At 46.0% G+C, this 108,099-nt stretch overlaps 1 protein-coding gene and 1 pseudogene across 7 annotated transcripts; one reads left to right on the forward strand and one right to left on the reverse strand.

Annotated features, from left to right (window-relative positions):
- Nucleotides 1–213: 213 nt before the first annotated feature.
- Nucleotides 214–103,833, reverse strand: ABCC5 (ATP binding cassette subfamily C member 5). 7 transcript variants are annotated; one of them, XM_074404618.1, is made up of 30 exons: nt 103,693–103,833; nt 87,719–87,897; nt 64,710–64,867; nt 64,054–64,209; nt 63,248–63,395; nt 58,238–58,471; nt 57,914–58,087; nt 57,199–57,346; nt 53,868–54,016; nt 52,882–52,989; nt 47,053–47,409; nt 43,261–43,332; nt 41,025–41,149; nt 40,833–40,905; nt 39,103–39,306; nt 37,276–37,419; nt 35,330–35,432; nt 31,659–31,843; nt 30,471–30,617; nt 30,058–30,187; nt 28,252–28,405; nt 28,033–28,161; nt 25,374–25,560; nt 23,912–24,001; nt 19,965–20,154; nt 15,961–16,120; nt 7,401–7,479; nt 6,328–6,441; nt 5,497–5,661; nt 214–1,670 (listed from the first exon to the last, which is right to left on the reverse strand). In XM_074404618.1, exons 2-30 carry the CDS (start codon nt 87,842–87,844, stop codon nt 1,569–1,571), a joined length of 4,311 nt encoding a protein of 1,436 aa, XP_074260719.1. In that variant the 5' UTR covers nt 87,845–87,897; nt 103,693–103,833; the 3' UTR covers nt 214–1,568. The 7 variants fall into 7 exon arrangements, with proteins under 7 accessions (XP_074260719.1, XP_003926991.1, XP_010335924.1 ...); XM_003926942.4 differs by lacking the exon at nt 103,693–103,833 and adding an exon at nt 91,311–91,413; XM_010337622.3 differs by lacking the exon at nt 103,693–103,833 and adding an exon at nt 90,832–90,957.
- On the forward strand, nt 101,289–106,542 carry HTR3D (5-hydroxytryptamine receptor 3D pseudogene; annotated as a pseudogene).

Here is a 108,099-nt window from a genome sequence, read left to right on the forward strand (position 1 = left end):
CTTTATTTGGGGACCATGCCCGGGAACACAGGCAGCAGCGGGACTAAGGACCACAGAGATGATGGCAGGTGTTCTGGACCCCATGGCCCCTGCAACCAACCACCTTTGCCACCAGTCCTTCGCAGACGTAACTCCATCGCCGGATATTCAGATGCCAAAGCCACTCGAGGATATCTCACTCCCTTCCCAGAGAACCGTTTTATACACCAAGAGTTTTACAAAATCCAAAATAATTTTATTCACATTTTCAGATTTTTGCTTCCACAAGGTGTTCAGCAAACATGCTAAGGCGACAGAATGTCGAGTTGGTCACGACATGCAACGCTGACCATTCAACTGATGACAGCAGTGACCACGCCCACCTGAGCTACCAGCCCCACAGCACAAAGGGGGTTTGCGGGAACACAGCGAACCACACAGCAACCAGCAACCTGAGGTAGGTCTCTTTACAGTACAAAAACTTCTACGCCAGTGTGAGACACTGATTAGCAAGAGCTGCTTAAAATTGCAGACTTTGGGGGGAGAGAGAGAAAGAGAGAGAGAGACAGTGCGACAATGCAGTGAGAAAGGAAAACAGACCCACGAAATCCTGAGCCCTGCCACGGAACCGTGGAGGTGTGGGAATAGGCAAATAAAAAGCGCCACCTCGAAAAGCAGCAGTTGGCTCCAGGGCTGGGAACCAACAGGTCTTGGAGCTGGAGAGCTCTGTGCAGTGGCCAGCCGTAGGAACCTGAGGCAGTGGGACTCTCTGTGGATAGACCGATTCTTGTTTAAAAACAACAGCAAAAAGAAGGCAGGAAAGAAACTCCCCGGCTCGGAGGAATGTCTCTGTGATTCCCATTCCCGATGCAGGGAGTGAAAAGGGGCCTGTGGCTTCGCCCCGCTGCTCTCCTGAAACAGTGACACCAGGACAGAAGGCAGGAGGCCTGAGAACTCATGGCACCCTGCCTGGTCTCCAGCCGCCCACCCCTCTCCACTCGCCCTGGAGTGGCCATGGGGAGGCAGCATGGGGGGCTGTCGGAGGGCCCACCATTGCCACACGTCTTCCTTTGGACACCCAGAAAACCTGGCACTGTGAAACCACCAGCTAGAGAAGAATGAAATGCTACCCTTCCTACAGTCTAATAGCAAAACCAGATCTCTAGTACAGCAAACTGTACAAAAATGATAGGAATATGCACTGTTCTCAGCACAGTGCTTGCTTTAATATAAAATAAACAGCTTACATTTTCACTGTAAATATAGGCTATGTACAGAATTGTATATAGATATAGCTACACGTATAAAGCTTCATTATAGGCCTCTGATACAATTATAATAACGGTTCCCTGAACCTTTTAGAGTGCAATTAAGAACAAAAACTAAATTCTGTTTACATGAATATGGAATAAATACAATAATCAAAATATGACTCTCCCTAAAAGTGAAACACACAAGCCAATCCTGAACTGCTGTGCGAAAGATAAAATCGAGAAAGGCAAGGTTTCGGTAGGAGGACGATGAGGGGCCGGCCCCGCGCAGGAAATGGCAATGCTCTAAAGAAAAGAGACTTCGTCCACAGGGAGGAGTCAGCCCTTGACAGCGACCTTGTTTTCTGCAGCAGCAAACATGGCGTAGAATCGGGAACTGTCGTTGGACAGAAGGACTGATGGGGTGTCAAACTCCACCACCTGCAAAAGAAGGAGACCGCTCAGGATGCAGCTCTGGGTCCCACCAGGTGACTCGGAGGATGCCCTGAGGGTGGCATCTGGAGACAATTTAACTAGTCTTAGAGCACCTCCTCCCTTATTTTTTTTATTTTCAACTAACTAGGGTGTAAGAGAAAGGACAGAGAAAAAGACTTCCAGACCTCCTTCACATAAATCCAAATTCCTTCAGCCTTGGGAGTGAAGGAACCAACCAACCAGGTCTATAACCTACAGGAGGCTGGGTGCCTTTGGCTCGGGCCTGTAATCTCAACACTTCTGAAGGCAGAGGCAGGCAGATCACCTGAGGTCAGGAGTTCAAGACCAGCCTGGTCAACATAATGAAACCCCGTCTCTACTAAATAGACAAAAATTAGCCGGGTGTGGTGGTGGGCGCCTATAATCCCACCTACTGGGAAGGCTGAGGCAGGAGCATCGCTTGAACCTGGAGGCAGAGGCTGAAGTGAGCAGAGATCGCACCACTGCACATCAGTTTGGGCGACAGAACAAGACTCTGTCTCAAAAATATACATATAGGCCGGGTGCGGTGGCTCAAGCCTGTAATCCCAGCACTTTGGGAGGCCGAGGCGGGTGGATCACGAGGTCAAGAGATCGAGACCATCCTGGTCAACATGGTGAAACCCCGTCTCTACTAAAAATACAAAAAATTAGCTGGGCATGGTGGTGCGTGCCTGTAATCCCAGCTACTCAGGAGGCTGAGGCAGGAGAATTGCCTGAACCCAGGAGGCGGAGGTTGCGGTGAGCCGAGATCGTGCCATTGCACTCCAGCCTGGGTAACAAGAGCGAAACTCCGTCTCAAAAAAAAAAAAATACATATAAATAAAAAGCAATAAGCTGGGTGCAGTTGCTCCCACCTGTAAATCCCAGCACTTTGAAAGGCTGAGGCAGGTGGATCACCCGAGGTCAGAAGTTCGAGACTAGCCTGACCAACATGGTGAAACCCTGTCTCTAGTAAAAATAGAAAAATTAGCAGGGGGTGGTGGGGCACACCTGTAATCCCAGCTACTCAGGAGGCTGAGGCAGAAGAATCACTTGAACCCAGGAGGTGGAGGTTGCAGTGAGCTGAGATCACGCCGTTGCACTCCAGCCTGGGCAACAAGAGTGAAACTCCATCTCTAAATAAATAAATAAATAAATAAAAATAAACTGCAGGGGAGAGAAGTTGCAGCTCAAGTCAAGGGCACACCAGACAAATGTCATTTTGTTATGCAAGCTGATCTAACCCTGCAGAGGGAAATGGAAGCGCTCAGAATGTCTAGTTGTCAGGGGGAAAAAAAAGGAAGTCAGGGAGTGACTTAGTCACGTGTCTATTCCTATCATGGCCTTCTGCGTAGCCACACTAAACACTGAAGGACACGCTGGCAGACCCACCTCCTGCTCTGAGTACGGAGGCTGAAATGCATGTACTCAACTTTCTTGGCCTCCCCTGCCACAGGGCAAAGGCAAAGAACATAACCTTGGTTAAGGAGATGTAAGAGGAAGTGTCCTTGGTGCTTCTAGGACAGCGTGTCCTGCCCAGTGGACAGGCCACAAGGAGAACGTGTCCTTCCTTTGGACTTGGTTGGGAGGGTGGCACGCTGGGTGCTTGAGTGGGCATCTGTGCCAGGAGGGGAAGGTGAGTACTGGCTGAGAGTGAGGCAGAGTCCCACACTGCTGAGCTGCTCTAAAACCAACCCTCTGCCCTCCTGTTTGCCATAAGGGGTAACAAAATCCCATCCTCCAAGCCCCTTTTAGTCTGGTACTTTGTATCTACAGTAGAGAGCATCCCATCTGTCAAGAGTCCGTGTGTGCAGATGCATGAAACCACCGGCGGGGCTAAGTCAGTGTATTACAGTGCTCATCTCGGGGGTAAACGGCTTATTATCCTGTTTTTGCCTTTAGGCTTTTTAGGTGTTTTTATTTTTTATTTTTTAGGTTTCCCTAAAATTACAAGGAAATTTTAATTAGCAAGAAAAAAATTAAGGGAAGAGAAGGATAGAGTCCCTCATAAACAGTGAATCATGCCCCACTCTAAAATATCAAGCCACCCATAGAAAGAAAGGGGTCTGAATTTGTGTCCTTAACAAAGAATTTCCAGCTGGGCATCCTGGCTCGTACCTGTAATTCCAGCACTTCGGGAGGCCTAGGTGGGCAGATCACTTGAGTCAGAAATTAGAGACCAGCCTGGCCAACATGGTGAAACCCCATTTCTACTAAAAACACAAAAATTAGCCAGGCATGGTGGTGCACGCCTTTAATTCCAGCTACTCAGGAGGCTGAGGCAGAAGAATCGCTTGAACCCCAGAAGCGGAGGCTGCAGTGAGCCAGGATCACGCCATTGCACTTTAGCCTGGGTGACATAGCAAGACTCTGGCTCAAAAAAAAAAAATAATTTCCCAGTAGATGCTCTTGGTTCCTTCTATTATACCATACTAGGCTCTATTTAACCCCTATGTACAAGTAGTAGCTTGATAGATCTTATCTATGACAGAATCTCAGTAAACACTAGTTCAAGGCAAATAAAGATAGTCACAAAAAACACTAGCCACCATGCCTGGCTTATTTCTTGTATTTTTGGTAGAGACAGGGTTTCGCCATGTTGCCCAGGCTGGTCTTGAACTTCCGAGCTCAGGCAATTCACCTGCCTTGGCCTCCCTAACTGCTGGGATTACAGGTATGAGCCACTGTGCCCAGCCTACTCCATCCACTTCCTACGGACTTTCCCCGAGAATCTGTCTCCTCCTCTGCAAAGCAGAATTCATGATACTTCTCTCTCTAGGTATTATGACGACTGATTGTATGTTGAGAGATTACATGTAAAGCACAAAGTACAATGATGACGGTGTATGTGAATGACACACAGTAAACGTTCAGTAGAAGTAGCTGTTATTATTCTAGCTTCTGCAACAGAGGACACGTTACCCATTATAAATGGCTTGCTATTTCTTCCATATCATTAATTTACTTCTGTGCCAAGGGCATGCAAAGGAGGACTATGTCTAATATAAACAGACTCAACATCACCTGTGCAAAGAACTAGAGTACTAAGCACGCTAGGCCCTAAAGATGAATGTGCTGTGACTCTGCCCTCGGAGAGTGTTCAGGGAGCTCTCTAGGGAGACAGGGCGCGGCACAGTTCCCATCAGTTGATGCAGAAGAGCTGTGAGGGAGGTACAGAGGAAGTCTAGGGTGGCTGAGGCAGCCAGGGGGTTTCATCGAGGCGTTGGCATTTGGGCCATGTCATTCTTCAGGGACAGGCAGGTTGTGAGCAGGTAGACACGGGACAGAGAAGGGCAAAGGCCCTTTCAGGTAGATGAAACCATTTGAGTAAAGATGGATAAAAAGCCTGGAGAATGCAAGCTCTATAGTCAACAGCACCTGCAAGGCAAGAGTGGAAGATGAAGGGAAGGCTGGGGCCAGACCGTGGGAGAGGCCGAGACAGCAGAAGCCCGGCGCCGCTTTGTGACTGCAGAAAGGCAAACGTGTGCTGGCTGGTCTCACACGCCGCCGGGCAGGTGATGACTGTGTATGGGGATGAATCACTAAGTACATGTATTCTCTGATCTAAGGCAAAGTGTCACAACTCACAAGGAACAGAAGGACAAAGAGTAAAGTCAAATGGGCACCCCATTGGGTGGCGCCTGAGTAATCCTGTGGTTAGGAGGGCTGTGTCCCCCCGATAGCAACCAGAGTTGCTGCAAGTGTTCATCTGAATGCCCAGAACCCTACAAAGATGGTACTCGGTCCACTCCTGCCAGGGGCCAGTTTCCTCCCAGACATGCCAAGCTAAGGTCCCTGAAAGGCTGGGTACCTGTCCTTGGGCCAGCACCATAATCCTATCAGAGCCTAGAACTGTGTGCAGGCGATGGGCAATGGTCAGCATGGTACAGTCTGCAAATGCTTCTCGGATGGTCTCTTGAATCAACAAGTCCGTCTCTGTGTCCATGGCAGCTGTGGCTTCATCTAAAATCAGAATCTGCCAGAGAAGCAGAGAGAAAGAAACGGCATTAAATTCCTTAAGCATGCTAGTTAATCTAGGTCTTCCTAACATGTGCTTCATTATTTAAGTTTTACACCATCTATTGTTTTCTCCTAAGCAGGCACACACATGAGTCAAAGTATCCTTTTGCTTAGAGGTGACGGAACTTCGAGACCGTGTTTGCCTTCGTTTCCCTAACAACTATTTGTATAATATGGATCGAATACCAGACCACTCTGTGACAGTGAGCATGTACAGCTAATCCTTTTTTCCCCTTGAGTCTATTCTGACTGGTAACACTCATCTTTCTGGACATTCCCTTTCCTGTTTGTAAACTGAGGGGGCTGGACTGGATGACCTTCAAGTCTCTTGCAGTTTTCTCATCTCCTATGTCTATGGTTTGCAGTCGTACAACTACTCAATGGGCAGAAATCAAAAGTCAGTATTGGATGAAGTTAAAAACAAAGCAACCCCCGTTCTCCCTCCCCAAAACCCATATACCCCAACTGTGTCAGGGTTAGAGTTACCTCTGGTCATGCTCTTAGAAAGTGCCACAGGGATCAGGGCCAGGAATACCTTTAGGCCCCACTGGGTCAGGGAAAGGCTGCATTTCAACCTTCCCGTTCTCTGCCGCCCCTTCGCTGCCAACCATGAACTGCCTACCTTACAGTGGCGGAGCAGGGCTCTTGCTATGCACAAAAGCTGCCGTTCCCCCACCGAGAAGTTATCCCCATTCTCCATCACTTCAGATTCAAGTTTCAGAGGTAGCTGAGCAATCTAGGGAGAAGGAAACTAGAGATCAGAGGGGTAAGAAACTAAGCTGAATTTCCTGAAAATCCAGGGACAAAAAGAAATTATTCCAAAACACATGAAAGAATTATTAGCCAAGAACCTGTCTCATCTAGAATGAAGGTGCAGGTGTAATGGTGCGGCTAGGACCCATGCTTTCTGAGGTAGTCCATGATTCCAATGACTATTCTGTTAGCTTTTTATCATTAAAACATCCCAGAAATTCCAATACTTTCATGTCCCCAAAATCCAGTCAGATAGTGGGCCTTAAGTTTTGGTTCTGAAAATATGGTCATGCGACAGGAAATAGAGTGAGGAAAATTACTCTGCTTCTGAAGTCCAAAGCTACAGGCCTGTGCCTGTCAAACATGTTTTGTAAGCTGCAGAACCTATTCTTCAAATGAGAGGAATCCCGATAGAGCAGGATTCAACAACAGTTGCATTCAGGCAAGGGATCCTGGGCCTGACTCAACCCAGGCACACCAGAGACTCCACCCCAGGCCAGTGGTAGCAATCTGCTGACTGCAGCTGCTCGTGGGGGCCTGCTGAGTTATCCCAAAGGTCTGTGGTCCATATGCACACTGTGTGCTTTCTGTGGACTCAATATGTTATGTAGCTTTTGCTTATATGTGGATGCACCAAAGTATGTTACACTGTCATGACTAATAAAACAAATTAAAGGCATCCGTGAATTCTAAGTGGCTGTCATTACTATCTTCAATCAATGGACAGTGCAAGGCCAATATGACCGTGGCAGTGTGCGAGGTGGGGTGAGAGAGATCAGCTTTTCCCAGGTATGTGAAAGACCTGGAGAGCCCTGCCTCAAAGCCTCCGCCCACAGGCATCCTGCAGGCACAGCCAGAGCAGGCAGCGCAGCGCATGGCAAGGGCACCACCGTGCTTCCGCCCTCGCCATCCCAGCTCAGCTCCCCTTGGCTCTTCACTTACACATTCTTTCATGTGTGTCCTCTCCAGGGCATCCCAAATCTGGTCTTCAGTGTACTGGTTGAAGGGGTCCAAATTTGATCTAGGGAGAAACACAGGGATTTCTCAGTGGTCCAGCACTGAAGGGACCCAAGGGCAATGGCTGTCTGTGGAAGATGTTTAACACATATGCACAGGGAGAGGAGACTCCAAACCCTGACGGTCACAGACGGCTCATTCCCCAACCAGCCACAGATGGGAGCTCTGACTGCATACTGGGCCTCCTCATCTCCATAACACTTGATTTAGTTTTTTATTATTTTTACTATGTAAATACTACTAGTCATAGAACAATTTACAAATGCAAATATTGGCAAATATCCTTCTAAATTTTTTGTGTGCATATATTTGTTAAAATAACATCTCTTGGCTGGGTGTAGTGGCTTACACCTGTAATCCCAGCACTTTGGGAGGGTGGATCACTTGAGGTCAGGAGTTCAAGACCAGCCTGGCCAACATGGTGAAACCCCACCTCTACTAAAAATATACAACTTAGCTGGGCATGGTGGCATGGCCTGTAATCCCAGCTTCTCAGGAGGCTAAGGCAGGAGAATCGCTTGAACCCGGTAGGCAGAGGTTGCAGTGAACCACTGCACTCTAGCCTGGGCAACAGAGTGAGACTCCATCTCAATCAATCAATCAATAAAACATCAGCTGGGCATGGTTGCTCATGCCTGTAATCCCAGCACTTTGTGAGGCCAAGGTGGGCAGATCTTCAGGTCAGGAGATGGAGACCATCCTGGCTAACAAGGTGAAACCCCATCTCTACTAAAATTACAAAAAATTACCCAGGCATGGTGGCACATGTCTACAGTCCAGCTACTTGGAAGGCTGAGGCAGGAGAATCTCTTGAACCCAGGAGGCGGAGGTTGCAGTGAGCCGAGATCGTGCCACTGCACTCCAGCCTGGGCAACAGAGTGAGACTCCGTCTCAAAAAAATAAAAATAAAAAAAGATACATTTCTCCGTACATACAAACTTAGAAAAGCACCCTGTTTCTCTTGGTCTAGCCGACTCACAGCCCTGTCACTGAGTATGGGGCTCTATGACAGCTGGCCTGACCAGGAGAAGGAACTGATCCAGGAGAAGGGCAGAGGAGGAAGGAGAGAAAGAATAAAGGAGGAGTAAAGAAAAAGGAACTTTCCTGGCGCAGAAGACGAGTTTGGGGACAATTCTTGCTACTGTGCCAACAGTATCTACCTCATACCAAAAGAACAGGACTAGAAATTACATATACATATGGATGTTTGTGTGTGTGTGTGTGTGTATTTTTTTTCTTTCTTTTTTTTTTTGAGACAGCATCTTACTCTATAAGCCAGACTGGAGTGCAGTGGTACCATCTCAGTTCACTGCAACTTCTTCCTCTGGAGATCAAGCTATCCTCCCACCTCAGCCTCCTGAGCAGCTGGGACTACAGGCACATGCCAGGTCATTTTGTATTTTTTGTAGAGATGGGGTTTTGCCATGTTGCCCAGGCTGGTCTCAAACTCCAGAGCTCAAGCTCAAGTGATTATCCCATGTTGGCCTCCCAAAGTGCAGGGATTACAGGCATGAGCCACAGTGCCTGGCCAGGACTAGAAATGGTTAGCACAGGAGAAAATTATCTTTGCCACCGAGGATGAGGGTGGAGAATTGGTGGTGGAACAGGTATTTTGTGGAAAATTGGGATGTTACAGGAATTTATGATGTCTTGTCTTGATTTACACATAATATCTGGAGGTCTAGTAATCCAAAAAATGTTAAGAATAATTGCTTTGCTCACAAAATTATGCCTGGCATGTGGGAAACAGGAAAATCTCTGGGAGAAACATGGACTTTCGCTGTATGCCATGTGTCTCCATATCTGGGGTTACTAACGACAGGCATGCAAATACAATCACGTTATTATCACAGACCCCGCTGAAAGGAGGAGGTGGCTGGCACTGCCTCATTCCTGCTATTTGGGAATCCCTCCGTCTCCTGGAAGACTCTGACCCACCCTGCCTTCCTGTGCCTCTTGCCCTTTGCACTGCAATTTTCCCGCTTGGAACGTGCTTGCATCCCCCAACCCCTGGCCTAGGAAGTGTTGTTTAGTACTGTACAGGGTTATGGGTTGAACTGTGTCTCCCCAAAAGACACCTAAGTACCTAAGAATGTGACCTTAACTGGAAATAGGGTCATTGTAGATGTGATCAGTTAAGATGAGGCCACACCAGAGTAATAGAGAAGGGGGGCCCTTAGTCCTTATAAGAGGTGGCCATGTGAAGGCAGAGGAACACTGGGAGGGCATCGTGTGACAATGGGAGGCAGAGGCCAGAGGGATGCACCCACAAGCCAAGGAATGCCGAAGATGGCCGCAACTCCCAGAAGCCAGAGGAGGCCAGGAAGGGCCTTTCCCTACAGGCTTTGGTGGCAGCACGGCCCAACTGCCATCTTGGTTTTAGACTTCCAGCCCCTGGAACTGTGAGATGGTAAATGTTTGTTGTCTGAAGCCACGCAGTGTGTGGCTTAAACAGTTTATGACAGACCCAGGAAACAAATACAGTGAGTAAGTCCATCGGATGCCTCTGGATCAAAGAGCAGGAAGGGAGTCCCCCCTGCTATATGCTCCAGGGCACCCTGGTGGATGCCTCAAACCACAAACAGAACTGAACCCTATAAATGCTATGTTTTTTCCCAATATATACATACCTATGATAAAGTTAAATTTATAAATTAGGCACAGTAAGAGATTAACAATAATGAAATCAAACAATTGTAACAATATGCTTGTTATTGGACTGTGGTCTGTCTCCCGCAAAATACAGGATGTCGTATTTTTGGACCCCCGTTGATCATGGGTAAGTGAAACTGCAGCAGGTGAAAACACGGATGAGCGGGGACTGCTATACACAGAAGAGCAGTCTCCTGCCCATTGAGGAGCCGGCCCTATCAGATTTTCTATGGGGGAATACGGCAACAGGCTTAACACTTTTTTTTTTTTTTGAGACAGAGTCTCGCTCTGTCACCCAGGATGGACTGCAGTGGCAGGATCTTGGCTCACTGCAACCTCTGCCCCACCCCCCAGGTCTAAGCAATTCTCATGCCTCAGCCTCCCAAGTAGCTGGGACTACAGGTGTGCACCACCACACCTGGCTAAACTTTTGTATTTTTTGGTAGAGACAGGGTTTTGCCATATTGGCCAGGCTGGGCTTGAACTTCTGATCTCAGATGATCTGCCTGCCTTGGCCTCCCAAAGTGTTGGGATTATAGGCGTGAGCCACCACGCCCAGCCCAGGCTTAACATTCAGTTCACCTAGGTCCACCACACCAGCTGAAGGAGCCTCAGAAGACTAAACAATGGGTTCCAGATACAGAAGGAGTATTTCCACATACTCGCAGGTGGCGTACTGTAAGGCAGACCAGATCCACCTCAGCAGGGAGCTCAATCAGGAATGGGAAAACATCCACCCTCATTAGAGAAGCCAGACAGTCCCAGATCTGACCCACAGATGGAAATGAAAGCAAGTTATGCATCCACTTAATCAAAAGGATTCAGTTAAGCGATTAGGGAGAAAAGTGTCTGAACGGGAGGGCAGTTATTTTTAACAGTCAGAATCCCTGGAGTCCTGATCTTGCCAAAGGTACCTTTTCATCTTCGGTTGTTTATATTTTATTTTTAGCGATAGTCAACAGTGACCACTGCTAAATGAAGCTAAGACCATCTCCCAAAGTGTGAGATGATGCCGCAATTCACTCTCGGTAGAGCAGAAAACACTGTACGAAACCATGTTGTCCTGTCATCTGTGCTGGGTGCCTCATAGTAGCTTTAGCCTTCAGGGCGGGAGACTTTGAGACTCACATACCTTCTTCTATCAGGAAGCTAAAAGAAACTTTATTTTGAGGTATGCAGAAATATGGCCTGATTGTGGCTTTTCGTTGTTAAGAGTCAGAGTAGTGGCTGGCACAGTGGCTCACGCCTGTAATCGCAGCACTTTGGGAGGCTGAGATGGGTGGATCACCTGAGGTCAGGAGTTTAACGCCAGCCTGGCCAACATGGCAAAATCCCATCTCTACGAAAAATACCAAAACTAGCCAGGTGCAGGGGTGTATATGCCTGTAATTTGAGCTACTGGGGAGGCTGACGCAAGGGAATCCCCTGAACCCGGGAGGTAGAGGTTGTGGTGAGCGGAGATCGTGCCATTGCACTCCAGCCTGGGTGACAGAGCAAGCCTCCATCTCAAAAAAAAAAAAAAAAGAAAAAGAAAAAAAATTTAATGAGCAGATCAAAAGGAGAGGGCACCTGAAGAAGAAATGAGAACACTGCTTCTTGCTAATGAATGGGTACCAGGCAGAAGTGCTCCAGGTAGACAAGGTACCCATCACTTACGGGGACCAAGACTCAAGAGACAGACCAGAGTGACAGCCAGGAACAGCCTAGCCAGACTCCAGACAGTCCTCAGGATGAAAAACACTCCAGCTGGGGGGACAGGGCAGAGGCCAGGGCTGGGCTTCCTAGGTCCAGGAAGCACAGGGAGCTCTGGGAGAATGGGGGAAGCTAGGGCCATGAGACAGGGAGGCTAGCAAAAGTGTTTGAAGGCCTGGATGAGAAGGGGCCTCTCTTATTGGAGCCAATCATGAGGGCAAAACAGTAGGAAGCTGCAGAAACACAGGCAGGAGAGCTCAAGCCCACAGACGGGTAAGGGAGGGCTGGGCTGCAGGTCCTGGAACGGACTGACCCTCTGGTTAATCTAGGAAGGGGTGTGGTCCCAAATTATCTGGTCTATGACTCAGCTGATATTTGTACGCAGAACAACTCAGAAATGTGTATCTTGTGACTTTTTGAGTTTTGTTGGTTTGATTTTGGTTTTACCTTGCTTTTCCTCTAAGAGTTCCTTTCAAGTTTTTTGCTGTTGTTGAGACAGAGTCTCATACTGTTGCCTAGGCTGGAGTGCAATGATGCGATCTTGGCCCACTGCAACCTCCACCTCCTGGGTTCAAGCAATTCTCCCACCTCAGCCTCCCAGTAGCTGGGATTACAGGCACCCGCCATCATGCCTGGCTAATTTTTCTATTTTTGTAGAGATGGGGTTCCACCATGTTGGCCAGCCTGGTCTTGAACCCCTGACCTCAGGTGATCCACCCACCTTGGCCTCCCAAAGTGCTGGGATTAAAGGTGTGAGCCACCATGCCAAGCCATCCTTTCAAGTTTTAATTGTTTGCAGGTATCTGAAGAAGAGGTACCCACTCTCAATACTGGTTAATGGTGCTGTGGTATATATGGCAGAGGCACAGTTTCCAGATTCAGAGTCTCTAGGAGACAGCTAAGGAACAAGTTCATCTATCCTGCCTTTGCCTTGGGAAACTCATCATAGGCTTTCCACGTTCTAAGGAAAAGCAAAAGAATACCAGCTGGATGCGGGGGCTCACACCTGCAATCCCAGCACTTTGGGAGTCCGAGGTGGGCAGATCACCTGAGGTCAGGGGTTTGAGACCCGCTGGCCAACAAGGTGAAACCCTATCTCTATTCAAAATACAAAAATTACCCGGGCAGAGTGGCCCACACCTGTGGTTCCAGCTACTTGGGAGGCTGAGGCACACAAATCACTTGAACCCAGGAGGCAGAGGTTGCAGTGAGCTGAAACTCCAGCCTGAGTGACAGAGCGAGACTCTGTCTGAAAAAAAAAAAAAAAAAAATGCCGTAAGGAACCTTAGAGGATAAAAGGAAACCTTAGGGATAAAGGACAGCTCTGGCATTTTATGTTTCCTCAGTGTCTCCTACTGACTAAAAAGCCAAAATTCGAGCTGGCGGAAAATTGAACTGAAATGATTTTCTCAGTTTACATAGCGGACTTCCTAAGCTGCACTCGAAGCTCAGTAGCTACAAACCCAGGACAGCAGTGCACCAACTACAGAGCTATCCACAAAGCAGCCAACTTTCCTTTCTCTGAAGATAAATGGTCCCAGTTCCGCTAAAGGTACAGGTCCACGATGTTCTACCACACCAGCTGCACGCACCCATGGTCAATTCTTTTTCTTTTAAAGTTTTATATAATTTTAAAAAGTAGAGTTCACTGTGTCTCACTATGTTGCCCAGAGTGGTCTCAAACTCCTGAGCTCAAGTGATCCTTCCACCTTGGCCTCCCAAAGTGACAGGATTACAGGTGTGAGACACCGTGCCCAGCCTCATGGTCAATTCTTAACCACCAACTCTAGAAGCCCCCAGTTCACAAACCTGAAAGAAATGCTGTAAAGTTTTAAAATTTAAACGGGCTTCTTGGTGGCAGCATTTTCACAAGACATCTCAAGTTTAACATGCTTTATTTCTTAATTCTCTTCCCAATGATGATTAAAAAAACAATAGTTCTTATGGCCAAAGCCAAATATTATAAGGCCAATTTTTTTGTTTTTCAAAGGTGCTCCTGTGGCATCTAAAAATTGAGAGATTTATGGAAGAGCCAATTTGGCAACATTTTCCAATTTCTTAATTTTAGGCTTTCATTTCCAATAAATTCTAGTTTTCTTTTGAGACAGTCTCACTCTGTCATCAGGGCTGGAGTGCAGTGGCACGATCTCGGCTCACTGCCACCTCTGCCTCTCAGGTTCAAGTGATTCTCTTGCCTCAGCCTCTCAAGCAGCTGGGACCACAGGCATGGACCACCATGCCTGGCTAATTTTTATATTTCCAGTAAAGATGGGGTTTCGCCATGTTGGCCAGATTGGTCTCAAATTCCTGACCTCAGGTGATCCATCCACCTAGACCTACCAAAGTGCTGGGATCACAGGGATGAGTCACACGCTTGGCCAATAGATTCTAATTATCTTCTGATATCGCTTGTCTGACCTTATTACCTCAAGACCCAAAGGAAATGGTTTATTATCAACCACAGATGTAGTGTATGCTGTCCAGATTCAATTACAGTAATACCAAAATAAACCTACTCTAGAGTGTTGACTCGTCACAGCATAGGTGAGAATTCTGCTGATACACTGCTATGGACTGCAGGTTTGTGTGCCCCCAAAATTCAATGTTGAAACACTGACCCCAGCATGATGGTATCTGGAGGTGGGGCTGTAAGGAAGTGATGAGGTTTAGATGAGACCATGAGGTTGGAGCCGCAAGAAGAGAAGGACACAAGAGCTCCCTCCTTTCTGCAGGCACACGCCACAGCCACATGCCGAGGAAAGGCCATGTGAGGACAGAGCAAGCCAGCCATCTGCTAAGCAGGAAGATGGCCCTCAGCCGACACCTATCCTGGCCTTCCCAGCCTCCAGAACTGAGAGAACTCAATTTCTGTTGTTTAAGCCACCAGTCTATGGTATGTTGTTATATACAGCAGCCTGAGCAGACTAAGATATCTAAAAAGTTCCTCAAGTTCAAATGCCATTTCCAAAGGTGGAGGGGATAGTTTTAAAACAAGTCTGAACACTGCCTACGCTCATTTGAAATTAGGTTGGTGCCATTACTTTTAGAATAATTATTTTTAATAGAAAGGGACCCAAGCGATGGAAATCCACTGTCTTCAGGAGGCAGAAGCTTAAGGCTAAAAGAAGAATCAAGTAAGCTTAGGAAAGATAACGGGATGCTTTCTCCTTGGTTACTACTTTAACACACCAAGCAGAGGGATTTTTATCTCTGACGTGCTGGCAGATTTCAGAAAGTGACATAATTCCAGAGTATCAAAGGTAGGGGAAGATATTAGAAAATGAAATAACATGAGTAGTCACAATGCCTGAAAGCCACCATTGGAACTGGAACTTTAGGCCAGGTGTGGTGGCTCATGCTTGTAATTCCAGCACTTCGGAGGCAGAGGTGGGTGGATCACTTGAGCTCAGGAGTTCAAGACCAGCCTGGCTAACATGGTGAAACCGTCTCTACTAAAAATACAAAAATTAGCCCAGTGTAGGGGAGGGCACCTGTAATCTCAGCTACTTGGGAGGTTGAGGCAGTAGATCATTGAACCCGAGAGGTGGAGGTCGCTGTGAGCCAAGATTGTACCACTGCACTCCAGCCTGGACGACACAGTGAGACTCCATCTCAAAACCAAAAACCAAAAACCAAAAAACCAACTGTAACTTTTAGCCCACCTAGGAGAGATGACAGAATGGAGGGAGGCAGATGAAGATGCTGGTGATGAGCCTGATGACAGCAGCCCTGTCTACCAGACGCTTACCATCTGCCAGGCCCTGTGCTCATATGATTTACATGAATTGATTCAACCTCCACAGCAACAGGTCTTTAAGGCATCCCCATCTTAGGTGTGAGGAAACAGGCACAGGACTGGTGAAATCACGCGTCCTAAGTCACAGAGCAGAGCTCTGAGCCCAGATCTCTCTGAGCTCCTGGCGCTGTGCAGCAGGCCTGCCTGCCCGCTTCAGTCAATCAAGTCACTTGTGTGGTAGTGCTGCCTCTCACTTCTGCACCAGCAAGCACGTGGTGCGGTGGGGAAAGCACTGGACCAGAGTTGGGGAGCTCCTGGCCCCAGGGGGCAGCGTAAGCACCTCCGGGCCCCACACGCCCACCCAGCCTCTAAGTGAGGCACGAGGCAGGCAGGTCAAGTCCTCACCTGACAGTGCCACTGAACAGCACCGGCTCTTGCGGAATGATGGAGAGCTTGCTTCGGAGGTCGGCGAGGCCAATGTCACTGATTCTCACTCCATCAATCTTGATGCAGCCTCCAGATAACTCCACCAGGCGGAAGAGGGCCATCCCCAGCGAGGACTTCCCTGATGAGGCAGAAATCACGTGAGAGAGAAGTTGTTAGCAAATTCTGTGAGGACAACGGGGGGTTAGCCTCAGGGCAATGCCAGCTACTTTTCTATTTCTATTCAGTTGTTATTTCAACTGATTAACTCAGATAAGGTATAAAATGATAGAGCAAAGTGATTAATTTTCCTGAGCTACCAAGCAGACACCTTCAAATCACACAGCTTCAGCCTGAGGAGGGAAAGGGACCACTCCATTTTCATAAGAGCAAAACAGAAAAAAGGCCTCCTGGTCCCCTCAGTAGCAGGTATACAGAGCTTAATGTTTTTTTCTTTTTTTTTTTTTTCCCCCTGAGGCGGAGTTTCACTCTTGTTGCGCAGGCTGGAGTACCATGGTGTGATCTTGGCTCACTGCAACCTCTGCCTCCTGGGTTCAAGTGACTCTCCTGCCTCAGCATCCCGAGTAGCTGGGATTACAGGCATATACCACCACACCTGGTTAATTTTGTATTTTTAATAGAGACCGTGTTTCACCATGTTGGTGAGGCTAGTCTCAAACTCCTGACCTCAGGTGATCCACCCACCTCGACCTGCAGAAGCACTGGGATTATAGGCGTGAGCCACCGTGCCTGGCCAGCTTAATGCTTCTTAGGCAAAGTCAGGAGAACAGAGATCTTGCAGCAAGCAGCTGAGAGGCAGACTGGAGGACAAAATGTCTTTTCTCTCCCTATCCCCTTATTGCAGCTGAGAGAGACACTAAGATGAGGCCTCCTGTAGCCACAGTAGCAGCTGGGGAATAAGAAGTTCCAGGGAAAAATAAACACATGGGAAGGAGGTTTTGCCTGGAGTCAGTGAGTGGCTGTCAATGGTTCTACCATGATAGGAAACTATGGCAGAGAAGCAGGTTTGGGGATCAGTGTTATTAGAGCAATCAGAACAGGTTAACTGAATCTTCATTTGAAAAGTTTACACAACTAATAGGAGATGACGTTATCAATTTCCCATAATCTCACTTCTATCATTTGGGGCACACTTCCTCAGAGTTGAGATCATACTGGAAATACAATACTGCAATTGCTTTTCCACTCAACACTGTATTGGCTGGGCATGGTGGATTTAGTTTATGTAAAACTTAGAATAATGTTGTGTCCTGTCTTAGTGCTGAAACTTTACTGCTACCTCAGACGATTTCCTTGGAAAGAATCTTAGAAGTGAAATTATTAAGTCAAAGGGTACATTCAAAAGGCACTCTCTCTACAGTGCCAAAAAGCAAAGAAGTTTGCCACCATCCTGTCTACCTTCCTGCAACTTGGTTCCCTGGTTTAGATTCAGAACTACAGGGTTTTAGTGTCGGGTCATTTTTCCTTGGCCGAACACCTGGTTCCTGACCTTCCTATCCTTCTCTTGCCACTATGCCATGAAAGACCTCTCGTGAGGGCCTCATCGAGATCACCACGACGCTCTCTTCAAGCACGCATGGAGAGCACAAACAGCCTGCTTTGCTCCAGTGACTACACCAACCCCACTGTTGGTCTGTCCCCTGGGCATACCTCTGACAGCCTAATGGGAAATGAGAAACACCCATAAAACCTGGAAGAATGAACACCCAGGAAACTTGAAGAAGCTGTATTTGGGGAGTGTATTAATGCCCTCTTCCTGAGGTGGCAATTCTCACATCCTTCTACCAGAAACAAGTTAGGAAAGCTGGTTCGTCCAGCAGGATGGTTCTCCTCCTAGAAATGAATGACTCAATGCTGGTGGGTGCAGTGATTCACACCTGTAATCCCAGCACTTTGGGAGGCCAAGGTGGGTAGACCACTTGAGGCCAGTAGTTTGAGAACAGCCTGGCAAACATGGCAAAACCCCGTCTCCACTAAAAAAAAAAAAATTAAAAAATTAGCTGTGCATGGTGGCGTGTGCCTGTAATCCTAGCTACTCCAGAGCCGAGATCACACCACTGCACTCTGCCTGGGTGACAGAGCAAAACTCTGTCTCAAAAAAAGAGAGAAATGAATGACTCTGTTCACGGTTGGGGGACTCAGTTACTGTCCCCTTTACCAGACAGAAGCAGGGGAGGGAGATACTCCCTCTGGGCCGCCGAGGCAGTGCAGGAAGAGCTAAGCTAAGGAAAGAATGGTGCCCGAAGCAATGGGTCAAGTCGTTCCGCTTTAACAAAAGGTGCCTAGGTCTGGACCTCCTGGGCTGGAAGACTTGAGTCCTCTGAACCTGACTACCTTGCCCTGATGGAATATGCTGGTAAGAGAGGCAGTGAAGTCCTCGTGGTGCTGCCCTTGACTGACATGACCACAGCAGAGTTTCCAAGTTTCCCGTGAAACTTGGAAGAAACTCTGTTAGGACCAGAGCGTAAATCAAGCTTTTTTATTTTGAGTTTCACTCCCGTTGCCCAGGCTGGAATGCAGTGGCATGATCTCGGCTCACTGCAACCTCTGCCTCCGGGGTTCAAGAGATTCTCCTGCCTCAGCTCCCGAGTAGCTGGAATTATAGGCGTCCACCACCACATCTGACTACTTTATTGTATTTTTAGTAGAGATGGGGTTTCACCATGTTGGCCAGGCTGGTCTCGAACTCCTGACCTCAGGTGATCCACCGAGCCCAGCCCTATTTTCTTTTTCTTGTTTATTTCTCTTCTGTCACTAACTACTGTTTAATGAAGTCGTGGTGCCTGTTTTGGCCTGTCTCACCTGTGTTAAAGGGAAATCACAGGAAGGGACATTGGTCAGCTTTCAGGGGAGCCGTGTACCCCTGGGACTATGCAGTAGAAAGGTTTGGGGACAGCCACCCTGCTTGGCTGAAGATTCCCTTCCGGCATGAAGGACCTGGAGCAATGTCTCATCTTGACTTCCCTCAAACAGAAAGCAGGAAATGGCGTTTTCCTTCTCTTCCTTAGAGAGTTCTTTAAAATAAACTGGCCAGAAAAGAGGTGTTTTTTTGTTTGTTTGTTTTAATGGCAAGGAAAAAACCTAAAAGAGTTTGATGCCAAAGAAGCATGGAGCCTAGAAAGCTAATGAAAACGGAATCAAAGATACTTCTTATGCGAGACAGTAAAAGAAGACAGTAAAATGTCCCCTCTTTGAAATGCTATTCAGGGACAAAAGTGAGAAAGTAGTAAATTACTCAAGTCCTGACCCTAGAAATCTAAAGGATCTACAGTTACACATCTCTTTTTTTTTTTTTTTTTTTTTTGAGATGGAGTCTCACTCTGTCACCCAGGTTGGAGTGCAATGGCATGACTTTGGCTCACTGCAACCTTCACCTCCAGGGTTCAGGTGATCTCTTGCCTCAGCTTCCTGAGCAGCTGGGATTACAGGTGCCCGCCACCATGCACGGCTCATTTTGTCTTTTCAGTAGAGACGGGGTTTCACCATGTTATTCAGGCTGGTGTCAAACTCCTGACCTCAGGTGATTCACCCATCTTGGCCTCCAAAAGTGCAGGGACTACAGGCATGAGCCACTGTGCCTAGCTGATAGTTTTAAGAGAAGGCCAGGAAAGAGCATGTGTCAATGACCACGTTTTTGTACGCATTACTAGAGGAAGCCTAACACACTAGCTACCAAAATGGGACCAGTGCTTCTCTCTGGGTAGCAGCACTGTGTGTGCTGCTCCTCTTTCTTCCTCGGGTATGTGCCCCTGTGTTCTGCATTGAGAATGTGCACATTTATGACCGGGAAAAGCACTCAATGACCTCAAAGCAGGCTCAAAAATAAGCCTAGAAAATTGCTTTTGGTGGGGGCTGTGACCCTAATCGCTTATCAAACAAATCTGGTTGAAAGGGATGAACGTGATATTCACAAACTGCTACACTCCAGTGGATTCAAAGAAGGCTCTGGCTCTGCACATCCTTACCTGATCCTGTCCGCCCCACGATGCCGATCTTCTCCTTAGGTTTGATCGTGAAGGATACTTTCTTTAGGACGAGAGGGAGGTTTTCTCGGTACCTCATCTCTGCATTCTCAAAGGTCACCTCTCCCTCCTGGGGCCAGTCAGGGGAGGGAGCCTTGTTCTTAATTCTGGCAGGTGCTTCCAAGGAGAGAGTCTAGGGAGACAGAAGTGGTTGGTTCAGACTGATCACAGATTATTGGGAGCTGCAGGCTTTGTCACAGAGAAATAAAACCAGGGCAACCACAATAGCCACACAGAGGTAGCTTGCCACCTGTCACCTTGCTAGGAAAGAATCCCTTGGCAGTAAATGCTCATCATCACTAAACTAGACAGAGACAGAACACAGTGGCTATTAAGTGTAGCGGCTCTTAGCAGCACCTTGGGGAGGGAAGTGGGGTATAGGCTACCCTCTGTCTCAAGGAATCCTTCCACAAAGCTGCCTTGGGGGCCAAAGGAAAACTGACACAGGCAGACATGAGGCCTTCCGCCACTCCACCACAGCAGTTTTTACTGAAATTCTTTGACAGAATTCTACCATTTGATATCCACTGGCCTAAATCCAAAGGAAGAAAACCACTATTTACTGAGCATCTAATTGGATTCTGGCATTCTGGCATATCTGTGTCAATCCAGGAGACACAGACCCTAATTCTAATTTTGCCACCGTGTGACCTGGACAGATCACTTCTCTCTGCATCTTTGTTTCTTATCTGCAAATTGTGGAGACTGGATTAGATGATACTGAAAATCTATCCCAGCTCTAAAATGCTGTGATATAACTGCTTGGGTAATTTTTGTCATCAACAATCATATCTCTTTATCTTTTTTTTTTTTTTTTGAGACAGAGTCTCGCTCTGTCACCCAGACTGGAGTGCAGTGGTGCAATCTTAGCTCACTATAACCTCTAACTCCTGGGTTCAACTAATTCTTCTCCCTCAACCTCCCAAGTAGCTGGGACTACAGGCACACACCACCATGCCTGGCTAATTTTTGCATTTTTAGTAGAGACGAGGTTACAACATATTGGCCAGGCTGGTCTCGAACTCCTGACCTTGTGATCCGCCCACCTTGGCCTCTCAAAGTGCTGGAATTACAGGCGTGAGCCACTGCACCCAGCCACCTCTTGATCTTTTAAAACTCTCTGGCAATTGGCCATGGAGTATATAGCCTTATAGTGGAAGTAAGGGCCAAAGACTGGGTAGTTGAGCCTTAAGTCTAAAACGCCAGGCTGGAAGGACTCTGTGTTGGGACAGTCCCTGGGAAAGGCAGGCCTCTGAAATGTGACTGGTTTCAGCAGGGTCCACTTTGTACCATGACTGACTATAATCCTGACTTCTCCACCCCGAGGCTCTCATCAACCATCATGTTAACTCAAACACTGCACACCCATATGTACACATACAGGTCATCTACATACCAGGACAGTGTGCAAAGAGGCTAATTTCTAAACATTAAAGACAAGCTGGCCAGGCACGGTGGCTCACGCCTGTAATTGAGCACTTAGGGAGGCTGAGGTGGGTGGATCACCAGAGGTTGGGAGTTCGAGACCAGCCTGACCAACATAGAGAAACCCCGTCTCTACTAAAAAATACAAAATTAGCTGGGCATTGTGGCACATGTCTGTAATCCCAGCTACTGGGGAGGCTGAAGCAGGAGAATCACTTGAACCCAGGAGGTGGAGGTTGTGGTGAGCCAAGATAGTGCCACTGCACTCCAGCCTGGGCAACAAGAGCAAAACTCCATCTTAAAAAAAAAAAAGAGTTATTACTAGATACTCTGGGCGGCCACCTGCCATCCTTTCTGAGAATAAGAAAACTATTCATTTGTAAGCTTTTTGTAAGAAATATTTCTACCACTGGCTGGGCATGGTGGCTCATGAGGTCAAGAGATCGAGATCATTGTGGCCAACATGGTGAAACCCCGTCTCAACTAAAAATACAAAAATTAGCTGGGCGTGGTGGCGCTCACCAATAGTCCCAGCTACTCAGGAGGCTGAGGCAAGAGAATCACTTGAACCCGGGAGGTAGAGGTTGCAGTGAGCCAAGATTGTGCCACGGCATTCCAGCCTGGCAACAGTGAGACTCTGTCTCAAAAAAAAAAAAAAAGAAAGAGTCTACCACTAATGAGGCTCACTGTCAAAACAAACCAGTGAAATACGTCTCTACTAGAAAATCCAGTTTACATACACTTAGTTCCCAACTGAAAGAGTAATTTTTCAGGCCAGACACTGTGGCTCATGTCTATAATCCTAATATTTTGGGAGGTGGAGGCAGAGGCAGACTGCTTGAGCCCAAGAGTTCGAGACCAGCCTGGGCAACAGGGCGAAACTCATTTCTACAAAAAATGCAAAAATTAGCCGGGCCTGGTGGCGCATGCCTGTAGTCCCAGCTACCTGGGGGGCTGAGGTGGGAGGATCACTTGAACCTGGGAGATCGAGGCTGCACTAAGCCGTATTCATGCCACTGCACTCAAGCCTGGGTGACAAAATGAGATCCTCTCTCAAAAGAAGAAAGAAAAAGAAAAAAAGAGTTAACTTTTCAAAACTGTTTCAAAGTCAAGTGTTGAGAACTCAATATATCCTTCACATATAAACAATGCCGCAGATGCCTGTACAATATCACAGCAGTTCAATAAAATAGAGAACTCTCAAGAATTGAGTTCAATTTAAGAATCCTAATTATTCACGATGCTGCTTCTTTATAAGCCAAGTTGTCCAACCTGCGGCCCCCGGGCCACAAGCAGTCCAGGACAGCTTTGAATGCGGCCCGACACAAATTCATAAACTTTCTTAACATATTATGAGATTTTTTTTGCAATTTTTAATTTTAGCTCATCAGCTTTCGTTAGTATTCTATCTCACGTCTTGGGCCACACATCAAATTATTCCAATGTGGCCCTGGGAAGCCAAATAATTGGACACCTCTTGAAATGGTTTGGCTCTGTGTCCCCACCCAAATCTCATCTTGAATTGTATAATAATCCCCATGTGTCAGGGGAGGGGCCTAGTGGGAGATGACTGAATCGGGGGTGGACTTCCCCCGTGCTGTTCTGAGAGTGACTGGGTTCTTGTGAGATCTGGTTGTTTGGAAGCGTGTGGCACTTCACCTTCTCTCTCTCTCCTGCTCTTCCACAGGAAGATGTGCTTGTTTCCCCTTCATTTTACACTATGACTGTAAGTTTCCTGAGGCCTCCCAGCCATGCTTCCTGTGCAGCCTGTGGAACTGCAAGTCAATTAAACCTCTTTTCTTCATAAATTACCCAGTCTCAGGTAGTTCTTTATAGCAGTGTGAAAACGGTCTAATACACCCCTGTAGGAAATTGCTTTAAGAGTTCCAATTAGGACAGCAGCAAGATGCCTGCCACCCATGGCAAGATGGAAGGGGTTCCTGAGGAAAGGTGGGAAGAGCTGGATACTCTCAGTATCCATTAAATTCATTCATCTGTAAGCTGGGAGAGCAGTTTAGAATTAGCTATGGAGCTTTTCAAACTACAGGAGCCTGGGTCCCACCCCAATCCACTCCAACAGAACCTCCAGAGATGAGGCCACATTTGTCTTGCCAAAAGCTCGATAGGGTTTAATCCCTGGTTAAGAACTGGACTATGGTAAGAACTGAAACAATGCATGGTTTCAAACAGTGCAGGAAAATGCTCCATCAGTCAGTTACGTTGAACTCACGAGATTCTGAATATTCTGGCAATTAGCCAATGAAGTTCTCAACTCGACATAATTTACAAATACACTTAGAAATGCTTATAGTAATCTCTTCCCCATTCCAAGCATGGTGGAGAGATTCTGTGGGATTAGACAGGCAGAGAATACAAGCCTCCTTCTTGCATACCCAGCGGAGGCAGCAAAGGGTAAACTGACTCCAAGGAGTCATCTCACAGTAAAAGGCCTACAGCAGTCTGACCTTAATGTAGTGATTGATCCTCTCCACCGAGGTGAATCGAGCTTCTGTCTCGGACGCCAGTCTGACCGTAAACTGGAACAGCCCCGTTAACTGATAATGGAAAGCAACAATCAAAGCAATAGCTCATTATCAATACATGCCAGGCGAGTGCTGGAGAACTTCCTTCATCTAGAGGGCCACTAAGAACTGAGCACACGCAGCAGCTGGTCTTCCGGACCCGGTTATTCTCTTAGCTTTTAAGACATACCTGTCACTCCCTCATCAACCGCAATGCTCGGTGAAAGCAGGCAGTATCGTGGCGCTACTGGAGCGACTTTCTTGTACCCAAAGCCTTTCTATTCATCTTTACATTTCCAATTAACACGTATCTGCAGCTGATTCAGTTCTGGACTTCCTACTGGTATCTGAGCTTGTTTGTGGGAGTTAAAACAAATGGAGATATTAAACTAGTAAGAATGCTTCCAGGCAAGTCAAATCAGCTATATAATGCTGGGAAATGAGTGAACTTGGAGCCCGGGTGCTCCACAGACTGCAGATTCTAAAAACAGTCTAATGCACTGTCTTCCCCAACCAATTGTCAAGTAAATTGCAAAATATGGATGGATATCTTGGGGTGTCTGTGAAGACACATTACCTCTGGGGTTCCTTTAACTACTTATTTATTTTTATCTTTCAATACAGAAAAATGTCAAACATACAAGAGTAGAAATAGTAGTATGATGAACTCCCAGGTACCAAAACTCCACTGTGAAAATGATTAAGTTTACAGCCAATACTGTTTCATCTGTATTCCTTTCCATTCCTATCCCACCCCCCATATTATTTGGAAGCAAATCCCAGATAGCTTATCATTTCAACCACAAATATTTCAGCTTGTACCTCTCTAAAATATAGACTCCTTGAAAACATACCTCAATACCATTATTTTAGAGAGTCATAATTACTCAATACCTTAAAATAGCTAGTTAGCACTCCAGTTCTCAAATGTTCTTTAAGCTATTTGAAGACCTCAATCATCCCTAGGGGCCAGAAGGGTTTATGTATATAACAGTGTGGGGAAAATCAGGGCCCAGAAAAGAACATGCACATAAGAAGCATACTGAGTCTATCATATTTCTTAGAAGACTAGGAAGAGGCCAGAGATGAGACGGTGGTGAACACAGAAACTCACAATTAAGAAACTATTTTCAAGGTCATACATCTTTTTGAGGAAAATTACATCTATTTCCTGCACGCATGGCAGAGTTTAATTCCTTTATTCCTGGACTCCCCACCTACCTCTCTCCTACCCCACCCCGCCCCAGTCAAATCCAGATTATTACTGTCAAAGCAGACCACAAGCAGCTCTAGGGGTCCAGAGGTAAAATAACGGCTCAGGGTGGAGCCCCCTGAGTCATCAGTCTTCTATGTCAGCACAGGAAGGACACAGACAAGCAATGATGCTCCCATCCCAGGCACTGACCTGGACAGCATAAGAGATGGCGAGACCCGCATAGGCTGGGGGAATCTGCCCGTGCATGAGAACGATCATCAGCCCCGTGGTGGTGATGAGGGCGATGCTGATGAGGTCCAGCCGCACAGCCAGCCACCGCATCGCACACGTGAACAAGAAGAAAGGAGCTTGGTTGTCATCCAGCAGCTCCTGGTACCTGTGAGAAAGACCACACCCAATGGGCAAAGAAAGTACGACATAACCCTGCGCATGGTCAAAGCTTCAGTGAATCAGGGACGGAGGGCAAATGTTTAAATACTTCCTGTTTCTGAGAGAATGCCATGGAAACTGCAGGAGGTTATTCTAGAAATTCTAGAGGCATTCCAGGCTGCATGCATAGAAGGACATTAAGTTTTTCTAATCTTACTTTAAAAAAAAAAAAAAAGCTATTAAAGATGTTAGGGAAGAACATCTACCTTAGCACACAGCAAGCATGGGAAAGGAGACTGAATAAAGAGGCTTGTGTTAAACTAGAAAAACACCTTAGGTCAGAGGGCACTTTCTGAAAGAAAGAAAGAACGCAAACAGCAGAAATGGTTCAAGACCAGGGAAAAGAAATTCAGAGTGCATATGGGAATATCGCGAGTGTGCGCACACCCCATCACTGTGCAGAATGGCACCTGTTCCCCAGCTATGGAGTCAAGCACCAGGAGAAGCAAACTAAACCCCAGCGGCAGGACTCAGCACCTTCACTGCTGCTGAAGGAGCACGGCGCGGCCACCAGTAGGGGTCGCAGAGAGCAGAGCAGACCCTCTGAAGGCTCAGTGCACCAGGCACCACTGGAACTCCAGAGCAGGAAGTCTGGCCAGGCAGACGTGCTGTGCTTTGAAAAATCACTTTTCCTCTTGACAATGAAATATGTACTCTTCAGAGAAAATTTAGAAAATGCAATAAAAATAGGAAAATGCCAAAGTCCAGTAATCTCATCACCCCATTAAGACCAGAGTTAATATTCTGCTGTATTTCCTCTCAGTGGTTTTTCTCACCGCACTTACATTTACTGTGTGTAGGTATGCATCTATATGTATTCAGTACATTTCACTTTTTCTTTCTGCTTAAAGTTTAGGAATTATGTTTTAAAGTCATTTAACGTTTTGAAAATATTTTTTTCTAAACTTTCTTTTCTTTTTGTTTGAGATGGAGTTTCGCTCTTGTTGCCCTGGAGTGGGAAATGAGGCTAGAGTGCAACGGCATGATCTCGGTTCACCACAACCTCCACCTCCCGGGTTCAAGTGGTTCCTGAATGGCCACGCCACCACGCCCGGCTAATTTCTGTATTTTTAGTAGAGACGGGGTTTCTCTATGTTGGTCAGGCTGGTCTCGAATTCCCGACCTCAGGTGATCCACCTGCCTCTGCCTCCCAAAGTGCTGGGCTTACAAGGTTGAGCCACCGCGCCTGGCCTTTTTCTAAACTTTCTAAATTTTCTCTCTAAAAATAATTACCTAACTTTTGCAATAGGCAACATATATGCAGAATAGAAAATTTAAAAGCTACAAAAGGTTTACCTTGAAAAGTCAAGTCTGTCTCCCTCCCATCTTTCAGTTACCCAGTTCTCCTTCCAGTGGCAACTAACAGGTTTTTTAAAAATCCTTTCAGAAATATTTTAAATTTTTATTTTTATTTTTTCAGATGGAGTCTCGCTCTTGTCACCCAGGCTGGAGTGCAGTGGCGCAATCTAGCCTCACTGCAATCTCTGCACTCCCAGGTGAGATTCTCCTGCCTCAGCCTCCCAAGTAGCTGGGATTACAGGCGCGCACCCCCACGTCTGGTTTATTTTTTTGTATTTTTGGTAGAGACAGGGTTTCACCATGTTGGCCAGGCTGCTCTCCAACTCCTGACCTCAGGTGATCCACCTGCCTCAGCGTTCCAAAGTACTGGGATTACAGGCATGACCCACTGCACCCAGCCTGACGTTCTAAATGTTATACATACAAACACATACTCAAAGGTAGCATATAATACATTAATACACACATCTATACCCTGCTCTTTCACGCATAGATGCTGGAGATCATTCCCTATCAGTACCTATATAGCTGCCTCATTCTGTTCAAGGATCACATGGTACTCTATGGATAGACCATAGCTTATTCAGCCTGTCCTATATTGAAGAATATTTAAGTTAGTTCCAATGTCTTATTAATACAAATATTCACAATGACAATGTACGTTAAGTTTCGCAAAGAAACAATATTCGATGCTTAAATAAAATCTACTCAAACGTCAATAGCTACCTTTTACTATTTAAAAGAAAAAGCAAAACTCCATCAAATAGAGCTTTTCAGGACCAAAGGCTAATAGACTCCAAATCTGTGGGGGTTTTTCTTTGTATTTTGTTTTGAGATGGGATCCACTATACTGCCCAGGCTGGACTTGAACACCTGGGCTCAAGCCAACCTCCTGCCTCAGCCTCCTGAGTAGCTGGGACTACAGGCATGTGATGCTGCATGTGTCAAAATCTGTATTTTTGTTTTCTCATTTGCTCAGAAAGGAGTCCTGCCAAGCAACTGGATTTTAATCAGAGATAATTCCATTAAATAAATCACGAATACTCTTAGTAATGAGCTTTATAATCCACGTCTCTGGCCTTGAAGAGCCTCCCAGACCCGTATCAAACGCTGGACAAACCTGTGCAGGAACTCCTGCCCCTTATTGTAGGCGTGGATGGTGGCAAGGCCCTGTATGCTGGACGTGATGTGAGAGAGGAAAGGTGACTGTGTGATATTGTCCAGGCGCTTCAGCTCCCGAATCAGGACCCTGGAGAGAGAATGAGCTCCGTGTCACAGTAGCCGCCCAGCCTCTCAGGCTTCTCCTTGGCCCTAGCAGACACCGACACTTCCTATTTACCTGGAGACAATGTGCAGAACTGAGAAGAGGATGACGAGGGGCCCCACTGCCACAAGAAACCACGGGAAGACTCCTGCAATCATTCCCACGCAGAAGAACACCAGGATAACATTCTGGATGAACATCTCGGCCTGGAACGGCAGGCGCACGTCAACTGTGGAAACCGGCAAAGGAGCAAGGGTCAGACTGTGGGAAAATGGCACTGAAAATTTACAAAAACCAAACGAGGCTCCACAAAATCCCTACCTGAAGTTTGTGATGCTGTCTTTAAACATTCTGAGCAAAGAAAATATTAGAAACCTGGATGTTTGGATTTTTTTTTTTTTTTGTCTCAAGAAAATCCTCTTACTCCACTCCCTTTTCTTGGTTTACTTCCTGCCCCACCTCTTTAAACATTTTTCCCCTGTTAAAGTAATATATGTTTATTTTAAAATGTTTGGAATTGTTTTCTATGAGAGAGTATTCATGCTTGAAAAAAATCAATGTTTGGAAAATAAATATGTGAAGAAGAAAACAAAAAACTATATTCTTACCAATACCAGTGAACTGCCATTAACATTCAAGACATTTTCTGTTGTGCAAACTTTTTTTTTTTTTTTTGATACAGTCTCACTCTGTCCCCCAGGCTGGGTGCAGTGGCACGATCTTGGCTCACTGCAACCTCCACCTCCCGGGTTCTAGTGATCCTCCTGCCTCCCAAGTAGCTGGGATTACAGGCGTGTGCCACCACATCCAGCTAATTTTTTGTACTTTTAATAGAGACGGGGGTTTCACCACGTTAGCAAGATGGTCTCAATCTCCTGATCTCATGATCTGCCCGTTTTAGCCTCCCGAAGTGCTGGGATTACAGGTGTGAGCCACCACGCCCGGCCATTGTGCAAAATGTTTAAACACACACAAAGGTTAAAGGAAGGGCACAGACCCTTCAACAGTTAGCGACTTTCATCTCCTTTTGGGTGTCTCCCTACCCTACCTCTTTTTCCTTCTGGCTAAAAGATTTTCATGCAAATCCCAGACATACTGATATTATTTATGTTTCTTTTTTCCATTTGTGGGTCTGCGTGCATGTGTGTTTAGCAGCATCGGGAAGATGTTATGCATCAGTTCGAGTTTCAGGGGTAGTTCTGATTCCTTCTTACCTCTGGCCATGACTTTACAATGGCCTATCAATGCTTGAAACAAAGTCCTTCTATGAAGGCAGCCAGAGTGCAGCAATTAAAACCATTAGCTTTGGGGTCAAAAAGATCTGGGCTCCATTTCCAGCTTTGTTACTCAATAGCTATATCCTGGGCAAGTCCTTTGACCTTTCCAGATGGCAGCTTTCTTGTGCATTCAAGGAGTGAAACAACACCCACCGACAGGGCTGCTACGAGGATGAAGCTAACGTGCATAAGACACTGAGCACGCTGCTTGTTACACAGGAAGCCCTCCGTCAACGTCAGGGGCTTTACTCTGAACTGTGGGGCATACAATATTTCAGTTCAGGTGCAGGCACAGCCCATACAACAGCCAGAACACCTGTCAAGTTGTAGGCATCCAGAAACCAATGCATTGCTTCAAAATCTGTGTGTGTCTCAGAATCTCAGATGCCTCTGTCCAAAGCCTTTCTGCTAACTCAATCCATTGAACTTGTTTTCAGGTCAAACAAGACCGAAAACTCAGATGCAATGTTCCTGGTGAAAACACCAGCAGCCACTGTGTTCTCAGGATCTACAGACAGCCAGATCTGCACATCTGGAGAATCACTTAGAAGGCTGGAAGCACAGTGAGCCCCAGAGCATAAAAAAAAGGCTCAGTGAGAAATACCTTCATCCATGTCTTTGGAAAACCTGTTGAGAATCCTCCCTGTGGGGGTAGTGTCAAAAAACTTCATAGGGCTTCGAAGGATCCTTCGGAAAAGTTCGTCATGCAGCCGGGAGGAAGCTCGCAGTGTACCCTGAGGAGCAGAGCAGAGTGGTCAGGGCCCAGGGATGGCTCCATTCCTACCTGTCCAGAGAACTGCTCCATAGCGCATCCGCTCCCAACGTGGGGAAGTGCATGTGGTCAGGGGGACGGATGGCAAGTGAGAAAAAGCAGAGGCTAACGGGATATGAGTCATCTTAGTCAGGGCCATCCTGCTTAAGGGAGCTCCCATACCCAGCATGAACTGAGAGACACCAGGCCAAAGCCTGACTACAGATCACCAGGGAGGAGGGCAGAGGCCGCCCACCACTGCTTACCTTGACAAAGACAACTCCTCGAATGGCTTTCAGGATCAGCATGACTGCCATGGAGAGGGCGTAGATGCTGGCATAGTACTGCATACGAGGATTGTCCTTCATGCTGTCACTCACCGAGGTCTCGTTCCCTCGAGTCACAGTGGTGTTCTGTTTGGAGCCAAAGCTCTATGAGGCAAGACTCCTAAAGACTGCCAAGAGCCCCTGCTCAGCGCCATTCTCAGCTCAAAGGCAGGGTACCAACCCTGAGGCCTGGTCACAGCTTTGTCCACCTCTCTCTTTTCTTTTTTTTTTGAGACAGCGTCTCTCTCTGTCGGCCAGGTTAGAGTGCAGTGGCGTGACCATGGCTCACTGCAACCTCTTCCTCCTAAGTTCAAGGAATCCTCAAGCCTCAGCCTCCCAAGTTCCTTGGATTACAGGTGTGCACCACCATGCCCAGCTAATTTTTGTATTTTTAGTACAGACGGGGTTCCGCCATGTTAGCCAGGCTGGTCTTAAACTCCCAGCCCCGAGTGATCCGCCCGCCTAGGCCTCACAAAGTGCTGGGATTACAGGCATGAGCCATCACACCTAGCCCTCTTTCTCTCTGTTCTAATAGGATATGGTTAGGTTTTGTGTCCCCACCCAAATCTCATTTTGAATTGTAATCCCCAGGTGTTGAGGGAGGGGCCTGGTGGGAGGTGATTGGATCATGGGGTGGTTTCCCCCATGCTATTCTCATCATGATAGTGAGTTCTCATGAGATCTGAGCTCCTACACATGCTCTCTTCTCTCTCTTCTGCCACCTTGTCAAGAAGGTGCCTGCTTCTCCTCTGCCTTCCACCATGATTGTTTAAGTTTCCTGAGGCCTCCCCCGTTCTGTGGAACTGTGAGTCAATTAAACCTCTTTTCTTTATAAATTACCCAGTCCTGGGTATTTCTTTATAGCAGTACAAAAATGGGCTAATACATAATGGATGACAGCAGACAGCCTGCAGGTGTCCTACTGATTCTACTGCCCTGTGGGTTAGTCAGGGTTTTTTTCTTTCTGAAGAGGCTACATTAGGGACTTATCTTTTCATCCTGGAAAAATCTCTCTTCACTGCTTCTTTTAAGTGAAAACTGTAACAGTTTCCCTAAGAACAGCCAGGGAATAGGAAGAAACAGCCACATTCTTAGACATGTAACTTTCCCATTTATGAGTAACCTTACCCCACTTCCTTGCTTGATCCAGTAACTTAACCACCAGGTACTGAAGGCGGTGCTGCCTACATTCAGCATGAAAAGGGCCATGATAACCAGGAATGCCAAGGGGCCCCCAGCAGCCTGGATGTAGACACCATATACTGACCAGGGTACTGAACCCTGTCCTTTCTCTTCCAGCTGCACGAGCTGCCCTATGTAAGGAAAAAAGAAACATGGACTCAGAAGGGAAGAGCTATTCCCAAAAAACTAAGTCACCTGTAGAGCAGCAGCATGGGAGAGGCGGCAGCTTCACAGGGCTCGAGATTAGATTTCCTTGTTTTCAGAAGCATTTGTTCATCTATTTAACATTTACTGAGCACCTGCCATGAACCAGGCCCAGGATAAAGCCCAGGAGCAGCAGAGAAGGTGAAGACCAGATCCCCACCCCTAGGGACCTGGATGAGGAGCCTGCCAGAGACTGGTAGGACAGGCAGATCAATCATCACATAATTATAGTAAAATGTGCTCGATGTGATGATAGAGCTATATGCAGAGCAGCATGGGAACCTCCAGAGGGATACCTGACCTATTTGGCTTAGGTGTGGGGTGGTTGGCAGGCATGTTTCAGGTAAGACTTTCTGTATTGCTTCTCAAAAGGTAAGCCACAGGTGACCGGGTAGGGAGAGGAGAGCCAGCAGGCAGAGAAAACAACACGAGCACAGGCACAGGGGTGGCAAAACCCAAACCGCAGGGATTTGGCCCAGCCAGAAGATGTGCAGCCTGCTTAGACCGCCGACTAAGCGGCCTGCAGTCACGGAAGAAAGGCTTTGAATGTTGGCTCCACAGAGAAGAACCGTCTCAAGAGAAAGGGAGAAAGGTGTGTTTGACTTCCTAAGGTTAGGATGGACCTGGGATGGCCGATACTGCCAGACCAGCTGCCTCTGGCAGCAGGCTGCCTCCTTGCTGCCTCCTTCCTGCCTCCCGTGTTCTGCACAAATAGCCTTTGCTCTGGGTGCCCTATCAGGAAAAAGATTAGGAAACACAGCTTTGAGAACGGAAGGTTACCGAAAGACTCCATGCAGGAAAGTTGGCTGGTCTCATGTTTTTAGCTAGATCTCTCAGCTGACCGTGTGGAAGACAAATTTTTAAAAAGGCAGCTGTAACACTGTAGGTAAGAGATGATAAAAGCCTGAACTGGGGTTGTGATGGTGGAATGGAGTTTCAGGAGGTAAAGTCAGTAGGGCACAGTCACCGGCTGGCTGCTGGAGGAGAGAAAAGGTTCGAATATATGCCGAGGGTCTCCCTGGTGCAGTCAGATTCTTGATGCTAATATGAGAATACAGAGTGTAAACCAGAAAGTATCTTGGGATGGGTCTCCTTCAATTTAGGAGTTAATTTTGCCAAAGTTAAGGATCATGACCAGTAACACAGTCTCAGGAGGTCCTGAGAAGAGGCCCACAACAGTTGGATTACAGCTTGGTTTTATGTTTTAAGGAGACATGAGAAATCAATCAATGTAAGCGGGGTCATCACTGGTTTGATCAGGAAAGGTAGGACAACGTGGGGCGGGGACGTGAAGCTTACAGGTCATAGGTGAATTCAAAGATTTTCTGATTGGCAACTGGTTGAAAGGGTTAGCTCTGCCCGAAGAGTTGAAATTAGCTTGAGGTAGGTAAGTCAGGGAGTGGTGGCGGGGCAGGGTGTGGACACCAGGGTTCTTGTCAAGTAGATGAAGCCTCCTGGTAGCAGGCTTCAGAGAGAATAGATGTGAATGTTTCTAATTAAAGGTGCTGGACCATCTAGAGAGACCTAGTAAAGGAAGGAGATTCTCTACAGAATGCAGAATTTCCCCTTCAACAGACGGCTTTGAAGGGCCATTTCAAATACGCATTTCTTCCAGGGGTCTGTCACGTGATGCTCTACTGTTTTAATAGAGTCAGGTTGGAATTAGGCATCTTACAGCTACAGAGTCTGCTCTCTCTGTCTTAGGGTCTCTATTTAAACGTCAATGCTGGTCGGTTGTGTGCCTAAACTCTAAAGGCGGAGGAGTATAGTAAGGCATGTCCAACACCCTTTTCCCTTCATGGTCTGAACTAGATTTTCAGGTTTCATTGGGTACCCTTGGCCTAGAGGAAAGTTTATTCAGTCAGTTGCAGGGCACAGTATTTAATTTTTGATTTGTAAGACAAACAGCTACACAGAAAGCTTTTCCCTGTGTTGCTTTTGAACTGTTACTTTAGATTCCAGAACATAAGCAGACCTGTCATATGCAGAGCGTGTGTATATTACATCTGTTACAGGCAGATCCGCGTGCACACTGAGCAGTATCTGGCTTTCCCCTCTTTACACAAATAATATTTACAAATCTTGGAATAAGCCTCACACATGCCTCAAGCACTTTCAGAGCTGTGAGTAGTCAGGTTAGGAACTATGTAGATAAGAACAAATGTTTGCTAAGGGTGTTCTGATTTTTTTACTGCCTGTGGTAAGAACTAACAAATGTCTCAGACTGCTCTGCTGTTTGCTTTTTTGGGTGTGTCAATAATGTATCACAAACCACAGCTGAATTCAAAATCCCATACCTTAAAAAAAAAAACAGAGGCAGTAAGTCAGAATGGTCAACTACCAAATATCTCCTGCAGTTTCTTTCTTTTTTTTTTTTTTTAAAACAGTGTCTCACTTGGTCCCCCAGGCTGGAATGCAGAGGCTCACTTCAACCTCCCAAGTAGCTGGGACTACAGGTATGCGCCACCACGCTTGGCTGATTTTTATATTTTTTTGTAGAGAAGCGGGGCTCACCATGTTGCCCAGGCTGGTCTTGAACTCCTGGGCCAGAGCAATCTTCCTACCTCAGCCTCGGAAAGTACTGGGACTACAGGTGTAAGCCATTGTGCCTGACCTCCTGCAGTTTTAAGGATAAGGAAGTGGCAACAGGCCCCGTCCCCAAAGCAACGGCAAACCCAAGAAAGTCCCTGGATTCAAAAGGGTGAGGTAAGGAGGTGAAGCAACAAAGAGATTAAAGACAGACCACACACATCTATGTGTATACATTACACACACACACACACACACACACACACACACGTGTATGTTTAAATTGACAAGCAACTTAAAATTCAAAGGTGAAAATGCCCACATTATTGCAAATAGCTTCCCAAGACTGTTCTTCCCAAGAACTCTCAAGATTTGCTACTGTTGATAAGATAAAGGGCTTAAGAAACAGGACAAAGAGGTCTGGACAGGTAAAGCCAAGTAGGAAAAACCCTCTCTGTCACTCTTATTCATAATCCTGCTAAAATACTGTCAGGACAAGGTGACAAGTCTACCGTTCTAACATGGGAGCTTCTGGGGCATTCTTAGAGCCAGAACACCTCTGATTTGGCTGGGACTTTGTATAAGCAGAGGTGAATCATAGGATGGAAAGGTGTACCTTTACTCACCCTTCCATTTTTCCTTACTCAGAATGACTCGGTTCTAATTACCTAAACCTGACCTCACCCTGCACCGGAGGAGAAGGTGACTCACAGCCCTGCTTGGTCTCGCAGTATTATATAAGAACTCTTTTATTCCAGAAATGTAAGACCAGCCATTTATATTGCACACACAATGCTATTAAAACTTCATGAATTACCTACCACACAGCATAATTTCTGATAAACTTTAACGACAAATCTCAAACTCTCAAGAAAGGCCATTACCTTCCTCTGGCTTTACTGCTTTCTCCTTCTTCACTGATCCTGTTTTAGGACCCTTGTCTTGTGACTTCTTCTGTGAACCACTGGTCTCCTTTTTTGAATTGATCTAATGATGTTAAAAAAAATGTCTCCGGTCATGTTAGCCACCTAGATGAATGTCCATGGGATATACACTGGGATATACACTGGGAAATCATCAATCAAGCTGATATTACCCATACAACTTCTTCAAAGGGTCACCTATACTCATTTAAATCTTTAAATGTTTAAATTTTAAGATTTAAAATTTAGTCCCCTGACGTTCGCTCTCCCTGGTCACTGAACTCCAAACACAGTAACCTTTATTCCGTTCTTGTCCATTCCAAGTTGTCGAAAGTATTCGGGGTGGAGTCGTTTCCATTCCTTCTATCTCTGAGGGCCCACGTCACTAAATCATATCCATAGATCCAACCATTTCCCGGCTGCTACCACAGGATAAACACAAGCTTTTCCATCTGCTTCTGCAGGACCTCCATATTCTGGCCCTACCCTAATCCTGCAGCTCCTCTCCCGTCTCACCATTGCTCAAGGCCCCTACTCTCAAGGCACACTGGACTTCACAGCATTCCTTACGCCACAGTGCAATTTCCCACTTCTCTACCTTCATGCACACTCGTTTCTCCACTTGGAACGTCCCCCTCCCCTTGTCCCGGTCTCAGTCACAGTTGCCCCATTCAGATGGATTCAAGTCTTGCGTTCTTCATGAGGGCTACTTAAGACTCCCCTCATGTTTGTGTGTGTCCCCTTCTCTCTGTGCAAGGGAAACACAGCCGGAGTGAGTGATGGAGAGATCTCAGCTGAATCCAGTGTCTGTGTCTTACTGGCAGGGCCCTGTTTTCTGGTGAGCAGGCTGCTGGGCCTGGGTTCACATAGTGATTCTGCTCTGGGAGAGGTAGGGCTGGCAAGCTGGGGTCTTCTGTCTGCCCTTAGCACTCCCTTAGTGCTATACATGTGATGTGGTGTAAGCCACAGTTGGAAGTGCTTGTAAGAGCATAAAAGCATCAGTCTTCCCTGGAACACTGGGAGTCCCTCAAAGACAGAGATGTCTCTCACATGGTTACAACCTGACAGGGCCTACCCCTGAGAACCACCTGTAACAGGACACACAGGGACTCAACAAACAGCCATCAGGTTCCACCTGAGACAACAGAAACTACTTAATGCTCTCCTTTCCAAGTTTCTCTTATGTCTTTTTCTTTCTTTTGAGCTGGAGTCTCGCTCTGTTGCCCAGGCTGGAGTGCAGCGGTGCAATCTCAGCTCACTGCAACTGCCACCTCCTGGGTTCAAGTGATTCTCCTGCCTCAGCCTCCCAAGTGGCTGGGATTACAGGTGACCCCACACCAGGCCCAGCTAATTTTTGTATTTTTTTGGAAAGACAGGGTTTCTCCACATTGCCCAAGCTGCTGTCGAACTCCTGGGCTCAAGTGCTCTGTCCACCTCAGCCTCCAAAAATGCTGGGATGACAGTGAGAGCCGCAGCGCCCAACCTGAGCGCTCTCAAATGCGCTCGATGTTCAGTTTCCCTACCACGGCACTTTATTCGCTTGTTTATTTGAAAAAGAGCTTCATAATGCTTCAGGCTGATGGAGCTTAGGAAACGAGGCTGTGACTGAACAGCAGCACACGTCTCTGCCCTCACTGAGCCCATGTCTTATGTCTTTCTCCCTTCCCTGCCACTGCCACATTAAGTTCTCAGTGACGGAAGACCCTAGCGCACCAGCCCTACAATACTGCCCTCCTAGAGCAGAATCTCTATGTGAACCAAGGCCCAGCGGCCTGCTCGCCAGAAAACAGGGCACTGTCAGTAAGACACAGACACTGGATTCAGCTGAGATCTCTCCATCACTCACTCTGGCAGTGTTTCCCTTGCACAGAGAGAAGGGGACACACGCAAACACCATCAGACCTTACCTCCACCGGCGGCGTCTCTCCCAGCAACAGATTATTAAAAATGGTAGCGTAGTCACCATTCAAATTCATCAGCTCCTCATGGGTGCCTCTTTCCGTAATACAGCCCTCTTTCATGAAGATCACTTCATCACAGTCAACCAGGTACTGGAAACAAAGGCAGAACATAGCATCGCTGACGATTTTGCAAATACATTCAAACACCCATACCTTAGTTCAGTAGTTCTCTACAGGAGGCGAGCTAACCTCCCAGAAGATATTTTTTTTTTTGAAATGGAGTCTCACTGTGACACCCAGGCTGGAGTGCTGTGGTACGATCTCCGTTCTGCCTCCCAGGTTCAAGTGATTCTCCTGCCTCGGCCTTCCAAGTAGCTGGGATTACAGGTGCCCGCCACTGCGCTCAGCTAATTTTTTTTGTATTTTTAGTAGAAATGGGGTTTCACCATGTTGGCCAGGCTGTTTTCAAACTCCTGACCTCAGGTGATCTCCCTGTCTCAGCCTCCTAAACTGCTGGGATTACACACCCACCACACTTGGCTGGAGACATTTTTGGTTGTCATACTGGGGAAAGTATATAGACGCTCCTCAACTTAACGATGGTCTTACATCCTGATAAACCCAACGTAAGTTGAAAATATCAGAGCTTAGCCTAGCCTACCTTAAACATGCTCAGAACCCTTACATTAGCTTACAGTTGGGCTAACTCATCTAACACAAAGCCTATTTCTATTAATAAAGTGTTTAGTATCTCATGTAATTTTTTTCAATACTATGCTGAAAGTGAAAAACAGAATGCTTGTATGGGTACCATAATAAAGTCAAAACACTGTAAGTTGAACTGTACATCAGTGACAGTCTGTACTGGTATCTAGTGGCTAGAGGCCAGGGGTGCGAGCAGCCTCGCGCCACAGTGACCTATCTGGCCCAAAACGTCAGTGGTGCCAACACTGAGAACCCCACTAGAGCGTATTGTGCCTCATGATATAGTACAAGGAGCAGTTCCTCCAATTTTTTTTCTTTTTTCTGAAACAGAGTCTCACTCTTGTTGCCCAGGCCAGAGTGCAATGGTGCAATCCCAGCTCACTGCACCCTCCGCCTCCCGGGTTCAAGGGATTCTCTCAGCACTCGCAAGTAGGTGGGATTACAGGCATGCGCCACCATGCCTGGATAATTTTTGTAGTTTTAGTAGACAGGTGGTTTCACCAGTTGGTCTCGAACTCCTGACCTCAGGTGATCTGCCCGCCTCAGCCTACCAAAGCGCAGGGATTACAGGCGTGAGCCACCACTCCCGGCCGAGGTCCTCCGGTTTTTCACATGAATCTGCTGATGGAGCCACATGAGCCCTGCATTAAATTTACACCCTTTCCCTGTACTCACAAATACAATAATTATGACTTTCTTTGGCAGAATGGAGGGTTTGCCCCCAAAACGTGACAACATATGTGAACCAGATGGCAACATCTCCAAAGTGCCTGCTTATCATGGAATGACAGAGGGAGAAAAGCTTGTTTTCCCAAAACAGTTCCCACTTGCATAGAGATGTTAACACAATGCTTTCCCAACTATCTTATACCCAAACTCCGTTTTTGGCCTGCTCGTCTCAGCTCTTTTACTCGCTGATCTATATGCAGAAGCTGATATGCTCCAAGGATCTCTCATTTAGACGGCCATCTGTTATACTGAGCTTTATTGGTACAGGGGGGCTAACTTGCTAAGAAAATGAAAACTTGATTCCAGGAATTTCTAGTTACAACACACAGATACCTGGAGCAAACCCACCTCCCCATATCTGACTTCCCCAACTCAGGCAGGCAGAAGAAAGCTCCATACCTGTAACTGGTGGGTAACGAACAGAACTGTCTTGGACTTGAGATGTTTCCGGATAGCACTATTGAAGATGTGGTTGCCCACATGGGCATCTAAGGCACTGAGGGGGTCGTCCAGGATGTAGATGCTCCTGTCGCTATACAAGGCCCGGGCAAGGCTGATCCTCTGGCGCTGCCCCCCGCTCAGGTTGGCTCCTCGCTCTCCAATCTACAAGAGCCCATAAGTGTGGTGAAGCCTCCAACGCAAGTCTAGAACAGCACGTAGGGGTTACCCAGTCACCTCCCCTCTTGCCCACCCAGACCAGCTCCTTCTCTCAATCCCCCACAGATGAACTGCCACACTGATCCTTTCAGGAAGTGGGGGAGTTGGCCCAGATGCCCCTTCCTCCACCACTGCCATCTGGGTACTGATCAATCCTACATCTGCTCTTGCCACTCCACCTGGATGCCCCCCTCCAATCCATTCTCCACATGGCAGGAAGATCTTTCCAGAACACAAAGCTGACCATCTCCCACCCTTGCTTAAAATTCTTCAAGAGCCCCAAAGAATAAGCCCTGAACATCCAAACGTGGCATATAAACCAGACCCTTTGCCACCCCATTTCCCAGCAGTTCTCAGCCTTCACTGCAATCCCCCTTCCACATCCTGAGACCTAAGCCATCTGAAATTACGTGTATATTACAAACACACACGACGATGTCATGTGTTTGTCTCTATTTTTCTCAGTGCTGGCATCATCTCCTCTGAAATCTCCCCCAACCTCCTTCCTCCAAGTACCCTGAAGAAATGGGGCGCTTTTTCAAGAGATTATTTTGTGCCTATTTGTTTGGGTTTCTCATCCTCTTAACTGTACACTTCTTGATGTGCAGGTTATTACCTTATCCCTTGATATTCTTAGTGCCAAGCAGCGTCTGCACACATCACTGGCACAAAATAAGCACTGAATAAATGATACTAAATGATCAAATGAATAAATCAGTTGTCAAATATTCAATTAATTCAGGGATTTCCAAACTGGACGTTGCATCAGAATTACCTGCAGGTTTTGTTAAAACAGACCGTTGGGCCCCACCCCTAGAGTCTGTGATCCAGTAGGTCTGGAGAACAGCCTAAGAATTTGTGTTTCTAACAGGTCCCCAGGTGATGCTGATGCTGATGCTGCTAATCTGGGGACACGGATTTAAGGACCTCTAAAGTCAGCTAAATCAAGGTGCCAGTCCCAGAGACCTTCAGGGCAGTTCATGGGCGACAAGTTCTAACACTGAAGAGCACAAACTGGTTCCAAAGACACGCCTCTGGAAACTGGTCTAGGCCAGGGACGCAGAGAAATGCGGATTTGTTCAAAGGCTCTTTCCCGCTAATAGAAAAGGGCTCTCTACAGACTACCTGAGTAAGGAGCTTGGCAAAATCAAGTTCGGGGAGAAGCTTAACATGCACACGTAAATTATAGTTTTAAAAATATCTGAATAGAGTGAAAAACATCAACTGAGTCAACAATGGGATTTTGTTTAAAATCCACAAGACATATAAAATACTGACAACAGGTAGTGCTAACATCTCTGCCCTAACGGACACATGCTTTCCTAACACAAAGGCCTAATGAGAACCTCACTCCCTGGGAGGCCCTTCTCCCAAGCATTTCAGATGTGCTCCCAGGAGCGGCTCTGGCCCATCTCCCGCTCATCTCCCATAGCCCTCTCTCCAAACACCTGGTCGGGGCAAAAGGCCTGTACCTCCGTCAGGTCGCTGCTGGGAAGAATGGCCAGGTCAGGCCTCAGGCAGCAGCTGTTCAGCACAGAGTTGTATCTGGAGGACACAAAGAGACAGCGTCAGGGACACAAGGCAGGCGGCGGGGAGCCTGCTGTGGGCTGCCTTGTATCTCACGAGGCCACAATGGAAACATGACAAAGCCAAATATTCCTTACCTTTCTTCATCATATTCCTTCCCAAACAGGATGTTGTCCCTCAGAGTAGCATTGAGGATCCAGGCCTGCTGGGCCACATAAGCGAAGGTTCCACTGATTGCAACGCTGCCTTCTAGAAGCGTCATCTAGGGAGAGAGACACCATCCAATGGCATCGTAACTCAAAACCATCACCCTGTGCCAGCAGAATCCCCACCTTCCATGATGGAATCTAGCTCTGACAATTTCTTGGCTCCTTCTGGACCCAAATCCAGATCCCACCTTTGTTCCAAAGAGAGCTACAGCCCCAAAGAAAATCAAAGTTCTCCTTGCTTATGTGTGATGGGAGCACAGCATAACCCGTAACTCGAAGGAGCAAACGCTTCCCTCCGCAGCCTATCTGTGTGCAAACTGTTTAAACGAGGAGAAGTACAAGCAAGAGGTCCTTGCAGAATTCTCCTGGAGAGAATGCTGTGGGGGTTTACAGCTAATCCCTGCCTCAGGATGGGGGCAGGCCAACTCAGCTACAGCAATTATCTAGGATGCTGGCTTGACCAGCTGCTTCTACAAAATGAGAACCAATGGAAAAAAAAGAAAGTCCAGGTTAGACATCACTTAATATTTATAATATTGACATACTGTCCATTTACCAACGATGGGCCTTCTCGCCTACATGCAGTGACGAACCACGTGCTCTGAATTTTGTGTTTAGTCGCAATGATTGATATGAATTGATGTATCCATTTTACCTTCTTCTGTTATTTCTTTTGTTTGGGACTGACAGTAAACATTTGTCTTGGGTCAGGGATGCCACAGCTTTGAAGCAGTCTCATTAACCAGCCTGTGCAGTGCTTGGTCATAAGCTGGTCCTCTCATAAACCCTCACACAGCGTGTACACACACAGGTGTAGCCAACTACCGGCAAGCACTCTGATGTGCATTTCAAAGGGTTCAGAAACCCCAGGAGGGTCTACCGTGGAAAGCCGGCCCTTCTGGCTGCTGCATAAGCACCACACACTACCGTACTGTCAACGGGGTCAACCACAGTTAGGGCAGGGCTGGCCAGCACGACTCGTTTCCCTGTCAGAGGGCTGCCAGGATTTGTCCAGAAGCAAAGTCTGACTTGGTTTCCCACCTGACCATCGCCTGGTCAACCCTGGAACAGGGAGCACGTTGCTAGACTGCAGAGCAGCACTTAGGATTGACCTTTCTTTCCTTCTTCCCTCCCTGCACCTCTGTCTCCTCACTGGCCCTCCAAATCTGGTTGTTCATCAGAAATCACCTAGGAAGTTTGGGGCCTTTTACAAAGGCCAATGGCTGGGCCCAACCACTGGAGCCTGTCATAAAGCAGAAGTGGGGGAGCTGCCCGCCAATATCTGAACTCAGACAGCCCCAGGCACACTACCCTCGAGGAGAACCGCAACTCACCAACTGTGACAGCTGATGCCAAACAAGACAAGAAAGTATTCCAAAATCTGGAGGCTACAGAAGCACTCCTGCCCCGTCTGTTTCATTTCCATTCAGTGGACCTTATCCATCAGGACGCAGAGATAATCTTAAGTGTCCACGCATCTCAACCATCTAGGTCAATCTCATTCTAGTTTAAAAAGTACATGGACACTCTGGTTTTTTCTGGATTATTTGGTTCTAAAACACAGCAATGATAACGTGTCTCAGCAGGATGACGCCCGCCCCTTCCTGTCCCTCACTCTCAGCGCGCTGTTCAGTCCCTGTCTGGAGATGTGTGTTTGTGTCTTCAAGGCCTTGCTCCCCACTGGACCATGAACTCCCTGACGGCATGACTCTTCAGGGCTCAGGCAGAAAACTGTGAGCGGCTTTGCTTCTAGATCAAACCCTGACAATACTGTCTGACAGCGAGGCTGGGAGTGCTGGCCGCCTGCTTCTTTACAAGTTAACTCTGTTGGCAGTGCTGCAGTGTAGGGTGTCTGTTCATCTCTTATCTCCGCCATTTTCAACACACTGGCATACTTGTGGCACTCAACAGATGCATGCTGAATGAAAGAAGGCACGAGGCCAAATGACTCCTGCTGGGGCAACAGTCAGTCATCCGTCAGGCGCCCATCAAGCCTCCTTCCAGACAGAAGTCTGTGAAGGGGTGAACTGGGGGAAACGGGGTGTACAATGCAGGCTGAGGGTTCATTTGTTTCCTCCTTTCCCAACTCCCTTCAATCTGTTCATTTTTCCTGAGACTCTTGCAAACCAGAGAAAGATGAAAAGGACAATAACAAAAACCTTACCTGGCCTAAAATGGCTGAAATGAGAGAGGTTTTTCCACTTCCCACACTGCCACAGATTCCAACCAGTTTACCCTGCACAAGGCACAGAGAGGAGGGTCGTTAGAGGCTACTGACCACGGACCTCTACGGACTTGCAATTACCTTGAGGAAAAACACAGTCACTGTGGTCTACCCATACAGAACTGTCACCCTGATGACTCAGCAAGTCGCTCACCTGTTTTCCCACTCGTTAGCCACCTATCTCAGGGTTCTCTGGAGACACCCAAGATAACAAGAATGGAAGCCCTCTGGGGAAAGGAAATGTGCCACACACGTTCAGGTATCCCATGATCACTCTCAGGCCCAGCCTCTTTACTATTCTGCTGGTAACCCATGTTCTTAACTGACTTGTTTTTGTTGTTTTTTAGAAGAGAGGGCAGGGCTCTCAAAGAGCATTTTATTATTATTATTATTATTATTTGAGGCGGAGTTTTACTCTGTCACCCAAGCTGGAGTGCAGTAGTGCGATCTTGGCTCACTGCAACCTCTGCTTCCCGAGTTCAAGCAATTCTTCTGCCTAAGCCTCCTGAGTAGCTGGGATTACAGGCGCGCACCACTACTCCCAGCTAATTTTTGTATTTTTAGTACAGATGGGGTTTTGCCATGTTGCCCAGGCTAGTCTCAAACTCCTGGCCCCAAGTGATCTGCCCACCTCAGCCTACCAAAGTGCTGGGATTATAGGTGTGAGCCACTGCACCTAGCCACCGGTGTTCTTAATTTACTTGTTTTTGTTGTTTTCCAGAAGAGACGGCAGGACTTTTAAAAATCAGAATCTATAAATTATTTTCAATAAAAACCATGGATACCGTTGCTTCCATTTTTCTACAAAACATTTCAAAAAATCTGAGTAATATTTACACCACCAATCCCACACAAAAGTGGAAAATCAAGACTATGATGAACTGAATATCCTTAGGCAAGATAAAGAGTTCTCAAAGTAGTGTTGAAAGTTTTTAGGGGATAGACAGATAGCCTCAAAACGGTCATCTGTTTACAACACTGTGCTGGTTCAAACGTCCCCAAGAAGGAAGTGGGAGGGTGGTGGTGGGGACAGAGCATGGATTCTGGAGGCAGATGGGTCTTAATCTCAATCCCAACTTCACCAGCACTTGCTAACAGTGTGATCTGGGCCCTGAGACTTATCCTCATACTGTGTCTCCTTTGGACTCTGAGAACCTTGAGGAAAGGCATTCTCATAAAACTAAGTACAGCGTCTGATAGTTGAACAAATAGTTTTTGACATGATCCAGGAGTTTGAACGGTTACTGCGTGGTGGCAACAAGGAGGTCAAGTCACAGATTCAAGCTCTGCTCAGGCCAGTTAGGTTTACACAGAGAAAAACGCTGTTCTGATGATTAAACGGTGACTAAATGAGACAACCACAATGAGAGAAATGCCTGGTGCACAGAAGACACTCGGCAAACATCATCTCCCTTCCTAAAGAGAAGGCCTAGAGAGAATTAAGGCACCTCTTCAAATGGCTAAGCGTCTCCCATGTGTCTGTGGGCCCTAAAGGGCAGAATGAGGGTCAACATACAAAGTGAAAGAATACAGTTTAGCTGCATGTGTGGAATCATTTTCTAACAGAGCTGATCAGCAATGTATTACAGCTGTCTCAATAATCAAGCTAATAGTTACTAAAGAAAAAGGCTGTCAAGAGTTCACTGAAGTAAGGCCAGATGCAATGGCTCATGCCTGTAATCCTAGCACTTTGAGAGGCCGAGGTGGGTGGATCACCTGAGGTCAGGAGTTTGAGACCAGCCTGGCCAACATGGTGAAACCCTGCCTCTACTAAAAATACAAAAATTAGCCAGGCACAGTGGCATGTATAATCCCAGCTACTCGGGAGGCCGAGGCAGGAGAATCACTTGAACCTGGGAGGTGGAGGTTGCAGTGAGCTGAGATTGCGCCACTGCACTCCAGTCTGGGCGACAAGGCCAGACTGTCTCAAAAAGGAAAAAAAAAAGAGTTAACTGAAGTAAAAAAACTGACTTGCATGCCCTTCAATGACACTAATAGTTTCAAGCGGTTTCACTCAAGACTGTCTCCCCTTCTTGCTTATAGCTTTCAAAGCTGGAAGCTTTCTGTTCTCTTCTCAGTCTAGTTCTGGATCGGCTTACCACGACTACAGTCAGTTGCTGATTTTGATCTACACTGCATTCACACGTCTTCCTACTTCCAGTTACATGGACAAACGTTTCTTACTACCTCCCACCAGCAACCCTGATCCAAGACAGACTCATCTTTCTCCTGGTTACTGCAGTAACAGCCTTGACTGTCTTGCTGCCTTGTCCCCTCTGCAGCCACCAGGATGATCCTCTTCATACGTAAGTCCTGCCATTCTGCTGTGAATCCTCCAAAGGCTCTCCCCACTTGGAGTAAAGCTGGTCTCCCCAGAGGCTCTGGAAGGCACTGCCTCTGCCCTTGGCATCCACTGCTCTCTCCCACGCTCATTCCACTCCAGTAACAGGCACACTCTCCACTCTGTGCTTCTGTTCCTTTGGCCTGGAATGTTCTTCCCCACCCACCCCAAATCCACTCTCTCCCTTATCTCCTCTGATCTTTGCCAAATACTACTTTTTAAATGAGGCCTTCCCTCAGGCAGCCTATTCAAGTTGTAACCACACCTGCTCCACTCTCTCCACCCTCCTTTTTTTGTTTTCTTACTCAGAGTCTCACACTCTGCCACGTAGGTTGGAGTGCAGTGGCATGATCTCAGCTCGCTGTAACCTACACATCCTGGGCTCAAGTGATTCTCCTGCCTCAGTCTCCCAAGTAGCTGGGACTATAGGCATATGGCCAGCTAGTTCTCGTATTTTTTTGTAGAGACAGGGTTTCATCATGTTGGCCAGCCTGGTCTTGAACTCCTGGGCTCAAGCGATCTGCCCACCTTGGCTTCCCAAAGTGCTGGGGTTACAGGCATGAGCCACCATGCCTGCCCTCCGTCCCCTTCTGTCACAGCCCTTACCACCATATGATATGCAATATGTTTTATTTGCTTACTACCTGTCCATGCCCGCTAGAATATACACTTGAAGAAGGATGGCATTTTTGTCCGTTTGGGTTTTTGTGGCTCTATGCCCAGCCCTACCAACGCATCTGGCACAGAGTTTGATACTCGTAAAATGGCTATTGAATGAATGAATACATATGCATCTGGGGCCCTGTGGATGACACAGCCCTGCAAACATGGTGCGGGTTCCAAAAAACGCCTGTATTTTAAAGGCCTTGAACCTGGTATCTCTGTTCCACTGTTCTCTGCAGGAGGGCCTCCAAGATTCTAACGCTGGGCTACCTGGGCCATGACACCATCTACCTAACGATCCTTAACTTATATTAAAAATAAATAATTACAACACAATTGCTGTCACAGTAGCCCTGAGATTATCTATTATGTGCCAGGAACGATGCACAGCCTGGTGCAGAAGGGGCCCTCACAGAGTCGTAACAATAAGAAATAACTGTTACCGCTCACATACAACTATAATAGAAATCGCTTTAGGGCAAAATCCTGGAAAATCCACTTGAATGCTTCATTCCTTGCTTATAAAACAATCACCTCATAAGATCAGTTCTTATTAATTTCTGTTGCTAAAATCTTCTTTTTTTAAGAGTTAGAACTGGTCCAATTTGCTCTTTAGTTCAAAATCACTCCTAGCCACAAAGCACTTTGTGACAAGGTGGCAGATCAGCAAGGTGTGGCGCAGGGGGGCACGAGGGGGCGGGCGGGAAGGCAGGGAACGGAGCGCTTACCTCCTGGATCTCCAGATCGATGCTGTGCAGCGTCCTCTGCAGGCGCAGGTGCCCCAGGTGGATGTGCTTGCCTTCTTCCTCTTCCGGACTAGGCCGCTCGTCACTGTCCAGGAGGAGGTGGCCTTTCTGCTCTGCCAGCACCGCCTGATGTTCAGTGCGCTGCAGCTGCCTCGCCTTCTCTTTCTTGCCCCTGGAAGCCCTCTTGTCTTTTTTCATTTTGGGGGTCAGCTTGGGCGAGTTCTGGATACTGGAGTGGGAGGAGTCCCATGCCAAGGTGGCATTTTTCATCTCTATCTTGATGTGAGGACTGGCTGGTTTGTTCTTTATCATGTGAACCTCTTCCATTAGAAACAAACTCTGATAGGAGTTGTGAGAGAGGTGCAAAGATGAGACACTGGATCAAGACCAGGGAGACAAGCCTAGGGCGTACACTCACGCGGCAAAACACATCAGGCTATACAGTGGAAGGAAGCTGAAGGGCAAAAGGGAGCTCATTAGTGCAGCCCAGTCTCAGGCCCATCAGGGGGTCACGGGAGTGTGGGGCAACCTCAAGAGGTCCAGGGGCCTTGTCAGTGACCCAATATTCCACATGACAAATTACAGGCTAAACTGCCTTTCTCCCTCAACTGGCCTAACCAGACCTGAGGACACTGAACTAACTGGCACGTAGCCCCTTGTTCTGAGTAGTGAAAAGCATCCAGTACAGATGCTCACTACGTGCTTTCCTTCCAGACCCCTCCCACAGAATCCAGAGGCCTGCCCGCTTCCCGTCTGTATCTAGGAGTAGAGACTGTCACAGGCTTACGCTGCTGTCATGTGAAAAGAACATCTAAAGTTTCATCTACCACAGAGAACAGCTTCTTGCCAAGAAACTCTCGTATCTTCAAAGCCTTGCCTTGGAGCTTGAGAGTTCAAACAAGCAAAGGAATGGGCTTGCATGGAAGCAAAGGGTATCTTCCTGAGAAACACCCCTTGGGAAGAGAACAAGACGCTTTCCTCCCACTCATTCCCAGAGAACCCCTGAGTTATGTTAAAAGGATTTTTTTTTTTTTAAATATAGAGTCTTGCTCTGTTGCCCTGGCGGGAGTGCAGTGACGCAATCTAGGCACACTGCAACCTCCTGGTTTCAAGAGATTCTTGTGCCTCAACTTCTCAAGTAGCTGAAATTACAGGCACGTGCCACCAGGCCCAGCTAATTTTTATATGTTTTTGTAGAGATGGGGTTTTGCCATGCTGGCCAGCCTAGTCTTAAGTTCCTGGGCCCAAGTGGTCTGCCTGTCTCAGCCTCCCAAAGTGCTGGGATTATAGGCATGAGCCGCCACACCTGGCTAAAAAATGAATTCTTGAAGAGGGAAATGTTTCTGAAATTAAGATGTGAAACACTGACCATAAAAAATCACAGACCAGATTTTCCCATAAGGCTTTGAATCCACTTCTAATAATGCTCTTAAGCCAGTGAGCTTCTCTACAGAATGCTATACCAGTTGGATTCACAGTATAATTTAAAATATATTTTTTTAATGAAAACAATTTTAAACATTACAAGATCTTTAGAGAAAAGATGACTCATAGTGTCAGGACTGCTTAGTTACTAAGAACCCCTCAACTATCTTAAAGTTTAAAGGTGCTATTAAATATCATACATGAGCCCTCTCCCCCAAAACACACACTTTCTCTTGGATTCTAAACTTCGAAGCTTGCTCTTTCAAGCTCTCCCTTAAGTCCCCGTTCTCCCATTCATCCCTGATCCTTTCTTCCCCGCTGTGTCATGATTCTAAACTTTCAAGGTCATCCTCACTCTTGAGTAACCTTAGGTATAGCACCTGCTTGCTGAAACAGCTGCTGGTTTCACGGGTTCAAAGTCTTCCTGAGAGACTGAGCTACGAGTAACATGCCAAATATTCTCATCACCTTCACAGAGTAAAACCACCTGGTGACAGAGCATTTCTCTCCCCTAAAGAGATATGCAAAGGACAAAGGTCTTTCAGGCCTCAATCAACTATTAAGAAACATGCCAGGATCTACTGGTTTTCGCAGCTCTAGCTCTGTTTCCTTCCTACTCACAGCAGTCTTACTCTCCTCCTGTCAGGAGGGTTTCGGCTTCAGGTCACTCTGCCCTGACATGCGAAGAGGCAGACAAGGGCCTCCCCATACTTGAACTTGTATCTACTTGAATTTGTACCTGTTAGAACAACAGAATCTTAGAAATAACATAAACCTATAAACCATAAGCCTCGACTTTATTACAGGACACTGACCATGAAAACACTACTCATTCACTAGAAGAATCAAATAAGAATGAATCTGTTGCAAACAGAAGAGGGGCTACTCACAGCATTGCCAGATAAATATAAGATGCCCAGTTATATTTATTTTTTGAGACAGGGTCTCATCTGTCGCCCTGGCTGTAGTGCAGTGGTGCAGTCTCGGCTCACTGCAACCTTTGCTTCCAGGGTTCATGTGATTCTCCTGCCTCAGCCCTCCTGAGTAGCCGGGATTATAGGTGCCTGCCACCATGCCCAGCTAATTTTTGTATTTTTAATAGAGATGCGGTTTCACATTTTTAGCCAGGCTGGTCTCAAACTCCTGGCCTCAAGCGATCCAACTGCCATAGAATCCCAAAGTGATAGAATTACAGGTGTGAGCCACCATGCCCAGCCCCAGTTAATTTAGACTCTAGAGAAACAATAATAATTTTTCAGTATAAGTATGTTTCATACAGTATTTCGCTGGGTGTTCCATGTCTGTATTTGCTAGAGCTGGCCACCCTATTCCACCAGGGACAATCAGTGCAGCTTTGCACTGCCTTTCTACAGGTTATCAGATCAATAAATTACAGGTTACATAAATACATTTGATTATCCACACTATTCAACAGGAAGCCACAGGTTCCTCTGCAAGACACACTTGCAGAGTAGGTGAAATAGAGAAAAGACTACACCTGCAAACCTACCAGATCTCCAACTCCCACTCAAAAAAGAAAGAAAGAAAATGGTGTAAAACAAAACAAAACAAACAAACAAACAAATAAATAAAATAAAAAAAGAAGAAAATGGCATAAAACAAGACCCAGGGTGAAAACCAGACTCTGCAACAGTGTCACTGAGTTTCAAAGTCTGTGAAAAATGAATCAAAGAAGCAAGTCCCACCCTTGTTATGCTATATTCCACCTCGTAGAACCGACGGGAGGGCAGCCGCTCTTGGAGAGATACAATCCCAGGAACAGTTTTGTTGTTGTTTTCAAAAGGCTGCCTTAGATGGTCCCCCAAGATTGAGGCAGGCTCCCTTTAATGTACTCAGAAATGTAATAAACAGTTGCCTTACACCTAAAAAACAGCCTCCGAACCCTCACAAAGCCAACGTCATTCCAATTAATAAACACCTGAAGATAAGATGAAAGAACCAGCTTAGAGTTGGGGAGGAATTAGGTAATAGGTAACAAATCCTTGTTATCTTTTTTTTTTTTTTCTGAGACAGAATCTTGCTGTGTTGCCCAGGTTAGAGTCGAGTAACCTCCGCCTCCCAGGTTCAAGCGATTCTCCTGCCTCAGCCTCCTGAGCAGCTGGGATTACAGGCACATGTCACCACACCCAGCTAATTTTTTGTATTTTTAGTATAAACAGGGTTTTACCACGTTGGCCAGGCTGGTCTTGAACTCCTGACCTCATGATCGTCTGTCTCGGTCTCCCAAAGTGCTGGGATTACAGGCGTGAGCCACCAAGCCTGGTCATAAATACTTATTATCGTATGCCAAGCATCTAATTAAAAAAAGAATAAGAAGGAAAAAAGAGACCAAGACTGCCAAAAGGAACAAGACGTAAGGGGTCTGAAGTCTCATGGGCCTCATGTGGGTGATGTTGCTTCTATTATTAACTCTGAAGCCTCCTGGAGAGAGGGGGGACCAGTGATGTGAAAGCCACCTAGTAGGGAACCAGAGCCCCAAAACAAGGAGAGGACCAACCTACACTACATGCCCTTACTTCATACAAAGTGCCATCTAATCCATTCACATGAACATGAATAAAACAAACAGTGGGGAGAACTTACGGTCAAACATTTGCTCTCACCCATGACTGGTTATTGCGAATTCAGCAAAACAAAGCTCTTGAGTCTCATTAGACCATTTTTTTTCATATGACTCTGGCTCTTGGTCTTCTAAGCAACAGCCACACTGGGGTGGGGGAGGGGCACATTTGAGGACTAGCTTTCTTCCTTTCTCCTTTTCTTTCTTCTTTCTTTCTTTCTTTTTTTTTTTTTTTTTTTTTTTTTTTTTTTTTTTTTTTTTTTTTTTTTTTTTTTTTTTTTTAACAGATAAGAGTCTCACTCTGTTGCCCAGATTGGAGTGCAGTGCCATGATCCCAGCTCATGGTCCAGGTCCAGTAGGAGAGGACCAGAGGATCTCCATTTGTGGTATTTCTTTTCTTTTCTTTTTTTTTTTTTTTGAGATGGAGTCTCGCTCTGTCACCCAGGCTGGAGTGTAATGGCGCGATCTCGGCTCCCTGTCACCTCCGCGTCCTGGACTCAAGCAACTCTCCTGCCTCAGCCTCCCTCATATGTGATATTTTAAAAATGTTCCCCATCTCTGAGGGCTCCCTGACCTGTGCTCAGTGCAGTGTCAACCTCCTGGGCTCAAGCAATCTTCCCACCTCAGCCTCCCAAGTAGCTAGGACTATGGATGCACGCCCTATGCCTGGCTATTTTTAAATTTTTTTGTAGAGATGGGGTTTTGCTGTGTTTCCCAGGCTGGTCTTGAACTCCTGAGCTCAACTGATCCACCTGCCTCAGCCTCCCAAAGAGCTGGGATTACAGGCGTGAGCCACTACACCTGGCCAGGACTAGCTGCTTGATCAAATAAAAGTCACCTGGTCAACTGCAAACAAACAGAATACAAGCAAATCCCAGGATGCTAGTTTCCATCTTTCTTAAGAAGAAAATCCAATCTGTTTTCTCCTGAACCTCCAGGATGATTGTATTCATCCCTCAAACATGTGAGCTTCAGGCCTTCACATCACCAAGATTGCTTCTGTATTCCTCTCACTGGCCAAGAAAGACAAGTAGGGACACAGGAGCTAATCTATGCCATGGCAACATCAAGGAGTTCTGGTCCACACAGCATCCCCTTTTTCTGTTAAGTATTAACCACTATCAAATATCTGCTTCTCTCCATCCTCCCAAATATACTCCCGTTTGTATCATGTATGTGTATTATTCTGAAGGAACAAAGAACACAGCCAAGGTATGATCAACTAATCGCCTGCAAGAAAAGCAGCTGATACTTACTTCACTGTGCTTCTCAACATGATCTAGTTTTATGACTACTCCATGTCACTGCCTTCCCTGCATCATGAGGAGCAACCACAGGGCAGGAAAAAGAAAGTATCAAAAGGACTCAGCATGTCAACCAATCACAGTGACAGTAGCAAAAAGGACTCGGCATGTCAACCAATCACGGTGACAGTAGCAAAGATGGAGGGGAAGATGCCTGACAGTGCTGGTCCTCTAGGTGAAGCCACTTCCAGGCCCAGTGAGTTACAACATATCCATGTCAGGCCCAGGTGGAAGGGGCTAGCTCTAAAGGAGAACACTGCAATACTGGGAGCCCAGACACAGATGTCCACAAGAGGTGAAAATTCACATTAATTTTAAAAGGTGACAAGACTCGTCCCTCAATTCAGTTTCCTCCACTGCTCCCTTTTTCTTACTAACTTGCCAAAAGGCCGAAGGCAAGCCTAAGGCCAGCGTGGCCAGCCTGTGTGGCCCCTTGAACAGAGGCAGCAGTTGGTTGTATGGGGAGGGCTCCTGACAGGGGCAGAGAAAGGAGCCACCTACCTTAAATCTGTCAACAGCCACCGAGGCTTCTGAGAGGGACTTTACTGAAAACGGTGTTACTTTCAAAGCGAAAGTCATGGAATTGAAGACTGTCACCACTGTGAAAGCCTGAAAATAGAAGAAACTGTGCCTGATTATGCCATACAACTAGAGTAGCGCAACACCATCAATTTCCTCTCAGGTGTTACAAAGCCTGCAACTTGACTGTCAGATGTTACTACAAGTCAATTACATTTTTTTTTTTTTTTTGGGACAGAGTCTCACTGTCGCCCAGGCTAGAGTGCAGTGGCACGATCTCAGCTCACTGCAACCTCTGCCTCCCAGGTTCATGCAATTTTCCTGCCTCAGCCTCCTAAGTAGCTGGGATTACAGGCATGAGCCACCACGCCCAGCTAATTTTTGTATTTTTAGTACAGACAGGGTTTCACCATGTTGACCAGGATGGTCTCAAACTCCTAAGTTCAACTGATCTGCCTACCTCCGCCTCCCAAAGTGCTGGGATTATAGGCATGAGCCACTGTGCCTGGCCACATTTTTTTTTGAAAGTCGAGTTTTTGAGAACTTCAATTAAAATTGTCAGTAAATATGAACCACAGGATGTTCTGTAATTTCAGAATTAAACTTAAACGTAGATTGACTGAAAAGATCTCATACACGATTTGTGCATAAGGGCTCACTGCTCCCCATTCTTCTGCTTCCCAGCTTAATCCTATGAATGAAAAAATACCTACTAATTCTTGGGGGAACCTCCAGGTCCAGTAGGAGAGGACCAGGAGGACCAGAGCATCTCCACATGTGGCATTGCTTTTTTTTTTTTTTTTTTTTTTTTTGAGATGGAATCTTGCTCTGTCACCCAGGCTGGAGTGCAGTGGCGCAACCTCGGCTCACTGTCACCTCCACCTCCCGGGCTCAAGTGACTCTCCTGCCTCAGCCTCCCATATATGTGGTATTTCTAAGATGTTCCCCATCCCTGAGGGCTCCCTGACCTGTGCTGCTGTCAGATCGAAGCCCAGGGTCATGTGAACAGAGAACGTCACTACGCTGGCGATCACCACCACAATGGGAGCCACACCCACAGTGATGCTCTGGAAGTACCCGGCTTTTTCCAATATCCGACGCTCCTCCTCACGGATTTCTATGAATAAAAAGCAAGCCAGTTTCAAAGCAAGTTAAAAGAAACTTTGGGATGTTATTCTTCCACCTCCAAACAAGACTCCACCGGTTTCCAGCCACCTTTCAACACCCATGACTATCAGTTCTACCACTAAAGCTGGTATATAAGGCTGAGGTTTTAAATGGATCAAGTCACAGGATGAATCTAACAGAAAGCAGTCACTCTACATGAACACAATGAACACATTTTATGATACCCTTTTCTGATTCTTTTTATAAATTTCTTATTTAGAGAAGGAATGAACACATTAATGGTACCTATAATTGGCAGTTTCATTTGCTTACCCAGTTGTTGTTTACTTTTTGCCTAAGGAATTATAGGAAAGACAACACAATGGCACTGGAGAATTAAAAAGGGACCAAGAGATTGGGCGCAAGTGGCTCACACCTGTGATCCCAGCACTTTGGGAGGCCAAAGCAGGCAGATCACCTGAGGTCAGGAGTTCGAGACCAGCCTGGCCAACATGGCGAAACCCCGTCTCTGCCAAAAAATACAAAAATTAGCCAGGCATGGTAGACACCGCTGTGATCCCAGCTACTTGGGCAGCTGAGGCGGGAGAATCACTTGAACCCAGGAGGTAGAGGTTGCAGCAAGCTGAGATTCCACCACTGGATTCCAGTCTGGGCAACAGAGCGAGACCTTGTCTCCAAAAAAAGGGGAGGCGGGGAGGAGGAGATTAAGATTTCCTAGAATGCCTGCTATATGTTGGCAGTAGGAAAGAAGCTTCCATACAAAAAAGCAGTAATGACGATTGAAAGAAGATAGGTGAAATATAATTTCTATAGGCAGAATGATTTTTCTTAAATATCTGCAAAATCAACCCACTTATTAGCAAAGCAACCATAGAGTACTAAAGACCATGGAGCAGGAAGTAAAACAAGAAAATGGTAAGATACTTTTTTTTTTTTTTTTTTTTTTTTGAGGCAGAGTTTCGCTCGTTACCCAGGCTGGAGTGCAATGGCGCGATCTCGGCTCACCGCAACCTCCGCCACCTGGGTTCAGGCAATTCTCCTGCCTTAGCCTCCTGAGTAGCTGGGATTACAGGCACGCGCCACCATGCCCAGCTAATTTTCTGTATTTTTAGTAGAGATGGGGTTTCACCTTGTTGACCAGGATGGTCTCGATCTCTTGACCTCGTGATCCACCCGCCTTGGCCTCCCAAAGTGCTGGGATTACAGGCTTGAGCCACTGCACCCGGCCAAGGTACTTTTTAGACAAGGGCTCACTCTGTTGCTCAAGCTGGAGTGCAGTGGAACAATCACTGCTCACTGCAGCCCCAACCTTCATGGCTCAAGCCATCCTCCCACCTTAGCCTCCCAAGTAGCTGAGACCACAGATGTGCACTACCATGCCCAGTTATTTTTTATTTTTTGTAGAGATGACGTGTCACTATGTTGCCCAGCGTGGTCTCAAACTCCTGGGCTCTAGTGATCCTGTCTCCTTCCAAAGCGTCGAGACTAAAGGCATGAGCCACCTTGCCTGGCCACTACTTTTTTTTTTTTGACATGGAGTCTTGCTCTGTTGCCCAGGTTGGAGCACAATGGTACAATCTCAGCTCACTGAAACCGCTGCCTCCTGGGTTCAAGCAATTCTCCTGCCTCTCGGCCTCTTGAGTAGCTGGGATTACAGTCTGTGCCACCACACCCAGCTAATTTTTGTATTTTTAATAGAGACGGGGTTTCGCCACGTGGCCAGGCTGGTCTTGGAACTCCTGACCTCGTGATCCACCCACCTCAGCTTCCCAAAGTGCTGGGATTACAGGCACGAGCCACTGCACGCAGCCAATGCATTTTTTAGTAGAGCCAGGGTTTCACCATGTTGGCCAGGCTGGTCTCAAACTCCTGACCTCAGGTGATCCACCCACCTCGGCCTCCCAAAGTGCTGAGATTGCAGGTGTGAGCCACTGCACTTGGCAAATACTTAATTCTTCTAAGAGGCTATGCACTGACCTTAAAGGTATTACCACTGCCTGAGGCATCTGGAACTATCTTCACAGCCAGTTTGTAAGTCACATAAAAACACTGAACTCCTTACTTTAACATGTATTATACACCTTGGCCATGTGTATAACAAGCGAGAACCCACTTTTCATATACATACATACAGGTATGTATGTGACACCAGTCAGGGGCTGATAGATGAGGGGACTCTCAGAAAAAAGATCATCAAACTATATAATCAGCCAGAAGAGAACTGCGGCAGCCATCTTGCTATCAACCTGCTGGCAGATGTCCATTCAGAATCCATTTGTTCCACTCTAATAGAAACGAACTTGCTGCTTAACAAGGCTGCCCCATCCACTGCTGGGCACCTGCTGAGTGGTTACCTCCCTGGACACTTCTTAACAGTCCTCATAAATAGAATGCAGATTCCAGAACTGGACATCATGCTCCTGAAGGTTACTTAGCGAAAGGAACGCTGCTGCCTTGCTCTGAACACTGTATTTCTGCTCCACCTCGAATGCACTCACTGTCTAACAGCACTGGACTCAGTTCTCAGTGAGGTTGTGGTCCACCAATAGCCCATCTCTTTTATTTAGATTAAGTATGTGTGTGCTTGTTTTTAAATATCTGCTTCTTCAATTTCACCTGTTGAAGGCCCACTGGTTCAACTTGTGTTGGCATCTTTCTGAACGCCCCATCTGTGCTGTTTCTCCTAGCTTTGTTGGCACCTATGTATCTGACAGAGCTAAGACCAGCATCCAGCCATCCTGACTCCCAGCTTACCTTCCGGGTCACAAAATACTTCACCGGTGAAACCACAGAGTAGAGAGGGCAAAGGTGGAACTCTCAGTAGTAATCTGACATTGTCTCTTGGGAAAGCCTCATGACCAGGCTGGAAAACCATGGGCAGAATGATAATATACACAGAGGGCTCTAAAACGAATTTTTCCTAACTAGCTGTGTTTCAACTGGGAGAAATCACCATTTTCCCAGGTCTCAGTTTCCTCATCAGTGAGATGAGGTTATGGGTTGAAACCTGTAAGATCTCTTTTGAACACAAAGATTTATGATATTGTGTCCTACGATACTAGACACTAGTCCTAGTATCTAATGTGCTCAGAAAGCGAAGTGTGTGAATGATAAGACCCAAAGAATGCAAAGTCCTTCCACTACACGCACACACAAGGTCTTTAAACTCACTTTGAACACTTTGAGAAAACGCTTTGACCCAGGCATACATTTTAATGAATTTAATGTAGGTAAGAACTTCATTCATCTTCTGGACACGTTCATCTGTGGCGGCCACGCATTTTCTCCTGAAATATGCCGTGAGCCGTGATGCAAACATCTGAAAGGAAAAGCGACGCCATGCCAGATTAAAGCTCAAACTCGAGAACTGCGTGATCCGCTTAAGGGCATTCTAAATAAAATGAGCATATAATCCTGTTTGCTAGGATGGCCAAATGTTACGTAGTTGTACTGCCTTTAATGAAAGTGACCTACTGAACTGCAATAAAACGTTACTGAATTCTTATCTCTTTGTAAGGCAAGAAAGACAAATAACCATTTGCTCTCCATAGTGACCACAGATGCTGAGTGCTCCAAAGGGGAGGCAGAAAGGCCACATCACCTAGCACAACGCATTGCAGCGACTCAAACACTCCTACGTAAGTGGGACGGGGCTCACTTGCTAGCCTTCTCATTCAGACCCTTTTTCAAGCAAGTGACACCTTATCTCCTCTCAAGTCAAAATTCTGTCCCCATGGAGCAAGCACTGTCTAGCTCTAGATTTAACCTGCTTTGAGGAAATTTCCAATCAGAGATGTGAGACCTCTGCAATGCCTACTATAACCCAACGGAATTAATTCATCTCTTAAGGAGAAGCTGCCAAGATTCAGCTAGGAGGCTTACTCACCATTGCTGGATAAAAGAGGATAAAAACAGCTGATCCCAGGAAGCCTGTTGGTCCCAGAATAATTACATTATAAATCATGCCTAAGATGGCAACCACAGGTCCTCCAGCCAGCAGGCTGCCAACGGCTGCTGCCTCAAACATCCTCTGCCCGTCATTGGAGCATATGTTGATGAGCTGTAAGATACAAAGAGTGGTGAGGGGACCCTGCGAGGACACGGGGCCATTTGTCTCAGGAGGAAGATAAAGGACAAGGCAAGGCCCTAGAGGATTGAAGCTCAAGCTAGGAAGTTGCTCTCGGCTGTGAAGCAAACACCCCTCACTCACCTCACCCAGGGATTTCTCTTTAATGTTCTTTAACTTAAGGATCTTCTTAAATGCCATGGTGAGGATGGCCCCCCGCAAGCGGACACCGGTTCGGTAATTCAACGCCCAAGTCAGTGCAAGCGACCAAGACCGCACGATTTCTGTCAGGAGGAGGCCCAGGACTAACAACAAGCTGTGCTGCAGGTTAGACTCTGTTGCCTGGGTGTACTCCAAGAGGTGTTTCACCATGAAGGCCTACAGGGAGAAACACACACTGCTGTCAGCGTCTCCACGGCATTCGCACACAATGCCGTAGTTTTATGTTAAGTTAGAAAGAGTAGGCAGCTCTACTCAGGGACCAGTGTGCAAGCAAAGGAAAACTGTGGAAGACCCAATTATGACAAGCCACCTGCAGTAGTAATTTACTCAAGGCATTCTGCAGGAGCTAGGTCTAATTGAAAACTTTCTTCCTTACAGGACACCATCAAAACCATTACTCTTTCTAATGTAACATAAACCTATCCATGAGCTGAAATTAACTCTAAACACATGGTCATTCAAAAGTATAGCTTTGACCTTATTCCAGTATCTCCACACATGGATACATTTCTTTACATGAAATTAAGACCTTTTTTTGGATTGTTTCAAACGTGCTTATTTGATAAAAAGGAACAGTGTACCTACAGTTGTACTGGGGAAGAGTGAGAAGTGCATTTGCAAAACATTCCTGAAAATAAACATCAGCAGTTTAATAGTACAGAAGAGAGCAAACAAAGCAGGCTATCAAAAATCCAGAGACCCTCCCATGGGCCCGCCCCACTCCCGACTCCCTCCCAAAAATGAAAACATGTTACCTCAGGTAGCATGTGTCTAACACCACCTGCAGAGGGAAGGCAGCCAGCCCCCAAGAACCACCGAGTGCCACCTCCAGCTGAGGTCCTGCAACGCCGGAGCACACACTCACACAAGGCACATTCAGCAACAGTATTCAATAACCAGGAAGTGGGAAGGAATGTACTTTTATTGAAAATGAAAAAATGTAAAAGCACCATCTTCAAAGAGCATCTCACAAACACTGTACAGCAGGTGAAGCATTGCAGTAACATACATTGGAACATACAGAGTCGAGTTATACAGGACTAGCCATCTAACAGGTCATCTGGCCTCTGACGGCTGTTTAACGACACACAGTAGAAATAGAGAATAGAACCCATATCTGCTTCCAGAGTCCAAAGTAGTATACCAGGCTGACAGCACTCAATCAGTGAGGGCTCTTGAGGTTGCAATGATTCTGCAATGGAGTAGGTTCTCTAGGAAAAAAGACCTTGCTGCTAAGGAAAGAGAATTAAAAACAAAACAAAACGAAAAACTCCCCCAAAGAGGTAGGTACTCTGCTCAGAATGGCTGGTGCTAGCGGTGCACTAAGCTGTGAGGAATTACCTCTGCTCGGGACCGAACAAAAAATCCTAGGCCTCAAGGAAAAACTGCTGGCATCCTTCCGAGTCTTTTCAAGTCCTTGCATCTAAAAATCAATCTTGACAAAAATGAAACAAAACAAACCACAACAAAAGAAAGCCAAACCAATCCCCCACCCTAAAGGAAGAAAAAATTAACGTGGAGCCCATCCACCCCTACCCAAGTTCCTTACAGCAAAGGTGACTACAGCTGTAAGTCAGAGCTGAACGACAGAAACGGAGGCCAGACACAGCGGTCCGGAGGGAGCTACGCTGAATTCCAGAACCCAGACTCTCTCTGGGTTAATTTCTTGTTTTTCCTGAGATTAAATTAATACCAGATGTCCACTAGGTCCTAAGAGATCCCCACCCATCAGATTTTTGCCAAGTCCCAGAAAATAACCTGATCATATAGGAGACTTCAGATTCCAAGAACTACTGTATTCCAGCTCTCCCCTCCCTCAGATTTTTAGGGTTATATCCATTGCTTGGGTCACCACTGTTTCCAGCCGGGTTGCTGGTTTACTAGCAAGAAGATTGGCTTCTTTTCCAGTATGCAATCCAAAATGTGGAACTGAGTCATGGGGCCAAACCCCCTTTTCCTCACGTGAAGCGACTCAGTAAGACGCGGTGCAGTGAAGCCTGTTCCCACACACCTCCGCACTGATGGAGCGGTCTCCAAAGGAAGGCTGAAAGGACAGCAGGTGGTTGCCTTGGGCTCCTTCCTCCCCATACCTTTAGAGTGCCATTTTTCAGCACTGGCTAATAGCATCAGCACCTCCCAGAGGGGAGGAGCAGGGAAGGTAAGAGACATAGTGAATGTTTATACTATTCGAAACTTTCAAAGGGGGGGAGAAAAAGGAAACAGCAGATTAAAGAAGTTCCAACACATTGGGTTTTTAAAAAGCAATGACATTTCAAACCATTTTTTAGGATATAATGAAAAAAAAAAAAGGTTTTCATGAAAAATCCAACCAAAATTTTAGTCTTTAAAAAGTTACAAATTTATCATTTTAAGTCTAAACAAACTGGAAGAAAACTTGAGACTGTTAGCATAGCTGTCTGGCTGTGGAAAGCATTCCCAGTGAATAAACATTACCTTACCTGAACTCTTGGCGAGAGATTCTGCCCAGCTTGACTCTCTCATTCTGACCGCAGAATACAGCCATCCTGAAAATTCTAAAGAACAGCTTCTGTCACTGGTACCACTACAGAGAGACTCCCCCCAAATCCAGATCCTGACAGCACCAAGCAAGCTGCAGGTGGAGAGAGGTTGGAAGGGTGGGAAACTTACCTCTCTAAGGGTTTTACACTGTTCTTTCCCCAAAAGGCCCTCGAGCAGAGTTAGCATTCACCAAGAGACAGCACTGCAGGAGGTGGCCTTCTCTTGCAGCTCTACGGTGTGATGCTAATTCTTTATACACAGATCATAGGTCAGGCCTGGTCTTTTAGAACTGTCTTAATCCAACAAGGCCCCAGGGCATCTCTGTCGGTGTAGGAATGTGGCCACGTGTGTTGGGTCAGGGCCATACTGTTAGAGACTGCAGTACCCCATGAACACTATGGCCCCCGGCGCCCCGTACATACAGCGCTAGTCCACCGGTCTCACCAAAGCCTTGGATCGTCTTGGTGCGTAAACGTCAGCATCAGCTGACCAGCAGGTGAAAACAAACACAACAACCTGATTGTGTTTCATTTGTTCTGTGTATGGCTACCAAGGTTCAGTGAAACCCGAGCGGGGACAAGAAATAATAATGCTGTATTTGGGGAGGCCGTATGTGGGCGGTCTGTTCTCACAGAGGTTTCTATGAGAACAGATTAAGCCAGTTTGAAAGTCGTGCCAGATTAGAAAGCTTGCAGAAATCTAAAATGGTTGCTCCTCAAAAGGATTTAAGTCCACGGACAGGAGGTTTACTCACTGCTAGTATTAAACCAGCCTGGTTTTTCAATTTCCAATTAAAAAGAAATGGATCAGAACTGGAGTTCCAAAAAGGAAGTCTGTATTGCTTACACTTTTAAAGCTATAAAAGAGACTGTGGATGGGTCTATTGCTTTCTCAGTTCTAGGACAGAATCCCATGAAATAACACGGCCTTAAGGTGCTCTTTCCTGAAAGGGCAGAGAGAAGGGAAAGCATGCTGCTGCTTTCCTGTTAAAGGAGGGCTCTTAGCTTTCCCTGGCATCTAGAACAGTTTCCTAGAGATTAGTATCCCAGTGTTCTGCACCATGAGTGAGAGACTGAGGAATATACAGATGTTCAGGGAAGTGACTGTAACGCCACCAAGCTGAAGATGCACAGGTAACTTTAAAAAAAAAAAAAAAAAAAAAAAATCCCGACAATCCATGGAATTTTTTTTTAGAGGGGAGCCAATGAAGTTTGTGCACTGGCCAAACAAAATCAGGAAGGCCCACGATCGCTTTATTCAGAAAGCCTCCATATGGTGCTACCCAGATGAATGAATTCTGTAAGATCGGAGCAGCCACCAGCCCTGTAGTGAAACAATGACAGAAGCTCTTCTTGGGGGAAGCTGGCTCTATGAAAATGTTTGCCATTTTGGTAAATAACATAATACAACACAACGTAACATAACGTTTCAGTTACATGGTCCTTCTTACTTAAAACTTTTAAATAAAGTATGTTAGTTGGTCAATTATTAATAATATAGAAACCCAACACCAGAAAAGGAGTGTTCTCTGCTTCAGAAAAGAGATCAAAACTTGAACAAGAGTCATCAAACATTAAAAAAAACAGAAACAAAAACAAAATTGCAAATTAGTTTTACCTAATCGCCATGCATCTTAGGCATATACTTACCAAAACCATGAACCTCCAGCTTACCCACACACGGAAAATGCACAGTACAAGCAGTACTACGCTCCGATGCCTCAAGGCAAATGTGCAGAGAATAGATTGAATCAAGGTCTCAAGCGTAAGGCAGCACAGCAGGTGTAAGAAACAGACTGAACGTCAAAGGCTCTCTTATCTACTCTGCATCAGTACAGACTGGGGGAAACCACGGCTGCCACCCCAATGCTTGCCACACAGTCACACTGTAAGCCAGACTTAAATAGACTCCAGGTCAGACTCTAAAAACCTCGACCGTCCTCTAGTTTTCTCAGGGCTTATTTGCCACGGACCCACCAAACGCGTGATAACTCTGCCTCTAGGCACTCGGTATGTCCCCAGCGCCTGGCTCACCAGTCCGGGCCACACAACGTGCTCTCGCCCACTCACAGCACTGCAAGACACATCTGCCTGCACCAACTGTCATTCGATGTCAACACACAACCAAGAAGCACAGTCCTGTGCAGAACTGGAATCAGCTCCATTTCACCCCCGCCCAGGACATCCAGCCAGTTACACGTCTTCTCTGGCAACACTGCCCTTTCATCCTGCCAGCTGTTGCCAGGCCATCATTCGCTCCAAAATCCATCAACCCCTTTCAACAGACCTGAAGGCATCTCTAAGACTGCTACCTAGCCCAAAGCTGAGCACAACCCCTGCAACAGAATCAGAGTGTTAGAGCAGGCCGTGGCCGGGCCCCTGGAGACTGTCGGAAAGGATGGTTAGAACTTACTGGTCCACTGAAGCCAGCCAGCTGCGTGATCATCAGGCACACGATGGACAGGATGAGCCTGGTGCGGCAGAAGATCCACACAACCCTTCGCAGGGAAGCAGCGTCTGGCCCAACTTCATTCAGCTCTTCTTGCCACAGTCTCTCTAGTCTTAACAAGGGCACACGTCCTCGTTACACATCTCCCCGGGAAGAAGGGCACACCTAGCTCCCCGCCTGGCGCCACTTTTTGTCTCCAGGTTTTGCCACCACTCACACAAGTCTCTCCTTTACAATTATGTGCATGGTCTTCACCTTCTGGGAAAAAATACCCTTTCTGGGGAACTGCACATTTACCCTGTCTAGGGAGCCTCTCAGGATACAGAAAAGGATGAGAGCAAAAGCCTTCCTTTCCACCCAGGAAAATTCTCCCTGAATGCATTTATTTGTGAATAAGAACTTCCTTTCTCAGGGGCCCCCAACCCTTTCTGAAGGTTCCTGTGGTAAAATGTAAAGTTGTAAACTAGATTTTAATCATGACAATCAGCTACCACAAAAATGTATTCTGTCACAAGGCAGCAACATAATCTCCCTGCAGACTCAGGAAGAGAAGCGGGGCTGAGAGAGAGAGAGAAAGCCCGTGGTTAAAACAGGATCAAAGGTGAAATAGGAGATAAAGCAAAAGAGCAAAGAGAAAGTCATCCCCAGGCCGCCCTCCCTCCACTGGACAGCTCGGCTCTCTAGAGACACGGAGCTGTGGACTTTACACTCCTAGCTCAGGCCCTGCGCACCTGGCATGGGGGAGATGAGAGTGGACCAGAGGCGCCTACCTTCTGCAGTTCACGTCAGAAGACTCGTGCTTGGACAGAGACCACACATCTTCCATCGAGAGCTCCCCCTTCTTGTGGGCCACACGAGCCAGAGAAGAAAGCCACGAAAAAGTCATACACGAGAAAAGCCCAGCATTGTCCACTGGGTGCTGGTGTCTAAGGAGAGAAAACTGAAATCACAAAGCTGTCAACACACACGGAGAGGGCAGCCTGTATTTAAAAGACATTGTTTAGGCTGGGCGCAGTGGCTCACACCTGTAATCCTAGCACTTTAAGAGGTCGAGGTGGGCGGATTACTTGAGGTCAAGAGTTCGAAACCAGCCTGGCCAACATGGGGAAACCCCGTCTCTACTAAAAATACAAAAATCAGCTGGATGTGGTGGCGGGCGCCTGTAATCCCAGCTACTTGGGAGGCTGAGGCAGGAGAGTGGCTTGAACCCAGGAGGCGGAGGTTGCAGTGAGCTGAGATCATGCCACTGCATTCTAGCCTGGGTGACAGAGCAAGATTCTGTCTCAAAATTAAAAAAAAAAAAAGACACTGTTTAGTGAACAGAGCTCTTGACTGAAGACAGGTCTACCCAGCTGATCTAATCTTAGCCTGAATGTTCAAAAATGCCTCTGATGCTTCCCTGTCATCACATAGCAGGGTGTCTTACTTGGAAGTAGTTCGGATGGGCTTCAGAGCACTCAAGCCGTGATGGTACTTTCCCTTGGGATGCTCCTCGTCCAGGATTCTGAGCTGAGAGTGCATGGAGACATCCAGAGAGAGGCCCTCGGCTCGGGCTGCTGTTTCCAAGGCATCTTGGCATTCCAACTGTTCCAGCAGATAGGGAGAAAGTCGAGAGCACGGTGAACACACAGGCGAGAGGCAAAGGGAACTGATGGAACGGCTCACACTGCAAACTGGCCTCATCTGAACTGAGAAATCCCAAGGCTCAGAAGGTTAAACACTGACTTTGTATAATTTGAACCCACTGGGGAACATTAAGCTAGATATTTTAAAATTTTAAACTTTTTTAAAGCATCTTTAAGTTTTACAGAAAAACTGAGCAGATAGTACAGAGTGTTCCCATATACCTCCGAACCTCCCCTGTCCGCCCCATTTGTTTTCCCTATTATTAATATCTTCCATTAGTGTAGTGCATTTGTTACAACTGATGAGCCAATATGAATTCACTATTAACTGAAGTCCACAGGTTATATTAGGGTCCACTCTTTGTTTTTGCTTTTTTTTTTGAGATAGAGGAGTCTCACTCACCGAGGCTGGAGTGCAGTGGCATGATCTCGGCTCACTGCAACCTCCACCCCCGGGGTTCAAGCGATTCTCCTGCCTCAGCCTCCTGAGTAGCTGGGATTACAGGTGCCTGTCACCACACCCAGCTAATTTTTGTATTTTTAGTAAAGAAGGGGTTTCACCACGTTGGTCAGGCTGGTTTCTTACTCTTCACCTTGTGATCCACCCACTTTGGCCTCCCAAAGTGCTGGGATTATAGGTGTAAGCCACTGTGCCCGGCCCTGTTATGGTTTTTTTTTTTTTTTTTTTTTTTGAGATGGAGTCTTGCTCTGTTGCCCAGGCAGGAGTGCAATGGTGCGATCTTGGATCACTGTAATCTCAGCTTCCTAGGTTCAAGCAATTCTTATGCCTTGGCCTCCAAGTAGCTGGCGTTACAGGTGTGTGTCACCATGCCTGGCTAATTTTTCTATTTGTAGTAGAGACGAGGTTTCACCAATGTTGGCCAGGCTGGTCTCAAAATCCTAAGCTCAAGTGATCCACCCTCCTTGGCCTCCCAAAGTGCTGGGATTACAGGTATGAGACACCACGCCTGGCTTAGGGGCCACAATTTGTGTTGTACTTTCTAAAATTTACATGTTTATTACCAAATGTTTTAACTTCTGTTTTCCAACATGGATTGAGAGTCAATTAATTCACTACTAACTACAAATCTGATTGCCCATTTTCTATGACAAAAATTTCCATCAGCCCCCGTTAAACAGCCCTGCCAAGCAAGAGGAGCCTGGGTGTACACACGCCTCCCTGCCTCATCAGCGGCAGGGAGAACAGAACATGAGTTCGCATTCTGGCTGCACAGCTGAAGAGCTCCAGAGTGCACTTCCTGCAGCGTGCAGCAGAGGCACTCATGAGCTGAAACATAAAGTTACATGTACTTACTAATTAGAAAGTGTATAAATATTCACAAATTAGATTAACAAAAGTGCATCCAAGAGTGCATTCTCAGTCTGATGGCAGCAGGAGAAGGTGGGTCAAGAATCTGAACACACTTATCCCCATTTACTCTAAAAGTAATTCAAAAGTTTAGACCAGGTGTCCCCAAACTGCGGCCCCCTGAGGCCATTTATCCGGCCCCCTGCCGCACTTCAGGAAGGGGCACGTCTTTCATTGGTGGTCAGTGAGAGGAGCACAGTATGTGGCGGCCCTCCAACGGTCTGAGGGACAGTGAACTGGCCCCCTGTGTAAAAAGTTTGGGGACGCCTGGTTTACACTTTTTTTTCTGCTGTAGAAGCAGAAGCTTCATTTTCCTCAATTTCCCCATTTTCCTTTCTGGCTTAGCAATGAAAGTCACATTATTACAAATATTTCCAGCAACTATTGTGAAATAGTAAAAAACAGATCTTAGCTGGGCATGGTGGCTCATGCCGCAATCCTGACACTCTGGGAGGCCACGGCAGGAGGATCAATTGAGCTCAGGCATTCAAGACCGCTCTGAGCAACACAGCAACACACCATCTCTACAAAAAGTAAAAAAATCAGCCAGGCATGGTGATGTGTGCCTGTAGTGCCAGCTAATCAGGAGTGGAGGTAGGAGGATCACCTGAGCCCAGGAGTTGGAGGCTGTGGTGAGCTATGATCATACCACTGCACTCCAGCCTAGGTGGCAGAGCAAGACTCTGTCTCTAAAAGAAGGAATAAAGCAAGGGGAATAGATCCCCACATCAAGAAAAAGCTAAGTGGTTTAGCACCTAACACACCGAGCCTTGTAGAAAACAGTCTATTTTTATACATCACCTCTTCTCCCACCAAAGAATAGAGGCAACTTAAACAGTAACAGAACTGATAGGGTAGAATTTTGCATACAGGGTCAGCTGGATGCCTGGGCAGATCAAACACGAGCTTTCGTTCACAGCACAGTTAAGTATCTTTGGGTAACTTCTTGGCATTAGGAAGGCACATAGCCCTGCAAAGCACAGTCAGACCAGCTTCAAGAGAATAATAATACACAACAAGAGTCAACAACAAGAAACACATTCGTTCTCATGTGAAGCCCTTATGATAGGGCCAACACTTGATTTGGTGGTTAGGGACTACGGCACTTAATAATGAAATGGGGACTGCTCAGATTCAAGCACCTCACAAAGGTTTTTCTTACTTATAAGCTGCATATAACCACAAAGAGACGGAAAAAAACTACTGGGTTGAAAAGGAGAAAGATACACTAAAAATACAAGCACACCTACTCTGAGTGAGTAGAAACTGGAAATCCATACAGAGTAGGTACAGAATGTTACAGGGACCAACCTTATTTGAATATCCAAAGCTTCAGAAGAAGACAAAAGATTTTTAAAATGCCACTTCAAATATACATTGGGTATTTGCCAAAACGGAATATATGCTGGGCCATAAAGCAAACCTCAACAAATCTCAAAAGACCGACATCATGTACATATGCACCCTGACCACTTTAGAATTTAATTAGAGCTCAGTAACAAAGATTTTTAAAATCTCCAAATGCTCAGAAGTTATGCAATATACTTCTAAGTAATGTGAGCAAAAGAAGACATCAAATAGGCCTGACAATTTGTACCTATATAATAATCTCAACTTCCCAGGAGGCTGAGGTGGGAGGATTGCTTGATCTCAGGAGTTTGAGGGTGCAGTAAGCTATGATCTCACCAGTACACTCCAGGCTGGGCAACAGAATGAGACGGACGGAAGGAAGGAATGAAGGAAGGAAGGACGGACAGAAGGACGGAAGGACGGAAGGAAGGAAGGAAACAAAAGAAAGAAAAAAGGAAGGAAGGAAGGAAACAAACGAAAGAACAGAAAGAAAAAAGGAAGGAAGGAAGGAAAGAGAGAAGGACATTAAATGGAAACTAGAACACATTCTGTGCTCAACAGAACAAAACTGCACCACATCAACATCTCTGAGATGCAGCTAGAACAGCAGAGCGAAATCTGCATCTCTTTAAAAGCATGTGTTAGAAAAGAAAAAAAAGAAAAATCAATGCTTTAAGCTAGGGGTTGACAAACATTTTCTGTAAAAGGCCAGATGTAAATATTATAAGTTTTGTAGGCTAAGAGGCAAAATCAAAGATATTAAGTAGGGACTCCTATTACAAGAGAAAACAAATCTCCACAAAATGTTGACACAACCCATATTATAATAATTGAGTACAATTTTTTGTAATACAGATCTACTGATGAGAAGAATGAAAATCTTTTGTGGGGGAATAACATTTCATGTGTACATGATGTCAGACTTTTGAGATTTGTTGAGGTTTGCTTTACGGCCCAGCATACATTCCATTTTGGCAGATACCCAATATATATTTGAACTGTTATTCCCCCATAACTATTTATAACTATTTTAACTGGGGTTTAAAATAGTTTTCCCTTTCATCAAAATTGATTGCAAATCTTCATCTGTGACTGCTGATTTGAAATAAGATTCTACAATTCTACTTCCGCAAATGTCTTCATGAAGGTACTGCTGGGCTGGGTGCAATGGCTCACACCTGTAATCCCAGCACTTTGGGAGGCCAAGGCAGGCAGACCACCTGAGATCAGGAGTCTGAAACCAGCCTGGTCAACATGGTGAATTCCTGTCTCTACTAAAAATACAAAAATTAGCAGGGCATGGTGGCGCACACCCTGTAGTCCCAGATACTTGGAGGCTGAGGTGGGAGGATCTCTTGAACCAGGGAGGCAGAGATTGCAGTGAGCTAAGATCATGCCAGGTGGGTGGATCATGAGGTTAACAGATGGAGACCATCCTGGTCAACATGGTGAAACCCCGTCTCTACTAAAAATACAAAAAAATTAGCTGGGCATGGTGGCGCGTGCCTGTAGTCCCAGCTACTCAGGAGGTTGAGGCAGGAAAATTGCTTGAACCCAGGAGGTGGAGGTTGCAGTGAGCCAAGATCGCGCCATTGCACTCCAGCCTGGGTGACAAGAGTGAAACTCCACCTCAAAAAAAAAAAAAAATCAAAATCATGCCACTGCACTCCAGCCTGGGCAACAAGCAAGACCCTGTCTCAGGAAAAAAAAAAAAAAAAAAGGAACTGCCAAATACTGAGCTAAATCCATTAATATAATTCATGAATTAAAGGCTTTTAATTGAGCCTTTTATCTCTTGGAAGACATTACAGAATTCTATCAGATTCTTCTCTTGGTATTTATCTTTATTAGGTCATTACACTGCAGATTAATCACTTCCAGTGGAAAGTTATGTGGAAGCTACTAAATGCTACAGTTAAATAGATTGTTTTTATGTGGCAAAATATATAACATAAAATTTGCCATTTTAGCCATTTTTAAGTGTATAGAATTCAGAGGCATTAATTATATTCACAATACTATACAACCATTACTACTATTTCCAAAATACATGGATCTTGAAATATGGGAATTTCTTGAACTGAAACAAATTGCTTCTCAGAGGACAAAAAAGAAAAAAGAAGAAATATGGAAATTTCCTTCATACGTCACTGAGGTCTAGAAAACACTGCTGGAACTGTAATTTCGGTTTGAAAAATATATCCACTACAAATGTGTATTAGAATGGAAATTTCTTTTTTTTGAGATGGAGTCTCACTCTGCCTCCCCCCGCCACCTGCCCAGGCTGGAGTACAGTGGCACAGTCTTGACTCACTGCAACCTCCTCCTCCTGGGTTGGAGCAATTCTCTTGTCTCAGTCTCCCAAGTAGCTGGGATTACAGGTGTTCACCACCGTGACCAGCTAACTTTTGTATTTTTAGTAGAGACACCATTTTGGCCAGGCTGGTCTCACATTCCTGACCTCAAGTGGAGATCTCACTTCTTGTTTAACTTTTGACAGTACGAGAAGTATATAAAGCACCTTGACATTATTTATTATTCAAATATTAGGTTGTCACTGGAATTACTTGACCACAGTACAATTTTACATTCCCAATTGCAATGCATGAGACATCTAGTTTCCCCACATCCTCACCAGTACTTGGTATTGGCATTATTTTTTATTTTAGCCATTCTAATAGGTCTGGCACAGTATCTTATTGTGGTTTTAATTTGTACTACCCTAATAGTGAATGAACAATGTTTGCTATCTATCTGTACTTATACGTCATCCCTACATTCTTTTTGCTAAAGTGTCTGTTCAAGTCTTTTGCCCATTTTCTGTGTGTGTGTGTGCGTGTGTGTGTGTGTGTGTGTGTGTGTGTGTTTGACAAGGTCTTGCTCTGTTGCCCAAGTTGGAGAGCAATGCTATAATCACAGCTCATTGCAGCCTTGAACTCCCAGGCTCAAGCAATCCTCCCACCTCCCAAGTAGCTGGGACTACAGGTGAATGCCAACACACCCAGCTAATTATTTTTATTTTGTAGGGACAGGGGTCTCACTATGTTGCCCCAGCTGGTCTTGAACCGCTGGGCTCAAGCAATCCTCCCTCCCTGGTCTCCCAAAATGCTGAAATTACAACTTATTTTTCAAGTGAATTTTTTTTTTGTGTTGAGTTTAGCAAGCTCCTTAGATATTCTGAAGTTCTTTGTCATGTGATTTGCAAGTATTTTTTCCCATTTTATGGCCATGTTCCATCTTCTTAGTTAGAACCATTCACACAGCAAAAGTTTGTAATTTTGAAGTCTAATTTACCAATCTTTTTATTTCACAGTTATGCTTTTAGTGTCTTGCCTAAGAACTCTTTTTCCAACCCTAGGTCATGAAGATTTTCTCCTATGTGTTCTCTTAAAAGTTTTATAGTTTTACATTTAAATCTATGGTTCATTTTGGGTTTTTTTTTTTTTTTTTTTGGTAAGAGACAGGGTTTCACCATATTGGTCAGGCTGGTCGCAAACTCCAAACTGCAGGTGATCCCTCCGCCTCGGCCTCCCAAAGTGCTGGGATTACAGGCGTGAGCCACTGCGCCCGGCCATTTTGGGTTAATTTTTGTATAAAGTGTAAGGTTTAGGCAAAGGTTCACTTTTTTGCCTATAGATGTCCAAGTGTTCCAACATAATGTGTTGAAAGGATTATCATTTCTCTGGTAAGGTGCTCTGCATTTATGTCAATAAATAAAACGGCCACAGCTGTATGTGTCTATTTCTAGACTCTACTTCATTGATCTATTTGTCTGCCCCTCCACCAATACTACTGACTTGATTACTGTAGCTATAAACTGTCTTAAAATAGGATAGTGTGATGCCTTCAACTTTATCCTTCCTTTTCAAAATTGTTTTAGCTATTCTAGTTCTTTTGCTTTTCTAGGTGAACCAAGTTCAAGAGTTAGAAGGGTTTTATAAACATTTTTTGATATTCGAGAGGCATCGGAAGAAGAAAACTTGGCATGTGATCCATCAGTATGTTTACATGTGCATGGCATATTAGTATCAATAGGAAACCATAATCTTCACATCTTTCATTCTTTCAACAAATAACTTACCAAGTGCCTCTTACATGTTAAGACTATTTCAGATGGTGAGAACCCAAAAAATGCCAATTCCTATGTGTATAACACAGTCATTTCATTTTCTTCATCTCTAAGATGCCTAATGACAGTTTTCACTAAAACCTATTCATAGAAAAGTAAATAGGGCCAGGCACGGTGGATCACACCTGTAATTCCAGCACTTTGGGAGGCCAAGGTGGGCAGATCACCTGAGGTCGGGAGTTAGAGATCAGCCTGACCAAAGTGGAGAAACCCCATCTCTACTAAAAATACAAAATTAGCTGGGCGTGGTGGCACATGCCTGTAATCCCAACTACTCAGGAGGTTGAGGCAGGACAATCACTTGAACCCAGGAGGTGAAGGTTGCAGTGAGCTGAGATTGCACCATTGCACTCCGGCCTGGGTAACAAGAGCGAAACTCCATTTCAAAACAAACAAACAAATAGAAAACAAAGTAAATGGACTTAATACATTTTTTGAAATCCTTTCATTGCATGGTTTTTGTTTCTTTTATTGTATATAACTATGTCATGTTTCACCGCCTCCTAGGTAGTAAGTTACTTTCTATATTGGAAAATACCAAATTCAAAGGCTTATTTGAAAAAGATTCAAATGAAAGCTGCCAGGCAAGCCTTCATTCCCCAGGTTTCTCATGAGTACTGAGGTGGCAGTACTGATGCTCTGCAGTACTGATGGCAGAGACTCAGGGCTCTTGTGCTGCCTTTGACTTTAGAACAAGGCACTCGGTGCAATTTTATCCTGACAAACCACCACAAAAGTGGCTGAAAGAGCACTAGTCCTCAGAATTCTGATGTAACAAAGCATGGAGTAGAAATTCTCACAGTAAGAGTGTGGAGAAGCCTATTTGTTGATCAAAAAGAATCCAACCTTGCTACTCTAAGCAACAGTTTCCAAGTCACATCCTGTCCCTGCTATTCTTTCCTAAACGTTTTCCCAAATTGTCAATCTTTTTGTCATATCTTTACACATTGCCCAAGTCAGGAAAATGAAACATCTGATGGAAATACAGGATATGATGCAGGATCTTCTCCTTTGAAGGAAACACTGTCCCATTCCGTGTCTGCACCCAGCTCCTTCAGAGATAGGTCTCTCAAAACAATAAGCAACAGATATTCGGCTGCTGGCAATCACTCTCACATGTTATCATAAATAAAACAAGAGAAAACAATTATCTTATGCCAACAAAACTATTTTTTCTTATGGCCTTAACCCATGAACATCTCCACAGGCAGAACTTTCCCGGCAATGACATAAATTATATGACATACTTAGCCCAGCTACGACGGGAGACAGCCTCCATTTACCCCACAATCGGAAATGTACCAAAGGGAGAGAGGTTCAAGCATGAAAAGGAAACTTTTTTGCATACGGAAATTAGCATTAAGAGAAGGGAAGATGCCGGGCACAGTGGCTCACGCCTGTAATCCCAACACTTTGGGAGGCCAAAGCGGGTGGATCACGAGGTCAAGAGATCGAGACCATCCCGGTCAACATAGTGAAACCCCGTCTCTACTAAAAATGCAAAAAATTAGCTGGGCATGGTGGCACGTGCCTGTAATCCCAGCTACTCAGGAGGCTGAGGCAGGAGAATTGCCTGAACCCAGGAGGCAGAGGTTGCGGTGAGCCGAGATCGCGCCATTGCACTCCAGCCTGGGTAACAAGAGCAAAACTCCATCTCAAAAAAAAAAAAAAAGAGAGAAGGGAAGATAAAGCTAAAGAAGCCAGGCAAGGTAGCTCACACCTATAATCCCAGCACTTTGGGAGGTAGAGGCAGGCAGACCGCTTGAGCCCAGGAGCTTGAGAGCAGCCTGGGCAACATGGCAAAACCCTGTCTCTACAAGAAATATAAAAAAGGGTACACCACTAGTCCCAGCTGCTCAGAGAGCTGAGGTGGGAGGATCACTTGAGCCGGAGCAGTCGGGCAGCAGTGAGCCAAGATCATGCCACTGTGTTCCGGCATGGGTGAGTGAGACCCTGCCTCTAAATAAATAAATAAATAAATAAATAAATAAATAAAGTAAGCGACCAAGTAACTAACGTAATAATATATTTCAAGTAGTGGACTTTTACTGAAAGAGTAAAATACAGCATTTTTTCATCTATTCATTCAACTAGTCCTTATTGAGGGCCTACTATGTGCCAGGCACTGCTCTAGATAAACACAGACCCAATAAGAGAACACACAGACCCAGTGTCACCAATCGAGAAATACAAATTAAAGATACAACCATATATGCCTTAAAAGAGATAAAATCCAATATGGAAAGGAGGGAAATAAAGACAAACATCCACTATCTGAACATCAAACCGATTTTTAATACGCCGCCAGCAGGGATACAGGAGAGCAAACTGGTAACGTTTAATACTACATACTCTTGAGTCTCCATAATTTTTCTGCATAAAGGAAAATCTTCCAAAGGAAAAAAACCATTAAACCCAATAGTTTATAGGGATCCAAATGCCTAATAAAAATCAATGGCTAAACTACAGCAGATTAACACTCTAGCTCAGCACTGTCCACAAGAAATATAACGCAAGCTGCAAATGTAAGCCACATAATGCAATTTAAATTTTTCTAGTAGCCACATTTAAAAAGCAAGAAGTAGGCAGGATGTGGTGGCTCACGCCTGTAATCACAACACTTTGGGAAGCTGAGGTGGGAGGATGGCTTGAGGCCAGGAGCTGGAGACTAGCCCGTGTAACATGGCAAGACCCCATCACCACAAAAACTACGAATTAGCCAGGCATGGTGGTATGAGATTGTAGTGCTAGCTACTCAGGAGGCTGAGGCAGGAGGATCACATGAGCCCAGGTGTTCGACACTGCAGTGAGCCACTGCACTACAGCCTGGGTGACAGAGTGAGACTCTGACTCTAAAAATAAAAAGAAGTAAATTAATTTAAATAATATTTCATTTAACTCAATAAAAAGTATTAACTTTTTTAACATATAATCAATGTGAAAAATTATTAGGTATTTTACAAGTGAGGTATTTCTTTTTTTGTACTAAGTCTTTGAAATCAGGTGTGTATTTTATGCTCACAGCACAACTCAGTTCAGACTGGCCACAGGTCAAATGCTCAACAGCCACAATAGACTGTATTGGACAGTACAGCCCAGCAGTTCACAGGTGAGGGTGCTTTTACTTGCCCAGAGGACATCTGGCAACATCTGGAGACGTTTTTGGTTGTCCCCACTGGAGGGGTGCCACTAGCTCTGGTGGGTAAAGGCCAGGGATGCTGCTGAACACCCGACAATGCCCAGGCTAGCCCCCTCAACAAAGAATTATGTGGGCCAAGACGTCAACAGTGCTAAGGTAACCCTAGATAGCTAAACAGCTAACACAAGTTGGTATTGATATAGGTTGACCTAGGGGAATGTATTTTATGAGGCCATTTATTTTTTGTTATGATGTTTTCAATCCCTTTTGCAAGTAACTTTTTAAAGCTTCCCCTGAGACAAGATGAGGGGCCCCATTTCTCTTACTTCTCTTAAGGAGCACGGCACACTGAAAGGCTGTGAGTGGCCAGATGGCCCAGCCACACAGAAGGGCATCCACAACAGCTGCTTTGTCTCAAAGGGAAATATACTGGCGGATCCAGGAGCTGAGAAAAATATTAAACAAGGAAGTATGACTGCCATTTATATCTTCCCCATGACTATGTGGCTAGGAGACTCAGCATTTTTCCTACCAAGGTAATTCCAATGCGGCAGGAGTGGGGTCACAGGGAAGCTAAAAAGGGACAATGAAATTCAGATTCTGCTGGGTGTGGGGGCGATTGCCTGTAATCCCAACACTTTGGGAGGCCAAGGAGGGTAGATCACCTGAGCTCGGGAGTTCAAGACCCAGCCTAGCTCATATGCTGAGATTTCCATCTCTACTAAAAATACAAAAATTAGCCAGGCGTAGTGGCGCATCTGTAGTCCCAGCAACTCAGGAGGCTGAGGCAGGAGAATTGCTTGAACCAGGGAGGCAGAGGATCCAGTGATCCAAGACTGCGCCTCTGCACCCCAGCCTGAGCAATAAAGCCAGACTGTCTCAAAAAAAAAAAAAAAAAGAGAGAGAGAGAAACGAAAACAACAAAAAACAAAACAAAAAGAGATTCAGATTCTGTGAAGGTTCAAACAAAAGTCAGGGAAACACGTATTCATATATGTATACCTCTGATATGAAAACAAGTAACATTTGCTTCATAAGCAGATAGACCTGCTCTCACAAGAGACGCTTCTGCAGGCCCTAACACCATCCTCAGGCCTCGGATCATCAGCACTGCAGCACACCCCGTGGCCACCACTTCTCCAGCTGTCCCATGTCATTTTAACAGGCTGCCAGAGCAAATGCCTGCTGACAGGGCAACCAAGGGCTTTCCCCCTAAACAGAGGTCCCTGGGACAGATACCAGGGTCCACAAATCATTCCCTGTTTCAACAATCCAATCCCTTCCTGATGGCAGGACCACAGCAGGGTAGCCTTCCTAATAAGCCTCAGACTGAGGACTCAACCAAGTTGTTCCTGAAGGCAGAGACTGCGTCAACTGGTAACCAGAGGCGTCTCGGTTTCCAAGGGGATTAAAGGCTGCACTGCTCCTGTCTGGCACACCCCTCAAAGAAAGCGGTATCTGGGGCACAGTCGGAATCAACAGGCCTCAGATCCCGCAACACAGTCTTCCTCTCCTCTCCTCATTCACAAGACCTTAAGATGAACAAGAGAACGGGTGCCTCTTCTAATAAAAGCATCTCCACAGATGTCCCGGGCCCACGCAGCCTTTATGACAAATCTAGAAAGACAAACTTTTAAAGGGAGCTGTTGTGCCACCAGATACAGTTCTCAAGGGACTCAGAATATTAGAAATTAAATTTAAAAAGTTCAAACACTGATGTCCTCCCAAGACCGGCTGACTTCAGGCTTTCCCACCCTCCCTAATCTCCACCAAGTTAAAGAAACCTACTAAGCACGTTTCCTCTCCCAGTTCCCACCACATCGTTACTCCCCAGTGGCTAACATGACCCTGACCATCTGAAGCTCTTCCCTTAGAAACTTCCAGATAGCAACCACTTCAGTCAAGAGGATCAGCAAAATTCTAGAACCCAACCTACATGGGGAAGAAGCAGGACATAGAAGAAAGAGCTATTATTCCAAGTCAGGGAAGCTGCTCAACTCAGTCTATCCCTCTGCAGCTGTGCTACACAGAGAAAAGAATTAACTTGTGCATCAGCTCACATATCTGTAGCTGTGCTGTTACTCTCAAGCCAAGGAACAGCTAGCAATACAATTCACAAACATATCTCCACCACCACAGTAGAATGCGTATTTATCTGCAGCTCATAATCTAGCATTACTCCATAATCAGCAGGAATTTGAGGGCTTTCAGTTGTTTCATAAGCTGAATTCCAAGGAACTTATTCAAAGTTCCTATTATGATGGGGTCTAAGATTAACTTTGTTAATACCATGGTAGGTTTCAAAGGATTAAACTGAAAATGAATCACGGAGGTAAAAGGGGATATATGGAAAACACTTGGAGCCCACTGGGTGAGGGGACAGAACAGACTTTATTCCATCAGATCTAGACCAGAGATTCCCAGCACTGCTTACCTACTAGAATCACTAAGAGAGCTTTAAAACAATATCAATCCCTGGGTTCTACCACAGAAACGAATTTAATTGGTCTGGGATAGATAGGACCCAATATCGATATTTGTTGAATTTTAACATGTAGCCTGACCTGAAAACCACTGATTTAGAGTGAAACTTGTGCATGTTGGTCTTTTGCATTTGACTGAATCCCTTCAACAAGATTTTCAGGCTTTAGCTAAAAAAATAAAAAAGAAAAAGGCTAAGTGTGGTGGCTCACGCCTGTAATTCCAACACTTTGGAAGCCTGAGGTGGGCAGATCGCAAGGTCAGGAGTTCAAGACCAGCCTGGCCAACATGGTGAAACTCTGTCTCTGCTAAAAATACAAAAATCAGCCGGGTCTGGTGGCGAGCATCTGTAATCTCAGCTATTTGGGAGGCTGAGGCAGGAGAATCACTTGAACCTGGGAAGCAGAGGTTGCAGCAAGCTGAAATTACACCACCGCCCTCCAGCGTGGGCAGCAGAGTGAGACTCTGTCTCAAAAAAAAAGAAAAGGCACAATATAATTTGTAAATAAAACTTCCTCCAGTGCCTAACACAACGTGTGTTAAATGCTTAGTGCAAGGCTTTAGGGGTTCCATCACGTGGCAACTGCACGGCACAGCAGGCCGTAACAGCCGACCACGGTGAGAACACACGCAAGGGCTACGGGCTGAGCAGCCTATCTGTCTACAGAAAACTAAGGGACTGGTCAATACCATAACTGTATAATACCAGTTAAAAGTAAACAGAAGGTTGTCAAGTACACAGGATTCTGAAAAAAAGCCAAACAACTATAACCATTTACTGTAACCCATTCTGTAGAGTTTATCTCTACAGGCGTGAGCATGGCTATTTCCACCACACAAATATGGACTTCATAATAACACATCATTCCTCTTTAGCGAGATTTGCTTTTGAAAACACACCCTGAACTCTAAAGTCAGGCACAGCTGTCAGTGTCATGGCATCTCCTGGCTGGTTCCATGCTCTTTTGGGTAGGCCAGCACGCCAGGCCAGAGACAGGCAGCAGAACTACCATGCTTCAAAGAGGAGCCACCGGCTGTGTTCTGAGCCACTGGATTCCAGAAAGAACATCCCTGGGAAGCACACCCAGCTCCAGCACATCTGCCAAGGGTCTCTTTTGGGCCTCACCTACAGAGAGGTAAGGCTAAACGGGGACTGGGCAGGATGGCCTTTGAGGGTCTACCCATCTTTTAAAGTATGCATGTCAGTCTTGCTTTCTGCCTCCATGAGCAGGCTTTGGTGAATGGAAGTTTTCATCTGACATCTAATAACAATTAAGTTGATTCTTTGAACAGCTAATTCAGAAGATAATCTTAAATAGTTAAAACAAACATAACATCTAATTATCTAAATAGACTAACTCCTTAAAAGGGAGGCAGGAAGGGAAAGGATAAATTTAATTCTGCTCATTAGTGGACTTCAGTGCACCAAATTAACTTCACATTAGTCCATAAGTTTAATAATGACAGGTTTAACCATTAAGCCTTCAGGAGGCCTTGTTTCTTGCATTGACCTTTGTTATCTTTGACTAACAGAGAGGGAAAAGTTAAAGAAAGCATTAACAGAAGCCTACCTAACAGTGGAAACAAGATTTCATTGAAAGAGTTTTTATTAACCATTTGTAACTTTCAAGTTATCTTAACAAAATAAAGATTTAGGTACTTTAAAAAAAAAAAAAAAAGGGAAGCTAATTCCAACACTTTTCTTCCCCTCTGACAGAATGCTCCTGTAACTCATGCCAACAGGCTATATTTATTTCCCTTAAGCAGCATTTCCTAGGAAAGCCGGCAGTCTCGCAGCAGACGGCGTAAGAGAGCTCATGATCCCGGCAGCAGCTCAACCTCAAGAGCCCCAGCGAGCTGTCGACGCAGTCAGCAAGCCTGAGAGCCACATGCGCTCTGCACCAATCGCAGCACTGTTGTTATCTCAGCCCCAGAGCTCCGGGCTGCTATTGGAGACCAACACCTGGCACCAGGCCAGATAGGGTGTCACACCCAGCAGTGCCTAAGAAACTACTGAGCCTCATAAAGCTTTATGGATGCCTACAGGGAGACAGGGGGAGAAAAAAAGGCAGGTATTCTTACTCATCTTAACCCTGTCCAGAAAATCTGCTGAGTCACTATCAGTCAAGGGAAAAATAACGCAGAGCTGCAAAAAGCTAATCTCCTTCCTGCTCTCCTCCCTAAAAGCAGGCAGACTCACAGGTAAGACTCTTGACTTGGAAAACACAAGGGCATAAGCAAATTCACACATCCTTAGTCTGTAAAGCAAAGCTTTCGGGGCGAACTCTAAAAGTACAATGTACTAGACAAAACTATTTTATAAAAACAATGGTTGTCTCTGGGTAGAAGAATTAAGGATGGTTACTTTTTTTCTATAATTTTACACACTTTGTACATTTTCTATGATGAGCCCATATTTATTTCATAACAACACATCTTCAAGTCATTTCTGGTAAGAGATCAGACTACATATTTTATCCCTAAGATATAACTTGAGCTCTCTGGAATATTTCAAATCACTAACTATAAAAACTCCAACCAAGGTTAAAGGGTCAGCCTAACACAGAACTAAAGAAATATTAAGTAAGAGCCCTGGATTCTATGAATACTTAACTTGTTTTGCTACCTTTCCTAGAGAAGAATATTGTAATTTGGTAGGAAGAAAATTCCACCAATGGCACACTTTTGAGAGAAGAGGAAAAATACTGCAGTAATTAACAATGGCGCATGAACTTCAGTTAACTTCTGCCTTTTTTTTTTTTTTTTTTTTGAGACATAGTCTTCCCTCTGTCACCCAGGCTGGAGTGCAGTGACGCGATCTCAGCTTACTCCAGCCTCCATCCACCTCCCAGGTTCAAGCCATTTTCCTGCCTCAGAGTCCCGAATAGCTGGGACTACAGATGCATGCCGCCACGCCCGGCTAACTTTTTGTATTTTTAGTAGAGACAGGGTTTCACCATGTTAGTCTCGATCTCGCGACTTCATGATCCGCCCTCCTTGGCCTCCCAAAATGCTGGGATTACAGGAGTGAGCCACTTTGCCTGGCCCGACTTCTGCTTATTTTTCCATTCTTCCTCCTTTCCCAGATTGGACATACTAATGAAAAACAAGGCACCCTTAGCTTTGCCTGAGAGCACTAAGAAACAAACCACCCCCACAATAAAATAAAGCTCACAAAAGCATCTGACAAACTTTGTCTTTCTTTTGCTTACATATTAATTTAAAGCAATTAAAATCCAAACTCCTTGCCTTATTATTCAGGAACACACATGGCCAGGCACAGTGGCTCACGCCTGTAATCCTAGCACTTTGAGAGGCTGAGACGGGCAGATCATCTGAGGTGAGCAGTTCGAGACCAGCCTGGCGAACATAATGAAACCTTGCCTCTAACTAAAAATACAAAAAAAAAGATGGGCGTGGTTGCATGCACCTGTAATTCCAGCTACTCGGGAGGCTGAGAGAGGAGATTCGCTTGAACCCAGGAGGCAGAGGTTGCAGTGGGCTGAGATGCGCCACTGACCTGAGCTGCAAAGTGAGACTCCATCTCAAAAAAAAAAAAAAAAAAAAAAAGCAACACATATAATGTGAAACTCACTGACGTATTGCGCTATAGCTAAGACGTCACGCATTTTATGCTCAATACCAACAGAGACTAGGTATCCCTAACCCACAACTCTTTCTTTTGCCTGGCAAGTTCTTCATTTCTCCAAATTCTACCCATTCCTCAATTCTCCAGTCAAATGATACCTCCTCCTAAAGCATTCCGAGAGAGAAGCATTTTCTTCTTTTACTAATTGCCACAGCACCTAAATCACAATAATCTATGTAGATTTATTATGTCTGTGAGTTAAAGCTTCTACTGGAGGACAGGCAGGCCCAGCACCAATTTATCTTTATCTGCGCTAGACCACTTAGTTCAGGACTGTGCACACATCTTGAAGAATGCTCAAATATTTGCTGAATTAAAAAATTAATAAACACTGACTGCATCTTAAAAAAACAAATCAGGGCTTGTGGAGTCATATGATCTACATGTGCATATATAACTAGAATAAAAAAAGGAACCGGGCCTGAATAATCATCCCTCAGGCAAAGAACAGTGTTCAAGAGTAGCCTAGGTACAAACCTTCATGTTAGCTGACATAATGCCAGCCTAGTGCCAGCCAAAGTTAGTACTCAGGCTCAAAGAACTAACAGCAACAGAAGCCACCACTATATTAACACTTCAGGATTAAAGGATGCCTGCTAAGCCTCAAATTGTGTGTGGCCACAAGCATTCACATTATAGTCCCGAAGAAAGTGGGTAGGTGTGGAATGCTTTATTTCAACTCTCATTATCTCTAAGCATATGTGAGAAATCACAAGCATTTGAAGATGTGACTATCAGAGTGACTTTTCCAAATCATATTCCAAAAGAAAGATTTGGTCACAACCCTAAGAAATGGGCAAACCACGTATCTGCATCATCACTTACACCTCCAAGAAGAAAAGCACTAGCCTGCTTCAAGTCAGAACTTATTCTCTGGTGCTTTGCCTCTGACTTCGGTTTGGCACCGTTTCTTTTCTTTCTTTCTTTCTTTTTTTTTTTTTTTTTTTTTTTTGGTGAGACAAGGTCTCACTCTGTTACCCAGAACAGAATGCAGTGGCACATCACAGCTTCCTGGAGCCCGGACCTCCTGGGCTCAAGCGATCCTCCTACCTCAGCCTCCCGAGCAGCTGGGACTACAGGCACAAGCAACCATTCCCAGCTAATGTATTTTTATTTTTTTGTAAAGACAGGTCTCACTCTGATGCCCAGGGTGGTCTTGAAGTCCTGGTCTCAAGCAGGCCTCCTTCCTCGGCCTCCCACAATGCTAGGATTATAGGAGTGCGGCACGGGCAGCACAGGTTGCCTGCTTCCATGGTAAGTGGACCTACTAAACGCTAATGGTGGTGAATGAAACCTTGTTTTCCACATAAGAGCCACAGATGCATCCTTATCTTTTATTACTTAGAGGCATTTTTTGTTTGTTTTAAATTTCTGATGGGTAGTAGGTATACCTGCCATCCTGGGAGATCCCGTCCCAGATTTCCTCTCTGATAACTAATATAAAAATGATGGTTATGGGCCGGGCGCAGTGGCTCATGCCTGTAATCCCAGCACTTTGGGAAGTCAAGGTAGGCGGATCACAAGGTCAAGAGATCGAAACTATCCTGGCCAAAATGGTGAAACCCTGTCTCTACTAAAAATACAAAAATTAGCTGGGCGTGGTGGCACGCACCTATAGTCCCAGCTACTTGAGGGGCTGTAGCAGGAGAATCGCTTGAACCTGGGAGGCGAAGGTTGCAGTGAGCCAAGATTGTGCCACTGCACTCCAGCCTGTGCAACAGAGTGAGTCTCCATCTCAAAAATGAAAAAAAAAAAAATGATGGTTATGATGATGTGAAATGAAATCACAACCTCTGCCCAATTAACTGTTTACTTTAAAAAACAAAACTATATGCTTATATAGGTATTCTGCTTCCCAACTGCTTACATTATCCATTTTTATACCATCTCAGCCCAGAAATTTTTTTGTCATCTTGCTGGTTCCCTCTGTCAGCAAACGTGAAACATGAAACAAGTTAAAGATAAATATATGGGAGAAATTTTGTGTTTTGACAGGTATGGTCAAGTAAATTCTAGATAGCGTCTGAACTTACAAAATTACTTAATAGCTATGCATTCATTTTAATGTATATACAAAAACAGCTTGAATAAACCAATCACTTATTGTTGTTGTTTTGCTAGGTCCAGGCTAAATAAGAGAGAGTAGAATAAAAGAAATTTTTGAGTAAAAAAAGTTCAGAGATTACAAGGATACAGTAAAAATCAGGAAAACAGTACTTAAATTTAAAAGTTTAGGGGCAGGGTGTTGGGCAGATGTCTATAATCCCAGTGTTTTGGGAGGCTGAGACGGGAGGCTTGCTTGAAGCCAGGGAGTTCAAGACCAGCATGCAACAGTGAGACTGTCTCTACAAAAAAATAAAAATAAAAAAAAATTAATAAAAAATAAATGTTGATGGCTGGACTAGGGCTGACCCCTATAATCCCAGCACTTTGGAAGGCCAAGGCGGGCAGATCACTTATGCTCAGGAGTTTGAGACCAGCCTTGCCAACATGGTGAAACCCTGTCTCTACAAAAAATGCAGAAATTAGCCAGAGAAGCCATCTGTAATCCCAGCTACTCAGGAGGCCAAGGCAGGAGAATTGCTTGAACCCGGGAGGCGGAAGTTGCAGTGAGCTGAGACTGCACTACTGCACTCCAGCGGGGTGACAGAGTGAGACTATGTCTCAAAATAAAAAAAAGGTTAGGAAACATGAAAGAGTAATAAAAATAAAATTCACGCGTATTCCTGACATTGCATAAAAGTGGCATTAGCCTTAGTGTTTCTCTGAGATAAGGCTTCAGCGGCATGTTGAGGGCCTGCTACGGTGGTGGCTGACTCCATCTCCTTCCGGGAACACACGGCCCAGCAGTGCCTACCTGTGTTCTTCTCCACCTCACAGGCGGAGAGCCTGCTGCTGCCACCGCAAACCCTGATGTCAGCTCTACTCTAATAAGCTGGGGACTGGAAATTTCACAGGACCACACACCAGCTGCACAGCCTCTGCCTTCTCCTGCTCTGCAGGCCATCCTTGGGTAAGCCTGCTCACTCTCACTGCTTCACCTACATGGACACACTAGAGGCTCTAAGTGTCCTTGCCTACTCTACTTCTTGTCTATGCTCTATTTGATAATTTTACCTGTATGTACTTAAAATCCAGTATCTTCAAAATCAAATTCATTCTTTTTTTTTTTTTTTTTTTTTTTGAGATGGAGTCTCACTCTGTCGCTCAGGCTGGAGTACAATGGCATGATCTCGGCTCACTGTAATCTCCACCTCCCAGGTTCAAGCGCTTCTCCTGCCTCAGCCTCCCAAGTAGCTGGGATTACAGGCACACACTGCTATACCCAGCCAAGTGTTTGTATTTTAGAAGATATGGGGTTTCACTGTGTTGCCTAGGCTGGTCTCAAACTCCTGAGCTCGGGCAATCCACCAGCCACGGCCTCCCAAAATCTTAGGATTACAGGCGTGAGCCACTGTGCCCAGCCCAAACTCATTCTTAGTATCTGCCTAATCTCCTTTTCTTCCTTTATGTCCACGAATAGGTTTAAATGCTTAGAATCAATCCCAGACACCCCAATCCCACCCTATCTTCTAGAGACACCTCCAATCTTTCCTCTCTGCTCCGTCCTCACTTCCACACTTTGCAACAGGACCCTGGCCTCTCTGACATGGACGAGCAGAGCTGCTTCCTGGAAGTGTTTGGTCTCTTTCTCCTGCCCAGGATTTTTCTGCATTGCTTCAAAACTAATCCAAGATAAAAATCTACTCTCAAACATCAGTATCCATTAGGGAACTGCAAATTAAAACCACAATACCAGACACCTCTATAGGTATGGCTAAAATAAACATGATAACACCCAATACTGGCAACAATGTAAAAAAACCAAATCACTGCTGGTGGGAATGTAAAATGGTGCAGACACTCTGGGAAAGTGTGTTGCAGCTTCTTACAAAACCAAATATACATTTACCATATGACCCAGCGATCGCAGTCCCGGGCATTCATCCAGAGAAATAAAAGCTTATGGTCACACAAAATCCTGCAACTGAAGGTTCAGAGCACCTTTATTGATAGTTGCCAGTAAAGGGAAATCACCCATATGTCCTTCAACAAATGAATGGCTAAAGGAGCTATGGTCTGTCTATAACATGCATGGAATGCTGCTCAGCATTACAAAGCGAAGAGCTACTGATGTACACAACAAAATTAGGTGGCTAGCAAGGGAATTCAGCTGACTGAAAACAGCAATCTCGAAAGGTTACATGCTATGTGATTCAATTCATAGAGCATTCTTAAAATGACAAAATTACAGAGATGGAGAAAAGATTAGCAGTTGCCAGAGAGTGGGGGTGAGCGGACATGGCTGTGGCTATAAAAGGGTAACGAGCAATCCCTGCCATGGAACCTCTGCATCCTGACTGTGGAAGTGGTCATACAAATCTGCACATTTAAAAAATCCATAGAACGTGCACATCAGCACACACAGACGAGTGCGTGTAAAACTTGTGAAATCCTGATCCTGGATTGTATCACTGTCGGTCGTTATCCTGTTGTGATACTGGACTAGAGTTGTGTAAGATGTTACTACTGGGGGAAACTGGATGAAGTATACACAGGATCTCTATATTATTACTATTATGTTTTTTTTGAGACGGAGTTTTGCTCTTTGTTGCCCAGGCTGGAGTGCAGTGGTGTGATCCCGGCTCACTGCAGCCTCCGCCTCCTGGGTACAAGCAATTCCCCTGTCTCAGCCTTTCACGTAGCTAGGATTACAAGTGCCCACCACCACGCTCAGCTAAGTTTTGCATTTTTAGTAGAGATGGAGTTTCATCATGTTGGCCAGGCTGGTCTCAAAACTGACCTCAGGTAATCCACCTGCCTCGGCCTCCCAGAGTGCTGGGATTACAGACATGAGCCACCACACTCTATATTATTTTTTATAATTGCATGTAAATCTACAGTTAGCTCAAAATAAAGTCGTTTTTTTTTTTTAATCTCCTCATTAACTTCCAATAGTTCCCAATGCTCACAGTGAAATAATTCTTAGCACGGTATGCAGAATTTCCCCCGACCTATAATCCCTTTACACATCCTATGCCCTAGACAACTAGTTCTAAAAGCTAACGTTTATTGAGCACTGGCCATGTGCCAGGCACTATTTTAAATATTTTATACGTATTCTCTCACTCACTCTCAGTGATCCCAAGAGTTAGGTACTACTGTCAACACCATTTTACATACAAATGACGGAAGTAGCTCATGCAAGGAACCAACATGCCACAGGCTGTTTCCATACCTTTGAGTCTACAAAAGCCTCCCCACCTCGTCACCCTGTAAGGCCCCGCCCCAGTGTTACCTCCTGACTTGTTCTAGACTCAACTGTTACACAAACTGTGTCTAGCACTCAGAAGGTATTCAATAGATGTTTAATCAACATAAGGTCTAGACAAAAGGACATGAGGAAGTTATAAAACTGGCGCCCACAAGAAGTACAGACACTGATTACTTTGAGCCTGTTTCTCTGAAGTTAAACCTGAAATGGAAAAGCATTCTATAATACACAGTAGGGTACAGACAAGACTCGTTAGCAAGAAAATGTTAATTAATAAAGTAATGGCTTTAACACAACTGAAGAGGAAAAGGTAGTAGCAGGCAAAGGAAAGGCCAGTGTCAGCTGCAAAGTCCGTATCTTCCTCAAATTTTCACTTAACAAACACACCAACAAACATAAACCTCAACTTCCTAAACCTAGGCCAGTCTGCCTCATCAGGTCCTTTTGTAAGAAAAGGTATCATGCTTTTTCTTCCCTCAGGAAAAACAAATATTTTCTCCAGGTGAAAAAGCACCTTCCTTATTTTCCTTGGAGGAAACTAGATTATTATCTAAAGACTGCCTAACTTGTGAGTTAGCTTGAAAAACATACTGATCATCCCACAACTACCTAGAATTGTTCCACTCATCCTCTGAAATCTGTCTCTCCAAAGGACTCACTTTTTTTATTTTATTTTTTTTTTAGAGATGGAGTCTCACTCTGTTGCTGAGGCTGGAGTGCCATGCCGCAATCTCAGCTCACTGCAACCTCCACCTCCTGGGTTCCAGTGATTCTCCTGCCTCAGCCTCCCAAGTAGCTAGGCTTACGGGTGCCTGCCACCACGCCTGGCTAATATTTGTATTTTTATCAGAGACTGGGTTTCACCATGTTGGCCAGGCTGGTCTCAAACTCCTGACCTCTAATAATCTGCCCACCTCGGCCTCCCAAAGTGCTGGGATTACAGGTGTGAACCACCGCACCCAGCCAGATTCACATTTTAAATGTGAGGACAGAAAGTCAAAGAAAACGCCAATTTTGTTTAGGTACATAAATGAAGCTTCCTTCCTTGGCTTTTTATTCCCGGTCGTCATCCCCAAGACCCCCTCCTCCTCCATAAGCTGCCTTCTCTTAAGCAGAGCCTTTTCAGAAGCTCTTTCACCAACACAGAGTAAAGGTGGAAAAGAGGAGAATGCTCAGGACGGAGCAGGTGGGAGGCTGAGTAACCTCTCTCCCACTTACTGAGTGCCTACTATGAACCAGGGATGCATCAGTCACCATCGATTCTTAACAGTAACCTAAAGCCAATAAAGAAAACTCAGTTTTTAAATGACGCATTGTATGAAAACGGAAGATGTGTCCTAGTACAACAAGCAGACAAGAGACTCTTAGGAAACACTGACCGGTCGCGCTCTCCTGAACTTGGAATCTTCACGGTCTCTGTGCGGCCCGGAAGTGCTTCTCTCCCTCACACTTGCAAACCCGGGACTGGGGATGATATACTCTTTTCCTATGTCAATATCCTTCATCTTCTCTGAGTGGAGGTACCAGGACTCACAGACTCAGTTTCACATCAGAATTCCTGAAATTAAAAATTCATCAAGAAAGAGATTATTTCCTAACCTGTACTTAATCATATGCTCAAGTGCCTTAAAATAGGGGGGGAAAGGGCAAAAGTATTAAAGCTCTCCACTGCTGTAGCTACAAAAATCAATTTTCCAAAAATGTTCAAAGATTTTCATTCCATTTTTTTAAAAGAAAAAGAATCAGTATAAGAGAATCAAGAAAAATTACCTCTTCCCACTTCTAAAAGAAAAAAAAATTAGAAAAAGTAAACACACTAGTAAACAGACACCCACACCCTTCAACTAAGCTAAATCCAGTGTATACAACACAGGTGGTTTTTGTTTTTTTTTTAAAGACTTTCTAGAAACAATTTCAGTTTGTCCCAAGTATTAAAACTCCACAATTTCAAAGTGGACATAATTTCTCCTACTAAATTTTACCAAATAAAAACTTACAAAACACTTATTCTACCAATGATATACTCTATCTCTCCATTTTTATCATTAACTTATGGGTTAGCTGGTTATTTTAAAGTTCCATGAAGTTATACAGTTAAAACAATATTATAACTTAACTTCAAACACAAATTTCCTGGTACTGAAAATGTTCTAAAACTAGATAGTGGTCCTGGTTGTACAATGCAGTGAATACATTAAAAAAAAAAAAAAAAAAAAGCACTTAATTGTATACTTTAAGGAAGTGAATTTCATGGCATATAAATCCTTTGGCAATAAAGCTATTATTTAAAAAAATAACAAAAAACAAATTCCCTACCCTATACTACTAAGTCTTACCTAGTTTTTACCTGAAACTCTGTTCTAAACCACTGCTTGCCTGGCTAAGTCTGATCAATATCCTGTATCAACTCAGGTTACCTAAAAACAAAAACAAAAACCACACACATACTTCTCTAACATGATTCCCCCTCTAAGGAGGGTCACAGCCTCCCAGAGACAAGCTGAGAAAACACCTTTCATACTAACCTCCAACAGAAATTAACGATGTGTAGCCATGCTGCCTCTGGAGTCCATAAATCCCTAGCTATCGCTGTGACTTAAAAGTACTACGTCTGCAGCACAAAATTCTAACCATTATAATGCATTTTTTAAGGTATCGGAAAAAATGGGAACACTTACTAATCCTCTAAATAAGCAGGACTAAATCTCCTCCACAAAGACAGGTTTCCAGTCCAAAGAAAGCTGGACTTCTTGTCTTTCAGAATTCTGCTTTAAGTACCCTAAGGTGATATAGCTGTTACTTATCTTAAAAAAAAAAAAAAAAAAAGTCACCTTGTCCAATGACAAACTACACCATAAAGAACAGTGGCTCACCAAGCCAGAGTACAGCAATCACGTCATTGAGACCTCATTAAGGCTAAACTATAAACAGACCTGGCATCTGCCAGTGTCCCCAATGTTGAGCTGTAGCTGCAGAGCAGAGTAACCTTCTCCTTACAGGGATCTCAGAAGTCCAGCCGTCCCCTCCAAAGGTTTCCAGCTTAGCTGATTATGTGGAAGAAGGATTAGTGCTACCTTTTTAAAAGTTGGGGGTTGGGGCAGTGAGCAAGTCGAAAGGGAGGAGGTCACCCTAACTCATTCACAGTATGAAATGCCATGTCAAGAAGAACATGAACACCATCTCAATGATCTAAGCACCCATATTAACCAAAGACTCTTTCAACCACTTTATTTCAAAGGAGAAAGCAGAATCAGTGGAGCACAGAAGCAGAGAGTGGCAGGGACGAAACGACCTCCCTGTTATGACACAAATAATGACTGTGTTGTGCCTGCAGCGACTGCTGTGGTAGACACCGCTAAACCACCCTAAGGGACTAAGTTCTTCTATGTTTGAAGAGTGTGGGGAACAGTGTTCCATTATCTCTAACACACTCATCTCTGCCTTCCTGGAAAAAGAGGCACGATCAGGAGAGTAGGCAGGCCCAAAGTAGGCACAAAGTTACTGTCTGTGGCCTTGAACCTAAGGACACCATCATCTGTGTATCTAGAACATAAAAGAGGGCACCCCACGTGGAGGCCGGCGAAGAGCTGGAAATCCTGACAGGTTTGGAAAGAAACAAAGCCCCAGTCTGAAGCAAGCAAGGATGGATCCCTAGGCCAGCCTTTTTATTGATACTATTTATATTTCCCTATTTTCTCATGTTCTCTTTGAAAGTTGTTGCAAAATCTTTTTTAAATACTCAGTTGCCTCAGCTATCAAGAGACGAAAAAAAAGAAGGGATTTTTGTTTGTAAAAAACCAATCCTGCTGTCCAAACCTGTACAAGGGCAGAAGCAGAATAATCGAAGTGGGAGAACCCTAAAGGAGTGCCCAACAGGGAAGCCCCTTGGTCGGCTGCCCCCCTTTTGTTTGTTTGTTTTTAACCAATATTCTTTTTCCAGTGATAAAAGGGTAGACACTCGCCCTGCACAGTGATACTGATTCAACTGCATGGCAGGGGGAGGGGTGCTCGGGATTGCAAGAACGGTTGGCTAGCCATACTGGTGTTTGCAACTTGCAAGAATCCCAACACTCTTCAGTGGGTTTCCATCACCTCCGGGCCCGCAGGCTGAACGGGGGAGACTCGACGGTGAAGAGATCGTCCTCACCACACCCACTGCAATCCACCTGTTGCGTCTCCACGCAGCCTCACCTTTAGTGCACGCCGCAGACCCGGGTAAAACCCAGCCATCTCCTCCTCCAAGACCCCCTGAAACTTTCCCCGTCGTTCCTGTGCCCAACTGCCCCCAGCCTCCCCGTCGGTGCAGAAACCGAATGACCCCTGTGTGATAAACACAAAGCCACCCGCAGCTCTGCGTGGCAGACGTCAAAAGAGCCCTCGATGACCGTGGAGAGATCTGGGCTGCGTTCCCGGCTCAGCCACGGGTTTGCGGCGCGTGCTTATGTCACGTACCTCCATTTACCCGCCTGCAAAAAGGAAGGGGACGACTTACTTCGAAGGTCGCCGGCGGCTCCGCGACGGGCTGAGCGGGGTGCCCCAGGCAGCCGGCCTTGTAGCCTCCCGGGTGGGCGCTTCTCTCAGGCCGGCCTCGCCTGGGATGCCCCGGCCCTAGGGCGTTCCCACAGCCCGCTCCGGCCTGGCCAGGCGAGCGCGACCCACCCCCACGGCCCGCGGGCGCAGCGCCCCCTGGCGGCTGCGGCCGGGGACGTAGCCCGCGTCCCCGCCGGCTCATCCCGACCCTACCTGCCCGCCTTTCAGCGCACGACCCCGCCACCAGACCCCGGGCTCACAGCCCTAGGAGGCTGCGGCGCGAGACCAGGGGGAGGCCATACCCCGTTCCTCAAGTCTCCCGCATCCCCCGAACTGCTCGTAGCCCTGGCCGCATCCCGCCACGCCCCGAGAAAATGCAAAGGGATGATCCCCGTGACAACCAAGCTGGGGGGCAGGGGTGCGGCAGGAGCCACCACCTACCTGCGCCCCTGCTCCAGGACAGCCGCACTCGCCGCTCAACCACGCTCCCGAGCATGAGCCCCGCAGCAAAACAAGCCTTTATAGCGGCATCGGCCGCCGCACCGCGCAGGCGCGCCGCACAAAGCATTCCCGAGGCTGAAGGGAACCGTAGTCCGCCTTCCGAGAGCCCAGGGCTGCGGACGCGGCAAAGGACTACATTTCCCAGAAGCGCCCGCAACGCCCATGGGCTGCCCCTCTTCCCACCGCGCTCCCGGCTCCGCTCCATCCTTGCCCGTGCCTCTGCGAGCCTGTCTGGAATCTTCTCCAGGGTGGCGTTCCCGGGGGGCTGCCGGGAGGCTTGACGGTGGCCCTGTGTTCGCACGCAGTGCTGTTCGTCGGCAGAGGCGTCCCGACCCTGCGCGGCCGTGCAGCTGCCAGAAGAGGTCGCGAAGGTCATCGTCGCCCGCTTCTAACCCGGAGAGTCGCCGTCAGGCCCGCTGGCTCCAGCTTTTATCTGCTGTGGCGGATAACGCTTGCTTGCTCATGGTTCGACCCCGCATTCTGCGCAGACGGCGCCTTTCTCACTTTAACACCAACTGCCCATCACATCATGTCGCGCCGCCTGGTCTCTAGATAACATGCCGCGATCCCAGTCTTAGAAGGGGCAAGAGCCTTAGAAATGGTATGCTAACTCACCCTCTTCTCTCATAAATGAAGCTGAGGCTCCCAGAAAGATTGATCCCTTTATTCCTGTTTCATCGGTACCTTCCACATCATAAAATAAAAGCCACTGTTGAGTTCTTCCCTACCCTGTATCCGACGCTTTACATGCCATTCTTTGATCTCCGTTACAGCCCTATGAGTAGGTATTATGAGTATTGTGTGGGGCGTTTTGGTTTTTTTGGTTTTGCTTGTTGTTTTGTTTTGTTTTTTTGAGACGGAGTTTCGCTCTTGTTGCCCCAGCTGGATTGCAGTGACACGATCTCGGCTCACTGCAACCTCCACCCGCCAGGTTCAAGCGATTCTTCTGCCTCAGCCTCCCGAGTAGCTGAGACTACAGGCATGCACCACCACGCCCAGCTAATTTTTGTATTTTTAGTAGAGACGGGGTTTCTACATGTGGGCCAGGCTGGCCTTGAACACCCAACCTCAGGTGATCCACCTGCCTCGCCCTCCCAAAGTGCTGGGATTACAGGTGTAAGCCACTGTTCCCGGCCATATTTTTTTTAATTCAAAGATTAAAAAAGAAGAAAAAGGTAAAGTGACTTGTCCATATATATATATATATATATATATATATATATATATTTTTTTTTTTTTTTGGAGACGGAGTTTCGCTCTTGTTACCCAGGCTGGAGTGCAATGGCACGATCTCGGCTCACCGCAACCTCCGCCTCCTGGGTTCAGGCAATTCTCCTGCCTCAGCCTCCTGAGTAGCTGGGATTACAGGCACACGCCACCATGCCCAGCTAATTTTTTGTATTTTTAGTAGAGATGGGGTTTCACCATGTTGACCAGGATGGTCTCGATCTCTTGACCTCGTGATCCACCCGCCTCGGCCTCCCAAAGTGCTGGGATTACAGGCTTGAGCCACCGCGCCCGGCCTGTGACTTGTCCATCTTTATAACTAGATAGTTAGCTAGTGTGAAGACACTACTGTATCATGAAGCAGTGTATTCTTGCAAAAGGATCGACAGACCAATTCGATAAAGAGCCCCCTAACAGACTGAGGCATATATGTGACTTGATCTGTGACAGAAAACCTTACGAATCCTTAGGGAAAGGGAGAAGTACCAATAAATAGTACTGGAACAATTGGTTGTACATATGAAAAAAACAGGAATTACCACTTCATACCACACAGAAACATCTATTTCAGGTAGATCAAACACTTAAATGCGAAAGGAAAAACTTAAAAACTTGTAGAAGAAAATAGGAAATATATGAACTTGGGAGTAGGAAAGAACTTTTTAAACAAACAAAAACAATGAAGAAAGATTGATAATTTTTGCTATATCAAAATTAGTATTTCTGTATAAGATCGCATAAAGTGAAGATAAACCACAAGTCATAACTCATAAAGTTTTTGAATAAAAAATATTCAAAATAATTTCTACAATTCAGCAAGAAATGGCAGGTGAAAAATGGATAACTGACATGAACAGACAGATCGCAGAATAGGAAACTTGAGCAGCCACTCAAATATGAAAAGACACCCAATCTCATTAAAATAGCAATGAGATGCCACCTCACCAAAGATTCTAGTACCTTCCAACAAGGCTTCAAACGCTGTAGCACCCAAAGCTGCAGATCTGATATCATCATACTTAAAAAGCGCTTCTAAATCTCCCTGAAATACTTCAGATAATGTTGATGATACTTCATTTTGTATTAAAAAAGAGTGGATGAACAGCAGACAGCCTTGGTGGCAAGCTTCAGCGCACTGTAGTATTGTCTTGGTATTTTCAAGTATAGTCTGAGTCAAAGAAGGATACTTAGACAATTATCCCCTCAAAATGTGTTTGTGTTGTGAAATGTTTAGACGGGCTGTATTTCCCAACCCTCAGGTAAGGGGGCTAGAGAATCTATGTTGCAATGTAAAATTGTGTGTCTTTCTTTCTTTCCTTTCTTCCTTCCTTTCTTCTTCTTTTCTTTTCTTTTTTTTTTCTCTCTTTTACGATCTCAGCTCTGCAACCTCCACCTCCAGGGTTCAAGCAATTCTCCTGCCTCAGCCTCCGGAGCAGCTGGGATCACAGGCGCATTCCACCATGCCTGGCTAACTTTTGTATTTTTTTTCTTTCTTTTTTTAAAGATGGGGTTTCACCATGATGGCCAGGCTGGTTTTGAACTCCTGACCTTAGGTAATCCACCCACCTTAGCCTCCCAAAGTGCTAGGATTACAGACGTGAGCCACCCTGCCCAGCTGCTTTTTCTGTTTTTAGTAGAGACAGGGTTTCACCATGTTGGCCAGGCTGGTTTCAAACTCTTGCGCTTAAGTGATCTGCCTGCCTCGGCCTCCCAAAGTGCTGGGATTATAGGTGTCAGCCACTGTGCAGGGCCAGAATTGTGGATATTTCTAAAAAATGTTTATGTTGTGTAATGTACTAAACATGTATTCATTAAGTGTTTGATGGAGATGCAATGGAGCGAAACAAACGTGCTTCGTGGGGTGCAGACTCCCAAATACACACGGATCAAAATGTAAAGGGTAATTGTAGAAAGTGGAAGAAAAGGAGGTGTGTGTTTCATTGGAAGGAAGTAGGGGTTTGTGAAGGGAAGACAGTGGAAGTGGGCAGCAGAGAGAGCAGCTGAGGCAGAGGTAGCAACAAAGACCAGGTGGTGGTAGAAGGAAGGGAGCATCTCCACACATGCTTGTTACGGGTCTTCAGGAGCAAAAGGCAACCACTGACAAGTTTTCAAGGGTGAATATGTTAGGAGTTGAGAAATCAAATGTACATTTTGGGGCCAGGTGTGGTGGCTCACAGCCTGTAATCCCAGCACTCTGGGAGGCTGAGGTGGGTGGGTCACCTGAGGTCAGAAGTTTGAGACCAGCCTGACCAACATGATGAAACCCCATCTCTACTAAAAATACAAAAATTAGCCGGGCATGGTGGCACACGCCTATAATCCCAGCTGCTTAGGAGACTGAGGCACAAGAATCCCTTGAACCCGGGAGGTAGAGGTTGCAGTGAGCCGAGATCTGCCACTGTACTCCAGCCTGGGTGATAGAGCCAGACTCAGTATCAAACAAACAAACAAAACAACACAGAAAAAAAATTACCTTTTGGAAACTGCACTGCAGCCATGGACTGGAGAAAGAATTAGAGACCATTAGAGTGGGAGAGAAGAGGCCACCTGGGAGTGACTGTTGTTATCTAGGAAGATCATGGTGGCTTGGATTAAGGTTGTGGTGGAAAAGATGGAGAGAAAAAGATGAGCTCAAGAGAAATTTAAGAGTTAAAATCAACAGAACATGTGGATGGATTAGATACAGTGCAATGAGAAAGCGACGTCAAGGGTAACACATAGGTGGGTGTGGAACCGGATACATGGCGGTCCACTCATTGGCAGAAGGGCTCTACTGCAATAGCTTGACATCCTCCTCTACCCAGCTTGTCTAGAGCTGATGTCAAATGCTAACAATCACCCACATCTGCTGGTCTCGAACTCCCGACCTCAGGTGATCTGCCCACCTCGGCCTCCCAAAGTGCTGGGATTACAGGTGTGAGCCACCGTGCCAGGTTTGCTTTTAAAATGTTTTAAAGTACTGTTACATTGAGATGCACTATCAGATTAACGGGCCCAACAATAAGTGTTCAAAAGCTAGCTCATTAAAAAGAGGAAAGAAATTGACAGCAATTATCTAATTTTAGCAGAACAATATTTGTAAATTAATTTTAACTTGATAGTGCTATTAAGAACTATAATCATAATGACTTTGCACACAGTTTTATGAATGGATTTATTTAAGTAATATTATAATGTAAATAAGAAGTCAACATCAGGGGTTTGAGAGAATTGTTTCTCTTAAAAGGAGTCTGGGCGAGGTGGCTCAGGCCTGTAATCCCAGCACTTTGGAGGCCAAGGTGAGTGGATCGCAAGGTCAGGAGTTCGAGACCAGCCTGGCCAATACGGTGAAGCCCCATCTCTACGAAAAATGCAAAAATCAGCTGGGCGTGGTGGCGCACGCCTGTACTCCCGGCTACTTGGGATGTGGAGGCAAATCACTCCAATCCGGGAGGCGGAGGTTGCAGTAAGCCAAGATGCACCACTGCCTCCAGTCTGGGCAACACAGTAAGACTGTTTAAAAGAAAAAAAAAAAAAAAAAAAGGAGTCTGAACCTTATTCCACTTTGGGAAACACAGCTATAAAATAAAACCAAGCCTCGGGGTTTGGTATGCAAGGTCTTCTGTGATCTGGTTCTCATCATGCCAATGCTTCATCTCCTGTCACTCTTCTAGTCAAACCTGAGGTCCTGTCAACACTGAAATTTCCATGTTCTTGCTCTAGCTGTTGCCTCTCCCCAGAATGCCCTTCTAAATCTACTCAGCTAAAATAACACATCACAGCACGTAGACAGGTCTTGGGATTTTAATTGTCCCAGAATGACAATTAGATACTTACTTTCTCGGTGGAATAAAATGGTACGATATGTCTAACACCTCGTGCTGAGTTGTATGAGGAGAATTCTCCCACGTTATTGTGAAGAACGGACTGAGCACCTGTCAGGCCATTACCCGGGAGTCAATAGGGTCCCTCTAAGCCAGAGAAGTCAGGACCAATAGTCCAGACGAAACGGAGCCTTCTCCAAAAAAAAAGACCTTGTCAGACAGAAGAATGATCAATCAGTCATTCCCCGGTACTTCTCTTAAGTGTTTGCTTGATAAATACGTACTTTTGCCCAGAAGAGATAAACAGCTGTGGTGGTGTAAAGGTCATTATCACTAGTGCTAATGACCTTTTGGCATGAATGTCAATTTAAGAAAATTAAAAATTTATGCAGGCTGCAGTTTCTGTCTTTCTTTCCTTCCTTCCTGTCTGCCTGCCTGTCTGCCTCCTCTTCCTCCTTCTTCCTTCCTTCCCCCCCTCCCTCCTTCTTTTCTTTCTTTCTTTCTTTTTTTTTTTTTTTTTTTTTTAGATGAAGTCTTGCTCTGTTGCCCAGGTTAGAGTGCATGATGTGATCTCGGCTCACTGCAACCTCTGCCTCCCAAGGTCAAGCCATTCTCCTGCCTCGGCCTCCCTCCCAAGCAGCTGGGACTACAGGCACACACCACCATGCCCAGCTAATTTCTTGTATTTTAGTAGAGACAGGGTTTCACCATGTTGCCCAGGCTGGTCTCGAACTCCTGAGCTTAGGCAATCCGCTCGCCTCAGCCTCCCAAAGAGCTAGGATTACAGGCATGAGCCACCACGCCCGGCCCCTTTTTCTTTTCTTTTCCTTTTTCTCTCTTTCTTTCTTGAGGTGGAGTCTCACCGCATTGCCCAGGCTGGAGTGCAGTGGCGTGATCTCGGTTCACTGCAACCTCCGCCTCCCAGGTCCTCAAGCGATTCTCCTGCCTCAGCCTCTGGAGTAGCTGGGATTACAGACACATACCACCATGCCTGGTTAATGATGCTTATATTTTTAGTAGAGACCGGGTTTTACCATGTTGGTCAAGCTGGTCTTGAACTCCCGAACTCAAGTGATCTGCCCACTTCGGCCTCCCAAAGTGCTGGGATTACAGGTGTGAGCCACCGTGCCCAGCAGGCTGCAGTTTCTTTTGATCAAAATATTTCAATTGTTGAGACCCTAAGGAAAAAATAGGTATTCTTAAAACAGAAATTATATTACTTTATTGATTATAGGAGGCTGCCAGTGAGAAAAATCAGCATCGCTTTTCAGCGACTAAAGTGGCTGTGAGGGTGTATTTGGTAAGTGATGATACCAAAGCATCTTTTTAAACTTTCATCCTAAAATTAGATGGCTGTCAGGTCACTGTGCTAAAGGAAGAGGAAATAAATATTCCTCCTTGAGTCAAGACTAAGTTTAAATTGCTCAAGGATTTAGGGATTCAAATTTATGTCTATTTTACTTTTTTTTAATTGCATTTTAGGTTTGGGGGTACCTGTGAAGAACATGTAAGATTGTTGCATAGGTACACACGTGGCAGTGTGGTTTGCTGCCTTCCTTCCCCTCACCTGTATCTGTCATTTCTCCCCATGCTATCTCTTCCCACTTCCCCGTCCCCCCGTCCTTCCCCCATTTCCCCCCAACGGACCCCAGTGTGTGATGCTTCCCTCCCTGGTCCATGTGTTCTCATTGTTCAACACCCGCCTATGAGTGAGAACATGAGGTGTTTGATTTTCTGCTCTTGTGTCAGTTTGCTGAGAATGATGGTTTCCAGGTTCATCCATGTCCCTACAAAGGATGTGAACTCATCGTTTTTGATGGCTGCATAGTATTCCATGGTGTGTATGTACCACATTTTCCCTATCCAGTCTATCATCAATGGGCATTTGGGTTGGTTCCAGGTCTTTGCTATTGTAAACAGTGCTGCAATGAACATTCGTGTGAATGTGTCCTTATAGTAGAATGATTTATAATCCTTTGGATATATACCCAGTAATGGGATTGCTGGGTCAAATGGGATTTCTATTTTTAGGTCATTGAGGAATCGCCACACTGTCTTCCACAATGGTTGAATTAATTTACACTCCCACCAACAGTGTAAAAGTGTTCCCATTTCTCTGCATCCTCTCCAGCATCTGTTGTTTCCAGATTTTTTAATGATCGCCATTCTAACTGGTGTGAGATGGTATCTCAATGTGGTTTTTATTTGCATTTCTCTAATGACCAGTGATGATGAGCATTTTTTCATATGTTTGTTGGCCTCATGTATGTCTTCTTTTGTAAAGTGTCTGTTCATATCCTTTGCCCATTTTTGAATGGGCTTGTTTGTTTTACTTTCTACTTGCTTGTAGCTTATAGTTCCCAACAATCTTTAGGTTTTAAAATACTTATCAAGTTTTCTTAATTTCTTATTTGTATGTATGCTATTTGCATGTTGTATTCTATCTGTAGCACATTTGAGACAAATTTTCCAAGTTGTTTTTTCCAGTGTTCTATTTACTTAAAACAGGATTTCCACCAAATTATCCATTAAATACTACCCCTGTAAGATTTTCTGAAAAAGAGAATTTCCAAAGTCAACTAAGTTTGGAAAATTGTGTATATGATAGTCAAAAGTTACATTAGCATATTAGGTCAAGTGCAGTGGCTCATGCCTGTAATTCCAGCATTTTGGGAGGACTAGGAGCCCAGGAGTTTGAGACCAGCCTGGGCCACATAGTGAGAACCTAGCTCTAAAAAACCTATCTATATCTGTAGCTAGATCTAGATATCTATCTATCTGTCTGTCTATCTATCTATCTATCATCTATTTATCTATCTATCTTCTAAGCTAAATACTCTGAGAAATCCTACAACAATAAAAGCTGGTTAGTCTTGGTTAGTTCAGCATTATTCAGACTTATTTTAACATTGTATCAGTCCTTTTTCATACTGCTATGAAGACATTCCTGAGACTGCGTAACTTATAAAGAAAAAAGAGATTGAATGAACTCAGTTCCAGATGGCTGAGGAGACCTCACAATCATGGGGGAATGCAAAGGAGAGAAAAAGGCATGTCTTACATGGCAGCAGGCAAGAAAGCCTGTGCAGGGGAACTGCCCTTTTTTAAGCCATCAGATCTCATAAGAATTATTCACTATCAGAAGAACAGCACAGGAAAAATCTGCCCCCTGATTCCATCACCTCCCACCAGGTCCGTCCCATGACACACGGGATTATGGGAGCTACAATTCAAGATGAGATTTCAATGGGTACACAGCCAAACCATAGGAAACATGGAATAACAAAAATAATATTTTAGAAACAGCATTTAACACCCTCTGGAACTAGTGTTTTGCAGAAAATGCGTTGGCAAATGTTGATCTAAAGTCACTTTTTAGGCTGGGAGCGGTGGCTCATGCCTTTAATGCCAGCACTTCGGGAGGCCAACGCAGGCAGATCAACTGAGGTCAGGAGTTTGGGACCAGCCTAACCAACAGGGTGAAACCCCATCTCTACTAAAAGTACAAAAAATTGGCCAGGCATGATGGCAGGCACCTGTAATCCCAGCTACTGGGAGGCTGAGGCAGGAGAATCGCTTGAAACCAAGCAGGAGGTGGAGGTTGCAGTGAGCTGGGATTGCGCCATTGTGCTCCAGCCTAGGGGACAGGAGCAAAATCCTGTCTCAAAAAATAAAGTCACTTTTTTTTCTCATTCAACTTTGTTTCAATGGGTCTCAAAATTCTGTGACAGATTCTTGGTCAAGTTGTTTCCATTAAAAAGTACTTTGGGAGACCGAGGTGGGCGGATCATGAGGTCAAGAAATCGAGACCATCCTGGCCAACATGGTGAAACCCCGTCTCTACTGAAAATACAAAAATTAGCTGGGCGTGGTGGCGTGCACCTGTAGTCCCAGCTACTCAGGAGGCTGAGGCGGGAGAATTGCTTGAACCTGGGAGGTGGAGATTGCAGTGAGCCGACATTGTGCCACTGCACCCCAGCCTGGCGCCTGGCGACAGAGTGAGACTCTGTCTCAAAAAAAAAAAAGTACTGATTTTAAAAGCTAATAACTTAAAACTGCCACACGCAAAAAAAGGAAACCGAAGTGGTCCACAAAACATTCTCCTTTCCTTCTGATGATTTTATAATGCATTGTTACCATTAACCAGTCTTTTACTATTAAACTTAAATGGCCAATTGAAACGAACAGTTCTGAGACTGTTCTTCCACCACTGATTAAGAAGACCAGGTGGCAGGTATTGGGAAGAACATTCATTTAGACTTCTGAGCTTTCTGGGCAGACTTGGCGACCTTGCTGCCTCCGGTAGCCTTTTTGTCCACTGCTTTGATGACACCCACTACAACTGTCTGTCTCATATCACGAAAAGCAAAGCAACCCAGAGCTGGATAGTCTGAGAAGCTCTCAACACACATGGGCTTGCCAGGAACCAGATCAATGATGGCAGCATCACCAGACTTCAAGAATTTAGGGCCATCTTCCAGCTTTCTACCAGAACAGCGATCAAATCTTTTGCTTCAGCTCAGCAAATTTGCTTGCAGTGTGAGTCGTGTGCACAGGGGCATAGTTAGCACTGATTTGGCCTGGATGGTTCAGGATAATCACCTGAGCAGTGAAACAAGCTGCTTCCACTGGTGGGTCGTTTTTGCTGTCACCAGCTACGTTGTCATGACCAACATCCTTGATGGACACATTCTTGACATTAAAGCCCACATCGTCCCCAGGAAGAGCTCCACTCAGAGCTTCATAGTGCATTTAATTTCAGTTGTAATGTTGACTGGAGCAAAGGTGACCACCACACCAGGCTTGAGAACACCAGTCTCCACTTGGCCAAGAGGAACTATACCAATACCAGAAACACTCTCCAGCGCCACACCCACGCCAAGGCCTAGCCCTCCTCTCTCAGAGTCTCTGCTCACTGTAGGAAAGGGCAACACTTTCATGATCAATTGCTTAGGCTTTGACCAGCATGGGGTGGACCTGCTGCCTTTCAAGCAGTGTTTGACAGAAAGGCCTTCAGTTCAGTCACCAACTACAGCGTCCCCACTCATGTCAACAGCTCCTTCACCCTGTCTGCCATCTGAAGTGGTGAGTCCTCACCCAATGTTGCAGTTGCAATGGGCTAGTGCTGAGCAGTAGATCCTCTGATTGCGTTTTTTTTTTTTTTTTTGAGATGGAGTCTCGCTCTTGTTACCTACGCTGGAGTGCAGTGGTGCGATCTCGGCTCACTGCAACCTCCACCTCTTGGGTTCAAGTGATTCTCCTGCCTCAGCCTCCCAAGTAGCTGAGATTACAGGCACCCACTACCACATCCAGCTAATTTGTGTATTTTCAGTAGAGATAGGGTTTCACCATGTTGGCCAGCCTGGTCTCAAACTCCTGACCTCAAGTGATCTGCCTGCATTGGCCTCCCAAAGTGCTGAGATTTTTGTAAAATTAGTTACTCACAACAAAAAAACCCCAAACAACCCAATTCAAAAATGGGCAAAGGACTTGCATAGACATTTCTCCAAAGAAGATATACAAATAGCCAGTAAGCACAAGAATAGTTAAGAAAATGCAGATCAAAACGACAATAAGGTACCATCTCACACCCGTTAGGATGGCTGCTATTAAAAACCAAACAGAAAATGACAAGTGTTGGTGATGATGTGGAGAAACTGGAAGGCTTGTGCACTGCTAATGAGGATGTAAAATGGTGCAGCCACTGTGGAAAAACAGTGTAGCTGTTCCTAAAAGTATTAAAAATAGAATTACTGGCCAAGCATGGTGGTGCATGCCTGTAATCCAGGCCCTTTGGGAGGCCGAGGTGGGCAGATCACGAGGTCGAGAGATTGAGACCATCCTGGGCAATATGGTGAAACCCCATCTCTAGTCTCTACTAAAAGACAAAAATTAGCTGGGCATAGTGGCATGTGTCTATAGTCCCAGCTACTCAGGAAGCTGAGGCAGGGGAATTTCTTGAACCTGGGAGGTGGAGGTTGCATCGAGCCAAGATCGCAAAGAGTGGGTGGTTGCATTGGACCTGCCTTCCGGTAGTTAATCATTTAGATGAAAGCTGCTTTTCCAGGATTCACACCTTTAACAGCAACATCGTTCCTGTGGCTAAATACGGTATGATAGACTCAGTTTCCCCTTTTCTCTTCTCTGGTACCTCACTTTTTTGACTCCTAGGTCCAGCTTTGCAGATTATATTGGATAAAGCTGAGAATATCCATAAATTGGACAAGTTCAAATAGTCAGACCGATAATGAAAATACAAAAGTTTCTGATTCTTCTGCCAGTTTAGGAGGACAGAGACAGCGCACAGGGAGAAGGTGGCATACGCTAAGACCCTGGGAGCCAATACGTATGCGGCTCCATCCCAGGGACTCCTCAGCCAAGCCCGAGCTCTGCCCTGAGAACACCGAGGTAGAGGCAGAAACAAGCACAGCTTTGTTCGTGTGACAACTGTCACCAGAGAGAGGGTGGGAAAGTGGATAAATGGGTGAAGAAAGGAATGGGAAGGTGCAGAAGACACAGCAAAACTAAAACCAGTTCCGTCCCCCCGATTCTCTCATGCCACAGTTTCCTGTAGATCTAGCACAATCAATTCTTTTTGTTTGTTTGTTTCTTTGTTTGAGACAGAGTCTCACTCTGTCACCCAGGCTGGAGTGCAGTGGTGCGATCTCAGCTCACCGCAACCTCTGCCTCACGGGTTCAAGTAATTCTCCTGCCTCCTGCCTCAGCCTCCAGAGTAGCTGAGATTATAGGCACCTGCTACCATGCCCAGCTAATTTTGGTATTTTTAGTAGAGACGGGGTTTCACCATGTTGGCTAGGCTGGTCCTGAACTCCTGACCTTCAGTGATTCCCCCGGCTCAGCCTCCCAAAGCTCTGGGATTACAGGCATGAGCCCCTGCACCCGGCTTTGGCACAATCAATTCATGTGGTGGAACCCAGATGAACGCGGAGGCATCAAGAAGTCCAGCCGGCATGGCAGACATCTGAGAACATGAGAAGACATCTGAGAACCTGTGGCTTCCAGATGTCCTCATGGAGCAGTCGGGAGTATCAGGGCCAAAAAAGCCAGAAGGAAACCACATCTACAGGGAAGGACACGATGTTACCAACGGGGCCGCACAAAGACTCAACTTAGAAAAGAGCAGGGTCTGAACTGAAGGACTTACAAACCCCAGAAGATGATTATAGGTAGAAGAGAGAAGTCATCTGAGTGGAGCTGGAGCTCAAGAATGGGGTGACCTGAGAGAGAAAGGCCACGTCTGATGGGGAAGCCCAAAGCGCCGTGGTACCTACCTCCCTGTCCTTCTCCCACACGGCATCAGTGGGGATCAGACACCTGCAGGTCTCACGGCTTACGCCAACAGTGAAGGTCACATCAGATACAGTAAGCCGATGCAGTGGTCAGCATCTGCAAACTGGACAGCTTCTATTTCCCCTTCGATGCATGGAGCTGCGCGCTCTCCTTCAGCTCTTTCACCTACAAAGGTAAGTGGGGCTCATTAGAGTAGACTGCTGAGAGGCAGAGAAATGGCTTTGAGTGAGAAGAGGACAGAAAGCTGGGGACCATGAGGGAATCTTGAACTCCTGGCCTCAGGCGATCTGCCCGCCTTGCCCTCCTAAAAGTGCTGCCCGCCTTGGCCTCCCAAAGGTGTGAACCATGGAGCTGGCCTTTGTCACTTTTTTTTTTTTTTGGTGGGGGGATGGAATTTTGCTCGTCACCCAGGCTGGAGTGCAATGGTGAAATCTCAGCTCATGCAACCTCCGCCTCCTGGGTTCAAGCGATTCTCCTGCCTCAGCCTTCTGAGTAGCTGGGATCACAGGCCCACGCCACCATACCAGACTAGTTTTTGTATTTTTAGTAGAGATGCGGTTTCACCACATTGGTCAGGCTAGTCTCGAACTCCTGACCTCAGGTGATCCGCCTGCCTTGGCCTCTTAAAGTGCTGGGATTACAGGTGTGAGCCACCCCCCCACCACACACACACCTTTTGTTACTCTTTTCACTGATAAACCTTCAGTACTAAAACAGTACTTGTACTCAGTAAATAGTTGTTAAATCAATCATCCCTTGAGGAAAGAACAAAGCCTCTATGCCAGTGATTCATAGTGAGGATGCACTTCCCCTTCCCCAGCGGCTGTCCCCCTCCCCAGAGCTTTTTGGAAGGCAGGAATTTTTGTTTCTTTTTAAAAAGATACGGTAGAGGCCGGGCGCGGTGGCTCAAGCCTGTAATCCCAGCACTTTGGGAGGCCGAGGCGGGTGGATCACGAGGTCAAGAGATCGAGACCATCCCGGTCAACATAGTGAAACCCCGTCTCTACTAAAAATACAAAAAATTAGCTGGGCATGGTGGCACGTGCCTGTAATCTCAGCTACTCAGGAGGCTCAGGCAGGAGAATTGCCTGAACCCAGGAGGCGGAGGTTGCGGTGAGCCGAGATCGCGCCATTGCACTCCAGCCTGGGTAAACAAGAGCGAAACTCTGTCTCAAAAAAAAAAAAAAAAAAGACTCAATTCACCTGGAAGCAAAATAAAGCTAAGTTATAAAAAAAAAAAAAAAAAAAAAAAAGATACAGTAGAAAGAGTTAGAGTTAGGAAACACTGTCTTACGGCTATTGTGATTCCTAATCCTGACAACCCCAAAACATCTGTTGCTGTCTGCTTTATACCTACCCCCCGTCTTAAATGTTCACCTGCAAAGTCACTAGAGATTAGACCTTGATGAGATAAAGCAACTCGAAATGAAAAGATCAGATGCACACCACACCTCAGTCGGTGGCTCCGCAGTCTTGCTAAGAGCATGTTGGTAGGAATAAAAATTTCAGGGGAGAAAGTTGACACATTGGGCCAAAAGGAATGAGATAGATTTCAGTGGTGAGCAGCATGGGAGACTCGAGGCTTGGGAGAGGCCTTTGGATGGCAAGACCGGCCGGTGAAAGGGAGGGGAGGTGGTATTTTCTTTTTTTTTTTTTTTAAGACGGGGTTTCACCATGTTGGTCAGGCTGGTCTTGAACTCCTGACCTCAGGTGATCCGCCTGCCTTGGCCTCCAAAGTGCTTGGATTACAGGCCTGAGCCACTACGCCCGGCCTTTTTGTGTTTTTTGTTTGTTTGCGTTTTTGGTATTTTCTTACTAGGCTGTTGGGCCCGGGACAAATCCCAGTTCTTGCACTTACCTGTCCTGACGGCCTCCCAGCCTGCTCCTCACTTGCCCTTCCCCCTCCTCCCCACCAGGCGGCCCTCAGGCGCAGGCCCAGCTCCTACGTCATAAACCTTCTGGTGCCGCCCAGTGGCGGGGTTCTGGTTGCCGTCGATGCCCTCAGCTTCCACCTGCCACTGGGAGGTCAGAATCGTGCCCCATTCAAGACACGTCTTCCTGCTCATGATGATTGACTTGCTCAAAGCCACTAGCACCCCCTTCATCAGTACGTTCTCATCTATCCAGAGACCAAAAGCGAGAGGTGGGTTGCGTGGGAAAAGGCCAGTGGAATCAGGCGAGGTGAAAAGGGTCCTGGAAAAAGAGCCTCCAGGAAAGAAGACACAAGAAATTCGAGGTGGTGCCTCTGGCCCTCACGCAGGCCCTCCTCGCCTGCAGGTGTCTTCTTCGCCCTGTGCCTGTCCCTGATGGTGCTCAGCCTGCTGGAGACCGTCTTCATCACCCACCTGCTGCACGTGGCTACCACTCAGTCCCCACCCCTGCCTCGGTGGCTCCACTCTCTGCTGCTGTCCTGCACCAGCCCAGGGAGATGCTGTCCCACTGCGCCCCAGAAGAGAAATGAGGGCCTGGGTCTCACCCCCACCCACCTGCCTGGTGAGGAACGTCACGCTTCCTCCGCCCCCACCTCCCCTTCTCCTGCCTCCTTCCCTGCCTCCACAGGTGACATTCGCAGCCCATGGCTGAGTCTCTGTCTTTCTGCAGGTGCGAAGGAGCCAGAGGTGTCAGCAGGGCAGAGGCCAGGCCCCGGGGTGGCAGAGCCGACAGGGGGCTCAGAATGGACAAGGGTCCAGCGGGATCACGGGGCCCAGAGGCAGCGCTCGGTGGCGCTGTGGGTGCAGTTCAGCCACGCGATGGACGCCCTGCTCTTCCGCCTCTACCTGCTCTTCCTGGCCTCCTCCATCCTCACCGTCGTCGGCCTCTGGAACACCTAGGCAGGGGCTCCCCTGCGCACTTCAGTCTGGAGCTTCTCTTGCCTCCAGGGACCAGCCAGGCTCTCGTGCCTGTCGACATTTCAGCCTCACTGCCCTGGCCACCACATCATTTATGACCCAGGCCTCCGTGTAGTTGGAGACCAGACCAGAATCGTTTCCTATGCCCTCCAAAACCCAGGTCTTCACTCCTGCATGCCATCAGCCCCACTCAGCCGTCCCAGGAGTCCTACCTGCCTGGCTCCTCAGGATTAGCTTCCTAGGGGACGTCCTTGACTGAATCACCCCAATACACCCTTTTGCAGAAAGTATTGGCTTTTCCCTGAATTAAGTTATGGTAAAACATCTTGGGATTGAGTCTTCTTGCAGAAACTTCTCACTAGCCAAAGTAAGTAGGAGTTTGTCTTATGTTTGTGTGTTTTTAAGTCTATCAGGCAACATGTGAAGTGAGAGAAAGAGAAAGAAGGGGCCAAAATCTGCCAGAAGGAATTACGGTAAAACAGAGATTAACTTCCTAAATCCAGTTACTCTGGACTTAAGCTTCAGAAATTTCTGTGCGAAAACCAGGCCTCTCCTGAAGCCTTTTGTCACAGCCTGGCACATGACTCATTCGTCATTAAGTACTTAAAGTGTTAACATAATCCTCATTGCCCCTAACAGTGTCTGTGTTGCAATTTGAGTTGATCTACCCTTAATCATGCTAGGAAAAGACTATGAGGCCAAGGGAGGCACATTTGAAAATGACAGCTACGGGCTGGGCATGGTGGCTCACACCTGTAATCGCAGCACTTTGGGAGGCCAAGGTGGGCAGATCACCAGGTCAAGAGATCGAAACCATCCTGGCCAACATGGTGAAACCCTGTCTCTACTAAAAATACAAAAATTAGCTGGGCGTGGTGTGTGCCTGTAGTCCCAGCTACTCAGGAGGCTGAGGCAGGAGAATTGCTTGAACCCGGAAGGTGGAGGTCACAGTGAGCCAAGATGGCGCCACTGCACCCAGCCTGGTGACAGATCGAGACTCCGTCAAAAGAGAGAAAGAGAGAGAGAGAAAGAAAGAAAGAGAGAGACATCTACTTTACTTGGGAGAGACACAAATGGCCCTGTGTGCACCGGAAAGTGCCTTTTTCTAACACTTGCCGTATTATTTTTATGGTCTTTGTCTAGGGGCCAACAGCTGCCTTGCAAGAGCGGAGGCTTCACCGCGTCCTTGGGCATGAGAGCAACACCGCTTTTTGGTTCAGAAAAGCACCTATTTGAGAGCAACTTAATTACAACTCAAACATGGTCTTTCCTTTTTTTCTTTTCTTTTTTTTTTTTTTTTTTTTTTGAGACAAAGTTTCGCTCTTGTTGCCCAGGCTGGAGTGCAATGGTGCAATCTCAGCTCCCTCAAACCTCGGCCTCCCAGGTTCAAGTGATTCTCCTGCCTCAGCCTACCGAGTAGCTGGGATTACAGGCATGCACCACCATGGCTGGCTAATTTTGTATTTTTAGTAGAGACAGGGTTTTTCCATGTCGGTCAGGCAGGTCCCGAACTCCTGACCTCAGGTGATTCACCTGCCC

The sequence above is a fragment of the Saimiri boliviensis genome, chromosome 8, assembly GCF_048565385.1.
Source record: "Saimiri boliviensis isolate mSaiBol1 chromosome 8, mSaiBol1.pri, whole genome shotgun sequence".
Classification (NCBI taxonomy): domain Eukaryota; kingdom Metazoa; phylum Chordata; class Mammalia; order Primates; family Cebidae; genus Saimiri; species Saimiri boliviensis.

What these genes read in the sequence shown, in the direction of transcription:
- ABCC5 (XM_074404618.1), bottom strand. Translation starts at nt 87,844, where the DNA reads ATGAAGGATATTGACATAGGAAAAGAGTATATCATCCCCAGTCCCGGG. An exon ending in TCCTCTTTTATCCAGCAATG is followed by an intron (nt 57,347 to 57,913) that starts GTGAGTAAGCCT and finishes TTTTCCTTTCAG; the next exon opens with ATGTTTGCATCACGGCTCAC. An exon ending in GAGAGACGCCGCCGGTGGAG is followed by an intron (nt 35,433 to 37,275) that starts GTAAGGTCTGAT and finishes TAACATCATTAG; the next exon opens with ATCAATTCAAAAAAGGAGAC.